The sequence below is a fragment of the Rousettus aegyptiacus genome, unplaced genomic scaffold (assembly GCF_014176215.1).
Source record: "Rousettus aegyptiacus isolate mRouAeg1 unplaced genomic scaffold, mRouAeg1.p scaffold_m13_p_5, whole genome shotgun sequence".
Lineage (NCBI taxonomy): Eukaryota > Metazoa > Chordata > Mammalia > Chiroptera > Pteropodidae > Rousettus > Rousettus aegyptiacus.
In genome coordinates this window covers 78,640,726-78,761,999 of record NW_023416308.1, presented here as the reverse complement: position 1 = coordinate 78,761,999, position 121,274 = coordinate 78,640,726, and the positions used below count along the sequence as shown (strand labels likewise).

General features: G+C 34.9%; 9 protein-coding genes and 3 pseudogenes across 9 annotated transcripts in view; 10 read left to right on the top strand and 2 right to left on the bottom strand.

Annotated features, from left to right (window-relative positions):
* The window catches only part of LOC118602969 (olfactory receptor 51V1-like), a 51,818-nt gene extending 50,669 nt beyond the window's left edge, over window positions 1-1,149 (top strand). Inside the window, 1 exon segment of the mRNA XM_036221576.1 lies at window positions 332-1,149. Within this exon segment, the coding sequence (XP_036077469.1) occupies window positions 332-1,149 (818 nt within the window).
* A 7,264-nt stretch (window positions 1,150-8,413) lies between these two features.
* Window positions 8,414-9,367, top strand: LOC107507123 (putative olfactory receptor 52P1). The gene has a single exon (XM_016138135.2). It carries the CDS (start codon window positions 8,414-8,416, stop codon window positions 9,365-9,367), a length of 954 nt encoding a protein of 317 aa, XP_015993621.2.
* A 9,697-nt stretch (window positions 9,368-19,064) lies between these two features.
* On the top strand, window positions 19,065-21,660 carry LOC107507118 (annotated as a pseudogene).
* Window positions 21,661-30,331: 8,671 nt separating this feature from the next.
* On the top strand, window positions 30,332-31,295 carry LOC107507117 (olfactory receptor 52H1). The gene is given in 2 exon segments (XM_016138129.2): window positions 30,332-30,748; window positions 30,750-31,295. Coding segments are annotated over 2 exon segments (963 nt in total).
* Window positions 31,296-47,009: 15,714 nt separating this feature from the next.
* Window positions 47,010-47,966, top strand: LOC107507120 (olfactory receptor 52A5). Its single transcript, XM_016138131.2, has one exon. The coding sequence runs from the start codon at window positions 47,010-47,012 to the stop codon at window positions 47,964-47,966; it is 957 nt and encodes a 318-aa protein (XP_015993617.2).
* Window positions 47,967-62,044: 14,078 nt separating this feature from the next.
* On the top strand, window positions 62,045-62,989 carry LOC107507122 (olfactory receptor 52A1-like). The gene has a single exon (XM_016138134.2). It carries the CDS (start codon window positions 62,045-62,047, stop codon window positions 62,987-62,989), a length of 945 nt encoding a protein of 314 aa, XP_015993620.2.
* A 9,077-nt stretch (window positions 62,990-72,066) lies between these two features.
* LOC107507119 (olfactory receptor 51V1-like) lies at window positions 72,067-73,011 on the top strand. The gene is given in 1 exon segment (XM_016138130.2): window positions 72,067-73,011. A coding segment is annotated over 1 exon segment (945 nt).
* Window positions 73,012-80,291: 7,280 nt separating this feature from the next.
* LOC107506007 (putative olfactory receptor 52P1) lies at window positions 80,292-81,245 on the top strand. Its single transcript, XM_016136460.2, has one exon. The coding sequence runs from the start codon at window positions 80,292-80,294 to the stop codon at window positions 81,243-81,245; it is 954 nt and encodes a 317-aa protein (XP_015991946.2).
* Window positions 81,246-86,935: 5,690 nt separating this feature from the next.
* Window positions 86,936-87,054, top strand: LOC118603540 (annotated as a pseudogene).
* A 5,253-nt stretch (window positions 87,055-92,307) lies between these two features.
* Window positions 92,308-100,096, bottom strand: LOC107506008 (annotated as a pseudogene).
* Window positions 100,097-111,238: 11,142 nt separating this feature from the next.
* LOC107505999 (olfactory receptor 51V1-like) lies at window positions 111,239-112,183 on the top strand. Its single transcript, XM_016136454.2, has one exon. It carries the CDS (start codon window positions 111,239-111,241, stop codon window positions 112,181-112,183), a length of 945 nt encoding a protein of 314 aa, XP_015991940.2.
* Window positions 112,184-116,203: 4,020 nt separating this feature from the next.
* Window positions 116,204-117,160, bottom strand: LOC107506009 (olfactory receptor 52Z1-like). Its single transcript, XM_016136461.1, has one exon. It carries the CDS (start codon window positions 117,158-117,160, stop codon window positions 116,204-116,206), a length of 957 nt encoding a protein of 318 aa, XP_015991947.1.
* Window positions 117,161-121,274: the final 4,114 nt, after the last annotated feature.

Below are 121,274 nucleotides of genomic sequence, written 5' to 3'. Positions count from 1 at the left end.
AATTTCATCTCTGTTTCACTACAAATTAAACTTCTGAAAAAATACAGGCACTGCTCTTATATCTAATGAGTTTTTGTGCTAATCCAACTATTCTTATTATAGCTGTTACTATAGACTTTATACCAAAGCAGCAGAAAATATATATGAATCTTAATCAGCTGTTAGATACATTTTTCCTTGAAAGGTTTCCGTTTTTATAGATCAATGTCCGTTCGACCTGATTTGAAAATCAGTAATTCCACATTTCTTCTTACGGGTTTCCCTGGCCTGGAACAGGACTATCCCTGGCTAGCCGTCCCCTTCTCTGGCATCTATGCTATGATTCTCTCAGGGAACTGCCTGGTGCTGCATGTGATTCGTACTGAGCCAAGCCTGCATCAGCCCATGTTCTACTTCCTGGCCATGCTGGCCCTCACCGACCTGTGCATGGGGCTGTCCACGGTGCACACAGTGCTGGGGATCCTGTGGGGGCTCAGCCAAGAGGTCAGCCTGGATGCCTGCATTGCACAAACCTTCTTTGTTCATGGTCTATCTATCATGGAGTCTGGAGCCCTTCTTGCCATGGCCTTTGATCGCTTTACAGCAATCTGCAATCCTCTGAGATACACTTCCATTCTCACCAATGCCAGAATCATCAATATTGGTATGGCCATTTTAGGGAGGAGTTTCCTGTTCATTACTGCTCCCATCGTCCGCCTAAAGTTCTTCCATTACTGCCGCCCCCACATCCTCTCCCACTCTTTCTGCCTGCACCAGGACCTACTCCGGCTGGCCTGCTCTGACATCCGCTTCAACAGCTTCTACGCCTTAGCCCTGGTCATCTGCACACTGCTTTTGGATTCAGTGCTCATTCTCATCTCATACATCTTGATTCTGCACTCGGTCTTGGCTATTGCATCCCGAGAGGAGCGACTCTAGTCCTTGCAGACTTGTGTCTCCCATATCTGTGCCGTCCTGGTTTTTTACATCCCAATCATTGGTCTGACTATGGTGCATCGCTTTGGGAAGCATCTCTCTCCTGTGGTCCACGTTCTCATGGGCAACATCTATATCCTTTTCCCACCCTTGATGAACCCCATCATCTACAGTGTCAAGACCCAGCAGATCCGTGGCAGGATTCAGAGGTGGTTATCCAGGAAGAAGGAGTGAAAGAAACACTTTAGATCAAAAAGGCTTAAGTGGCCTAGATGCAGAAAACTTTAGGCAAAGAGAGAGAATGAATGTATTTATTTAAGAAGTTAAATATAAGGCAACTGACCATAAAGGTTTTATGTGATATGCTATTAGCTAAAAGTTTATAGGTATCAAGAATGGTAATAAAACCATGTGTCACAATTCAAGTATAATGTTGGAAATAATAAAAATAGAATCATTTATCACACGTCTTTATCATTTTCTGTCCAGGAAAAGATAATATTAACAATTACCTAGAAAAATTATTTTGCAAGAAATATCTACAAGAAAGTTGTCCCTACACCCAGTTTATATTAACAGAGGCACAGTTTTATCACCACTTTGAATGGTTGCCTTGAGCGACATAGAAGTTACAATTTGTCTCTTACCTTAAATAATATTTTCAGACAGGTTAATAGTTTGTTTATGAAGTATTCCAAATCATTATTGCCATTCTCTTCTCACTGATTTTTAAGAAACCCTGTTTCTTGCTTCTCAAAGGAAATTTGTCGCTCTCCTTTACATATCTATAAATGACTACCAACCTTGCAATCTTAATTCTAATCTTACAGTAATTGATATCCTTTACTGTCCAGAATCAATGCTTCACATATCTAGTTAATTGGATCTTCTCTTATCTTTTCTGGATTTGACAAAAATCAGGAAGACAAGCCCTTTTTTGTGTTGAATCTATATATTACTTGAACATTAATAAGAGGTCAGATGACTAGCCATTTAGGAAAGTAATAAAACCTATTCTGTACTGAAAACTTTGTGGAATTATTATTTATGAGGATATTCAAAGGAAGAAGACTTTATTTTATTGTTTTTAATCTCTAGCGACAAAACATCTTCATCTTCCTCATCCTTAATATCAAATTAGAAAAAAATACTAACATTTATGCTACTAGCTAAAGTAAATCTTAATAAGTTCATAGAACTCTGTCTATGAATTTCTGAGACCAAACTTTGTAAACATTTTATCTTCATAAATAATTTTTCCAAATATTCTAATTCATAACCATGTTCCCTCTTCTATATTAAAGACTCTGAATTATTAATCCCATGACTCAATCTTTATAGCATATATTCTTGAAGAGGCAGTACTGTTTTGACATAAATGTAAAATATATTAAGGCACATGGATAGCTATGAGACAAGCCGACTTAGCAAATATGTAAGTATATAAATTAGTAAGCTCTTAAATTTTATTTTATTTTATTTTTTTAAATTAAGTTTATTGAGGAAGCTCTTCACTTTTAATCTTAATCAGAAAATGTACAAATAAAGTTAGAAGATTAAATGAAGAATAAAAATGTGTACCTGGGGAAAATGTGGCTTTGTTATTAGATTCTTTTGGAGTCCTTATTTACATTTTGAAAAGTCAAGATTCAGACAAATCATAAATAGTGTAGTGGACTGATAATAAAAATAACTTCAAATCTTCAAGGGTATTATGGCATCCAGTTCATAACATAATATCTACCTTTTTTTCCAACTTCCCAATAAATAGTACAGACCTATGAAACAATAATAAATATTAAACTCTTAAAATATTTGCAGTTCAACACATGATAAGAATTACTTTTCCTAGGCAAACAAACATGGCAAAAGACGTAATAAGGCAATAAAAAGAAGACAGGATTTACGTTGTCAGTACTTAGAAAAGAAATTAAAATGACCAATAAATATTAAAAGATATTCGATCTCATTTAAATTTAAATTGCCACAGAAGTTTTAAAAAGGAGGTCAAATACAATTTCACATTTGGTATGAACGCACAATGCAATATCCATATGATGTATTATTAAATTGTACACTTGAAACCTATATAATTTTATTAACCAGTGTCACTCCCGTAAATTTAATAAAATAGAAAAAGAAAAAAGAAAGAAAAGAAAATGTGATTGTCAGGAGTCACCGAAGCTGAGAATGTAAGATACTAAGAGACTTGCATATGCTTTTAATATAAATACAGCTTAGCACAAATTTTTTGAGCTAAATATGTCAGTGCTATACGAATATTAAATTATCATACATGTCAACTCCAAAATCCCTTATTTAGGTTATATGTGGGAATTGTTAAAATATGTACCATTCTATAACTTCTATATCTTTGGTTGTTATTAGCTTTTCTTTGTTAATTTCATAAAAAATAATAAAATGTTAATTTTATAGAAATGCGTTATATCTTGTAGCCACAATAGAGGTGAGAGTTCTTTTAATAACTGAAAATCTCCTTAGTTCTCATTTTAAGTATCAGCATTTCCAAAAAACACTTTTTTTTTTAATGGATCAGACCATGAATATTTATTTTAGTCTTTGCAGGCCACATGTGGTCTCTTTCATATATTTTCTTTGTGGTTTTGTTTTATAAACATTTACAAATGCAAAAAGCTTTCTTAACTCAAAAATGTGCAAAAACCACTACAGGAGGGATGTGGTCTGCAAGCTGTAGACAATATCTACACACAAAAAATAAAGAGCCACTAAACTATTTTCTATGTCCACAAGCTTTATTAGTTTCTTGTTACAGTTTAGTGGTGCCAGAGGGAAAGAGGGAGGAGTGCAGGTAGTAAGGGTAAAAGGGATCAAACACATGGTGATGGAAGGTGATTTGACTTTGGGTGGTGAACAACAATGCAATATAGAGATGATATATTATTGAATTGTACACTTGAAACCTATAAAATTTTATTAACCAATACCACTGCAAACATGTAATTAAAAAGATAAATAAAATGGTATCATTTCTAAGACGTAACCTAATTTGAGAAGTATGATAATGTGAAAAAGAGCTGGTGTTAAAATCGATGGATGCAATATAATATGAAGCATAATACTATTGTCTAGAGGACTGTTTCACAAATTCTTTCAAAAACACTTGTTACTATTTCTTGAAGAAGAAACTTTTTCTTAACCTTTAGATGTACTAATTTTAAAATAATTTTGTCCTATTTCACGAGATCGGAAACAGCACCTCAAATCAACTCACTCTGAAATTCCTTCTATGTATAATAGTATAAAGTATTTGGTTTGGGGGTTACCCTTAAAACAATTTAAAAAAATAAAGAGGGCTTCAGTGGAAATATAAAAGATACACGTTTTATTAATTAATTTATTTAACAGACAATTGACTTTTCTAAATTATAAAAATATGTTCCTATGGTTGTGGTAATCATTTCACAATGTATTCATATGTCAAAATAGCAAGTTGCACATCTTAAATATGTACAATTTTTATTTGTCAATTATACCTTAATAAAGGTGTTAAAAAATTTTTTTAAATAAAGAAATTATAAAAATATGACCACAATACACAAAAGATAAAGACAGTAAAGAGAATTATATGGTTCTAAAGTTTTTATAACCTACTAAAGTGTTATAAAAATAGTTAATATAATTTTATATATGTTCATTGTATACTAAAGTATTAAACTATTTTAGCTGTTTTAGAGTTATTTCCAAATTATGGAAATAATTAGTATAAAATATAGAAGTATAAAAAGCCAATAGAGAAGATCAAAATGGAATATTAAAAATGTTTTTATCCCAAAAAACGTAAGGTAGTAAAAGCAAGAGAGTTAAATGGAAAATAAATTTTAATGTAGTAGAATTTAGTGTAGTGATAGCTACACTAGAAAATAAATGGACTAAACATTCCAATTCAAAGACAGAAATCATTAGAGTAAATAAGAAAGAAAAATTCAGAAAGCATTTTTTGTTCGCTTTAAACAAGATGAATGTTACACAGTAAAGTCATTGGTGAGACAAAATAAAAGGGTAAAAAAGTTATAAACTGAAAACACTCATCACAAGAATGATGAAGTTGCTATGTGAATATTAGTAATACAAGAGATAACAATAAAAATGTCTTATCACAAAGACAAAGTAACACTAAACCAATGTAATGATATATATCAAAGATAAAATTATATATCTTGAATTTTTCAGATCTTGGTAGCCTCATTATTTTCTGAGTCTTATATGTATTTTATATCTGCATGTCTACACGAAACTCATTTGCAAATCTTGGTCTTCTTAGAGTCTTCTCAGTGAGTTAAACATTTGAATCAACACGGGGTGCAATGAGTCTGTCTCTAGAGACTGAATTTACTAAAGATGAACTCAAGTCACCGTGTTACATAGCTCTCCAGTCTTCATATATCTGTGCATAGTCCTGGCCCAGTCTTGTTTCTCTCCATTTTTATGTCCCCTTTGTGTAAAATCCAAGAACTGTCGGACCTTCCAAATCCGATGGGACTCCTGAGCATCATAATATCCCATTACAAGGCAGCCATAGCTACCAATTTGTCTACAGAGCTCTCAGTGCTCCCAAAGCCATCTCTATCATATATTTCAACCATTCCTAGGTGAGTCACTTTGTCTGGAGAATGCAATGAAAAACAATCATTTGTGGATTTGCAGAGAGGAGCAATTCGTGTTATTATGTGAGGTATTATTTGAGATAAAGCAGGTAGAAGTCAAGTGGGGAAAGATTTCTAGATTAAGAAAAGACATAAGTAGTATTTAAATAATGTGACTTGGTAGTAGAAAATAAGAAAGAAATATTGTCAGAACTTTTAAAAAGCGCTGATTATATTATCTTCCTTTTTAATGCAAGAATCTAAGAAGTTCCTATAACACAGTGGTTTCTGGTTGTATAAGTCACAGTAGTCACACTGTTCAAAGAATATACTAGGAAAGAAATTGAAGAAAACCAAGAGTAGAAAATGGCGATGGAGATACTGGCCATCTCTGGAGGGTCAGAAGCCTGAGCTGGAGGATAGTATACTAACAGATAGTACAGAAAATAGCATGTGTTTTACTAGCACCATGTTCTCTGAAGTGGCAGACTGCAGGCAAGGGACTGTGCTCGCTGACCCAGATGTAAGTAAAATGTCAATCTCCCTGTAGCAGAAGGAACACTGTATTTCTGTGTTTCAGAACAATGACAGAGCAAGGGAAAACTAGGAAGGTATGGGCAGGTGTTCTAATTTTCCTGGCCAATGCCTGATCCATGTTATTCACAATAGGCCTAAGATCAAGGAGACTGTCTAGCAGGCCAAATGTTCTCTGCAGTTCCCTCCTTGTGTTACACATTTTAGTGCCCTAAGGGTCTGGTCCCTCTTTAAGTCAAAACTACTTAATCGCTTTTTTTTTTTTTTTTAGTATTACCACATAAATACATTTACTGACAACTAGAGGCATAACTTTGTCGATAAGTAGATGTTTGTATCACAAAGCAATTAAGCTTATTTTTTATCCTAAGCAATTTTCTTAGATAGAAATCATGTTTATATAGACCTATGTATCTTAGTTTGCTTTCTGTATACCTAGTTCTCTGCCAGTCACTTGAGGTTTTGGTTTTTCAAAAAGGAAGAAAAATCATAGAACACGCGTAAACCTATAAACATATCAAGTACTCTTTTTAATAAGTGTAAAAACCTTCCACATTTTAAATGTTCAGTATTCTTAATTTCTTGCCCAAGATCTTATCTCTCTCTGGGTTTATAGGATTTACCTCTGTTGTAGTGATTCCCTAACTCTGGGTTTCTATATTATGGATATGGTTTAAATTTGAAATCTTCTAAAATGTTTTTAATGACGAATTTAAATTTGAATTCTCAGCTTCTTACAAGGAAACACCGCTAATATTTATTTACATAGGCCCAGGGTAATATATTTTAATAGGGGAATGCACATATCATAACCAGAAAGATTTTCTCTACACAGATAGTATTTGGAAATTCAAAGAGGAATAATAGATAGGAAAATATATTAATATTTTTCGAGCTTTCATATCTGGATTTCAAGAACTTAGATATTGGAGGCAACTGGAATTCTTTTTTTTTAAAGGTATGTTATGAAGCCTTGGGTGTACATTCCAGAATTATACTAAGAGGACGGTTATCAGAACAAAAGGTCAAGGTCAGAGCAAGAATCACTGGAAGATATTTGTGGTAATGACACCTGGAGAACTGGATTGTGGTTGCTTTGCAGGATAGATACTGAAGCCAGAGGCAAGGCAAGGACTCTAAGGCGAGCAGAACACTAACCAGGCTTACATTTTCCCTTTAGCTGCCTATGTAATTATTTACAACAATGTTTTAATTATCCAAAACAATGAAGAAATAAAATTTTTAAAAGGTTGCAGGTACAGGTAACATATTTGCAACTTTATCTTCACTTAACATATCAAATTAATTTGCATGTAAATCTTTTAAAACAAATTATGTATGGTAACTTTATAAAGATGTTGAATAAAATTAACTTTTCTTGAGTGAACCAGAAAAAGTTATCCTTATTATTTAAAACATAATATATGATTCATGAAATTGGATGGATTAACAAATTCAGTTGCACATATAGCTATTTTTGAATTATGTAGAAAAGGGCAAATTATGAAAATATAACTATTACAAAAAAACCTGTGTATAAGGAATATGCATCTAAAATTCTAATGGATGATTTGCATCATTCTGTTGTTTTCAGTGGGTATTCTTCACTTTAAAGATATGATTCTAATACACTATATATATTCTGATTATCTTTAAGAATTTTTCTAAAATAAGAATATATTAATAAAGAGTGAGGGTAAGAATTTATTATTTTTAATGATCACAAGAATTTGGTTATGTTAAGGTACTTGGATTTTTTTTATCCTGCATTCCTTTTTTGATAATTTGTCTGTAGGCTAGTATATTGTTAAAATTACAATTCCCTTCTGTATAACCTACTAATTATTGTATACTTGCCTGTATGTGTGTTTATGTGTATTGCTGCATGTATTTCCACACTTGATAAAAAAATTCCCTGTGAATAGTGGCTTTTGCCTTGAGATTCTGTATATTACACAAACCAAAAAAGTCTTAGGCGCATGCATGCGCATGCACACACAGATACCCACACACAGATTTCATCACTGGCTTCTTAGTATGTAATAAAAATGATAGAGTAGAATAGAATAAAACTACACAGGTAGAAAATTATGAAAGAACTTAATTCAATCTTCTTATTTGCAGATGATGATATTAGGATTTAGAATGGTGAAGTGGATTTACTCAAAGGCTTATGGAAGTTTTAGAGAAGAGCCAGCTCTTTAGAAAGATTATTAATTACAGAATGTCTGGGCTCTCCAAATACAGGACTGTGGAATCACTCTGCCATCCAGATTTCTGCCCATAAGAGACTAGACTGGCTGTTTTGTATATGAGAATGGAAACTCTCCAGCTTTAACATGGCGGACAATGTTACACGAAGCTACATTTCATCTTTCTTCCTGGTTGGTATTCCTGGCTTGCAAGATTTTCACTGCTGGATTGGAATCCCTGTCTGCCTCCTGTTTGCCCTGACCCTGCTGGGGAACAGTGTAATCATCGTAACCATTAAACTGGAGCCAAGCCTCCACCAGCCTATGTATTTCTTCCTTTGCATGCTGGCAATGAATGACATGGCTCTTACCTCTACCACAGCCCCCAAGATGCTTGGCATCTTCTGGTTGGAAGCTCACAGTTTTGAGTTTAATATCTGCCTAGCACAAATGTATTTCATCCACACGTCCTGCATAATTGAGTCGGCTCTCTTAGTTGCCATGGCCTTTGATCGCTATGTAGCTATTTGCATCCCACTGCGTTATACGACCATCCTGACGACACCAATGGTCATTAAAATGGGTCTGGGTGGCGTGACCCGAGCTATCCTTATGGTTTTACCCTGTCCTCTTCTCATTAAGAGGCTACCTTACTATACAAAATACGTCATTAATCACACCTATTGTGAGCACATGGCTGTGGTGAAGCTGGCCAGTGCCAACACTCTCATTAACAGAGCATATGGAATCTCTGTGGCCCTTTCAGTGATTATATTCGACCTAGGGCTCATAGCGACATCCTATATCAAAATCCTCCAGGCAGTCTTCCGGCTCTCTTCCCAGAACGCTCGCTCGAAGGCACTGGGCACCTGTGCTGCCCATGTCTGCACTATACTTGCCTTCTACACACCTGCACTGTTTAGTTTCCTAACTCACCGCATTGGCAAGAAGGTACCTACAAGTGTCCACATAATTCTTGCAAGTTTGTACCTTTTGGTTCCTCCCACAGTCAATCCCCTGGTATATGGTGTGAAGACCAAGCAGATTCGTGACCGACTGTTGGGTCTCTTCTTCTCAAACAGGAAAATTTCTGAACACTGAAATACGAAAATACAAAGCCACATTGCTAAAATCTGTTTCACGAAGTCCTGGCGTGTTAACAAAGGTTGCAACCTTGTCCCTAACATGCTATTCCTTTATTCAGCTATGTCATTTAGCAGACATATTTGATGCTGTGCATTTACTTTTCCTTTCTTTTAGAAATAAAGGAATGTCTCCTGATTGGAAACTTTGAACAAATGTTAGCAACAATTGTTATCTATTGCTGACATTATCTCATATTCTGTATTTATTAATTGTATATTTAATATCCAGAAGTGGGAAATGACTAGGCTAATTACTGTCACACACACTAAAACTGAATAAAACAGACAATAGCATTTATAAAAACAGGGCTTTTTTTTTTGCCATTTTTATCTTTTACATGCTTGTTTAAAAATTCTCAAGTAAAAATTATTTTCAAGTTGCTTTTTACATATTATAGTAATGATAATGCCTTAACATTTAAATAATGATCATTGTTTGTTTGTCTGTTTTCTAAGCACTTTACACTTCACAAGGAGTAAACCATTAGTCCACAAAACTATACTGTGAGATACGTGTTGCTTATTCTCATTATATCATTTAGTAAATCGAGACATAAGAGGTTATGTAATTTTCACAAGGTAACTCACCTAGAAAATGGCAGTGTAGGATTTGAACCCAGGGACTCTGGTTTTAGATTACATGCTTTTTATCATGGTATGCTTTTCACCATGATGGAAGTCTTACACTTATTATTCACTTTGAAAACACAGTAGTTTATTTTTCAAACATTTTATATTTTATTCTCCTACATGTGATCTTTTTAAAGATATTATAGTAAAATTCTTGAGTCTCCCTCAAATCCTCTGTATCTGGACATTTTATTATAATGTTCAGGAATTGTTTCTATTTTCCTAGATAAATGTCCAATCAATACTGCCTTGTAACATTATGACTATGTTTTCCAAATTGGTATAAAATTTCCAGAGTTTGAAAATTCTACTTATGGACATGCAGTTTCTTTTTCTTTCTTTAATTTTAGAAAAAAAAAAAAATTTGGTCACATTCATTAAGTGCTGCAGTTGAAAACAATTCTTTCCTTAATTAATGATATTAAATTTTATTATGCATGGAGCACAGAGGACACTACTTTGGACATATTTATAAATGCCCTGCGAAAAACATTCTTTTACGTTTAGACATTTCATGGATGAAGGTTCATTGAGTTGGAAATTGTCGATTGTTGACCAAGGTTGATATATATTTTCCATGTGTTTAATGGGTGTTTGTGTGTTTTCAATTGAGTTAGCTCCGCAAAACTTTGGTTTTTCTGTATGTTGGCCAAAGCAATATTCGTGTTTGTTGATAACTATATATGTATTTTTTTAACTTTCGTGTGTGTCATATTGTAATAATTTGTGTTTCCTTACAATGATACAAGTCTTCCATTCATTCCAAGGGTATATATTAAGTGGTTCTATAAGATATTTTGCAGCTAGAGCTGTAAGGAGAGAAAAGTCAAGTTCAAATATTACTTTTATCACTAATAGCCAGGCGAGTTTCATTTTTAAGTTTGTAAATTCTGAATTTCATCATTGTTAAATACAGAAAACAGTTTTTGCATTTTATAGTGTCAGGGTAGGATTCAATGAGATAATGAATGGAACACGAGTATCACAATATTCAACAAACTCTTCTTCCATGTACACCAGTGACAGTGCCATGATAGGCATTGGAAATATGAAGAGCAATTAGCAAAGGTTTTTTTTTTTTTCTAAACGCCTAAATAGAGCTCCCAAGTAGATATCTCATTTGGAAATCCTGTTTGTTTGTTTATCAAGACCAAAAGTGAACATTTTGCACTTATTTACCCAGCTAAACCACCCTATAAAATATCTTATCTCAGTGAATAATTTACTGAGTCACTGAAATCAGCAACAGAGAATCAGTGTCATAGAGTATTTATTGTCAAATATATGCCAGAAATATATGAGAAACTAAGTGGTAAAAAAAAGTTAAATAATTAACTAAAAAGAAAAAAAGTGCAGCATCTATCTCAGATAATGTAGAAAATGATAAATTCAATGCAATATAGTTTAAAATTTTGTAGATGATTATGGAACACCAAAAATAATACTGAATCTGACAAACGTCCTAGGTAAGGCATATTGGAAGAGATGCCAAGAGAAGACTAAGTTGATAAAATTACCAGGTAACAAGGCAAAGATTTCCAAGTGGAGGTAACATCACAATAAAAGTGAACAGACGTAGGAAGAAAAGTGGAAATACATCCAGAAAAAGTAATGTCATAAAACTAAAAGGAGAACAAAGGTTCAAAGGAAAACGTATAGTTAGAAAAGCAGCAGGCGCATCTAATAAGGAGAAATCTACTTTGTGGCACTGTGAAGTTCATTGGTCACCTTGGGAACTAACGGACTGTCAGGGAAATGGGAGTGGTGAACCCCCATACAATCTTGTACGCAATTCATAACTTTAGCTACAGGTGATGCATCTAACCTAAAACCTGAACTTATTTGACTAAAGGGCTACACTTTATTTTGTACTTATAGACTCTAACATTACTCTCGATCAACCACAGAGAATATGAATATGCCAGGTTCGTGAAACAACTTAGAGCACACAGGGTAAATAAAGCTTGCTGCTTCTTCCTGAAAATAAAATTTTATTGGCGTACCACTACATCCATTAATTTATGTATTGTTTATGGAACATTTGTCCTATACAGTGAGTTCTCACTTAACGTTGTTGATGAGTTCTGAAACTTTAAGTTAAACAACATGTAATAAAACCAATTTTAACCATAGGCCCATTGACATAAACCAGAGTTAAGTTCACATGTCATCTCACCAACCTTATAAGAAAACAATGCTGAATAAAATGGTAGTATTTGAGGACCTGCTGTAGTGACAATTAGGACAGAGATCACATGAATATAAAAACTTAAAATATTTACCCTGATCTGTTCCTTTACAAATTATTTGTCCACAGATGAATAGGATAAGGACGAACAGGATAAAAACCATGAGATTTTAGAGAGTAATAAAACTCAGTTTATTTATGATATTATGCATTTAAAAAACACAGAAATGTATAGTGTAGAATGGACCTTAAATTAAATATTATTGTTTATAATGTTGGAGGATTACTTAGAGGGATACAGACTGTAACAAAAAAAAATATAGCTGTATTGCAGATGTATAATATAATCTCACTAAGGAGGTGGTAGGAAAAGGCACTGACTGACCTAAGTAACTTTGGAAATAAGTAGAGTATAGAAACAAAGGCAAAAGGGACTGTTAATAAACCCTTTAGTTGATTCAGTTTTTCTCACAGGAGTAATGATTAACGAATCCTACAGGGCTTTACAAGTATACTAGAAGTTAACAATTAAATAAATGAGTGACAGAGGGTGGAAGCCAGTTTTTCACTGATGGAGGAGGAATTTTCTGATAAGCAAGAAGAGGCTAGAAAGATTCAAGTTGTAATAAATTAAAGTGGAAGACATTAGTAAAAACCGAAAATCAGCTTAATTTAGCATACAAGTGGTTACACATAGAAATATTTATGGATATGTGTGAATACATGGGTTAGCATACGCACAAAATTCCTTGCTCTGTCAGATGAAAGAACCTAAAAGAGAGACACACAAGCAGCAATGAGCATACCTATAGCACGATTCAAGAAATATCCAAAATGAGCCTGGAGCAACTTATAATGTCATAAAGTAAGAAGCGTTACACATACACACATACACATACACATACACACAGAGGCACACACATAAAATGAGGTGTATGTCAGAGAGGAAGATAAGCCAAATGAATGAGCTCCAAATGGTCAAATTGAAACAACTTGAGCAATAAAATAAAGGAATGTTGGATTGTAACCCAAATTATAATGAAAATATTCATAACTCTATACCGATATAAATAAATGATTAAATAAATTTTTAAAATAATGTTTCAATCTGCCATGTAGTAGAATTCCAAAAAATTTGTTAAAATGCAGCTAATCCATGATTGAGGAGTGCATAAATTCCTACTCCTTAAGTATGGATTGCATATAGTGACTTTCCTCCAAAGAGTATTGTATGAAAATGGGAATTCATAAAACAATAACTTTGCATTGAAGAAATCTGACAAATACTACTTGAGACAAGTAATTAATGTCAGATAACTCAGGTATGCACCCTCGATATGTGATCACGATGACACTGTAACATCTATGGTCTTCCTCCTCAAAATAAATAATTTCAATCTAATTATGCTAATAACATCAGATAAATTTCAATAGAAGGACTTCCTAGGAGGCACTTCAATAGTACTCTTGGATAGTGTTAAGGTAATTAGAAACAATGATAATCTCAGGAATTTCTGGCTGTGAGAAGTGCTCTGGAGAGCTTGAGCTGGTGTGTGAAACTGAGAACGTGCTGATTATTTTAAAAGGTGTCCCGGGAAAAGCAAAGCGGGATTTATGATGGGAATCCTAAATCCAAGTTCTAATCTAAATGTTCAGACTCTGGGTGTGAGCAGAGTTTATCATACTGTAAAATGCCTAGGCAGCAACTCAGAAAAACAAAAGTTGTTTTTCTCATCAAAAGAAGCTTAAGGAGATATGACAACTAAATGCAATGTGGCACCCTGGATGGGATCTTGGGACAAAAGAAGATAATAAGTAAAAAATAAAAAATTTCAATAAAATACGGACTTTAGGTAATTATAATGTATTAGTATTGGTTCCCTAAATGTGGCAAATCTATTATACTAAGGTGATAATAATACAAAAATCTGGGTGTGGGAGTCCATAGGAAATCTCAGTACTATATATTCAAATTTCTGCAAATCTAAATGTGTTCTAAAAATAAAATGTATAAATTTGCATTTCAATACAAAAATTAAAAATCTGAACTTGCTTAGTGCCTGCTTATGACTGCATGGTAATGATAACTAGAAGGACGAGGTGGAGGTGGAGAATGACAACTACTGCAATCAAAACGAGAAGACAAAAAGTAGGTAGTTCATTATCATTAAAATTATCGACTTTACACTGAACGTATTCTGCTTTTAGACAACACCATAAACTTAATATTTGTAATCAGAGGCTAGGCATTTACATTTAGGTGTGTTTTTAAAAAACTCCCGTCACTGAAAGATTAAAGAAGATCACCGAAAGACTGAAGATCTTCAGTGACCGAACCACAAACAAGTCTTCATAATTTCTGCCTTTTATGTCATCTAGTTATAAATTAATTCTGTATTCACAAAAACTGAAATTGTTTAAATAGGACTTAGAGTTACTTACGACTCTATACTTCAGCAGACAATGTACTAGAGAAAGCATAGACTCTCAGAACAAAGGTTTCTCTAAGTGAAATTTTGTTACTTGATATGAGATAAAATAATGAGAAATCAAAAGTATCCATAGAGTGAAAAATCTCGGACACTCGATCTTGAATCTGTTTGATCTTCACACCATAAACAACAAGACTGAGCAAAGTTCGGAGAAGCAGGTAAAGGGAAATATAGATATAAAGTGAAATACAGAACCCAAATTTGTGTCTAAAGGAGAAAAAAACCTAGGAGAGAGAACTCAAGGAAGACACAAATGTGAGCTATGCAGGGTTGGAGGCTTTAGAAAAAGAAGAAATTTTGACTACATTTTAATGTATAATTTAATAATCTTAATCTGTGCTTAATGCTTAATTCATGAGTATTCAGAAAAGAATTTTAGGATGATGAGATATGATAACAAATTAGATGATAGATTTATTTCATATAATACACTAGACTGGATTTCTTATGTAGTCTTAAAAATGACATTTGCTGTTTTTAAATAGGATAAAATATTAATATTTAATTTCACTTTATAGAAGTATCTGTCATTGAGCTTGTTGAGCATCAATTTTTTTCATAATTTTTTTACTTGTATGTCATGTGTGGACTAGATATGATCAGATCTGTGTGTTTTAACTAATTCTTTACCCAAACAAGTGAAAAGTCTTTCAATGGGAGTCAGAGCCTTACTATCTTGAATGCAAAAGTAGAACTTTGTATTTCAGCACACTTGAGATTACAGAGACTCTTATCAAGAATGTTTTTCTCAGTGTGCTGTTGTTGTTGTAACTGGAAACACAATATGACAATGGGATATTGATGGAGTTGCATTAAATCTCTATAATGCTTTAGGTAATAAGGTATTTTTAACTATGTTGATTTTTCCAATCCAAGAACACAGAGTGTCTTTCCATTTCTTTGTACTTTGATTTCTTTTAATAGGGTCTTGTAGTTTTCATTATATAAATCCTTCACGTTTCATTAGATTTACTCCTAGATATTTAATTCTTTTTGTCGCAACTGCAAAAGGAATTATTTTTTTGACTTCTTTTTCTGACACGTTGTTATTAGAGTATAGAAACGCTATGGATTTCTGAAAGTTGTTTTTGTATCCAGAGACTTTGCTGTATTTGTTTATTGTTTCTAGTAGTGTTCTTGTGGAGTTTTTCAAATTTTCTATATAGAAAATCATGTCATCCACAAATAGTGACAGTTTGACTTCTTTGTTTCCTATTTGGATGCCTTTTATATCTCTCTCTTGTCTGATTGCACTGGCTAGGACCGCCAATGTTAGTTATATTGAATAAGAGTGGCGATAGTGGACAGCCTCGCCTTGTTCCTGATCTTAGAGGGAAAGTGTTTAGTTTTTCACCATTAAGTATAATGTTGGCTGCAGTTCTGTCATACATGGCCTTTATTATGTTAAGGTTCTTTACCTCTGTACCATTTTATTAAGTGTTTGGATCATAAATAGATGCTGTATCTTGTCGAAGGCTTTTTCTGCATCTATTGATATGATCATATATGATTCTTATTTTTTAATTTTTTTATATGGTGTATCACATTAATCAATTTGCATATGTTGAACCATCCCTGCGCCTCTGGAGTGAAGTCCACTTGGTCGTGGTGTATAATCTTTTTAATATGTTGCTGTATTTGGTTCTCTAGTGTCTTATTTAAAAATTTTGCATTGTATTCATGAGAGATATTGGTCTGCAGTTTTCTTTTGTCTTTTTCTTTCTTTTTTTTTTCGCATTGTCTTTACTAGGTTTTGGTGTCAGGGTAATATTTGCTTCATAAAATGAGTTGGGAAGTATTATACCCTCTTCCATTTTTTTGGAAGAGTTTGAGGAGAATTGGTATTACATCTTCTTTGAATATTAGGTAGAATTCACAGGTGAAGTCATCTGCTCCTGGATTTTTACTTTTTGGTAGGTTTTTGATGGTTGTTTCAATCTCCATACTGTTATCTCTGTTTCCCAGTATGAGAATGTTCCAGGTGCACTAGAGAAGACTGTATAAGCGGCTGTTTTGGTATAGGAGGCTCTGCAAATATCGATTATGTCCAGTTGGCCTAATCTGTCCTTTAAGGATGTTCTTTCTTTACTGATTTTTCTGTTTGGATGGTCTGTCTATATCTGAGAGTGGGGTATTTAGGTCCCCTACTTTGATAGGTCTGTTAGTAATTGCTTTACGTATTTCAGGGCTCCTCGATTGGGAAAATAGATATTAATAAGTGTTATGTCTTCTTGGTGCATGATTCCCTTTATTACTATGAAGTGTCCCTCTTTACCTTTTTTACTTCTAAATCTATTTCATCCAATATTAGTACCACAATTCCTGCTTTTCTCTGAATGCCATTTGCTTGAAATATCATTGTCCACCCTTTTGCTCTGAGTCTATATTTGTCTTGGAGCTGAGACATGTCTCCTGGAGGAAGCATATGGTTGAGTCTTGTTTTTTGCTCCATTCTGCATCTCTGTGCCTTTTTATTGGTGAGTTCAGTCCATTTACATTTAGGGGAATTATTGAAATGAGATCTTCTTATAGCCATTTTATCTTTTCCTTTATGGTAGCTTGGTGTTTCAATGATTCCTTGTCCTTGTGTTTCTCTTTTCTTTATTTTATGGATTTTCCCTCTGATTCTTCTTGTTTTATGTTATATACATCAATTCTGACTCCATGGCGTGGGGTTACCATCATATATATGAAAAGGGTAGTTATATATATACAGTCATCCATTTTATTCTGCATGGGCCTTATCTCCTTTCTGCTTTGTGAATTTGGATCTCTGAATCCTCCCCTTTTCAGTCACTGTTATCTCAGTTTGTCCCTACGTATGCTGAACATTCATTACTATCTCGCTATAGCAATTCTCTTCTTATTATTTAACCTTATAATGCCCTGTTCTTGGTAAGGATTGCACTCTTCTGCTTCTATTTGCCTGATAGTCACTTTACTCCTAATTATGTATTTTTTTGTTTTGTTGTTGTCATTTCGTTTTAGATGAACTGACACTTTTCAGTATTTCTTGTAGTGCAGACCTCGTAGTGGAGAATTCCTTCAATTTTTGTATGTCCGGAAAGGTCTTAATATCTCTTTCATATATAAAGGAGAGCTTAGCTGGATGCATTATTCTAGACTGATAGTTCCTTTCACTTAATAGTTTAAATATTTGATTCCATTCCTTTCTGGCTTGTAAGGTCTACGCTGAGAAGTCCAATGATAATCTAACAGGTTTCCTTTATATATTACTGTTTTCTTTCCCCTGGCTGCCCTGAGAATCTGTCTTTGTCGTTGATTTTTGATAACTTCAATACAATGTGTCTTGGTGAAAGCCTTTTTGGGTTGAGATAATTGGGTGTTCTGTTGACTTCTTGAATTCCAAGCTCCAGCTCATTCCTTAGATTTGGGAAATCTTGTCCACTAGTTGTCTGAAAATGCTTTCTAGTTCCTGCTCCTTTTCCTCACCTTCAGGATTGCCCATTCTTCTTATGTTTCCTCTCTTGATGGTATCAGCTAGTTCTTGTATTTCTTTCATTATTTTTCATTCCTCAGTTTCTCTCTTCCTCCTTCAGATTTATTTCTAGATTTCTGTCATCGATATCACTGATCCTTTCCTCCATCTTGTTAACTCTATTTTCCAAGCTTCCTACTTCATTTTTTAATTCTTGGTATGTGTTCTTCATCTCAAGAAGTTCTATTTGGTTCTTTTTGAGGGTTTCAGTCCCCTTGCTCTGCTCATCTAGTTGTTTTTTCAATTCCTGAAATTATTGATTTGAGTTGTGTTGAATCTCATTGAGTTTTTTCATAAGTACCATCCTGAATTCTCTGTCATTTAAGTCGCATATTTCTATGTGTGTAAGCTTATTTTCTAGAGATTTTTCTCTTTCTGAGATGCCTTGTTACCTTGGTTGTTCATAGTGTTCAATGGACTATGTCTCCTCCTGATCATTAATGAAAACGTATTCTGTTGGTTTTCCAGAAATATTTATTATTTAAAGGTCTCTCTTTAGCCTGCTGTAAAGAAGGCGCTTTTCTTTTGGTTTCCAGTTGGTGGTGTCCGAGCCTCTTGAATCTCTGTTTTATATAAAGCCTAAATGCTTTTTTCTTTTCTTGTAGATATTTAATCACAATTGCTACTCTCGGTTTCAGTCCCTGTCTGTGTTAGCAAAAGTTTTGGTAGAGTTTGCTCAGATTCTTCTGGGGCTCTGTGGTGTTCGGTTGGCGAGTATGGGGGGAGGGGCCCACTGAGTTGGGAATTGCGAGCTGCAACTCTGCCTTGGTTTTGTAATTGGGATTGGTAAAAATCAACTGTTGTTTCTCAGCTGTCCCATCCCACTTCTCTGCTTTCTGCCCTGATGAAGGCCCTGCTACTGGCTGCTAGAAGTTCCTGCACTTCCAAGCAGGCTGATCAGGGAAGTCGCCGCGACTTCACTCCTCCCTCTCCTCTTGCAAGGAGCTCTGGCAGCTGTGAGAGGCCACTTCTTTATTTGTCCCAGTCCACTGCCTGACACCTGGGGTTCTGACCTCTGGTAACTCTTATGAGCAGGTACTATGCTCAGATGTGCTGGTGTGCAGTTTGGGTGTTTTTTGTTCAGTTTTAGATGTACAGCTTATTGATTTTCAAGGGAAGAGATCTGAGGACGTCTCTCACTCCACCATGTTTTTTCACAAATCCCTTAACTTGACTTAATTTTATATCTCTTGCTATCCAGCTATCATGTACATGCTACGTGTCATGTACTCTAGACTCCTGGTTATCTGCACAGGAGTCTAGGAAAAGACTTTTTGAGTTTGATCCCTATCTCTACCATTTCTTCACTGTGTGACCTTTGGCAACTTATTTAACTTCTCTCTGCCTCAGCTTCTACATCAGAAATACAAATAACATTCTTACCTATCTAAAAGAGTTATTAAGAAGATTATAGAAATAATTTCATATAAAAAGCATTAAATTTGTGAATATATTATCCTCAAAAATGATTAATTCTTGTTATGGAGGTTTCTTATTTGCTTTTATCTTGACTCAGAATTTAAAATATATAGATTCTATATTTCTTCCACTAGATGTCACCTCTGTATTGATGAAAAGTGCATTTGAACCAATTTCTTCATTAAATCTTAAAAGTGAGCTAGAGGCTGAACTTCGTATCCTTTTCATATTTATCCTCCATGATGAAGAATCACACATCATAGTCCAGAGAACATACTGGCCTGCAAATCCCAAGGTTCTATAGTGTCAGGAATATCAGGAAAATCATTGCAACTAGGGTAAGGTTGGTGTGCTGGTCAAATTACAGTTCCAGTGTTATATTTTTCCTTATACACTTCTTTACATCCTCTGCCTCTTCTCAGTTCTTGACATCTCACAATGTGCTGAGGCAGTCACCTGGTGTGGGACAGCAGCAGCAGAGTATTAGCTGTGGAATCTAGTGATCTCGGCTTTCCCAGTCACTAACAATGAGATTTTAAGAAAGATTATCTCTCAGAGTTCTAGTTTCCATAAAAAAAACTAAATAAAGATACTTGTCTTAGATGATTGTTCTAAATATAGCAATAATTTATACGAGCCTGGCGCACAGTAGAAGTCTGTAATTATTAATTATCTCCTTATTTTCCTAATTGTGTCCTCACTTTTACTACTTTTACTTTCTTTCTATATCTGAGTGGAATTAGATTGGTTTTCTCTGCACTGACATCTATACAGTAATGACTTACCCTGTCCCGGGGGAAATGCAATCATTAAAATGGAAATAGCATTTTATGTAGTTTGAAGAAGATTCCAGAATGATTGAGTAATTAGCACCAGAATTGTTGGGTCTAAGGGATCTTTTTTAAGGAGATGAGCAAGATGAGCACTGCTCTTAATAGCAATGGGAAGTTCTTTCTTGGCAAATAGGAACTAGGAGAGCTGGCCCTATGGGAAGTGTGGAGGAAGAATTACCATGCAATTTTCTCATGTTCATTATACACAATTTGTTTTTAGGATACAGAAGCTACTCATCAGACTTCGAAGGCCCTTTACAACCTGAGTAGCTACAACACAGATTCCTTCACCCTTTTGGGCATCCCCGGACTTGAGCAGTACCATGTCTGGATCAGCATGTCCTTCTGCTTTATCTATCTTGTGGCCATCATGGGCAATAGTACCCTTCTCTACCTGATTGCAGTGGAGCAGTCTTCATGCACCTATGTTCTTTCTCCTATCCATGTTGGCCATAACTGCTCTCATATTGTCTACCACATGTGTCCCAAAAACCCTTACTATCTCCTGGCTTGGTTCCCAGAAAATCAGTTTTCCTGGCTTTCTCACACAGTTATTCTTTCTACACTACAGCTTTGTCCTGGACTCAGCTATATTGCTCACCATGGCATTTGAATGCTCTGTGGTCATCTGCTCACCCTAGAGATACACCACTGTTCTGTTCCCTAAGACCATTGTCAAAATTGTTGTGGGAATTTCCTTCAGAAGTTTCTGTGTTTTTGTTCCATGTATTTTCCTTGTAAATTGTCTACTCTTCTGCAGGACATGTATCATCCCATACATACTGTGAGCACATAGGCGTTGCCCGGCTGGCCTGTGACGATATCTCCATCAATATATGGTATGGGTTTTGTGTTCCCATCATGACAGTGATTATAGATGTGATGCTAATTGCTGTTTCCTACACCCTCATCCTCTGTGCTGTTTTTCACCTCTCTTCCCGAGACGACAGAAAGAAAGCTCTTGGTACCTGTGGTTCCCATGTCTGTGTCATCCTCATGTTCCATATACCAGCATTCTTCTCCATTCTTGCACCTCGCTTTGGGCATAATGTTCCTCAGACCTTTCACGTTATGTTTGCTAACCTCTATGTAATCATCCCACCCGCACTCAACCCTATTGTCTATGGAATGAAGACCAAGCAGATCCTGGACAAAGTCATTCTGCTCTTTTCTAAGGGATCCCAGTGACATATGTCTGAAGTCTTGGATGCAGGGGCAAGTTCCTAGTATGCACTAAGATAAAGACTGACCCTGTAGCCAATGACACCAGAGAAATAACAGATGAAAAAATTCCTTATTAATTAGAACCATAGTTTTGCTGTCCTTGAAATTTTAGACAGAAGTCTACTCAGTCATTACTGCTGCTGCTGCTACAAAAAAAAAAAAAAAAATTCTGAGTCTAGGAAATAATAATTTTTAAAACTTTCTGGAAATAAAAAATTTTCAATTTCTTATGATTACTCTAAGATGAATACAAATTTTTATTGGAAATAATAAAATGATTAGTATCTCTTTTTCATTATAAAAATGTTTCTAAGAAATAAAAGTATTTATTTTTTTCAGATTTATGCACCGTAGTAGTTTATACATCATAGCAGAACAAGGAATTTCTACTGTGATGACTGTAAGGTTGGAGGTATTAGTTTGGTTACTCTAATCCATTTTCAGACAACATCAAGTATGGGTCTTGCATGTTCTATGTGCATAAGCAACATTTATCAAACGAATGAATGATAAACAGTAATGATATTATTAGAGTAAGGGTGCAGGTTTTATTTTGGACTAAAGAGGACGTTGATGAAAACCCAAACTCATTTTTCAATCAATCTTGAGAAAACCAAATGAGACATGAGTGAGTAGAGTTCCTTAAGAAGGAATAAACAGAGGAAGCTAAATTCCTATGGTCAATAAGATGGAAAGGCATACACGTACACAGTGAGATATACATTTAAAATTTGACTAATTAGAAGTATTGGTGACACAAAAATCTCTTCTTCATTCTTGTATATCAACAGAGAAGTAGTTCATGCCCAGAAAATGTTTCTCTATATAATTCATGATTTTTTCAAATTCGGTATGTCTAATTTGGTCATAGTGAGTCATTCAGTCACTAAATCAGAAGAGGAATACCTATGTTTTCTGTTTGCGAGGTGCTGATGACAGTTGTCTGATTTCATCCTATATTTAATACGTCCTCAAAGTCTATTGCTTCTTTCTAAACAACCTCTAGGATTTACCAGTCCAGTGTGAGCACCGCAATCCCTTAACATATGGCTTACACACTCATCACCTTTCATCTGAATCAAAACAGCAGCGGTCTACATGGTCTGTCTACTTCTCGACTGCTTTCCCAACCTTATACTACCACTCAATTCATGTATGACTAAATTAATATTTTCATGATAACTTGCAACATAAAAAGACATGTCTTTTGGACTCAGAGACCCAAATTTGAATGTACGTTTTGTTGTGTGATGATTGCCATGTATGTGGTTTCTATAATTATTAGATATATATTGAGCACCTTAAACAAAAATACTCTGAAGTATAAATAGAAATGAAAGTAAAGACAAAAAGAAAAACAGAGTAAAAAAATAAGATAAGAAACAGACTAATATCCTTTCCACCTACCATGAATTCTTATTCTTTTGTTACAAGTGGGTCAAAAATTCATCTCTAGCCTATATGAGAGTCAACTATGATTTATTTATATAAAAAAATCAAGAGTTATATAAATGGAGAAATTTTTCTGGGCATGAAACTCCTCTGTTGATATACCAGAATGAAGAAGAGATTTTTGCATCACCAATACTTCTAATTAGTCAGTTCCTTAATAAGTAATTTTACTCCTGATATGAAGAACAGAGATATCTTCAGAGAGCAAGCTCTTAGAGAAAAGGTGCCAAGTAATTCAATTAATCATATTCTTGTAGAATATACAGATTTATGGGACTCTTCAGTCTCTTATTCCTGTATAGAATAGTAGAATACCTTAAATTTCCATTCAATAAAAAATAAATTTTGGGAGGAACCAATAAAATGCTCGTCACCTTAAGTCCAATTTAGTCGAGATTCTAGAACATTCAGACTACTCAGTGGACTTTAGGCAATCAGATTGTGGTACATGTGCCACAATGTTATTCAGCCATGAGCAAAAATAAAATCCTGCAATTTGTGAAAACATGGATAAAGGGCATCAGGCTAAGTGAAGCAAGCCAGACAGAGAAAGATAAATACTGTGTGGTATCACTTTTATGTGGAATCCGAAAAAGAAAAAAAGAAGAAGAAGAAAGAATGGCAAACTTATAGAAACAGAGAGTAGAATGGCTATTACCTGGGGCTGGGGTGGAGGTAGGGGTTATGGGGAGATGTTGGTCAAAGGGCACTACTAGTTATACAATGAATAAGTCTGGAGGTCTTATTAATTAATGTATAGCACGATGTCTATAGCTGATAATACTGCATTACATACTTGAAATTTGCTGAGAGATTAGATCACCACCAAAAGGAATAACTACGTGATGTGAAGGATGTGTTAATTACTTGATTGTCATAATGTATACCTATATCAAATTATCCCATTGTGCAATTTAAATATATACAATTTTATTTGTCAATTATGCCTCAATAGAGCTGGGGAGAAAAGTAAACACTTAGGGATGAATAAACTCCAGTATATTTATTTTAAATAATAAAAGGAAAAAAAAAAAGAAAGAAAGGCAGAGGGATTAGCACACATTAAGACACAAAACTGAAAAAAGACTGGGTTCGATAAAGGGCCTGAACACTGATGGGGTAGGTGGGTTTATGTAGAGGGAATGACAAAAGGTGAGATGGCAGAAGATGGAAAAATACAGATCATTTAAAGGAGTTTGTTTAATATTCTAAGAACAGTGGGAAGAATAGAAATTTTAATCAATGTGGCAACAAAGTCTAAATTGTATTCATAAATTTATCATTTGAGAGGTGGCAGGGTGGAGTCACTGGAACCAGCAGCCACTTTATATAGCCCTTTCACATACACTAAACCCTCTGTAGGAGGGGCAGCCTCTTTGAGTGGAAAAGGAAGACTTCAACTGCCCAAAGGAAAAGCAGGGTCAACACCAATTAGAAACAAAGCAATCAAATACATTTGTGTGAGCTAAAAAGTCCCTGTAGAATAACTGATTCCAGGTTGTTCAAATTGCTAAATGGGAGTTTGAGTCATTGGAGGTGGCCAAAACTAACTTGTATAAAATATTAAAACAGGCGCAAGGCCATTTCTACCTTAATCACTTAATCTTTTTTTTTTTTTTTTAAAGTAACATGATTTCAGTTAAACAAATTGTTTTACACACAGCAGTAATTGAATTGTGGGGACTTTCATTTTGAAATTGTTGATTTGTACTCTTGTCTGACAATACTAGATAGCAGCGCCAGCAGCCTGTTAAGGCTCCATTCCTAGATCATGCAAGTACAACAAGAACATTTGTGTGTCTAATAATAGTTGTTTTTTCCTGTTTTTTTTTTTTTTTCAAAAATATTTTATTCGTTGCTGTTGTTTAAGTGGAGATGAAAGATGGGGAACATAGTTCAAATTTCTAGTGTGTGAATTATAAGTATAGATGGTGGGGACACCAGAGTATGTTCTTATTTTAGTCTAGAGAATATCATTTGTTGATTTACCAGAAAACTATTTTTATTAGTTCAGGTTATGGTAACATTAAGCTCTAAGTTTCATACAACCTTATGTGTGGACTACACATTCATATAAAACTCATGCAAGTTACCTAAAACCAGTTTATTCCCGCACAATTAACACTCAAGGAAGAAAGATATCTCCATAAGGGAACAGAATACACCAAAGGTAAGAACAGGACTTAAACATACCTGTTCTTCCTATAAAAATATTGGCCTAAGAAAACTCGACTTATAGTACCTCAAACAAAACACTGGTATTCATTTGACTGACACCCTCAGTAGTCTTGCAAAGTAGGATGTAAAAAGATAGCCATTGGAAATGGAATTACTTGTACTTTGGATCCAACCAGTAGGAAATACATTCATGGGTGAGATAAAGGCAAATAAATTAGTCCATTTGGAGTCTTCTATCAGAGTTATTTTTTAAGATCTTTGCAGACATGCAGACAGAGAGACTGGATTTGCCAAACTCAGGGAAATTGACCTGGCCATTAGAGAAGAGGGATAAGAGCTTCTTAGATATCAATTGAGATCCAGACCTTCAGAACTCCTGATAGTACCCAAAGGCAGATCTAACAGGCTTCCCACAGGAATGTATTTTATCAATCTATATACACACTTACATATATATATATATATATATATATTTAACCAATAAAAAATTTTATAATAAAGTTTAAAATTGTGTTGAGTCTCAAATAATAAAAATGGAACCATCACACAAAAATCCAGGTGAAGATAAATAAAAGTAGGGGAAATAGCAAGTGCCAAGACTCTGAGATGAGAACAAAGTGAGATTTTAGCTGAGGAAAAACATAATCGGAAGCACACGTTAGAAAAATCAGTCTGTCTGCAGTCTGGAAAATGCACTGAAGTAGAACTAAGACTATCTTTTAAACGCTATTAGAATAATTTAGAAGGGAGATGATGATAGCTGGGCAATGGAGACAGAAAAGAGAATGGATTCAGGAGATTTTTAAGGGTAAGGAAATTCAAACTGGTGAAAAAAAAAACAAAGAAAAAATTCATGTGTATAGTAATGTGACATTTGCTGAGCTTAGGAACACTGAGAGAGCTTGTTTGAGGAGGTAATGGATGCAGTTTGTGACATGATGGTTTTGAAATTAAAGTGAATGTTTAGTTAGAGGTGTTCCAAGGAGGCAACCACTCAGTGTCTAACAGGTAAGTCCCCATGTAGTTCTTCAAACAAAACAGCGTACAGGATTTGTTCCATGCCTGCCCTAACAGATAGTTCCAACCCATTTTCTAGCTTTCCAGTTTTTATGCTCAAATCCACACATGTACTGGTATGCCAGAAAAAAATAAATAGCACAGAAGTCCACTGTAGAGTTGATGAATGCAGATTCTGGGGTGTCACTCTATAATAGACAGTATTAGAATATCTTGAAGTACGCCATATAATTATTTTAACAGGTGCTCTGTGAGTTTAGCACTGTATTAAACATTTTCACGTGCATTGTCATATTTAATTTGTCTATCCTTACATAATCTTAAGACGTAGGAAATATTTTATCATCTTTTAATAGAAAACTTGCCCAAAGTCTTTTATCTGGTGAGAGCATGAGCTTGAAACCTAGATGATGTGATAGATGCACACACATAGCGACCATACACCCACAGGCACATCTGCTCACATACAAATACAAAAACAAAAATGCACCCTGAGGCCGTGTTAACTCACCTGCAATGGCAGAGTTAGTATAAACTCCTTTATTTTCTTCCCTTGAGAGTGAGAAGAGGACAAAGATGTCCCTCAGGCCCTAACTGTCTACCTCTTCCCCATGTTGAGCAATGGCCAGAAAAAAATAAATGAGCAGGAAATTGATTTGTCTGTCAGTTCTTCCCTCTCCCCTCTACTGATTTATTTGTTTGATGTGTCTGTCCCTCTTGAAAATTTTCTGTGTGTTGTTTAGCACAAGCTTTCTTCTCTCTATTTGGCCCTATTTCAAGATTAGGTGAGTCCTGGCTGTTTGATAGCCATTGAAAATGGAATTACTTGTACTTTGGATGATTTGGAGAGAAAGAGGGAGTGAATGAAAAGCTCTGGGCTTCATTTTCTAGGAGCCATGGACTGAACACTACACCTTTTTTTCTGAGCAACTCTCAACTATAAGCCGATGTTATGGTCTCCAGAAATTGTACATACGCTCCATCAAATGGACCTGAAAAGATGGGAATAGATGAACAATAGAATAGATTATACAAGTGGGTTAAGAATGGCCATTGTAAGTGGTGTTCGGGCAATTTCTGGGTCAGACATGTGACAAGGACCCACAGACCTAACCTAAAGAGTGAAATTAATTTTGTGGGTATATATGTGTGCCCAGGGCTGCTGTTGGTAGTTTTTTGCATCTGTTCATTTCTGTTCTCTTCTTTATCCTGTGTCTAAATGCTAGTAATAGTACTGATTATATAAAATATAATCTAATAAAGGAAGTAAAATTTATTACATGCTCATTATGTGCTAGGCACTACACTAAGGGGTGGTTTTGGGGAGTGTCTTATTTTGCCTTAATAATAACTGCAAAAATTAGAGCCATTAAGCCTTTAGGTTAGGTCTGTGGGTCCTTGTCACATGTCTGACCCAGAAATTGCCCGAACACCACTAACAATGGCCATTCTTAACCCACTTGTGTAATCTATTCTATTGTTCATCTATTCCAATCTTTTCGGGTCCATTTGATGGAGCATATGTACAATTTCAAAAATGAGAAACCCGGGGATCATATAGTTCAAGGAAGCTTGCCCAAGTTCACACAGCCTAGGAAATTAAAGTGCCTAGGATTAAAGTGCCTAGTTTCCTGGCTCCAGAGCACATACTCTGTGCCAATATTTTATTAAAATAATGTGGTAATGTGGGCACTTGCTGTGTGTGTGTCTGTCATAATGCCATAATCACATTTAATAAAATTAATATTAATTAATTTATATCATCTAATACCTAGTTAATATTTTAATAGTTCCAATTATATATTAACTATCTTCTATATCCAGTTCGTTTAAACAGAATCCAGTCAAAAATGCATTTGGTTTTCCATTCTCTTAAATTTATTTTAATGTAGAAAGGCATTTTTCTTATCTAAGCCTCTTCCTCTTTTTCAATATCATTGACTTGTTGAAAAGACCAGGCTGTCCTGTAGATTGCCCCATATTGTGGATTTACCAGATTGTAGAATGACAAGCCTCAGAGTTAATGTCTTTATGTGTGCTCATGTGTGTGTTTGTAAATACTTTGGATGACTGAACATCTGCTGTGTTTGAGTGCATGAAAATGTAAAAACTGGAGAAGACTTTTCCTCACATGTGTATGGATAAACGACGATCTCAGACAACCTTAAACAGCTGTGATTCAAAGTACATGGTTTCAGGGTGCCGATGCCATATATTGTTGGAATACGTGAGTGGCACAAAGAGGGGTTTCAACATGAAGTCTGAAAAACCCAATCAGAACTCTGCTGTGAGTTTTAGGTCTCCAATGGCTAAGAAAGCCTAGATGAAGGTGACTAAGTTGGAGGACACAGAAGCTCAACAATGGGGCCTGGACTGTGACCCACTGTCTGACCTTGGAACTCTGGACTGTGTTCCCAGAACCTAGAACATTTGAATTATGGAGCCACTGTAGAAAAGGTTTTGAGTTGCTAGAAGAAAAGCATCTTAACTTTTAGATAAGGGAAGGTCAGAAAGAAAAGAAGAGAGCATCCTTCCTCTCATCTGGCAAAAGCAGAAGACTGGAGAAAATAAATGTTCGTTGGGGAGATGGAATGTATGGTGAGCTGGGTCTAAGAATGAGACAAAATTGGGGGTAGAGATAAGGTTGAATGTGAGTTATGGCCTTATCATGTTTGGAACCTGAGATGTATGGCCATCACAAACTTCCTTTTAGTTCAGATCTTGGGAGTCCCTGGTTTTGTTATATGGTTGGTTTTCTGTAGAGTATACAAAACTTTCTATGTAAACATATTACTGAAGAAGGAAGAATACACATACACGTGGGGAATCTTTAAAAGAACAATCCCTTGAGTAAAGGTTTTGGAAACTGACAAAGCAAATGATAGAGCCAATCTCCAAAATCCAAGATCATAGAATATTTTTTACTATTTTCCCTGGTGTATATGCACGTGTGTGTGGTGTGTACATCTGTGTACGTGCACACGTGAGGAAGAGTGAGAGAGAGAGGGAGGGAGTTTATGTTTGCATAAGATTTTGTGAGAGTAAACAAATGGTGGAAAAAATGTATGAAAGAATGTGAATATAAACCAGATTATGTTTGAGACTGTAAATTTTAAGTGTGTGTGTATCCAAGAGAGTTTGTGTCCTGGAAGTCTATTGTCTATCTAATAGAATATGTATTCACCAGGAAACAATTCTTCTTTTGGAAAGAAATCATAACTAATAGTGTCCTGAAGTCCAAAGTATTAGGATATTATACAGCTGTATAATGATTAAAGTTCAGGAAAACAATTTTTTTTGGAGGAACAAAGTCTCCTCAGCCTCAGCTATAGGGAACTTTTTAAATTTAAGATTGAGTTATGCATGTTACCCAGCATAGCGTAGCAGCTCAGCTAGTGTTTGTTGAGCTGATCCAGGTTTTTAGATGGCACTAAAGTGTTGACTTCACAGATCTAAGAGCCATTGTCACCAGGTAGCCTTGAAAGGAATGAGTAATTATCCTGGGACAGATTGATATTCTACAATGATAGAACAAGCAGATCTTGACCCATAATATCCATATAGTCATGTAAACTATAATCCATCAACCCATTGAAAAGCATATTCTGTAATTTTTTAACTTGTCTTAGGAGTCTACTGCATAATGAAAAGAATAATTGTTGCATATCTGGAAGGTTGCCTGAGAAAAGTTCTAAACTAGCAGAGGTGGACAGAAGGAAGAGATATTCTCTTTATGTAGAATGACTGCACATTCTAATACATCTACGACAGTCCTGGTTTATACATGTAACCTGCCATTGTTATAAAACCAACCTTTTCTTCTTTCTCAAAATTTGCTACTTTGGATAACAACTTATATGGCCATCTTATCTTTAGGAGTCAATAATGATGAGTGGTTGGAAGTGAGAGTGATTCAAATGATTCTAACTGTCCTTTACCACCATCTGTCCACAGGCCTTGGGACTTGTGCCATCTATCCTGGTGTGCCATGGTCATTTCCAACCTGAGCAGTTATGACCCAGGACCCTTTATTCTGGTGGGGATCCCAGGCCTGGAGAAATTCCATGTGTGGATTGGGATTCCCTTCCTTATCATCTACATTGTAGCTCTGGTGGGAAACTGCACCCTTCTCTACCTCATCGCGGTGGAGCGTAGCCTTCACGAACCCATGTTTTTCTTTCTCTCCATGCTGGCCATGACTGACCTCATCTTGTCCACAGCTGGTGTTCCTAAAACGCTCAGTATCTTTTGGCTTGGGGCTCGAGAAATCACATTCCCAGGGTGCCTTACGCAAATGTTCTTTCTCCACTCTAGCTTTCTCCTGGATTCAGCCATCCTGATGGCTATGGCATTTGATCGCTATGTGGCCATTTGTTCTCCCTTGAGATACACTACTATCTTGAACCCCTAAAATCATCATCAAGATCATAGTGGGCATCTCCTTTCGAAGCTTTTGTGTTGTCCTGCCAGATGTATTTTTGCTCACACGCCTGCCTTTCTGCAGGACACGCATCATACCACACACATACTGTGAGCATATAGGCATTGCGCGGCTCGCCTGTGCTGATATCTCCATCAACATCTGGTATGGCTTTTGTGTTCCTATCATGACAGTCATCTCAGATGTGATTCTCATTGTCATTTCTTACACTCTCATTCTCCGTGCTGTTTTTCGCCTCCCCTCCCGAGAGGCCCACCAGAAGACACTTGGTACCTGTGGTTCTCATGTCTGTGTCATCCTCATGTTTTATACACCTGCCTTTTTCTCCGTCCTTGCTCATCGCTTTGGGCACAATGTCTCCCGCACTTTCCACATCATGTTCGCCAACCTCTGTATAGTTATCCCACCTGCACTGAACCCCATTGTCTATGGAGTGAAAACTAAACGGATCAGAGATAAGGTTATACTTTTGTTTTCTACCCAAGGTGCAGAGAGATGTTCCACTGTGTAATGAAAAAGGTAGAATAGGTTTAAAGCATATATCAATGTAGGAAGGATTAAAAAAAAAGCAAATGATATTTAAGTAAGAACTGCCTGCAGATGCTTTTGTGTACCAGGAAAATTGCATCATCTCTATGAAAAAGATGGTTCTATGTATAAAACATTCTTTGATGACTTGATTGCTTGTGTAATATAAAGTTCTACAGGATATGATCAAAAAAAAAAAAGGAGGTGAAAACAGAGAGCTGGATTGCTTTAAATAGCAAAGGCAATACAAATTTGAAAATTGAGATTTGCAGATATGGAGAAAGAAAAAGTTATCAAGTGAGACAGACCTTGACAAAGAAAGACTAAAAGTGAGAACATCAATGGGAAATTTTGCATTTAGGGGATTCGTAGATTGATTTAGGACCCTATAATAATATTTGATTGTAATTATTGTTCATGTTTGCTTCACTGTAATTCCCTTTAAATGTCCCACCGCACCCCACCACAACAAAACAGTGCAAGTAAGTCCAAGTCTACTATAAACATCAAATTCTATCAGCAGTGCTGAAACAGGAATGACTGAAGTAGTATATTTATCAATGTCAGGGTTGTTAGCACCTGTGCTTTAAAAGGAGAGTAGCTTCCAGACTCCAAGAGGCATTGAGGAAGTGAGCTACAGAGATAGAGCCCAGGAAAACATGATCTCTGAAAATAGTTGAAGATCTGGGAAAAGGGCTGGAACTCTCATCATACACAGACGAGATCTCAAGCTAGTTCATTGGACACTAAAGTTAAAATGTTATACCACAGCTCTTACCTACAGAGTATATTTCCTTGATTGCAAGAGAAAAATCAATTAGAAGACATTTCTGCTGTGAGGAGAGGGATGAGGAAAGGAACACTATAATAAAGTAATATGTCTGTGATAAGATGCCTCCAAATGTCATAAGCATTAGAATTGAGAATATATTATGTGTTGTGATGGAAGGAAGATCTGTAGTTCTTTCAACAAATTTTTTTTGAAAATTATCCATTTATTTGGAAATTATTTACTGAGTACATACTGTATTCTAAATGTTCTAAGCATTCAGAAAATGAAGGTTAATAATATGAAGAAAGCTCTACCCTGCCTCTATGGAGCTTATATTCCAGGGGACAAATGGGATGGAGAAGTGAGTAGAGGTAAAATCTAAGAGACAACATTAATGACATTATAAATAAGAAGCAAGAACACAAACACATTCGTTGCTTTCAAATAGTATTATAACCAATAAAAAAATAAAGCTGAATAAAGTGCTGGACTAAAACTGGAAGAAGAGAACAGTGGCAGAGAGGACAGAGAGCGTAATGCCCCTGGGCTGGAAACAGCATGACATGAATTGAGGACAGAAAAGAGGCTGCTGGTGTGGCTGGAGCAAAGTGAGGTAGGGATAGGAAGTGAAGGATGAGGAGGAGCAGGGCCTGATCCTGTGGAACTGAAATCACCCAAACCTCATTCTTGGAAGGGGAAACTGATGGCCACAGAGTGAAAATGACTTTTCCAAGGGACATAGCGAGGAGGCCATCGATGTGGAACCATGGTAGTGTCTGCAAACCCCCTGGGTCAGGGATAGTCTTTCCCATTGCAAGCAGCCTGGTTCTTGTGAAAAGACTCCAGAGGAAGGGAAAAAATATCTAGGAATATCAGAGCTTGTTTACATTGTTTTTGCAAACTCTGGTTGCCTTAAATTAAGCCACATTTGACTAAATGAGGGTTCTGCTTTCCGTGCCAGCTTACTAAATAATGCTCACAAATATCAGAAGAGATTATCTCTTGTCCTCTTCTGGTTATTACTGAAGGAATAATAAATAGAGTCTGAGCTGAGGATATTTAAAAGATATACGTCTATTATCCTGGTAGAAAACTCAAACCCATGGTTATTCATCAACACGCACGAACGGCTCCCATGAAAGCCTAATGACCAAAGGAAGAAAAAGAAAATCAGCAAAGGGAGGCATTTTCCCCTTCACTGTCTTTGTTTACTCCTCCCACCCTCCATCCTAGGCCCAGTTATCTGTTATTATTGATTTTACCCTTCCCAGAAGAGTTCATTTATTTCTGGCTTTATGGTCTCTTTGCTGGTAACTATATTCTAGTTTTTATTTGTGATCTTCCTTATAAATTTTACTGTCTGCTTTCTGCCATATAAGATTGGAACTAGGATTAAAAGAACATTGCAGATAAATGTACTTTGCAGATTTTAAAATACTATCCTAACTTTAGCTGTTATGTTGGTATTTTTACTAATTACCACTGCCATTCTCATGTAGGACCAGTTGTGTTTAAACCTGAGCTATCATGATTGTTTAAAATCTTCCCAACTCTTTACTGTTTATGAAAAGAGAAAACAGATTAGGCTCATCTTTGCTTTCTTTCTGACTTTCCACATCTAACAATCCTTTAGGTCTTTGTGATACCATTAATGTTGCCCCTCAGATTTTGCCCCTACTCACTTATCCATCCTGTTTGTCTCCATCTTAGCCAGACAGTTGCACCTACACCACTATTTAATTCAAGAATGTGATATGATTGTATATTCGAATTGTCTTCCTACTATTTTATTTCCAAGTCTAAACTTGAGAGGACACACCCAAGAGTGAATTGGGATCCATAGAATAATCACACTGGTTCACTTGTCTGCAGAAGGAATCCATTGAATTACAAATGTACATATATAGCTATATGTAGGTATACGTATATGCAGACGTGTATAGAGAAAAGCCTCTAGATCATATAAAACTCATATAAGTATTGTTTTGTGAATCTATGTACTGAAAACATTAAATAGGAATTTAAAACATACAAAGAGTATAAAACCATGAAACATTTGGGATACATTTATGTATACAATAAAATAAAAGAATTACAAGGATTCTATACCGAAAAGTATAAAATATTTTTGAGAGAAAGTAGAAAAGACCTAAAAAAATAGAGGCTATAACCCACTCATGGCTTGCAGAGCTCAAAATTTTTAGAATGTCAGTTGTCAAATTTATTGAAAGATTCAAAGCAATTCTGAAAAAAATTAGAACAAGCATATTTTGGTGAGAAAAGACGCTAACTCTGTATTTTATATACAAATTCAAAGCAATTAAATACAAAGCAATCTTAAATAAAAAATAAATTATGAATATTTGCAATATCTGAAATTACTACTTAATATAAATTATAATAATTAAGAGTGTGGTGTCAGCATGAAGATAAAAAAATAATGAAAAAGAATAGAGAACCTGCAAGTAAACCTACATTTGTAGAGTCAGTCGATTTTCAACAAACGTGCTAATGCAATTCAATGGACGAGCAAAAGTCTTCAAGAAAAGGACCTGTACCTAGGTCACGGAAGATGGTGAACTAGGTAAAAGCAGGGTTTGCCTCCTCCCACGTCCGCACTGAAATTACAACCAAATTACAAATAATCAGTGTGGAGAATCACCTGAAATCCAACTGATCGTAACACATACGTCTGATAATATAAAGAAGGAGCCACATTGAAGCCAGTAGGTGGGGCAAAATCATGAATCGGAATGGGGGTGGTGGAGGATCGCCAACAGGGGGAGCGAGGCTGCAGAGGCTCCCCTAAAGGCAAAGGGGGTTCTGGCTTCATTTGGGGGCCAGCCCAGGGAAGAGAAAATTTCAGTAACTGATTATAAAAACCAGAGGGGATTCTGGCTGTCTTGGTGAGACGGTAGGAGAGAGAAACCCTAGAAGCCCCTTTGAAGGACCTGCACACAGACTTTTGACTTGCAGACACTCACCTGAGACCCCAGTGGTATATCAGAGGGTAGCGAGGAATCCATAAGAGAAAGTCTGCATTACCTGATAAGGACTGGAAGAGCAGCCACCATTGTGCCTTAGTCCAGCCCCCCTACTGGGCAATCTGCAGACCAGGCCAGCCTGACAATGCAGACTCCTCACACAGGATCATTAGGAAGTCTTGGCCTAAGGGGATCAGCTGCCCCACCCAACCTGCAGAATGTCCTGGGGCTTTTGTTGCTGGATGGCTGCCACTCCCTGCACCTATTCAGGACCAAAGGTTTGCAGCTGGCAGCCAGCACTGCGAGCACACATTTCTGAGATTTTCAGGCAGATCACTGCTGCCAACATGAATTTGGACAGATCTCAGGGACCAGTGGGCCAATCCCAAACAGCAGCTGGTCTTGCTGTGATCTAGGACTTCTGCAGGAACACTCAAACAGCTATTGAAGTGGTAGCAAGACTAAAGATGTACTGATCTAACTGCTATTGTCTCCCTGAGACCCGGCTCCATCCTACCCACAAATTGCCCAAGGTGACCCATTGACTGTGAACCAACACCATCCCGCCTCTCCACCCCCCAGGGATTCCCAGTACACACAGGCAACAAATTTAGCTAGCACAGGGCCAGCGCTGCATGGAAATCATTTGCAGGCAGACCTCTGCTGCCTGCAAGAATTACCATATTGCGTCCGGGGACCTGAGGGGTCAGTGGGACCTTCCCAGATGGCAGCTGGTCTGACTGCGATCTGTGACTGCACAGATGTTGCAGCAAAACTGAGGCTGAATTGGCTTGATGATCCTTGTCAATCAGAGATTCTGATTCTGCCTGCAGCCAATTGACAGTTAGCTTCCCATGCCCTGCTTGGCTCTGGGGTTGTGCATTCTACACAGACAACAGATCTTGGCTAAAACAGCAAGCATAGTTTTGAGAAAATAGTTTGGGTAAAACACTGCTGTCAATAAGAGCTGCAGTATCTCTTGAGGAGATCACAGGGATCTGTGGGACTTCCCCAGAGAGCACTTTGTCTCCATGTGATCTGTGACTACTGTGGGGATGTGAAGACACAGAAATTGAAGAAAACTGAGGCTACTGGCCTGATGGCCCTTGACTCCCTGAGCTCCTACCCCATTCGATACACAAAGCGCCCGCCTCACTGTTGATAGGCAACTGCCCCTGCTCTGCGCTGGTGCATTCAGGCCCAAGGTGGGCAGCAGCTGACCTTATTATAATTGGAATCTTCTACAGGGAGCCACAGACAGTGCTAGCATGTAAACTAACACTGCAGTGGCAAGGAGAAATTTACTCAATAGACCCGGGATACTCCCAGGGTTCCTGTGTCACTCATCACACATATCACCCAGATGTTCTTCCAGTTTCAGAGATTTATGAGCATCTGACAGGTAGCGTCAGACCTGAAGCAGCATTGGTCCTTCTGCTAAACTACCCTAGGTCAGAAACGAGAGATAACCGGACTGCTGCCTACAGTGTTGTGTCTTCCACTCACCTATAGATCCAGCACAGGCAACAACCATCTGTGGATTGCTTTGTAGTTCCCACCAGTTAGCACTGAGCAATCAAGGGCAGCAGCTGACTTTGGCCTACTGGGGATCTCCTCTCAAGGGGCCACAAAACTAACACATCCAGAAGCTGGCATCAGACCACATTGGAGCAACTCCTGACTATCCACATTAGCAGTACACACGAGAAGGGTGGTTGCAACATGTCCACAAGCCTGTTCGAACAAATTCCACTCAGTGGGGTCAGTTCCCACACAGCAACTCTTACACAGTGTGTGCAGCCAATTCCCACAATTAGTCAGCCTGAGCCTTAGTCACATCCACTGATGGACTAACAATAATAAAGGCTTGGCGATGACAGAAGATCACACACAACCCACACAAAGATCATGTCCAAAGCCCTCAGCATTGGAGATCAGGGAGAATGTGCCACTGAGCCACACCCTCCACATTAGGCCATATGGCCAAGGCTGAGAGATGAAACAAATATTCCTGACAGATAAAAACAAGCACAAAAGGCTAATAAATTGAGAAAACAAATAAACATGCCAGAGATGGAACAACAGGGGAAAACTACAGAAAATAAGCTAAATAAATTGGAGGCAAGCAAGCTACCAGATAGAGTTCAAAATAATGGTTATTAGGATGCTCGACGAACTTTTGGGGAGAATGGATAAATACATTGAGAACCTCAACAGATAGTAAGCATAAGAAGGACATAGAAACCATTAAAAAGAACCAGATAGAAATGAAGAATATAATAACTAAAATGAAGGATAAACTAGGATTCAACAGGAGATTGGACAAAGCAGATCTAATCAGTGAACTGGAAGACAAGGTAGCAGAATATACCCAATCAGAGCAACAAAAAGAAAAAAGAATTTTAAAAAATGAGGATAGTTTAAGAGAACCTCTTAAACTATGAAGTGTAAAAATATCCGGAGTACCAGAAGGGGAAGAAAGAGAGCGAGGAATTGAGTATCGATTTGAAGAAATAATGAAAGAAAATTTCTTAATCTGGCATAGGAATTATAAATAAAAGTTCAGGAAGCACAGAGTCCCAAACAAGAGGAATTCAAACAGACCCACACCAAGACACATCATAATTAAAATGCCAAAGGTCAAAGACAGAGAGAGAATCTTAATAGCAGCAAGAGAAAGGAGGCTAGTTACTTACAAGGGTACTCTCACAAGAATGTCTGCTGATTTTTTAAATGAAAACTTTTCAAGCCCAAAGGAACTAAAAAGAAATATTCAAAGTTATGAAAAACAAGAACCTAAAACCATGAATACTCTACCCGGAAAGGCTTTAGATGAAATGGAAGGTAAGATAAAGAGCTCCCATATGGGGAAAACCTTAAGGAATTCATCACCAACAAGCCAGTATTATAAGAAATGTTAAAGGGTCTTCTGTAAAAATAAAGGGATAAAAAGGAAAACAAAAAACAAATACAAATAATAAAATGGCAGTAACTGTGTATCTATCAGTAATCACTTTAAATGTAAATGGATTAAATGCTCCAATCAAAAGACATAGGGTATATAAATGGATAAGCAAACAAGACCCATGCATATGCTGTCTACAAGAGACCCACTTCGGATCAAATGACACTCACAGACTGAAAGTAAAGGGATGGAAAAAGATATTTCATGCAAATGGAAATGAAAGAAAAGCTGGGATAGCAATACTTATATCAGATAAAATAGACTTTAAAATAAAGACAATAGTAAGAGACTAATAAGGGGATTACATAATGATAAAGGGATCAATAAATCAAGAGCACATAACTCTAATAAACATATATGCACCTAACACAGCAGCACCTACATACATAAAACAATTATTGGCTGACATAAAAGGAGAGATCAACAGTAATACACTCATAGTAGGAGACTTTAAATCCCCATTCACACCAATGGACAGATCTTCCAAAGATTCAGCAAGGAAAAAATGGACCTAAAACACACACTAGACCAGATGGATTTAATAGAGATTTCAGAGCTTTTCACTTCAAAGCAGCAAAGTATGCATTCTTCTCAAGTACACATGGAATCTTTTCTAAGATAGACCACATGTTAGGGTACAAAACAAGTATCAATAATTTTAAGAAGATTGAAATCATATCAACCATCTTCTCCAATCACAGTTTCATGAAACTAGAAATCAACTATAAGAAAAAAAAAACTGGAAAATATATGAACACATGGAGGCTAAATAATATGCTGCTAAACAATGAATAGGTTATTAATGAGATCGAGGAAGAAATCAAGATACCTAGAGACACATAAAAATGAAAACACAATGACTAAATATCTATGGGACACAGCAAAAGCAATTTTAAGAGGGAAATTCATAGTGATACAGGTCTACCTCAAGAAACAAGAAAAGCTCAAAACTAACTTTATACTTAAAAGAACTAGAAATAAAACAGCAAAAGAAGTCCAAAGTGAATAGAAGGAAGGAAATAACAAAGGTTAGAGCAGAAAGAAATGAAATAGAGTCCAGAAAAACAGTACAAAAGATTAATGAAACCAAGAGCTGGTTCTTTGAAAAGACAAATTGACAGATCCTTACCCAGACACATCAAGGAAAAAAGAGAAAGCACTCAACTAAATAAAATCAGAAATGAAAGAGGAAAAATACCAACGGACTCCACAGAAATACAGTGGATCATAAGAGAATGCTATGAGCAATTATATGCCAACAAATTGGACAATCTGGAAGAAATGGACACATTCATAGAAACATACAATCTCCCAAGATTTAGTCAAGAAGAAACAGAAAATCTGAACTAACTGATTACTACCAATGAAATACAATCGTAATCAAAACCTCCCCCAAAACAAAAGTCCTGGACCAGATGGCTTCATAGGTGAATTTTACCAAACAGTCAAAGAATTAACACCTTTTCTTCTCAAACTATTCCAAAAAATTCAAGAAGAGGGAAGGTTCCTTAACTCCTTTTATGAGGCCACCATTACCTTTATTTGAAAACCAAAGGCATCACAAAATAAAGAAAACTATAGGCCTATATATCTTATGAACATTGATGCAAAAATCTTCAACAAAATATTAGCAAACTGAATTCAGCAATACATTAAAAATATCACACACCATGATCAAGTTGGATTTATTCATGGAATGCAAGATTGGTATAGTATCTGCAAATCAATTAATGTGATACACTACATTAACAAATCGAAAGATAAAAACCATGATCATATCAATAGATGCAGAAAAAACATTTGACAAAATCCAACATCCATTTATGATTAAAACTCTCAGCAAAGTGGGAATAGAGGGAACATACCTCAACATAATAAAGGCCATACATTGTTGTTGGGATTGCAAATTGGCACAACCTTTATGGAAATAGTCTGGAGGGTTCTAAAAAAATTAAAAATTGATATACCTTTTGACATAGCAATTGCATTTCTGGGTATTTATCCAAAGAAAACCAAAACAATAATTGGTAAAGATCTATGCACCCCAATATTCATGGCAGCACAATTTACAATAGCCAAGATATGGAAGTAACGTAAATGCCAATCGACAGATAATTAAATAAAGAAATTATGATTCAAACATACAATGGAATATTACTCAGCCATTAAAAAAAGAGATTCTACCTAGAAGTTATTATGCTGAGTGAAATAAGTTAGACACAGAGAGATAAATACCATATGATTTCACTTATATATGGAATCTAAGGAACAAAACGAACAAAAAGAACAAACTAATCAAAAACAGACTCATATATATAGAAGACAATTTGTTGGCAGACAGAAAAGTGGGTGTTAGGGGCTGGGAGAAAGGTGAAGGGTTAAAGAAGTACAAATTAGTAGTTGATAGATGCTCATGGAGATGGAGAGCATGGCATAAGGAATGCAGATAGCATTAATATATTAGCTAAGTGGAAAACCAGGGGAGAAAGGAGCAATTAGGGGAATCATTTTATAAACTATATAAAATCTAACCACTGTATACTTAAAAATATTTTTTAAAAAAAGAAATAGAACTGTAACGACTGGTAAAAATTGGTATTTATATATTTTTATCTTCTATTACATACCATACAAAATAGTAATAAAGTGAAATATAGAAACTAAATATAAAGCTTCTCCAAAGAAAAAAATAGAATTTCTACATGATTTGGGGTTAGGAAAAGATTGTCTTACGAGGACCAATAAAGCTATAAGACACGATGCTTTTAACAATTTTAACTTCAACAGAAGTATAATTTTGAGAGAGTTAATAACCAAGATTATTATGTGCTACATATATATATGTCTGCATTTATATATATGTGTGTTTGTGTATATTCTGACAAAAGGTGTGAACCTAAATTAACATACAAAAACTGTGCAACCATCACTACTAATTCCACAACGTTTTCATCACCTCAATATAAAGATTTCATCCCATTAGCAGTCACTCCCCATTCTGTCTTGTTCCTTTTCTATGGTAACCACTAATCAACCCTCTGGCTAAATTCTGGACATTTCATGTAACTGGAATCATGTAATACATGCCTGTTATATTTAGCTTCTTTCCAAGAGTACATAGTTTTCAAGGTTCATCCATGTTGTAGCATAAATCAGAACTTCATTTCTTTTTATGTCTGAATGAAATTCCATTGCATAGATGTACTTCAGTCTACTCTAACACATGGCAGGGAAGACTCTGGCCCAAATAAGCTTTTCCGTAAACCCTCTCTCTGCACCATAGTGACTCCCATCTTAATTTGAACAATTACGCAAATAATATAGGCATGGCCAAGCCCTTCTATTTCATATTTTTCATATTTTATTTAAACCTATTTTTTCTCTTGATGACTTTTATCACTCATCCATAGTAGGAAAAGCTATTCAACATTCATTGAGAAGTCAATTATTTTTTTTAAATGAAATGATTTGTTTCTATTTTTTTTTCTGAAAAATGTGCAGAGTCTGTTCTAAAAATTTGCTGTTTATATTACCTATTACATTTCACAAGGAATATATATCCATTAAAATTCTTATGAAGGTAATTATTTTTATTGAATATTAGGAGTTCTGAGGAAATATACCTGTCACCAAAATAAGGAGTCACATCTTTTCTAAAACATTTTATTCTCCCATCGTTCTAACAGGTTTTATATAGAATCAAAATTTTTTTGTCCCAACATTCAATGACGTTATGATTCATTTAGTTTTAAACAGTCTTTGAACATTTCAAAAGTATCCTGGGAGTTATTCAATAGGTCTAATTTTTAGTTGCAGTCTATATAAAGAGTAGTGTACAGATTTCAGAACCTGCTGAGCTCACATGTGTCTACTTCATATTCTATCTGAACAGCATTCGTCTTACTTTCCCTGAAAATATTTCATTTTATTTGGAGTCCATCTGCTGTTACTTTGGTGGGTGGCGGCAATCTGATATACATTGTTTGTCCATTCTTCTGGTGAAAGTACCCAAACTCTGGCTAATTTCAACCTACCAATGTGAGGTCACTGAGTGCAGAGCTGGGAAAAGATATGTGCAGATCTGGGAAAAGATACGTACAGTCGTCATGGGCCAGTATGAGCTGGCTACAGTGAATAATTGCTCTAAAGTTTATACCATTAATTTTCTCAGAATGAATATAATTTTAGAACAGTTTAATGACAAGATGGGGTCAGATAGTCATTTAAAGCAAAAGAAAAGGTCTATGAAATAGGGCCAGACCTAATGACAAAAACAGTGTGACTATAAGGTCATCATATTGCCCAAGCAGATGTAATTAATGTGTCTTTGAATACTTCTTATACTATTTTTCCTCTCCTTGATACCAAAGCTTAAAGTTCCATTTCTAAGGCACAAACCTTTTTCTTTTCAATTAAGTAAGTATTTGCCACGAATAATACTTCCCAGTTCAGAAGCTAATATAGATATTGTGACTGGCACTAATTTTTTTGAAAATACATATTATTTCATCAGAATTCTGAATATGACTAGGACAATTTGATGAGAGCTGGTTTGGATATAGGAAAGATGTGTGTTACCACAATTCATGTGGCAGAAGCTTAGACAATAAAAGTGATTGAGGCTTTAGGGTAAGCTTTCCAGAGTTAGCCGCCTTTATGAGCCTAAATAAGAAATCAACACTTCTCCAAATGGAATTAGATTACAGAAAGATTCCTATTATTTTTCTATTATCATACCTACACTGACTAGTCTCAATATTTCAAAATGTTTTTATTTTCCTGTATTGACTCTCTCTCTCTCTCTCTCTCTCTTTTTTTTTTTTTTTTTTTTTTTTGTAAATAAGTGTCACTGACTTTTCTTAGGAATAGACAAGTCAGTGACACTTATTTACAAAAAAAGGCACTGTCTTCTCTTAGGAATATTTAGAAGGGTGATCATTTTGTTCCCAGTCCTAAAGAGAAAGCAGAGTTTGAGAATTGCTTTAATATGAAGAACCATAATTAGAAAATGGATCTTCTAAGTTCTGAACCATATTCTGCCTCCTTTTTTACCTTTGTCCCAGGTGAACGTAAAAGCTCACTAGGGGTTGGTAAAAACCAACCCTCCAGGTGCCTCCTATAGTACGCAACGGTCATCTTGAACTTAAAACATCAATAAGATCTCCACTCTATGGCTTTTACATATATTACCACAGATAATTACTGGGTAAGTCTTTGGGTTTGAGATTCTGCACTAGGTTTGGGGAAATGGAGGATTAGTTTCAAGGAGAACACATGTCCTTTTTGCCAAAACATTTAAAAAGCAATAGAATTTTACATTAGTTTAGTGATCAAACATGAGAAAGATTTGTCTCATGCTTTTCAGAATATTTCTAAGTCAGTTAATGCACTCTGAATGACACATTTTAAAGTGAGACTGATAAATAGGAGACCCTCGAGAGAATGATATCTGAACCGATAAATGAATGGAAAGCTTTTTTGTTAAGAGGTCAGGAAATTATACATGTTTAAACTGGGAAAGATTCAGGTGAAATAATATCCTTCAAGATATTCAGGGAAATGATCATTTATGTGAAATACTCATCAAATATGTGAAAGCATTTATGGAAAGGAAAGGATAAGTGTCTGTGGATTAGCAGCTGGCATTAATTGACATTTCAATACATTTTAATTATCTTTATAAATATTTTAGATGGATTACGTATTCAGTCCTGTCAGTAATGTAGTATTATATTTTTATCCATTAACTTTATTTTAGCAATGAGGATAATTGAGACATAGAAGTTTTAACACTGGTTGAAGAGCATGCAAAACTAAATAATAGCATCCTGATTTTAAACTCTCTTGACTAATTAAGTCCTGTGCATTCACTGCCGTGACTCATGGCTGATGTCTATCACTGGAACTTGGAACCGTATTCCATTACTGAAATTTAAGAGGGAGGCAATTTGAGCCTCAATAAAAAGAAGACCTATCTGGCATTTGGAACTGTCCTGAAATGTGGCAAGCTATCTCAGAAAACATAAGAGTTCTCTACCACTGGAGGCCTTGAGGCTGAGATCAAAAGGTGAGTGTCAGAGATTTTATAGAAGAATGAGATTTCGTAAGATCATAGGGATGGTGAATTTAGGCCCTAAATTTTCTAAATTTTTTAGATTCTGTGAATCAGCCTGAGTCAGAATTAGAGCTGTAAATTATACTAACAGTTCAGGATTTATTATATGTCAGACCCAAGAATCTTTCTTGGGCCTGTAAATTTCAAAGGTTTAAGATAATTTTCTTCCATCCTCTAAGAATGTGCTTCCACCTTGCCTTTCATCATCCTGTGCTGTAACTCTCAACCTGAAAGCATAACATCTTTATCCTCATCTTTCTCAATTTCTCATACATCAAGTCAGTGAGTCATACAGATATTGCTTCCTTGATATTCCTCTGATATTGCCACATCACTTCAAATATCCTATCTGAACTATCACACATATCTTTTCAACTTAATCTCCATATGCCTAGTTTTCATATCCTTCAAACTGCTTGAAGATCGAATTTTTAAAAGGCAAAATGCTGTTGGCATTTAATGTGTAAGAACCAGGAATACTGCTAAACTTCCTACAACATAGAGAATGACCCCCACAAAAACACATTTAACCTAAAATGACAGTCGTGTTGGGATTAAGAAACTCTGCGCTAGAAGAATATTAATTAGGCCTCATGATGTTGGAAATCTAAAACTATTGTGAAGAAAAGTAATATGATATATCTGATATATGGTCCTTTAGGCTGCTTTTCTATTTTATCTACCTGCTGATTTACTTGCTTCCTCCTTCTGTTTTTGCTCACCTTCTTCTGATCATTTATATTCTATACTTCTGTAGAGCTTCAGCTTCCTTTTTATTCTGCAAGGGTTCTCTAGGTCAAATGTTACTGTGTGTGGCCATGTTTAATTTCCCAAATTAATGTTCCTAGTAAAGCCAGTAGCATACATTTTTGATGCAAATCACAGATATCATTGGCAAGTATATAGATCATATGATATTGCAAATGTGGTCCTATATCAGACATGTATCATCTAATAAAGGTGTATTATAATGTATGTATTATACCTATTTGGTGAATTAAGAAGTTAGTATAGAGGTTGTTTCCTTCAGAATCTGAAAATGCACAAACCGATTAAAATCTTTGGTAGTACATTTTCTTTACAACCCAACCTGATTTATTTATACACTGATGTGTGTGTGTTTGTCTATAAACACACAAATACACATGTATATAAACACACACACATATACACATGTATACATACATATGTGTGTGTGTATAAATATATACAATCTCCTTACTGAATCCTAAAATCTGAGAGGACTGCTATGTCATGGAATTTGTACGCAAGTAGATTTACCTATAACAAATCTTAGGTTTTCATTAATGTAATAGAATAATTATGGCAATGTCATAAACTGAGAAAAATGAAATGATCTAAATTTTTAAAAATCTTAAATTGAATGACATAATACATATTAAATAAATGATAGATGCTACTTTTTGAATTCTAAGCACTCAGCACAATGTAAATGCTTCCTAAGTATAGAATAAATAAATGCATCTTTGTTCCCCAACTACTTCTTGCAAATGGTGTATATTTAATTAATGCATATTAAAAAGCATTAGAAAATACTTGAAGGATGATGGAGAGGACATGATTGTGATATTTTCTTGTTCTCAATATGTTGTTTTAGGCCTTCCTCACTATCTTTAACTGTCTTATACTTTGTTTAAATAGTTTAAGAAAATAATATTTGCAAATAAGAAAAGAAAATAGTATAATTTGTAAATTAATATTTCTCATGTACTACAGTGAAAATATTTTCTTGATGAAAATTAATAGAGTTTGTAGTAAAGCAGCAGTCAGAAAAATCCTGAAAGCTTTTGGGATAAAGCAAAGCCACTTATAGCAGTCTCTTGAGGCACGTAGTGTTATGTGTTGCAGCAACCAGTGGAAGGTGGAGACATAAAAAGAGTGAATCTAGTCCTATAAAAAATGATACATGGAGAAAAAATTTCACCTCTACAGAAATAATATTTTGAGTGGATACAAGATACATAAAGCTATAAGTTAAAAAAAGCATTATATATCATAGAGACTTATGTTATTATAAATACTTAATAAATAACTGTTCAAGCTCAGGGATATAATAATGGTTATTGATAGGGAGAAAAAAAAAGATGACATAATTTAACACTTGAGATTAAACATAAGATGCACAAGTAATGAGGCATATTGAGAACAAGCTCTGAAAGGAACCGCTAAGGTAAAACCCACGGATTCAAAAAGAATAAATTCGTTTTCTCAGAGAACAAGTAAGAAAATACTTGTTCTCTGAGAAAACACAGCAAGTTTAAAAAGATAGGTTGAAAGTGTGTTGAGAAAGTTTATTATAAAGGGGTCAGACTATGAAGAGACTAGCCTGAGAAAACAAGTGAGCTGTGAAGCTGAAAAATATGTTAAACAAGTCTTCTGATTATAATCAACCAGAATGGTTTACCATTACTATGAATCCTATATATCTAACTTAGGTGGAGTCTAGTTCTGAAATATCTTTACCCTTCATTAAATTTTTTTCCCTTAATTCCAACTAGGAGGTTACCCCAAAGCACTGCTGATTAGCAAAGACAAATGAAAGGGAATTGGTTTGGCATAGTAGTCATGGACCGGAAAGAAGCCATCCAATCCATTTAATTTTGCTCATTGAAAATGATTAAGACATGAGGAAACATAGAATCTGATGGTGGACTCTCAATGACTTTGCAAAAAAAGAAAATTAGTTTGAAAGAAAAGATAAGATGGTATATTCCTGCTATAATTAAAGTATATTTTATTAAAAGAAATTAATTTTTTTTAATTTTTAACTTATAAAGTCTTGGCAGGTGATGAAAGGTGAAACAGCCATACTACAACTTGATTCTACTGATCAAATCACCATGCTCATATTCAATGGCTCGGTCTTCATGCCCTCTGTACTAACTTTTGTTGGGATTCCTGGCCTGGAGTTAGTGCAGTGTTGGATTGGCATTCCATTTTGTATCATGTACCTCAGTGCTGTGATTGGAAATTCCCTAATTTTAGTTATAATCAGACATGAAAACAGCCTCCATAAACCCATGTATATTTTTTTGGCCATGTTGGGGGTGACAGACATTGCACTTAGCACTTGTATTCTTCCCAAAATGTTAAGCATCTTCTGGTTTAATTTGCCAGATATTTCTTTTGAAGCCTGTCTTTTGCAAATGTGGCTTATTCACTCCTTTCAGGCAATTGAATCAGGTGTCCTATTGGCGATGGCCCTAGATCGCTATGTGGCCATCTGTGACCCCTTGAGACATGCCACTATCTTTTCCCAACAACTTTTGACTTACATTGGAGTTGGGGTGACACTCAGGGCTGCCATTCTTGCAACACCATGCCTGGTACTTATCAAATGTCGTCTTAAACTCTACAGAACCACAGTTATCTCCCATTCTTATTGTGAGCACATGGCCATTGTGAAACTAGCCACTGAAGATATCCGAGTCAACAAGATATATGGTCTCTTTGTTGCCTTCACTATCTTAGGGTTTGATATAATCTTTATCACTTTGTCCTACATTCAAATCTTTATCACTGTCTTTAAACTGCCCCAGAAGGAGGCACGATTCAAGGCCTTTAATACGTGCATTGCTCACATTTGTGTCTTCCTACAGTTCTACCTCCTTGCCTTCTTCTCTTTCTTCACACATAGGTTTGGTTCCCACATACCACCATATGTTCATATCCTTTTATCAAACCTTTACCTTTTAGTTCCACCTTTTCTCAATCCCATTGTCTACGGAGTGAAGACCAAACAAATTCGTGACCGTGTCCTAAAAATATTTTTCTCCCCTCCAAATCTTGATCATTAGTGGCTACTTACATAGAGATTTTAGGTTGGTTCAATGTAGCGACATGACTAGGGTGAAAAGTTATATCTTCTACAAATATCTAATCTGAAAAAAAAAACTTTAAATTTTAGATACTCATAATTGAGGGTGGTATTTAACAAATCATTAATAACTAAAAACTTTAGTTTGCTACTCATATAGGAGGAAAACTTCCTTATGCTGAGATTTCAAATTATTTCCTATTTGAAATGATTCTTCTGTTTTTGGCCTATCTCTTTAAACTTAGAGATTTCTCTCTGGAAACATGTAGATAGATGTACATTTTTAAAAAAATTCAGAAAACTACACAATGTCAGGTAACTTTCGAGGACCATGTCACACATCAATGTTCTCAAACTGCTAACTCAACCCATAGCTGTAAATCTAGCTACATGTCATTTTCTGATATTTGTTTATGAATCTATATTTTTTGACAAATTTAGAATCACTTATCTATTTTTGTCTGCTTTCTCTGAAAAACTGTTTAACATAAAAATCGTATAATACCAAAACAGCAACAAAAAAGTATACAGTGCATACCATGGACTATAAAAATGAATTTGTATAGGAAAGAATGTACAAAAATATAGATGAAAATTAGGATATTCACAAATATCCTTTTTTTGGAAGCAAAAATGTGATCAGTACTTAAATAGAAAACATCCTTTGAGAGGCACACGTTTTAATGATTTCACCCAACTGAGTTTTACCCAAATTAGAAGGTTGGAGTTCCAAAATGAAATACAGAAAAGAATAATCTGACTGCATTTTGTAATTGCCTACTGTAAGTATCTTGAGTATGAGACCTGTGTCTTATTTATACTTGTATCAATAATGTATAAGACAATGCCTGAGACTTCTTAGAATCTCAGTAATAATGACATTGAATAATGAACAATTTAAATGTCTTCCTGATGTTGATCAATGGTATTCAAAAGCAACAAATCTGGAGGTTTTAAGGTTTGATGAATATCATCCTACAGAAAATCTATATACTAGAAAGTTTATTACAATATTAGTGAGGTAAACAAAGATGGAGACTTACATACTCCTGAAATAAAGTATAAGCCAAACACAAAACTGGCATATGAGAAACTGACTCCTAAAACAGAGACTTCAGATTTTTCTTCACTCTTTGCTGATCCACTGTTCACATACCTTCATCCTCTTTCAGGATGCCACATCAATAGAGATCATGACCCTGAGACAATCATGCTAAGCAAAATAAGCCAGACAGAAAATGTTGAAAACCACATGATATCACTTATATGTGGGATATAAACCTAAAAGCAACAAATGAACAGGACGAACAAACAGACTCATGGACATGGATAATAGACTAGTGGTTACCAGAGAGTGGGGAAGGAGGAGGGAGGGAGGAGGTAGATGGGGTAAAAGGGGTCAAATATGTGGTGACAGAAAGAAATCTAACTATGGGCAGTGGACATACAATGCAATTTATAGATATACACACATACATACATATATATGTGTATATAATGTACATATACACGTACATACATATGCCTTACTGTTAATCGTACACCTGAAACTTAATGGATTTTGTTAACCAATGTCACCATAATAAAAATTTTTTAAAATTTTTTCCTCAAATTTTCTTTAATCAGCTTTTAAAACTGAGAACCCTTATATGTGGGATATAAACCTAAAAGCAACAAATGAACAGGACAAACAGAGACTTAGAAACATGGACAATGGACTAGTAGTTACCAGAGGCTAGGGGGTGGGGGAGGAGGGGAGAGGTAGATGGGGTCAAATATTGGAGGTAGGGGAAGGGTGAAGTGGATAAAGGGGATCAAATATATGGTACTTGAAGGAAACTGGATTTTGGGTGGTGATCACACAATAGAATATATAGATGTCAAATTACGATGTACAACTGAAAATTATATAATTGTATTAACCAATGTTACCCCAATAAACAATAAAAAAGACTGAGAGCCAATAAAATAATTTTAAAAAGAACCAAGTAGACAGAGAGAGACACTTGGTTCTCTAATTTTGAATAGATTCATTGTCAAAGAACAAACCCAAGAAAACACCTCACTATAAAAAAAAGGAAAAGACCATATCATTTAATATGCAGAGGTAGGAAATAATTTGGGGAAAAAATCTTGTTGAATAAAGCAGCAATAATTCTGAGTCATATGGTTCTGGTTTTCAATAAAATGTATGTAAACAAACATAAACCCTGTAAAATAAGAAATAAAAATATGATGACAGGAGGAATGAAACAGCATGTTATGACATGAATACATGTATAAATGAGATAATAAACAATTAATTTATTTTAATTTTGTATTAGATCATTAAATATTTGAGGAAGTTGTGGTATCCAGTACATAGTAAATAATTGATAAAGACATCATCCTCTCAAAAGAAAGAAGAATGGCAAATATATGAACTATTTCCAAGAAGTTATTATACATAAGGAATAAGGAATGGAAATAATAAGTATATGATATTCCTGAATAAGAAACCAAAAGTAGTATAATACATTGATAGAAACGGATTAATCTTGAGTGAATTGAGGAACTATATTTCAAAGAAAGAATATAAAATGAACCAAAATATATAAATGAAATGAGAAAAACATCTATATTTAAAGTATACATATCAACCTAGATTTATGAAGAAAAAAAAGAAAACACATTCTGCGTGGTTTTGAATAAATAGTTTAATTTATCTTCTGGAGTAAGAGGAAAGGTAAATGAAGACCTTAAAATATATATATTATGAAACAAAAAATATAATTTTATATGAAGAATGTAGGGTATAATACAACTGTATGTTAATGCTATTTAAGCTTATAATTAAAGAAAATAATAGCAAGATGTCTTAATTGAGCAACTATTATTTGTATCTAAAATAGAAGGTTAGAAATAGTAAGAGTAGAAAGTTAAGTTCCACTTCTGAGTGGGTATTTATCTGAAGAAAACAAGAAAAGTAATTCAAAAAGGTATATGTACCCAGATTCCAGTTAAGATGGTGTAGTAGGTAAATACTGTGCTTGCCTCCTTTCAGAACCACATCAAAATTACAACTAAAATACAGAATAATCATTATTGAAAATCACCTAAAGTCTAGCTGGACAGAAGTTCTACACCTAAGCACATACAGAAGAGGTCACCTTGAGACTGGTAGGAGGGGCGGAGATACAGAACAGGCTGGTCCCAGTTAAAAATCGGGAAGGATATCTTGGTTGCAGAAGTCCCCCTAGATTCCCCAGCTCAAGGTTCCACTCTCGCAAAGAGAAGTCCCCACAAAATCTGGCTGTGAAAACCGGTGGAGATTGTGGCTGAGTGAGGCACAGGGCTGTGAGAGATCCAAGCATTCCTCTTAAAAGGCCCATACACAGTCTTACCTGCTGATAGACTCATTCACTCTGAGCTTCAGTGCTTGGACATCAGCTCTAATGGCACCAGGGACATAAGGAGAGAATCTGAATTGTGTGGATTCAGGGCTAGTGTTGGAGGGGCAGTTTTCTCCCAGACAGAAGTACTGGTAGATACCATTGTTTCTTTGTTAAGCCCTCCACACTCCTGGCATCTTGACACAAGGAGCCACCATACCTGAGTCTCCAGAAACCTGGTGGTCTCATCCTGATGATTTTCTGAGACCCATCTCATTCAACTTGTGGACCCACCCAAGCCATTTCCAGTGTTTTTGTTTTTTTGTTTTTGTTTGTTTGTTTGTTTGTTTTTTTCATACAAACGGCCTGTCTTGGCTGTTGCTGCAGACTTTTCGAAAGTATCTCAAAAGTTTTTAAAACCCAAACAATCAGCCTCTGGCCTCAGCATGCCCCATACCTCTTGCCCACCAATAGCAACAGCCAGCCTCAGCTCACCACTTGGCTTCTCAAGGTACCTCCAAGCCCAGCTCGAGTGGTAGCCATCTGTGGATTGCTTGGTGGCCCATGCCAGATGGCCCTGGGCAGAGCGCAAGCTGTAGCTGGACTTGACCTGTAGAGGTGCCCCTCCCAGAAGGCGTTTGGGCCAGCACACCTGTTGGCCACTTTGGACTGAGCCAGACCTCTACCTGGGGCTACATCTGAGGACAACACACCCAGAGGGCAGACTGGGCAAGCACCAAAGCCCTGCTAAAGTGAATCCTGCTGTGTGCAATCAATTCCTGCACAGCAGTTCCTCCATAGTAGTTACCACCCAATCCTTAAAACCAATCAATATGAGGGTAAGTCTTTCCCATTGATGTGCAAAGAGCAACCAAGTCTCAATTACAACAAAAAGGAACACATGACCCATACAAAGAATACACCTTGAACACCCAGCTCAAGTGACTAAGAAGACTGCACCACTGGGCCCCATAGGATATCTATTACATCAGGCCACTCTCTTAAGACTGAGAGACCTAGCAGCTCTACCCACTACATAAAAACAAACACAGGGAGGCAGCCAAAATGGGGAGACAAAGAAACATGTACCAAATGAAAGAACAGAACAAAGCTCCAGAAAAAGAACTAAACAAAAGAGAGACGAGCAATCTATCAGATGCAGAGCTCAAAACACTGGTTATAAGTGTGCTCAATGAACTTAGGGGAAGAGTAGATGAATTCAGTGAGAACATCAATAAAGAGATAGAAAACATAAAAATGGAGAAAGAAAACAAAAAAGAACCAGTCAGAAATGAAGAATACAATGACTGAAATGAAGAATACCTTAGGAGGAATCAACAGTAGATTAGGTGGAACAGATGATCAAATCAGTGATTTAGAAGATATGGTAGCAGAAAATACCCAATTAAAACAGCAACGAGAAAAAAGAATCCAAAAACATGAAGATAGTTTAAGGGGACCACATCAAGTTTACCAAAATTTGCATCACAGGAGTACCAGAAGAAGAGAGAGAGCAAGGAATTAAAAACCTATTTGAAAAAAATGATGGAAAACTTCCTAACTTGGTGAAGGAAATAGACATATAAGCCTAGAAAGTACAGATAATCTCAAAAGAGATGAACCCAAAGAGGCCCACACCAAGATACATTGTAATTAAAATGCCAAAGTTCAGAAATAAAGAGAGAATCTTAAAAGCAGCAAGAGAAAATTAATTAGTTAACTACAAGGGAGCTCCCATAAGACTGTCAGATGATTTCTCAACAGAAACTTTGTAGAGCTGAGTGAGACAGAGGCTATGGCAGGGGCAAACTCCTTTTAAAGGGGCTTGCAAGTATTTGCAAGTGGATTTTCGCTGTGATGGACCTGCTCGTTCTGAACACCAGTGCCAATTCATCTGCAAGCAGGGGGCAGCAGGGACTTACAGGGAGACATTGCTGGAGTGAGGGCCAAGGTGAGATGGCTCTGTACAAAAGTGTTGGTGCTATCCATTGTTCCCTATTGGGCCTTCCCCTCTCCCAGTGCATGGACCCAGCACCACAATAGCCATGAGATCATCAAACTGGATAACAGAGGTCACTCTGCTCAGAGGATTCTCTGAAACCCTGCCTCCTTGAACTTGCGGCCTTACCCAAGCCATATCCAGGTAGATCCTCAGAAAGTCGGATGCTCCTTGCTGAGCAGCACCTAGACTTACACTGGAGGCAGGGGCCTTGGTTTCTGGTGCAGCCTTTTGAGGCAACTATAAGCACATCTGTGGATCACTTGCTGAATCTCAACAGGTGGCCCTGGAGAGGTAGAGGCTTAGGCTAAATTTGGCCTGGGCCACTGGACACCTACTTCACAAATCCACACTTAGGAGCTTTGCTTAGTACATAGAAACAGACACAGAAAGGCAGCTAAAATGGGAAGACAAAGAAGCAGAATCCATATGAGAGAACAGAACAGAGATTCAGATATAATGGAGTCAAGTAATCTGACAGAGGCAGGGTTCAAAATACTGGTTATAAAGATACTCAATGAACTTTTGGGAAGTGTAGATAAATTCAGTGAGAACTTCAACAAAGAGATAAAAAACATAAAAATGAAAAGGGAAATTACAAAAGAGAGCCAGTCTGAAATGAAGAACACATTATCTGAGATGAGAAGTATATTAAATGGAATGAAAGAATAAACGAAGTGAATAAAGAAAAAGTTCAATTGCCCTATCTAGAGGATGGGAAAACCAAGGACACTCAATCAGAATGGCAAGAGATAATATGCCAAGACTATAAAAATAATGTAGGGAGCATACGGAATACTATTAAGGGTCCAACTATCTGTCTGATCAGCATACCCGAAGAAAATCAAGATGTCAAACAGCTGTTTGAAAAAATAATGATGGAAAACTTTCCTAACTTGGTGAAGGAAATGCACATAAAACCCCAGGAAGCTCAGAGAATCCCAAAAATCAGGGATCCAAAGAGGCCCACATCAAGACACATCATTATTAAAATGCCAAAAGTTAATTATAAAGAAACAATATTAAAAGCAGCAAGAGGAAAACATAGTTACCTATAAGGGAACACCCATAACTGGCAGCTGATTTCTCAAAAAAAACTACGCAGGACAGAAGAACTTGGTAAAAAATATTCGACATGCTGAAGATCCAGGATCTACAGCCAAGAATACTTTATCCTGTGAAGTATCATTTAGAGTTGAAGGACGGGTAAAGAGCTTCCCAGACAAAAATAAGCTAAAAGAATTTCTCACCACCAAGTCAGTAGTACAGAAAATGTTGGAGGGACTTCTTTAAGAAGAAAAAAACGTGTATTAAAAACAGGAATAAAGAATGGTAACAGCTACATTCCTACCAATAAGTACCTTAAATGGAAAAGAATTAAGTGCTCCAACTAAAAGACAGAGTGGCTGAAAGGATAAGAAAACAAGACATCTACATATGCTGCCTACAAAAAACTCACTTTAGATTAAAAGAGACACACAGACTAAATGTAAAGGGATGGAAAAAGATATTGCTTTGGTGGAAGGTATTTAAGTCTGACAGAGATAGGTAAACACTATATGATTTCACTTATATGTGGAATCTAAGGAATAAAAAGACAAACTAATAAAAAACAGACTCACAGATATAGCAAACAATTTGGTGATAGACAGAGAGGAGGGAGGTTTGGAGGGCTAGGAGAATGGAATTAAGGGTCAAAGAAATACAAATTAGTAGCTGATAAATGGTCATGGGAATGGGGAGTGCAGCATAAGGAGTGCAGTTAGCATTAATACGTTGGCTTGGTGGGGGGTCAGGGGAGAGAGAGAGAGCAATTGGGGGATCCTTTAATGAACTATATAAATGTCTAACCAATGTACTGTATACTTGAAACTACTTAAATAAATTTTTAAAATTTTTTATAAAAATGGAAACAAACAGATTAATAAAAGCTGGGGAAGCAATACTTATATCAGACAAATAAACTTTAAAACAGATGCTATAGCAAGAGACTAAGAAGAATCCTGTAATCCAACTTCTGGAAATTTAATCGAACAAACCAAAAACACTACTTCTAAGGGACCTGTGAATCCATATGTTCATTGTAACATTATTTACAATAGCCAAGATACAGAGGGGAGGCAACCTGTTATCCATCAACAGATGAATAGATAAAGAAGAGGTTCATATATACAGTGTAATACTTCTCAGCTTTAAAAAAAAAAAAAAAACAGAATAAAATCTTGCCATCTGCAACAACATGGATGAACCTAGAGTGTATTGTGTTGAGTGGAGTCAGACAGAGAAAGACAAATGCCACATGATTTCACTTACATGTGGAATCCAAAGAACAAAATAAACAAACAGAACAGAAACAAACTCACAGATACAGAGAACATCTTGAAGGTTGTCATGTGGGAGGGGGTTTGAGAGGGTGGGTGACAAAGGAGGAGGGATTAGGAAGTACAAATTGGTAGTTACAAAATAATCATGAGGGTGTAAAGTGTAGCATAGAGAACATTGTCAATAATATTATAATCTAGGTGTCAGACGGGTACTAGATTAATTAGAGTGATCATTTCAGAAGATATAAATGTCAAATCTCGAGGTTGTATATCTGAAACTAATATAACATTTTATATCAATTGAAATTAAAAAATAAAAAAAATTAAAAAGAAAAAATATATGTACCCCTGTGTTAATTACTGCATTATTTGCAATAGTCAAGATATGGAAACAATCTAAATGTCCATTGATGAATGAATGAAGAAGATGGGGCATATATATACAATGGAAATTACTCGGCCATAATAAAAAATGAATTCTTGTCATTTGCAAGGATGAATCTAGAGGGTATTATGCTAAGTGAAAAAGTCAGACAGAGAAAGACAAATGCTGCATGATTTCACTTACGTGTGGAATCTAAAAAAAACAAACAAATGAACAAACAGAACAAAGCAAAACCAATCTTATAGATACAGAGAAGAGATTGGCGGTTAAAAGAGGGGAGAAGGGATTAGGAGTGACCTGGGCAAAATGAATGAAAGGGATCAAAAGGTACAAAGTTTCAGTTACAAAATAAGTCACGGAGAATTAATGTACAGTATAGTGACTATAATCAATATTGTATTGAAAATCTGACGATTGCTAAGAAAGCAAATCTTAAAATTTCTCATCACAAGAAAAACATTCTTTTTTTTTTTGCAAATTTATATGGGGACAAAGGTTAAATAGACTTATCACAGTGATCATTTCACAATGTATATAAATATTGAATCATATCATACACCTGAAACTAACATAATGTTGTATATAAATTACACTTCAATTTAAAAACTACAAAAAAGGCTGTCTGGGAGAGGGCTGTCCCTTTAGCCCTCACCCTGAGGCCAGATAACTGAGCTCCTCCCTGTAAGTCTCTGGCACCTTGTGGATTGCTGCCCCAGTATTGGAGCTCAGAGCAACTTGACTACCTTAGCAGAGGCCTCAATGAAACTTGAGGGTTCTGGCTGAAAGCCAATGCTTGCCCTTTTGAGTTTTGGCAGCTACAGCATACCCTAATTCTGAAGTCATTTATGTTTGGACCACAGGCATCACCAGGTCAGTGGTAGTGGCAGAAGATGGCTCCAGGCTGAACCAGAACCACCTAATGGGTCAGACAGCGGGCATGGAGAACATCAGCACCAGCACAGGTGCATATACCATCATGATAGTTCATTGCCACCTGAAGAAAAAGATCAGGTACTTTGTCATCCAGACCTACCTTCTTTGCATAATGACTATGACCTGCCACAGGTATCCTTTTAACTGAACTGAGAATTTGTTTGGGGTGACTACAATGCTGACTATGATAATCCTCAGCATCAGCGCCCAGATCTCTCTGCCGAAAGCGGCATGTTGGACAGCCATGGACTGGTTCACTGCCGTGTGCTATGCTTTCGTGGTCCCCTCACTAGTGGAGTTTGCCATAGCACATATAGCCCAGGAATCAGACAGACCAGAGCTTCTCCACTGCCCTTCTCTCATCTTTGCACATACTCTTGGGCGTGTTATTTACTCTTCTATAAAACAGGGCTCATGATACCCACCTCAGGTGCCTGCTGTGAGGAATAAGTGAGAAAACTCACCAAGTGTCTTGCAAAGGTCCCAGCCCCAAACACATCTTAAATATTCAAGGCCAAGTGTGAACACGCCTGGAATTAAAGTCCAGAGAAAAAAAAAAATCACTACAGGTTCAAATGTGGGGTGGGGGGAGGGGGGACAAGCAATAGAGCAGAGAGAAAAAATTGCTGCACAGTTGGCTCCTCTAGCTGGAATCAGCCCAGTGTCTTTGGTAGGCTATGTGTTGGGAAGCATGGTAGGTGGGGCAACAGAATGCTCTGGTGGCCTTTTAGTTATTTAATCATTTATTCTTATTGAGTCGTAGTTCAGATACCATAAAATTTGTCATTTTAAAGTACATAATTATGTGGGTTTTGGTGTATTGAAAAGATTGTACAACCATCACCAATATCCAATTCTAGAATATTTTCATCATCTTAAAAGAAACCCATACCCACTGACAGTCACTTTCCATTTCCTTCATATCGCCCCCGTCCCCACCCCAGGTCTTAGCAACCACTAATCTACCTTCTGTCTCTATGGATTTGCCTCTCTGAATATTTATGGTAAATAAAGCACATGACATGTGCAATACATCCATGTATCATACCAGTACCCAGTACTGCATTCTTTTTTATGGCTGAGTAATAGTACATTATATGGATATAGCACATATTGTTTCATTATTCATTGGTTGATGGATTCTTTCTACTTTTTGGCTATTACTGGCCATCATTAAAAAAGCATCACTAAAGTTTCCGCTTGAGGTTGTTTCTCATCAATTTCGAATAAGTTCAGTCAGCATTCTTATGCATTTTTCTTCCGTCATTTCGTTTTGCAAGGGAGAAGGAATGTACAAAGTGAACATTCTGATTTACTCAGGTGCCAGGTGAGATACGATGAAACTAGAATGGGATAAGAATTTGAGTATCTAGTCGGTAATCACATTAAGATGGGATATAAACTAAAAAAGGAGGAAAAAGAGTGGAAATAGGGTAAAATTAATAGTTTAGATGTACTTCCAGAATGAGAGTGTGTGAGCTGGTAAGAAGACACAAAGGAGACAAAAATCAGCAGATATAGAATGTGTCTTACCTCTGGAAGGAGTATTGGAAATGCTGTTGAGGTGGAAGAAGTGTGATTAAATTATATCTAATTAGTGTGTAATGTGGGTTTTCAGTTATTACGCTTATTTTTGTGTGCGTGTGTATCTTTCATTATATAATACTTCTGGAAAAAATAAAGGTGAAGACATTTGGCACTTGGCAAACAAGTTAGTTTAACATAGTATATATAATGTTTTTATATTCAGAGTAAAGCTATCTTCTAATGTGTTATAATTTTTAAGCAAATATTTATTTAAAGTATTCTATATTTTGAGTTCTAGGATTTGAATTTGAGATAAGGCAATGACCATGAAGATATAGCCCCATTTCATACATTGAAAAGTACATCCTATTCATAAATATCAAATTTGAAGAATTTTTAAAATTTAAATTAAAATGGCAGTATCTCCAATATTCCTGCGTTCTGTTAATTAAGAATTTCTCCATGACAAAATATATCATTGATAAAGATATTTTGGATATTTTTCATAAACTGTTAAAAAATTATAATATAAAAAAATGATGTATCTAATGTAACTGTTAGAAGATAACCAATGAAAACTACTAATAATATTTGACTTGAGGTAATAAGATTATAGGTACATTTTCCTCTTTTCTGCATTAATATATCAAAGAAATTTAAGAGTATAGGCATTCCTGTGATCCAAAAATTGTGAGAAAAGTGTAATGATCTCTTCTAAGAAGAATTGTCTTCATCCTGTGTCATTGCAGATAAGAAATGCATCATCTACGCACTGATAATTTTTTCCATCTATCCTTAGCAATCTTTGTTATGCACAGAACTTAAAATAAACCATGTCTTCCCTGCTACATGTGACATACTCCCTCCTGGGATCCCTGAATACATCTGAAAAAATTTTAAGTTTCCATGTGATGGCCAAGAATAAAGAAGAGATAATTTTTCCCCAATTTTCTTCCTTTAAAAAGCATGACATAAAGCTGATCAGTTTTCTCAGAAAGAAATAGATTCACATGCTATATAATCCCCCACTTTGAGTTCCATTTCTGTCATGTACATGAGCGCATTCCCAATCTCTAGTGCTGTGAAACACAACTGCACTAAGATGCTTCAACACTGCCACCAACTGGCTAGACTGGATATATCAGGTCCCCTGAGAAGTAAGCAGCTAGTCCTAAGAAATGAGGTATGCTCTTTAAGCCCTAAACCTCCTATCTCTTAGGATTTGTGAGAGGCTTATAAAGTTTGGTCATCAGGGAATAAGATGTTAGAAAACACAAATCTTCCACAGCCGGGACCAGTAAAGAGCAACTTTCTCCTATGCCAATCACTTCCCACTGATATTCCTGGATAATGAGTAAGTGAATAGTTAGAAATGTGTACCAGGTCAAGTGGAGATGAAGTTATATACCCTGAGTACCAACACAAGTATAGTTAATGTATGTAGACTCCAGAAATGAAATTCCCAATTATAAAACTAAAGAGTATATATGTTATTTTGAGTCTAACTTGGAACTCTAGGAACTATAATTTAAGAACAATCATAATTAACGGGAGAATCTGATTTGGAAGATTGAGAGGTTAATGGAAGCTAGCAGCATGCTATTGAAGACGTTGGGTAGATTTGAACATGCTGTACTTGAAAAAGAGTAGATCCCGAGTGACTTGTATCTTTGTGTTATTACATCTGAAGATATGTAATTCCAAAAAGAGGAATGGTGGTTACCAGGAACATGTTGGCTCAATATAAGGAGGTCTTTCTGAAAGTGAGGGTTGTACAATAGTTGGACAGACAGGCATAGAAAGGCATCAATATATATATATATATATATATATATATATATATATGAGAGAGAGAGAGAGAGAAAGAGAGAGAAAGAGAGAGAGAGACAGAGAGAGAGAGAGAGAGAGAGAGAGTGTGAGTCAACTGCTGGGGAGCTATGCTAAAGAATTCTAATTTGGAAGGTTGATTTCATAGAATAGTTTCCCAAATCTTCCAAATTTAAAATCTATAAGCAGAAATTAGGGTTGTTAGAGGCTGGTGAAATACTCAGAAAACTATTTGGAGGTGATGGCTGGATTTATGCAGAAATGTTTTGAAATGTTTAGGCTAACAACACTACAAAATGTATAAATCAGCTTGATTTAGACTTCGGTTACTAGTTATAAAGGCAACCTCTCTGCTGCCACATAAAACAATTCATTGACGCATATTCTTTTCAACAGTAAAATTCAATTATGGGTTGTTGCTGGTACTTAGTTACTGAAAAGTGTGAAGCGTTCCCAGCAACAGTCTTTATATTGCAATAAGGATTTCATTCTGGAGTTTTCCCTTTCTGCCTCTGATGACTCCCAGGGCACTTCTCCTTGAATGTACCTATGTGTTTGTTGATTATTCTCCATGCAATATCTTGGACAATTCTCGAAGAATTCCACTCATGTTTTTCTTGATTCGAATTTCACAGAACTAAAAAATTAGAACTTTCTGTTTCCCTTCAACAGTAAGTAGCTCTGATTTCTATATGAGGTGTATCTCTGTCAACACTGCTCCATATGGAGACCTAGGCTTCCAATCTCATTCACTTAACATTGACCCTAAACACTTCAGCATCTTCCTCATTGCTCTCCTGGTAAAACACACAAGGTCTCTCTTACACCAGGTACTCTTTAACCTTCTTAACTTTAATAACTAATATTTAAAAGCTTTCCTTGCTCTTTAATGTATGGAAAAGAGACTGTGTGAAGAGCTATGTTTTTATCTGAGGAATTTATGTATAAGACTTGCTTCTTGAATCAGAATTGCCATAGTAATACAAAAAATTAAGCAGCTGCCATTCTTTATGTTGATGGAGTTAGGGCCCTGCAGCAATGCCCTATTTGAAAATTCCTCGGTGAGAAGGAAGTTTAAGGTGAGGATAGGTAGTTATATTGGTGGAGTCACAACTCTAGAAAAAGCCTTAAATCTATAATTTGTCAAAAGGTGTTGGTATGTTTTGTAGAAATACCCAGCTCTGACAGTCTAAAGTGAGTCGAGGGAAAAAAGGAGAGGGGAAGTGATGAGGAGAGAAAAGTGAGGCTCAAGGGATGATAGACTTTGGTGTTTTTCTATCTAAATATCATTTCAATGTTTCTTTCTTTCTTTCTTTCTTTTTTTCCTTTTTTCGATTTCCATAGAAAGGTCAGAGGAAGAAAGACAAGATGGAGTGAGGGAGGAAGAACTCCATGAAGCAGCCTGAGTATGTAGCCACATCACTGACATGGTGTCCAAATACTCAGATTTCACACTGTGGATATCACTGAATGTAGTAGGTTGAATGATTTTGCTCAAATGTATAATGGCAAAACTTTCAGTGGGACCAGTATGCATTTCCTCATTTATTTAAAATTGATAAGCTGATGAAGTTTATTCTCCTATATCTGAAATGCAACAAATGTGTGTTAGTTGAGTGAAGACATAGAAAAGTACAGAGGATCACAGTGTGCCAAACTTTGCTCCCTTGCTAAGAAGGATCCTGAACTGCCATGCTTGTTACAAATGGCACCATATTTATGCCCTATATGCTGACCTTTATTGGGATCCCTGGACTGGAAAATATACAGAATTGGATTGGGATTCCATTTCTTGTGATGTACATCATTGCTTTGATGGGAAATTCTCTTCTTTTGATCATTATCAAATCTGAACCCAGTCTCCATGAACCTATGTATATCTTTCTGGCCATGTTGGGAGCCACAGACATTGCACTTAGCACTAGTATTGTGCCTAAGATGCTCGGAATTTTCTGGTTCCACTTGCCAGAGATCTATTTTGATGTTTGCCTTTTCCAGATGTGGCTCATCCACACATTCCAGGGTATTGAATCAGGAGTCCTGCTGGCCATGGCTCTTGACCGCTATATAGCAATCTGCTATCCTCTGAAGCATGCTACAATATTCACTCAACAACTAGTCATTAATATAGGAGCTGGGGTGACATTGAGGCCTGCTATTCTGGTAATTCCATGCCTATTGCTCATAAAATGTCGTCTAAAGCTTTACCGAACAAAGCTAATATCCCACACTTACTGTGAACACATGGCCCTTATAAAGCTTGCCGCTGAAGATGTTCACATCAACAAATTCTATGGTCTCTTGGGAGCTTTTACTGTTGGTGGCCTTGACTTCATTTTGATCACCCTCTCCTATATACAAATATTTATCACTGTGTTCCACTTGCCCCAGAAAAAGGCACGTCTTAAGGCATTTAATACATGTATTCCCCACATATGTATCTTCTTCCAGTTCTATCTCCTTGCTTTTTTTTCCTTTTTTGCTCACAGATCTGGACCTTATATCTCATCATATATACATATCATGTTGTCCAACCTTTACCTACTGGTTCCTCCTTTACTCAACCCCTTTGTCTATGGGGTGAAGACCAAGCACATTCGAGATAAGGTAGTAAAAATGCTCTGTTCCAAAGATTAGGCTTAATATTTGATGGAAATATTTCCTCTTATAGATTTAATAGCTCATCTATTATTATTAGGCTTATGTCATCTGGAAATCCAGTTGATGGTTTTGAGTACCATCATGCTTAATGAGTAAATTAATAACATGTACATGATTGTGCTAAAAATTTCCACAGATTATTGATCTTAAATCAGAAGCAGAAGAAATTGAGGGAGATAGAAGAGCAGATGAAGTGCTGAACGACTAAATGCTTGGCTATAGGAGGAGTCAGAGGACCCTCCTTATCACCTGAGGCCAGGTCTGGTGAAATAGACAAATGTAAAGATCTTTCTAGAGATCACAGTGGAAAATAATACTTATATTGATTCTTTTATCCTTAGAGCACTAAGATCAACCTTCTTTATGTAAAATACAATTCTCTCCACGTTCTTTTTCTAAATATTCCAAATTCTTCTTTAGTGTTTCCTTTCCCCTTAAAATTCTTCTCTCGAAGACTATTCCTATTAAGCAATTTATGCTATAATCAAATTGATGATTCCCATAATGTGAAATATGTTTGCTACAACAAATCTAAGACTAGACCATACAATACTGTGCCTAACTTTATTGTTCTCAAGTATTTATTTAATTTATCCATTTGTATAAGGAGCAATCTGAAAGAAGCTCTGGTATTTTTTTTTTTTTTTATGAATGTAAAGACAAGATTTAGACTTCTTGTGTATGCTTTGTTCAATCATTTTCCTGAATCAACAGACCACTCTGGATAACAAAGATGGAGGTCTAGGAAACCTGGACAGAGATTCTGGAGGCTGGGATCCTCAGTATAATGGTTTCAAAAGTTGTTGGTGTTGCTGCTGTTTAATGTAAGGCAAACTTAATTTTGTTCTCATTAAGATGCTCACATACTTATGATAATATTTCATAAAGAGATTTTATTTTGCAAGTCCATCATAAATGAGGACAAGTAGTCAAATGTTTGCCAGAAATATATGTTAAAAAAAGCACTTTCCAATTTGGAAGGAAAAAATTATTGAGGAAGTTGGTTACATGCATGAGTTCTGGAGTCAAAATGAGCTTGGTTCGAAACTTTATTTTGCCATATTTTGCATATTTCTAACTATATGCATTGTAAAACAATTTATTGTCACAAATTCAGCTGCCTAATATATAAATATATAAATATGGAAGTATAACACATGCCTCATTGGAAACTAGTAATGATGGTTGTGGTTGTCATAGTGTGATATAATGAATGTAATGTCCTTTACATGGGACTTGGTAACTGGTAAGGACTCGAAAAGATGATCCTGGTCTTTGTCATCATCATTATTATCATCATTATTGTCATCATCTCTGGTCTCACTATCAAATTCTTATCACTCTTGTGCTTGAGTAAAAATATTGTGCCATTACTTTTCAAATAGTTTGTTAATATCACACTCAAATGCATTAAAAATACAAATTTAAGTTTTATTTTTTTTTATGAGTCAGACTTATTGACCTGCTACTTATATTTCTATCTATAGCTATGTGTATATTTGTGTCTATATAGTCATATTAGTTAATGTTATGTGATATTATTATTTCTAACCTTACATTTGTTTGCTTGTGTTTTCAGCTTCTGATAGATGTGTGTTAAAATGTCCCACTAGGAATGTGGATTAGTCTATTTCTTCTGTTAGAACTGCTGATATTCTTAATTTGTGTGTTTTTGAGCTCTGTGTAGATAGTTACACATTTTTACTTATTGAGTACATACAGATTTAAAGTTAATGTATCTTCCTGGTTATCGATGTTTTTATTTTTGTAAAATATTTCTCTTTCCCAGTAAAGCTTCTTGACTTAAAGTCTCAGCTTTATATTCTATTAATCTTTATTCTATTTTACTAATCCTGTTTTCTGCTCTGTAATTCTGCTTTTCTGAATTTTTAAATTTACCTCTGGTAATTTATAGTTTTTAAATGTCCATCTTTTACACTTCATTTTTCTATTTCTACTTTTATTTTAATTTTTAGTATATTCTATTTCTTTTCATTTTATTCATTCATTTTTCTTTTGTTACTATATTTCTCAGAACACATTAAACATCATTTCTTGAAAATTCTTGAGTGATAAACATCATTAAACATCATTACTTGAAAATTCTTGACTGATAATTGCAGTAAATACATGAATACCTAAGAGATATTGTGGGTTTGGGTTCAGATCACCACACAGAATGAGTCTTAATTATTTTGCTGGGGGAGAGTGTTGCCTTCAACTGGTAAAAAGTACATTTGTGAAGCACAATAAAGCAAAGTATGCCTGTACAATGCCTGTGGATCTCTTTGTATGTTTCTGTTCTTGATTTTGAACTTATGTTTATGTATCTTGCCAAGCCTAGTGATTTTTAATTGGGTATCAGATACACACACACACACACACACACACACACACACACACACAAATTATAAAGGAGAAATGAAGTTATATTTTCCTCCAGTGAGAGTTTGCTTCTTACTCTGTGATGAGCGTCATACAGTATTTATCGATGTAACCTAACCAGGGATTTGAATAAACTGGAACTTCTACCAACTTACTGGCCAGTGGCAGTCCTGCATGTAAGGCTTTTCCTGTTAGGGCTTTCAATTGTGAGCTAGGTGCACAAGCCATACTCTGGACTATAATCTTTGTGTGTCAAGCAAGTCAAGATTGCCTCAGTTTCCCTATTTATCTTCCAAATGTTCTTTGTTTACTTTTTTGGCCTGCCATTCCATGAAGTTTCAGAGCTTAGCAAACGTCTTGTGTGAAAACTAGCACATCATCAGTTGAGATCTCTGTTCTTCCTTTCTCACCTGGATTGAAATCCTCATGTTGTCCGTTGCCCCTCCCCCCTCATTCCATTCATTGCCAGAATTTCCAATTCTCTGTTTTGCTGACCTTCAGAACTGGGTTTCTTCCAGGAAAATTGTCCTTCTTGGACTCTTGCTTTATCTCTAGAAATGGCCGATGGCTCTTGGTAAATGTGGCTTTATGAAGTCAACTTTCTCTGTCCTCTGAAGTCTTATTGCTTCAGAATGTCTCTAATGCATTTTAATCTTTTTTTTTTAATGTAATATACATTAGTTACTCATTAGGTAAACTTTTGCTTCTGGTTACTCCTTTTGACTGAATTGCTAAGTGGGTTTTACACACAAAACATTTTTTTATCTTATTTTTGTTTATTTTAATGCATTTCTAGTTATGCTTAGGAAGTTTTGCCAATCACAGAATTTATATATGTTTTTTAATATATACAAAACTGTTTGTGATTCCTACATAAGTGAAAAATCAATTAGCAAGTTAAAATTATGCCATATTCCATGAAAAATTCATAGAATGCTCTCCTTTGAATAACTATGTATGCATTTAAAGTGAAACAATACCTTTTATTGTATAAAATTCAAACAACGCAAATTGCTTTTTCTTCTGTATTCTATTCCCACTCCTTCATTACAGTAAATTAATAGTAAGTGTGATATTCAGGCATTTTTATATATGTAGAATTATTTTAAGCAAAAATGAGATAATATCATGAATATTATCTGTAGTTTTTCATCTACAGACATCATATAGACAACACTCTAAAACTTTTGGACTTTCATTTTAAAATGCCTATAACATTGACTATTATAAAAGTATCATAATTCAATTTTTTTCTATATAAATAAAGTTTTTTCAAACAGTGATGTAGTAAACATTTATGTGTTTATATGTATGCATACATGCCTAAATTTTCAAAACCGTAAAAGCATTTTTGCTGTACATATTAATAATAATAGAATGTTTGCATCTACATACAGTCTATTCTCATTAATTGTTACAATTATGTTCTGTGAAGTACTGAAAACACTATTAATAAATTGCAACCATTTCTCCTCTGGAGAAATACAGCATTAAGCTCCTTTGAGCATGTGGTCACATTTTCACCAACCAATTAACACATAACCTATTTTTTATCTGTGTTTCTATTAAAGGCACACTAAACATGTATTTAAAATTTTAATATATATGTCTGATGAATAATACTTACATGTAGTATTTCATTATAATAAAAACTAGCTGAGAAGGGTTTAGTGTTTCCTCACCCTGGGTGATGTGTCTGTCAATGTTTGATTTCACCCTCACAACAATACTGTCTACTATACTTTATTTAATTGACTGTCATCTCATGAAACTACAGATTTAGCCATTTTTCCATTTTTTTGAGCTTCATCTCATATTATACATGTATTTTTAATATTTATCAGAGAGACCTCTTATATAGATTGGTAAATTTCCTCTTCCATTTTCCACATGCACAGTTTTTATGATTCATTAATATTCAACTCACAGGCGGCAACACTACAATTCATGCTTAAAGGAAACTTATCTAACACATGTTATTTTCTCTGAAGGTCATATCATTCCCTTGTGTTTAGAAACACTACACAGCACTTCATCACTACACTTAGGTTCATTTAAAACAGTGAAATTGCCAACAGCACAAAGCGAGGAAAACAAAACATTAAATAGATTGCAAAAACAGATACTCATTTACACTATGAGAGCTGATGCAAGAACGCAGAGCATCGTCACCTTGTCCGATCTCAGCAGTGTGTTGGGCAACATAAATTTTTTGTTGCTTTGCTCACGTTCGGTAAGGATGATGAAAATGCTGTGGGTATTGATTTGGGGTTTTAATATTTTGTAACAAGTAGATGAATTCACAAATTCAGAATCCGTGAATAATAAAATCGACTACATATACATTATATATAAACACAAATATGAATATATACATATATATCTATACATGCACACATTGTACTGCTGGCTAATTTTTTTTAATACAGTAAATAGGGGTAACATTGTTTAATACTATTATATAATTTTGAGGTGTACGTTATAATTCGACATCTATATATTCTATTGTGTGTTTACCACCCAGAGTCCAGTTTCCTTCATCTACCATATTTTTGATCCCCCTTTACCCAATTCACCCTCCCCCTATCCCCATACCTTCTGGTAACCATGAATCCATTGTCCATGTTCATGAGTGTCTGTTCGTTTGCCCTGCTCATTTGTTGCATTTAGGTTTACATCCCACATATAAGTGATATCATGTGATTTTCAACTTTTTCTGTCCGGCCGATTTTGCTTAGCATGATTATCTTGAGATTCATTCAGGTCGTCACAAATAGCAGTATTTGACCTCTTCTTATGGCTAAATAATAGTCCATTGTATTTATGTGCCACAGCTTCTTTAGCCAATCATCTATCATAGGACACTTCGGTTGCTTCCATGTCCTGGCCACTGTGGATAATGCTGGTATGAACATCGGTGTGCAAATATCTTTTCAGATATGGGTTTTCAAGCCTTTGGGGTAAATACCGAGTAGAGGTATTTCTGGATTGTGTGGTAGATCAATTCTTAGTTTTTTTGAGGAACCTCCATACTATTTTCCATAGTGGCTGTACCAATTTGCAGCCCCAACAGCAATGTATGAGGGTTGCTTTTTCTCCCCATCTTCTCCAACATTTGTTATTACATGTCCTGTTGATTATAGCTATTCTAACAGGTGTGAGATGGTATATCACTGCGGTTTTTATTTACATTTCCCTAATAGCTAGCGATGTGGAGCATCTTTTCCTATACTTGTTGGTCATTTTTATATCTTCTAGGGAGAAGTGTCTATTCAGGTCCTCTGCCCATTTTTTGATTGGATCATTTATTTTTTTGTTGTTATTGAGTAGTATGAGTTCTTCGTATATTTTGGATATAGAAGATGTTGCTTGCAAATATAGTTTCCCATTTGGATGATTGTCTCTTTACCTTGTTGACAGTTTCTTTTGCCGAGCAGAAGCTTTTTAGTTTGATGTAGTAGCACTTATTTATTTTTACTTTTACTTTCCTCGCCTTTGAGGTCAAATTCATAAAATACTCTTTAAGTCCAAGGTCTTTGAGTTTAGTTCCTATGTTTTCTTCTATGTTTTTTTGTAGTTTCAGGTCTTATATCCAGGCCCTTAATCCATTTTGAGTTAATTTTGGTGTGTGGTGATAGACAACAGTCTAGTTTCATTTTCTGAGGGTGGCCTTCCAGTTTTCCCAGCATCATTTACTAAGAAGGCTTTCTTTTTACCACTGCACGTTTTTGACATTTTTGTCAAAAATTATTTGCCCATATAAATATGTTTACTTCTGGACTCTTGCTTCTGTTCCACTGGCCCCTGTGTCTGCTTTGTTGCCAATACCATACTATTTTGATTACTGTCGCTTTGTAGTATAATTTGAAGTCAGGCAGAGTGATGCCTCCAGCCTTGTTCTTTTTCCTCAGGACGTCTGTGGCATTTCGGGGTCTTGCGTGCTTTCACACAAAAATGATGATTTTTTTGTTCCATTTCTTGAAAAACTGCTGATGGGATTTTGAAGGGGATTGCATTAAATCTCTATAATGCTTTAGGTATTAAGGTATTTTTAACCGCGCTGATTCTTCCAATCCAAGAACACGAGATGTCTTTCCATTTTTTTGTATCTTCTTCGATTTCTTTTAATAGGGTCCTGTAGTTTTCATTATATAAATCCTTCGCATGTTTCATTAGATATATTCCTATCCTAGATATTTAATTCTTTTTGTTGCAATTGCAGAAGGAATTATTTTTTCGACTTCTTTTTCTGACACTTTGTTCTTAGAGTATAGGAACACTATGGATTTCTGAAAGTTGTTTTTGTATCCAGAGACTTTACTGTATTTGTTTATTGTTTCCAGTAGTGTTCTTGTGGAGTCTTTAAGGTTTTCTATATAGAGAATCATGTCATCTGAAAATGGTGACCGTTCGATTCCTTTGTTTCTGATTTGTGTGTTTTTTATATCTTTCTCTTGTCTGATTACACTCGCTAGGACCTCCAATGTTATATTGAATAAGAGTGGCAATAGTAGACAGCCTTGCCTTGTTCCTGATCTTAGAGAGAAGGTTTTTAGTTTTTCACCATTAAGTATAATGTTGGTTGCAGTTCTGTCATACATGGCCTTTCTTATTACGGTACTTTCCTTCAGTACCAATTTCGTTAGTGTTTTGATCATAAATAGATGCTGTATCTTGTCGAAGGCTTTTTCTGCATCTATTGATATGATCATATATGATTCTTATTTTTAATTTGTTTATGTGGTGTATCACATTAATCAATTTGTGTATGTTGAAACAATCCTGTGCCTCTGGGATGAAGCCCACTTGATTGTGGTGTATAATCTTTCTAATTCGTTGCTATAATTGATTTACTAGTATCTCATTTAGTATTTTTGCATCTGTTTTCATGAGAGATATTGGTCTGTAGTTTTCTTTTTTGTGTGTTATTTTTACCAAGTTTTGGTATCAGAGTTTGGCCTCATAAAATGAGTTGGGAAGTCTTGCCTGGTCTTCAATTTATTTGACATCTCGACTTGGACTTGCTACATTTCTTATACTCAGTAGCCATTTGTGGCTCATGGCTACTTCATGAAATAGTCCATTTCTAACCTTGGTTTCTTCATCTCTGAAATGGAGATAAGCAGTTTGCTTTCATTAAGTGCTTCTCTGCATCTTTCACTATTTTAAATGCTTCACATATTTATCTAACTTAATTTTCAGGACGATCCTATGAAATAGGTAATGTTACCACCCCCATTTTAGATGAGAAAATTGATATGTTTAAGTATCTTGCCCAAGGTCACAGTACTCAGAAATGATAGAGTCTCCAACCCAGAAAGATGGGCTTTATAAGCATATTCTTATCTCTATGTTCTACTGCCAATTAAAATAAAGATATGATCTTCAAATAATTCTAGCAATTAACGTAGGTAACACAAATACTCTAATCCTGAAAATTAAATAATGCTAAGATTCCTGGCACACAGAAAATGAAAAAAAAAATGCTTAAACATATTGTTATGAAAATAGAGGTTCTGATTTCACACATCTTATAAGAATTATCATCAACCTTGTACAGAACTATATGACTCATAAAGAATGTTTTATATTTACCAGCACATAAACTTTTTAAATACTTAAACTGTGAGTTAAAATAAAGGGGTGGGGGGATAACTTGTAGCTAAAACGAAGAAAAACAAAATGAAATTTTATGTTAATGATAATAATCTGTTTCATATGGGATATATCTACTGCCCTTCAAACAAAAGGTAAATACCAGTCTAGGAGGAAGCAAATTACTAGAGGTTCCTGGATCTCAATGTCCGATGCTCCTTTCCAGATGTCCCTGGATGAAGGAATAATTTTTATAACTCTCACTTGTAAGAACATTCAAACATTGGTGGAGTGGAAAGTCTGCTCTGCAGACAGTGCCCATGTGTCTTCCCTAATTTCCCCCAAAGGAGCTCAGGTTATCGCATCACTCAACACAGCATCTCCCAGGTTCTAGGATTTACTCCAGTGACTTATATACTTCTCACATCTGCATAAATCTTGCTTCCTTTAGAATCTCAATGCCGCCATGACAAAAGAAGAGCAAGCTCTGTTTTAAAAATTGGCGAGGACATCTATGAAGTGTCAGTTGATCTTTAAGGCCCTAAACATAGATGTCAGAATGGACAATGTGACTGGTAAATGACTACTATATAACTTAGTATTTTATGTAATGAGCAAAGGTTAATCTTACACCACGCAGCAGTAATTGAAATTTATTTCATAAGGCTTTAAATGTGAATAACCTGAATGTATTTTTCTTTTCTACTTTGTATGTTGAAACTTCATTATTATACCTTCACCAACCAGAAATCATTTTTACTGCTATTTTAATGAGAAGCCTTGATTTTGATACTGTGGATATGTACACTGATTCTTCTAATGGGACCAATAATCTAATAACAAGGAGGTTTCAAATGTAGACATAAATTAATTTCATCTCTGTTTCACTACAAATTAAACTTCTGAAAAAATACAGGCACCGCTCTTTTATCTAATGAGTTTTTGTGCTAATCCAACTATTCTTATTATAGCTGTTACTATAGATTTTATACCAAAGCAGCAGAAAATACATATGAATCTTAATCAGCTGTTAGATACATTTTTCCTTGAAAGGTTTCCGTTTTTATAGATCAATGTCCGTTCGACCTGATTTGAAAATCAGTAATTCCACATTTCTTCTTACGGGTTTCCCTGGCCTAGAACAGGACTATCCCTGGCTATCTGTCTCCTTCTCTAGCATCTATGCTTTGATTCTCTCAGGGAACTGCCTGGTGCTGCATGTGATTCGTACTGAGCCAAGCCTGCATCAGCCCATGTTCTACTTCCTGGCCATGCTGGCCCTCACCGACCTGTGCATGGGGTTGTCCACGGTGCACACAGTGCTGGAGATCCTGTGGGGGCTCAGCCAAGAGGTCAGCCTGGATGCCTGCATTGCACAAACCTTCTTTGTTCATGGTCTATCATGCATGGAGTCTGGAGTCCTTCTTGCCATGGCCTTTGATCGCTTTACAGCAATCTGCAATCCTCTGAGATACACTTCCATTCTCACCAATGCCAGAATCATCAATATTGGTATGGTCATTTTAGGGAGGAGTTTCCTGTTCATTACTGCTCCCATCATCCGCCTAAAGTTCTTCCATTACTGCTGCCCCCACATCCTCTCCCACTCTTTCTGCCTGCACCAGGACCTACTCCGGCTGGCCTGCTCTGACATCCGCTTCAACAGCTTCTATGCCTTAGCCCTGGTCATCCGCACACTGCTTTTGGATTCAGTGCTCATTCTCATCTCAGACATCTTGATTCTGCACTCAGTCTTGGCTATTGCATCCCGAGAGGAGCGACTCTAGTCCTTGCAGACTTGTGTCTCCCATATCTGTGCCATCCTGGTTTTTTACATCCCAATCACTGGTCTGACTATGGTGCACCGCTTTGGGAAGCACCTCTCTCCTGTGGTCCACGTTCTCATGGGCAACATCTATATCCTTTTCCCACCCTTGATGAACCCCATCATCTACAGTGTCAAGACCCAGCAGATCCGTGGCAGGATTCAGAGGTGGTTATCCAGGAAGAAGGAGTGAAAGAAACACTTTAGATCAAAAAGGCGTAAGTGGCCTAGATGCAGAAAACTTTAGGCAAAGAGAGAGAATGAATGTATTTATTTTAGAAGTTAAATATAAGGCAACTGACCATAAAGGTTTTATGTGATATGCTATTAGTTGAAAGTTTATAGGTATCAAGAATGGTAATAAAACCATGTGTCACAATTCAAGTACAATGTTGGAAATAATGAAAATAGAATCATTCATCACACGTCCTTATCATTTTCTGTCCAGGAAAAGATAATATTAACAATTACTTAGAAAAATTATTTTGCAAGAAATATCTACAAGAAAGTCTTCCCTACACCCAGTTTATATTAACAGAGGCACAGTTTTATCACCACTTTGAATGGTTGCCTTGAGCAACATAAAAGTTACAATTGGTCTCTCACCTTAAATAATATTTTCAGACCGGTTAATAGTTTGTTTATGAAGTATTCCAAATCATTATTGCCATTCTCTTCTCACTGATTTATTAAGAAACCCTGTTTCTTGCTTCTCGAAGGAAATTTGTCCCTCTCCTTTACATATCTATAAATGACTACCAACCTTGCAATCTTAATTCTAGTCTTACAGTAATTGATATCCTTTACTGTCCAGAATCAATGCTTCACATATCTAGTTTATTGGATCTTCTCTTATCTTTTCTAGATTTGACAAAAATCAGGAAGACAAGCCCTTTTTTGTGTTGAATCTATATATTACTTGAACATTAATAAGAGGTCAGATGACTAGCCATTTAGGAAAGTAATAAAACCTATTCTGTACTGAAAACTTTGTGGAATTATTATTTATGAGGATATTCAAAGGAAGAAGACTTTATTTTATTTTTTTTAATCTCTAGTGACAAAACATCTTCATCTTCCTCATCCTTAATATCAAATTAGAAAAAAATACTAACATTTATGCTACTAGCTAAAGTAAATCTTAATAAGTTCATAGAACTCTGTCTATGAATTTCTGAGACCAAACTTGGTAAACATTTTATCTCATAATTTTTCCAAATATTCTAATTCATAACCATGTTCCCTCTTCTATATTAAAGACTCTGAATTATTAATCCCATGATTCAATCTTTATAGCATATATTCTTGAAGAGGCAGTACTGTTTTGACATAAATGTAAAATATATTAAGGCACATGGATAGCTATGAGATAAGGTGACTTAGCAAATATGTAAGTATATAAATTAGTAAGCTCTTAAATTTTATTTTATTTTATTTTTTTAAATTAAGTTTATTGAGGAAGCTCTTCACTTTTAATCTTAATCAGAAAATGTACAAATAAAGTTAGAAGATTAGATGAAGAATGAAAAAGTGTACCTGGGGAAAATGTGGCTTTGTTATTAGATTCTTTTGGAGTCCTTATTTACATTTTGAAAAGTCAAGATTTGGACAAATCATAAATAGTGTAGTGGACTGATAATAAAAATAACTTCTAATCTTCAAGGGTATTATGGCGTCCAGTTCATAACGTAATATCTACCTTTTTTTCCAACTTCCCAATAAATAGTACAGATGTATGAAACAATAATAAATATTAAACTCTTAAAATATTTGCAGTTCAACACATGATAAGAATTACTTTTCTTAGGCAAAAAGTTTTGGCAAACAAACATGGCAAAAGACGTAATAAGGCAATAAAAAGAAGACAGGATTTACTTTGTCAGTACTTAGAAAAGAAATTAAAATGGCCAATAAATATTAAAAGATATTCGATCTCATTTAAATTTAAATTGCCACAGAAGTTTTAAAAAGGAGGTCAAATACAATTTCACATTTGGAATGAACGCACAATGCAATATACATATGATGTATTATTGAATTGTACACTTGAAACCTATATAATTTTATTAACCAGTGTCACACCCGTAAATTTAATAAAATAGAAAAAGAAAAAAGAAGGAAATGAAAATATGATTGTCAGGAGTCACTGAAGCCGAGAATGTAAGATACTAAGAGACTTGCATATGCTTTTAATATAAATACAGCTTAGCACAAATTTTTTGAGCTAAATTTGTCAGTGCTATACAAATATTAAATTATCATACATGTCAACTCCAAAATCCCTTATTTAGGTTATATGTGGGAATTGGTAAAATATGTACCATTCTATAACTTCTATATCTTTAGTTATTATTAGCTTTTCTTTGTTAATTTCATAACAATAAAAAAATGTTAATTTTATAGAAATACGTTATATCTTGTAGCCACAATAGAGGAGAGAGTTCTTTTAATAACTGAAAATCTCCTTTGTTCTCATCTTAAGTATCAGCATTTCCAAAAAACACTTTTTTTTTTAATGGATCAGACCATGAATATTTTAGTCTTTGCAGGCCACATGTGGTCTCTTTCATATATTTTCTTTGTGGTTTTGTTTTATAAACATTTACAAATGCAAAAAGCTTTCTTAACTCAAAACTGTGCAAAAACCACTACAGGAGGGATGTGGTCTGCAAGCTGTAGACAATATCTACACACAAAAAATAAAGAGCCACTAAACTATTTTCTATGTCCACAAGCTTTATTAGTTTCTTGTCACAGTTTAGTGGTGCCAGAGGGAAAGAGGGAGGAGTGCAGGTAGTAAGGGTAAAAGGGATCAAACACATAGTGATGGAAGGTGATTTGACTTTGGGTGGTGAACAACAATGCAATATAGAGATGATATATTATTGAATTGTACACTTGAAACCTATAAAATTTTATTAACCAATACCACTGCAAACATGTAATAAAAAAGATAAATAAAATGGTATCATTTCTAAGACGTAACCTAATTTGAGAAGTATGATAATGTGAAAAAGAGCTGGTGTTAAAATCGATGGATGCAATATAATATGAAGCATAATACTATTGTCTAGAGGACTGTTTCACAAATTCTTTCAAAAACACTTGTTACTATTTCTTGAAGAAGAAACTTTTTCTTAACTTTTAGATGTAATAATTTTGAAATAATTTTGTCCTATTTCACGAGATCGGAAACAGCACCTCAAATCAACTCACTCTGAAATTCCTTCTATGTATAATAGTATAAAGTATTTGGTTTGGGGGTTACCCTTAAAACAATTTAAAAAATAAAGAGGGCTTCAGTGGAAATATAAAAGATACGCGTTTTATTAATTAATTTATTTAACAGACAATTGACTTTTCTAAACTATAAAAATATGTTCCTATGGTTGTGGTAATCATTTCACAATGTATTCATATGTCAAAATAGCAAGTTGCACATCTTAAATATGTACAATTTTTATTTGTCAATTATACCTTAATAAAGGTGTTAAAAAATTTTTTTAAATAAAGAAATTATAAAAATATGACCACAATACACAAAAGATAAAGACAGTAAAGAGAATTATATGGTTCTAAAGTTTTTATAACCTACTAAAGTGTTATAAAAATAGTTAATATAATTTTATATATGTTCATTGTATACTAAAGTATTAAACTATTTTAGCTGTTTTAGAGTTATTTCTAAATTATGGAAATAATTAGTATAAAATATAGAAGTATAAAAAGCCAATAGAGAAGATCAAAATGGAATATTAAAAATGTTTTTATCCCAAAAAATGTAAGGTAGTAAAAGCAAGAGAGTTAAATGGTAAATAAATTTTAATGTAGTAGAATTAAGCCTGAGTATACTGATAGCTACACTAAAAATAAATGGATTAAACATTCCAATTCAAAGACAGAAATCATTAGAATTAATAAGAAAGAAAAATTCTGAAAGTATTTTTTGTTTGTTTTAAACAAGATGGATGTTACACAGTAAAGTCATTGGTGAGACAAAATAAAAGGGTAAAAAGTTATAAACTGAAAACACTCATCACAAGAATGATGAAGTTGCTATGTGAATATTAGTAATACAAGAGATAACAATAAAAGTGTCTTATCACGAAGACAAAGTAACACTAAACCTATGTAATGATATATTTCAAAGATAAAATTATATATCTTGAATTTTTCAGATCTTGGTAGCCTCATTATTTTCTAAGTCTTATAAGTATTTTACATCTGCATGTCTACACAAAACTCATTTGCAAATCTTGGTCTTCTTAGAGCCTTCTCAGTGAGTTAAACATTTGAATCAACACGAGGTGCAATGAGACTGTCTCTAGAGACTGAATTTACTAAAGATGAACTCAAGTCACCGTGTTACATAGCTCCCTAGTCTTCATATATCTGTGCATAGTCCTGGCCCAGTCTTGTTTCTCTCCATTTTTATGTCTCCTTTGTGTAAAATCCAAGAACTGTCGGACCTTCCAAAACTGATGAGACTCCTGAGCATCATAATATCCTATTACAAGGCAGCCATAGCTACCAATTTGTCTACAGAGCTCTCAATGCTCCCAAAGCCATCTCTGTCATATATTTCAACCATTCCTAGGTGAGTCACTTTGTCTGGAGAATGCAATGAAAAACAATCATTTGTGGATTTGCAGAGAGGAGCAATTCGTGTTATTATGTGAGGTATTATTTGAGATAAAGCAGGTAGAAGTCAAGTGGGGAAAGATTTCTAGATTAAGAAAAGACATAAGTAGTATTTAAATAATGTGACTTGGTAGTAGAAAATAAGAAAGAAATATTGCCAGAACTTTTAAAAAGCGCTGATTATATTATCTTCCTTTTTAATGCAAGAATCTAAGAAGTTCCTATAACACAGTGGTTTCTGGATGTATAAGTCACAGTAGTCACACTGTTCAAAGAATATACCCTAAGAAAGAAATTGAAGAAAACCAAGAGTAGAAAATGACGATGAAGATACTGGCCATCTCTGGAGGGTCAGAAGCCTGAGCTGGAGGATAGTATACTAACAGATAGTACAGAAAATAGCGTGTGTTTTACTAGCACCATGTTCTCTGAAGTGGCAGACTGCAGGCAAGGAACTGTGCTCACTGACCTAGATGTAAGTAAAATGTCAATCCCCCTGTGGCAGAAGGAACACTGTATTTCTGTGTTTCAGAACAATGACAGAGCAAGGGAAAACTAGGAAGGTATGGGCAGGTGTTCTAATTTTCCTGGCCAATGCCTGATCCATGTTATTCACAATAGGCCTAAGATCGAGGAGACTGTCTAGCAGGCCAAACTCTTGGAGTTGTTCTCTGCAGTTCCCTCCGTGTGTTACACATTTTAGTGCCCCAAGGGTCTGGTGCCTCTTCAAGTCAAAACTACTTAATCGCTTTTTTTTTTTTTTTTAGTATCACCACATAAATACATTTACTGACAACTAGAGGCATAACTTTGTCAATAAGTAGATGTTTGTATCACAAAGCAATTAAGCTTATTTTTTATCCTAAGCAATATTCTTAGATAGAAATCATGTTTATATAGACCTATGTATATTAGTTTGCTTTCTGTATACCTAGTTCTCTGCCAGTCACTTGAGCTTTTGGTTTTTCAAAAAGGAAGAAAAATCATAGAACACGTGTAAACCTATAAACATATCAAGTACTCTTTTTAATAAGTGTAAAAACCTTCCACATTTTAAATGTTCAGTATTCTTAATTTCTTGCCCAAGATCTTATCTCTCTCTGGGTTTATAGGATTTACCTCTGTTGTAGTGATTCCCTAACTCTGGGTTTCTATATTATGGATATGGTTTAAATTTGAAATCTTCTAAAATGTTTTTAATGACGAATTTAAATTTGAATTCTCAGCTTCTTACAAGGAAACACCGCTAATATTTATTTACATAGGCCCAGGGTAATATATTTTAATAGGGGAATGCACATATCATAACCAAAAAGTTTTTCCCTACACAGATAGTATTTGGAAATTCAAAGAGGAATTATCGATAGGAAAATATATTAATATTTTTCAAGCTTTCATATCTGGATTTCAAGAACCTAGATATTGGAGGCAACTGGAATTCTTTTTTTTTAAAGGTATGTTATGAAGCATCGGGCGTACATTCCAGAATTATACTAAGAGGACGGTTATCAGAACAAAAGGTCAAGGTCAGAGCAAGAATCACTGGAAGATATTTGTGGTAATGACACCTGGAGAACTGGATTGTGGTTGCTTTGCAGGATAGATACTGAAGCCAGAGGCAAGGCAAGGACTCTAAGGCGAGCAGAACACCAACCAGGCTTACATTTTCCCTTTAGCTGCCTATGTAATTATTTACAACAATGTTTTAATTATCCAAAACAATGAAGAAATAAAATTTTTAAAAGGTTGCAGGTACAGGTAACATATTTGCAACTTTATCTTCACTTAACATGTCAAATTAATTTGCATGTAAATCTTTTAAAACAAATTATGTATGGTAACTTTATAAAGATGTTGAATAAAATTAACTTTTCTTGAGTGAACCAGAAAAAGTTATCCTTATTATTTAAAATATAATATATGATTCATGAAATTGGATGGATTAACAAATTTAGTTGCACATATAGTTATGTTTGACTTTGTAGAAAAGGGCAAATTATGAAAATATAAGTATTACAAAAAAACCTGTGTATAGGGAATATGCATCTAAAATTCTAATGAATGATTTGCATCATTCTGTTGTTTTCAGTGGGTATTCTTCACTTTAAAGATATGATTCTAATACACTATATATATTCTGATTATCTTTAAGAATTTTTCTAAAATAAGAATATATTAATAAAGAGTGAGGGTAAGAGTTTATTATTTTTAATGATCACAAGAATTTGGTTATGTTAAGGTACTTGGATTTTTTTTATCCTGCATTCCTTTTTTGATAATTTGTCTGTAGGCTAGTATATTGTTAAAATTACAATTTCCTTCTGTATAACCTACTAATTATTGTATACTTGCCTGTATGTGTGTTTATGTGTATTGCTGCATGTATTTCCACACTTGATAAAAAAATTCCCTGTGAATAGTGGCTTTGCATTAAGACTCTGTATATTACACAAACCAAAAAAGTCTTAGGCGCATGCGTGCGCATGCACACACAGATACCCACACACAGATTTCATCACTGGCTTCTTAGTATGTAATAAAAATGATAGAGTAGAATAGAATAAACTACACAGGTAGAAAATTATGAAAGAACTTAATTCAATCTTCTTATTTGCAGATGATGATATTAGGATTTAGAATGGTGAAGTGGATTTACTCAAAGGCTTATGGAAGTTTTAGAGAAGAGCCAGCTCTTTAGAAAGATTATTAATTACAGAATGTCTGGACTCTCCATATACAGGACTGTGGAATCACTCTGCCATCCAGATTTCTGCCCATAAGAGACTAGACTGGCTGTTTTGTATCTGAGAATGGAAACTCTCCAGCTTTAACATGGCGGACAATGTTACACAAAGCTACATTTCATCTTTCTTCCTGGTTGGTATTCCTGGCTTGCAAGATTTTCACTGCTGGATTGGTATCCCTGTCTGCCTCCTGTTTGCCCTGACCCTGCTGGGGAACAGTGTAATCATCGTAACCATTAAACTGGAGCCAAGCCTCCACCAGCCTATGTATTTCTTCCTTTGCATGCTGGCAATGAATGACATGGTTCTTACCTCTTCCGCAGCCCCCAAGATGCTTGGCATCTTCTGGTTGGAAGCTCACAGTTTTGAGTTTAATATCTGCCTAGCACAAATGTATTTCATCCACACGTCCTGCATAATTGAGTCGGCTCTCTTAGTTGCCATGGCCTTTGATCGCTATGTAGCTATTTGCGTCCCACTGCGTTATACGACCATCCTGACGACACCAATGGTCATTAAAATGGGTCTGGGTGGTGTGACCCGAGCTATCCTTATGGTTTTACCCTGTCCTCTTCTCATTAAGAGGCTACCATACTATACTAAATACGTCATTAATCACACCTATTGTGAGCACATGGCTGTGGTGAAGCTGGCCAGTGCCAACACTCTCATTAACAGAGCATATGGAATCTCTGTGGCCCTTTCAGTGATGATATTGGACCTAGGGCTCATAGCGACATCCTATATCAAAATCCTCCAGGCAGTCTTCCGGCTCTCTTCCCAGAATGCTCGCTCGAAGGCACTGGGCACCTGTGCTGCCCATGTCTGCACTATACTTGCCTTCTACACACCTGCACTGTTTAGTTTCCTAACTCACCGCATTGGCAAGAAAGTACCTACAAGCGTCCACATAATTCTTGCAAGTTTGTACCTTTTGGTTCCTCCCACAGTCAATCCCCTGGTATATGGTGTGAAGACCAAGCAGATTCGTGACCGACTGTTGGGTCTCTTCTTCCCAAACAGGAAAATTTCTGAACACTGAAATATGTAAATACAAAGCCACATTGCTAAAATCTGTTTCATGAAGTCCTGGCGTGTTAACAAAGGTTGCAACCTTGTCCCTAACATGCTATTCCTTGATTCAGCTATGTCATTTAGCAGAGATATTTGATGCTGTGCATTTACTTTTCCTTTCTTTTAGAAATAAAGGAATGTCTCCTGATTGGAAACTTTGAACAAATGTTAGCAACAATTGTTATCTATTGCTGACATTATCTCATATTCTGTATTTATTAATTGTATATTTAATATCCAGAAGTGGGAAATGACTAGGCTAATTACTGTCACACACACTAAAACTGAATAAAACAGACAATAGAATTTATAAAAACAGGACTTTCTTTTTTTGCCATTTTTATCTTTTACATGCTTGTTTAAAAATTCTCAAGTAAAAATTATTTTCAAGTTGCTTTTTACATATTATAGTAATGATAATGCCTTAACATTTAAATAACAATCATTGTTTGTTTGTCTGTTTACTAAGCACTTTACACTTCACAAGGAGTAAACCCTTAGTCCACAAGACTATACTGTGAGGTACGTGTTGCTTATTCTCATTATATCATTTAGTAAATCAAGACACAGAGAGGTTATATAATTTTCACAAGGTAACTCACCTAGAAAATGGCAATGTAGGATTTGAACCCAGGGACTCTGGCTTTAGAATACATGCTTTTTATCATGGTATGCTGTTCACCATGAATGAAGTCTTACACTTATTATTCACTTCGAAAACACAGAAGTTTATTTTTCAAACATTTCATATTTTATTCTCCTACATGTGATCTTTTTAAAGATATTATAGTAAAATTCTTGAGTCTCCCTCAAATCCTCTGTATCTGGACATTTTATTATAATGTTCAGGAATTGTTTCTATTTTCCTAGATAAATGTCCAATCAACACTGCCTTGTAACATTATGACTATGTTTTCCAAATTGGTATAAAATTTCCAAAGTTTGAAAATTCTACTTATTGGCATGCAGTTTCTTTTTCTTTCTTTAATTTTAGAAAAAAAAAAAAATTTGGTCACATTCATTAAGTGCTGCAGTTGAAAACAATTCTTTCCTTAATTAATGATATTAATTTTATTATGCATGGAGCACAGAGGACACTACTTTGGACATATTTATAAATGCCCTGCGAAAAACATTCTTTTACGTTTAGACATTTCATGGATGAAGGTTCGTTGATTTGGAAATTGTCGATTGTTGACCAAGGTTGATATATATTTTCCATGTGTTTAATGGGTGTTTGTGTGTTTTCAAATGAGTTAGCTCCGCAAAACTTTGGTTTTTCTGTATGTTGGCTAAAGCCATATTCGTGTTTGTTGATAACTATATATGTATTTTATTAACTTTTGCGTGCGTTATATTGTAATTAGTTGTGTTTCCTTATAATAATACAAGTCTTCCATTCATTCCAAGGGTATATATTAAGTGGTTCTATCAGATATTTTGCAGCTAGAACTGTAAGGAGAGAAAAGTCAAGTTCAAACATTATTTTCATCACTAATAGCCGGGCGAGTTTCATTTTTAAGTTTGTAAATTCTGAATTTCATCATTGATTAAATACAGAAAACAGTCTTTGCATTTTATAGTGTCAGGGTAGGATTCAATGAGATAATGAATGGAACACAAGTATCACAATATTCAACAAACTCTTCTTCCATGTACACCAGTGACAGTGCCATGATAGGCATTGGAAATATGAAGAGCAATTAGCAAAGGTTTTTTTTTTTTTTTTCTAAACGCCTAAATAGAGCTCCCAAGTAGATATCTCATTTGGAAATCCTGTTTGTTTGTTTATCAAGACCAAAAGTGAACATTTTGCACTTATTTACCCAGCTAAACCACCCTATAAAATATCTTATCTCAGTGAATAATTTACTGAGTCACGAAATCAGCAACAGAGAATCAGTGTCATAGAGTATTTATTGTCAAATATATGCCAGAAATATATGAGAAACTAAGTGGTAAAAAAAAGTTAAATAATTAACTAAAAAGAAGAAAAGTCCAGCATCTATCTCAGATAATGTAGAAAATGATAAATTCAATGCAATATAGTTTAAAATTGTGTAGATGATTATGGAACACCAAAAATAATACTGAATCTGACAAAAATTCTAGGTAAGGCATATTGGAAGAGATGCCAAGAGAAGACTAAGTTGATAAAATTACCAGGTAACAAGGCAAAGATTTCCAAGTGGAGGTAACATCACAATAAAAGTGAACAGACGTAGGAAGAAAAGCGGAAATACATCCAGAAAATGTAATGTCATAAAACTAAAAGGAGAACAAAGGTTCAAAGGAAAACGTATAGTTAGAAAAGCAGCAGGCGCATCTAATAAGGAGAAATCTACTTTGTGGCACTGTGAAGTTCATTGGTCACCTTGGGAACTAACGGATTGTCAGGGAAATGGGAGTGGTGAAACCCCATACAATCTTGTACGCAATTCATAACTTTAGCTACAGGTGATGCATCTAACCTAAAACCTGAATTTATTTGACTAAAGGGCTACACTTTATTTTGTACTTATAGACTCTAACATTACTCTCGATCAACCACAGAGAATATGAATATGTCAGGTTCATGAAACAACTTGAAACAACTTAGAGCACACAGGCTAAATACAGCTTGCTGCTTCTTCTTGTAAATAAAATTTTACTGGCGTACCACTATATCCATTAATTTATGTATTATTTATGGAACATTTGTCCTATACAGTGAGTTCTCACTTAACGTCGTTGATGAGTTCTGAAACTTTAAGTTAAACAACATGTAATAAAACCAATTTTAACTATAGGCCCATTGACATAAACCAGAGTTAAGTTCACATGTCATCTCACCAATCTTATAAGAAAACGTTACTGAATAAAATGGTAGTATTTGAGGACCTGCTGTAGTGACAATTAGGACAGAGATCACATGAACATAAAAACTTAAAATATTTACCCTGATCTGTTCCTTTACAAATTATTTGTCCACAGATGAATAGGATAAGGATGAACAGGATAAAAACCATGAGATTTTAGAGAGTAATAAAACTCAGTTTATTTATGATATTATGCATTTAAAAAACACAGAAATATATAGCATAGAATGGACCTTAAATTAAATATTATTGTTTATAATGTTGGAGGATTACTTAGAGGGATACAGACTGTAACAAAAAAAAATATAGCTGTATTGCAGATGTATAATATAATCTCACTAAGGAGGTGGTAGGAAAAGGCACTGACTGACCTAAGTAACTTTGGAAATAAGTAGAGTATAGAAACAAAGGCAAAAAGGACTGTTAATAAACCCTTTAGTTGATTCAGTTTTTCTCACAGGAGTAATGATTAACGAATCCTACAGGGCTTTACAAGTATACTAGAAGTTAACAATTAAATAAATGAGTGACAGAGGGTGGAAGCCAGTTTTTCACTGATGGAGGAGGAATTTTCTGATAAGCAAGAAGAGGCTAGAAAGATTCAAGTTGTAATAAATTAAAGTGGAAGACATTAGTAAAAACCGAAAATCAGCTTAATTTAGCATACAAGTGGTTACACATAGAAATATTTATGGATATGTGTGAATACATGGGTTAGCATACGCACAAAATTCCTTGCTCTGTCAGATGAAAGAACCTAAAAGAGAGACACACAAGCAGCAATGAGCATACCTATAGCACGATTCAAGAAATATCCAAAATGAGCCTGGAGCAACTTATAATGTCATAAAGTAAGAAGCGTTACACATACACACATACACATACACACAGAGGCACACACATAAAATGAGGTGTATGTCAGAGAGGAAGATAAGCCAAATGAATGAGCTCCAAATGGTCAAATTGAAACAACTTGAGCAATAAAATAAAGGAATGTTGGATTGTAACCCAAATTATAATGAAAATATTCATAACTCTATACCGATATAAATAAATGATTAAATAAATTTTTAAAATAATGTTTCAATCTGCCATGTAGTAGAATTCCAAAAAATTTGTTAAAATGCAGCTAATCCATGATTGAGGAGTGCATAAATTCCTACTCCTTAAGTATGGATTGCATATAGTGACTTTCCTCCAAAGAGTATTGTATGAAAATGGGAATTCATAAAACAATAACTTTGCATTGAAGAAATCTGACAAATACTACTTGAGAAAAGTAATTAATGTCAGATAACTCAGGTATGCACCCTCGATATGTGATCACGATGACACTGTAACATCTATGGTCTTCCTCCTCAAAATAAATAATTTCAATCTAATTATGCTAATAACATCAGATAAATTTCAATAGAAGGACTTCCTAGGAGGCACTTCAATAGTACTCTTGGATAGTGTTAAGGTAATTAGAAACAATGATAATCTCAGGAATTTCTAGCTGAGAGAAGTGCTCTGGAGAGCTTGAGCTGGTGTGTGAAATTGAGAACGTGCTGATTATTTTAAAAGGTGTCCTGGGAAAAGCAAAGCGGGATTTATGATGGGAATCCTAAATCCAAGTTCTAATCTAAATGTTCAGACTCTGGGTGTGAGCAGAGTTTATCATACTGTAAAATGCCTAGGCAGCAACTCAGAAAAACAAAAGTTGTTTTTCTCATCAAAAGAAGCTTAAGGAGATATGACAACTAAATGCAATGTGGCACCCTGGATGGGATCTTGGGACAAAAGAAGATAATAAGTAAAAAATTTCAATAAAATACGGACTTTAGGTAATTATAATGTATTAGTATTGGTTCCCTAAATGTGGCAAATCTATTATACTAAGGTGATAATAATACAAAAATCTGGGTGTGGGAGTCCATAGGAAATCTCAGTACTATATATTCAAATTTCTGCAAATCTAAATGTGTTCTAAAAATAAAATGTATAAATTTGCATTTCAATACAAAAATTAAAAATCTGAACTTGCTTAGTGCCTGCTTATGACTGCATGGTAATGATAACTAGAAGGACGAGGTGGAGGTGGAGAATGACAACTACTGCAATCAAAACGAGAAGACAAAAAGTAGGTAGTTCATTATCATTAAAATTATCGACTTTACACTGAACGTATTCTGCTCTTAGACAACACCATAAACTTAATATTTGTAATCAGAGGCTAGGCATTTACATTTAGGTGTGTTTTTAAAAAACTCCCGTCACTGAAAGATTAAAGAAGATCACTGAGAGACTGAAGATCTTCAGTGACTGAACCACAAACAAGTCTTCATAATTTCTGCCTTTTATGTCATCTAGTTATAAATTAATTCTGTATTCACAAAAACTGAAATTGTTTAAATAGGACTTAGAGTTACTTACGACTCTATACTTCAGCAGACAATGTACTAGAGAAAGCATAGACTCTCAGAACAAAGGTTTCTCTAAGTGAAATTTTGTTACTTGATATGAGATAAAATAATGAGAAATCAAAAGTATCCATAGAGTGAAAAACCTCGGACACTCGATCTTAAATCTGTTTGATCTTCACACCATAAACAACAAGACTGAGCAAAGTTCGGAGAAGCAGGTAAAGGTTGAACAGGGTAATATAGATATAAGGTGAAATACAGAACCCAAACCTGTGTCTAAAGTAGAAAAAAACCTAGGAGAGAGAACGCAAGGAAGACACAAATGTGGATATGCAGGGTTGAAAGTTTTAATCCTGGCTTTCTTTTGAGGCAGACTAAAAACAGCAATATATATAGTCTACCACAGTGCCATCCTGAACATGCCTGATCTCATCCGATCTCAGAAGCTAAGCAGGGTCGGGCCTGGTTAGTACTTGGATGGGAGACCACCTAGGAGCACCAGGTGCTATAGGTGTTAAAAATAAATAAATAAATAAGTGATCAAGACAGTGATAAATATTTACATGTAGGAGAGTGTGATTAAAATTATGTCAAATCCAAGTATACTGAAAGCCACAAGCAGACCATATATCTTGTTAATTCGAATATCTCTCCTAAGAAGAAGAGAGCCTCTTCACCTTTTTTAGGTTAATTTCCCTATCTGTGTACTGACTTAAAAAATTTTTTTTCATCCTACAAGCCTACATTTCAAGCATTTGCAATGTACTTTTTTCTTCCCTACTGAAAATGATTTAGGTTTTAACAAATTTGTTATAACAAAAACAGTGATCTGCCGATATTCTCTTTCTCACTTTATTTAAGGTTATAAGCCCGACATTAATCACTTTGACTTGTATTTTTTCTAATCAATTTAAGCATATTTCTAACCACTGTAATAGCCTTTCGCATCGACCACTCAAAGTTCACCTGTCCGGAAAAAAATTAAAATGATCCTCTATGAACTAAACACAATGAACTTTTAAAGGATTGTTCTTAATTGATATCTATGTAGTGCTTGACATTATTTTCTCCTCACAATACACATTTTGTTTCTATCATCACATGATCCTGTTTTTATTTCTGTCTCAAATACCCTCCCCTTGCTCCTTTGTCTGACACGGTCAATGCCATAACTTTCATTGACAACTATGTTCCTCTCCAGGGTGTTCTTTCTTCTTATTCTAGATGTCCTTTCCTGGCAATATTGCCCAGTTCCTCAGGCTGTTCACTTACAAAGAGTAAATCAATATGCTTTTCCATAAATCTAACTTGACCACTGAACTCATATAACAAACTGCTTTGTAAAAAGTTCCACGTTATGAAAAAGAAATAAATCAGATTTAAAGGTTGTTTAATTAAATTTATTTTTCTCATTGGCATTGGGAGGGAACTTCCTCCCTATCTCCCTGATTTCTGTTGCTCCATAGAGTACAAAATACCTATCTTAATGTCTGGGAAGGTAAACCCAGCCCTTAAATCCAGTTCAGCACTCACTTTGACAACAAGAGTAAGAGGAAAAATGACTCAGGATTGTTGATTGGAAAGAGTGTTAGTTATATGAGAGTCGTGTTTTACTTTTGATGATCTCTCCCTCTCTAGTCTCTTGTCTCTCCCTAAGTCAGGCTCTCTGTCTGTCTGTCTCTCTCTTCCCCCTGCCCACCCCCCCATCTTTCTAATATAATCAAGACCAGTGTGCTTGTCATCCTCCAGATGCTACATGGATAACCTCATTGTTGTTTGACTGTATTCTTCTCCCTCAGTAAGAAGTAGTAAAAAAGCTTCTTTTTGACTGATATAGTAGTATTCTGATTAATTTATCTTCACCAACCATGCGGCCAACATATCCCAATAGGCCAGGACACCTATAAAGATATCTATTATTGTGTATAATTGTAATTGAAGAAAATGATTCTCATTTCTTTTTAGAAAAAATAGGTAACCTATCATTCCTTTAAACTTATTCATACATTCAGTGACTAAATGCTTAACATGTATAAGACACATTTATTGTGTAATATTAATATTATTGTTTTGGCTACTTGGAACTTAACCCTGTCATAAACTTATTATCATTCATAAGGGCAATGTATCTAGAATTTAAATATATATATATATATGTATATTCTCAATTTCTCTTATATTTTCCCTTGTTTATCATTCTTTTTTTTTTTTTTTTTACTTGTTTTAATGAAAGATCTGAAGAGATTCATTATGGGTAAAAGAAGAAAAGAAAGGTAAAAAATTGAAAAATGCTCATTAAACCAAGAGGTACTCATGTCCTGGATTAAATTCTAGCAACTAAAGTGTTATTTTCTATTAAGGATTTCTGCTCAGACTCTTTATGAATAATAACAATGCGCAATTCCTCCACACTCCTTTTACATCTTTTCTAAATATTTCTCTATCTAGATCCCAGAGCTGCCTATGAGAATACATGCTCGCAAGTTTAATTCTCCAATCTTCTCATGTCTATTCACCTACTTATGTAGTGTAGTTATAAACAGTGCAGTAATTAACAAATAATTTTCAAGGAGACAAATATAATACTAGCAGTTAGGCAAAACTATGAAGCAATTCTCCTGGGGAACAGAGGAGTGATAAATTATATTTCCCATGGTCAACACAATTTATTCTTTCTGCTTTTAAAATTGTTTTTGTATGAAGACGAAATATAAAAAAAAAATCATGAACTTTATAACCAGTACCTCTTTGGTTATAAGTTAAATGCTGGACATTTGGGAAAACAGAACTTTAGGGCATAGTTTCAGTTAATTATTGTATTCAGACAAATTTTGTGGAAGTGAAAAGTAATATAAAAATAAAACTTAGTAACATGTTTGGAAGAGATAGTATTAACAATGCTTGAATAAAAGTAAGAATTCTAAATGAGAACAATTTAGTGCAATCTAGAATTTGCAAGATGATATCTTCTTAAAGTCTTCAGAGAAAGATATAAGATTTATTTGAAGAACTGGGGCAGTTTTCAAGGTTAGAAAGATTAGTTATAGGATTTGTGATATTATTTGAAGATACTATGGAATTTGGGGAGCTAGAGTTGTTAGCAAACTCTGGTGATGTGCAGGCTCAACAGGTCTCATGGTCAGAAACCTACATGATTGGGTCCTATAGCATTTCAAACACACAGATTAATCAAATTGTTTTCTATCTTCCAGACAGATGTTGTCTAGCTGTGGGAGAATGATAGAGACATGAAGAAAGTTTATAACATTAAGACCTCAAATCCAAGAAAAGTAGAACATATGCTAAACTCAAGACAATTGAAACCAAATTTGGCAGACCTATAGATTCTTAAAATTGAGTGTTCTCTACCTTGTGATAATACTTAGAATTTGCTGGCAGAAGGATGATGAAGGGGTTTTTAGTGTCATTAGTATTGGGAAATCACTGCTGTAAGGCCATCTCTGACACAAAGTGCTAGAGAATCCAACTATACACACAGCTACGCTCACATTATGTAAATTATATCTATATTTTTTTCTATATAACAACACATATTGAAAACCTTGAGGTTCACTCATATCTTCAATAGAAATCCCAAACTACAGGTTTCATTCCACCTTTCTCCTTTTTGATATTTATAATTTCTACCTCAAGTTGATGAATAGGCCTCCCATGAATCTCCATTTTCAGCTTTGTCATCTCTAACATGCACTAAATATTTTAAAGAGTTGGTATAAGGACAAAATTAGATTATAAATGGAATTTGATTATTGCATTTGTTCAATAAAATTTTATTCTGTATATACCAGTGTCAGCACCATACTAGGTGTCAGAGACATTATGATGAATTAGATAAGTTTTTTTTCTGAGTTTATTTATAGTTGCCAAGATGATATCTGTGCTTGGGAGTTGCATTCCCTTAATTAAACATTAAAATAAGTGGATTTTATGAAATATGTTTCCTTACCCAGACCTTCTTTCAAAATTTCTTCTCTCAGTGATGGCACCTCTACTCAATGACCAGTAAAAGAGAGCCAGTTCAAGTCATTGAATATTTAAGTGCCATATACATGACACATTGTGATGCATATTAAATTATTAGACATCTGGTATAATCCTCAAAGCTATAGATACATTTTAATAAAATATGGTTTGAATTATACAGACTACCATGGATTATGTAGAACACTGAGCCCAAAAGGAAACTTCAGTTAAGGCATCCTGAGAAAGACTTCAAAAAGCTTGAATCTAATCATATAGAATGAAGATTATATCATCAACATAGGAATGAGAAGCAGGGGCTATAGGTAGAGAATATATCACAATGAATGTGAGGAGAAAAAAGTAACAGAAACGGCTACAATTCTTGAAGAGAATAATGTCTTAAAAGAAAAATTATTAAAAAGTTCAATTGGAAAAATTCGGGCTGTTGAAACTATATAGATCTTTGATCAACTTTGTAATTAAAGGATGGTGCAGTATTTATGGTAAAAACTTCACACAATTCCATGTGAAAGATCAAGTCCAAACCTCAAATATGTTAATATACTGAAACTGCTACTTTCTGCCATTAAAGAGTCTGACATCAAACAGAATGAGAACATGTCAAGCTTATATCAAAGAACATTATGGGAATATATTTTATTCCAGAGGTAGTAAAAAGAATGAGGGAGAAGGTGCAATACCAAATCTCTAAATATTCTAAGTGCTTGCATTTGCCACTAGTTGGCTGTATCATTAGAGCATGGTTACAAACTCTTTGTACAGTTGTCTTTATTGGCCTGACCCTGACCTTTACATTTAAATTTAGTATTTAAGGTTTCCATAAGAACTATTGTTCACTAGTCCACAAAACCATTTATAGTAAAACCAATTTAAAAATAAAAGTTAATAAACACTACTGCGAGTTTCTATATAAGAATTCGACTGTGATAATTATTTTGGAAATTAGTTCCAGGGAAACACACACAAAAAAAACAAAATGGTTAGCGTAATATTAAAAAGATATGATCTAACTTGTATAACTTATTTTTTTCTTTTGAGCTATAATTATAAAATTTGCTCTTTAAAAATTGTTGTAATTATCTCTAAGATCTTAGCACAAAACAAGTATGTTAATTGCTAATCATTCTACATTTCCTTCATTTGTCTTTCATCCAAATTTGTCTACTGGATTTAATTTATATTAAGAACTCTATTACACATGCCTGTGTAGTAGGCTAATGAAATATTTTTAGGAAAAGAAGGAATTATGACTACATTTTGATATATAATTTAACAATCTTAATCTGTGCTTAATGCTTAATTCATGACCATTCAGTAAAGAATTTTAGGATGATGAGATATGATAACAAATTAGATGATAGATTTATTTCATATACTTTAGAATTATAATACATTAGACTGTATTTCTTATGTAGTCTCAAAAATGACAATTGCTATTTTTAAATAGAATAAAATATTAATATTTAATTTCACTTTATAGAAATGTCTGTCATTAAAAGCTTGTTGAGCATCAATTTTTTTTCATAATTTTTTACTTGTATGTCATGTGTGGACTAGATATGATCAGATCTGTGTGTTTTGACTTATTCTTTATCCAAACAAGTGGAATGTATTTCAATGGGAATCAGAGCCTTACTATTTTGAATGCAAAAGTAGAATTTTGTATTTCAGTATACTTGAGATTGCAGAGACTCTTATCGAGAATGTTTTTCTCAGTGTGTTGTTGTTGTTGTAACTGGAAATAAAACATGACAATGAGAAATCAAGAAGCATCCTTAGAATGAAAAAACTTGAACACTTGATCTCGAATCTGTTTGATCTTCACACCATAAACAACAAATTGAGCAAAGGTAGAACAAGCAAGTAAAGGTTGGACAAAAGAATATGAATATAAGGTGGAATATGAATACCAAACCTGTGTGTAAAGAAGGAGAAGAAACCTAGGAGATAAAACTCAAAGAAGACACAAATATGGGCAATGCAGGTGTTGAAGTCTTTAAGCCTGGCTTCCCTTTGGGGCAGACTAAACACAGATATAAATATTTGAATGTAGGAGAGTGTGATGAAGATTATGTCAAAGCCAAGTATACTGAAAGCCACAAACAAACCATAGATCTTGTTAATTTGAATATCTTCTGCTGCCAACTTCACGATGGTCATGTGCTCACAATAAGAATGGGAAGCCACAGTGGTTCAGTAATATTTCAGCTGGTGTTTGATGAGGATGAGACATGGAATCACAAGGAGGGCTGCTCTGAGTGTCACTCCAACACCAATCTATGTGAGAAGTTGGTAAGTAAAAATGCTTGCATGTCTCAGAGGATCACAGATTGTCACATAGCGGTCCAGGGCCATGGCCAGCAGAATACCTGACTCAATACACTGGAAGTTATGAATGAGCCACATCTGCAAGAGACAAAATATATTTCTTGTAAATGGAACCAGAATATTTCTAGCATTTTTGGTAGGATGCAGGTACTGAGAACAATGTCTGTGGCTCCAAGCATTGCTAGGAAGAGATAATAGGTTCATGGAGGCTGGACTCATATTTGATGATGACCAGGAGCAGGGAATTCCCAAACAGAGTGATGATGTACATGGCACAGAAAGGAATGCCAATTCAGAACTGCACATACTCCAAGCCAGGAATCCCAATCAGTGTCAGCACTGAGGGCATGAAGACTGTGTCATTGAGTTTGGGTATGTTGGCTATTTTAGAGCTTCTGATTCAAGGTGGTAATCTGTGTTGGGTGTGTCTTCTATTTTCTGTTCTCACCTATATTTATACAATCAGAGGTCGAATGTGGTTTCAAATAGCATTTTTTGCAGCATGCTCATTTTAATTTTGCAATTAAGTTGTTCCAGGAATGCGGATACAGGCTCCCAAATGATTTATCTTAAATTTCAAGTCTCTTCTCTGTCTTTTCTCCTCCTCACCCATTCACCCACCTGTGCTCTCACTCTCTCTTTCTCTATTTCTCTCTCTCTCTCTCTCTCTCTCTCACACACACACACACACACACACACACACACACACACACACACACACAGAGATACTAACAGGCATATAGACACTATTGAGAGAAGACACGTTCTAGTAATGTAAGAGCATATGGTTGTGTATTGTCGGTTAAAAACTATCCCATTGAATATCAGTTTGTTTTTTTTTGTTAATGGAATATGAGTACTTATGGTGATATATTGACATATTACTAAATATTCTGCCCCCCTTTCTGAAGAAGCAATTAATTGAGAGCTCAAGCAGAAAGAAATACTCACGATTTCAAATGTTATAGTAAGTATTAGGCCAATAAGAACTTGTAAAGTAGGGACCTAAATGTTAAGGGGACAATCACCTACTGGGCAATGTGATATTATGAGTGTCATGGTAAAAATATATACATCAAGCATAGGGAAGTGTTGTGGCACAGTATTTGGACCCTATCTTTATTCCAGAGGTGGATGCTAGGGAATTTTTCTTCAGAAACTTGGATAAAGTAGATATTTTAGGGGTAGAAAATAAAAATGACATATGAATCAAAATTTCTCATAAAAATTTAGAACTGCAAATTTTGATATGGGAAAATTTTTACTTGATAAAATAATGTAAAATAAAGTACAAGTTGCTAAGTAGTGTATTTCTCCAGGAAAATTTTTTTAAATTAAACTTATAATCAATAAATAATATATTTGAAAATATGTACAGAACAAAATGATCTTAATCACTATTATTTTAATAAAATACATCAGAAATTATCAACATGAGAAGTAAAAATATTTCAAATGCATTACAATATCGAAGAGGTGATTATATTTGTTCAGTACGATTCAATTTATCATATAATTTCTTGATAAAAAACAACCAGTTTTCATCTATTTTCTATAAATATGATTGATATTATAGCATAGGGTCTAATTATTGTTCACTTTAATAGGATAGGGTAAAATGTCTTGAAATTTTCATTTAACTCAACCTTGAATTAATTACAAAAAACAAACAAAAAAAACAAAAAAAAAAAACGAGGTTTTCCTGGACAAGATGGTATAAAAAAGGTTTTAAAATAATGCAGGAAATTCATATTATTTGGATTTATCTTTTTAATAAAAGCGTGGTGATTTTCCACAGCCTTCATGCATCTCTTTCCTTTTTTATGTCTCCTTAAACTACCTTTTCCTATACAGGTTACCCTAGAAATTATTCTAGGGTATTCGATTACATAGCTCAGTTTCCTGTTCTTCAAGTCCATTCATTCTGCTTTGAAAATGTTAGTTCATATTCCCATTCATACATTTGTCTACAATTTCCATATAAAAGATGGCATAATCTAGTATTGTAATCTCAGAAATTTATTTTTCTCTTACATATTGAGATTAATAAACAATTAATTTAGACCATAATTGCCATATTGTTCAATTTCTTCTAGCATCTTTATCTACTTCAGAATCTCTATTGATGTCCTATCTAACAAATTCTTTAGAATTCACTTTCTCTTGGCAATAGGATGAATTTAGCTTGATGAATGAGATTCCTGGATTTAAAATTTTATCTAAATTTTCAAAATTAAGAAAGATATAAGTATAAAAATGCATAACCTATTTTATAACTGGGGTACAGATATAGCAAAGTTCGAGAGATAATTATAATTTCTAAGGCTGGATTCTACATTTGATTATGTACAGTGGGTGACCTCATTGTAGAAAGGTAAAGAAGTTTATGTAATTCAAGAGAAAGTAGTAAAAAGCTAATTTGGATTTATATTTGCTTAGTCTTTCTTAGTCCAACATTACCAACAACACAACCAATATATATCAGTGTGTTTAAGACTTCTGTAGAAAGGATTTTTATGTCTATTTTTGTAAATGGCTGCAAAATACCAATTTCTCTGGGGAAAAAAGCACTACATGTTTTTCTCTTCTTCTAAAGTCTCTCATCTATGAAGTGGCTAATTCATGTACATTCAGCCTCTGAACACCTGTTCATTTCCTTGTCTCTTCTCTGTGATTATTCTTTTCAGTCCCTTTTGCTCACCTATATTGCTGGAATATTATCTCCATTGTTTTCACTAACTTTCACTAACTTAGATCTTTCTGTCTTCTAATTCACACCTTACTACACCATTCAAAGTTTTATTTTTAATGAAATATAAAAATTCATGAAGCTATAGTATTTAATACTTCCAAGCATGAAGGCTACATGAAACTACCTGGTATCTGTACTTTGTCCACATGGAAAACTTTATAGTGAAATGTTAAGATTATGAATTCTTGAAGTCGAATTTAAGCTCTAGCACTACTAGTACTGTGGCCTCTGCCAAGTTAGTTAATAAAAGTTTTCTGGGTCTCAATTGCCTCAGCTAATCAATAAAGATAATAATCATCCTTCTTCATTAGAATAAGAGAATTACTTTAAAAACAATGCTTGAAATCTTTATTTGAAAAAAATACACTTATAAGAATCTTTGACATACAAGAACTAAGTGACTGTATGCTGTTGATATTATTGTCATTAACTTCAACCTTCCTTATAAACTTGTCACTAGTCATTAAGAAATGAATTTTGGAATTCTATAAAGTATTTCAAAATGCTACAACATGCATCTTATACTTTCCTATGCTAATAGTCTGTTTCTTTCAGATTTTCTCCTTTCCCCATGACTTCATCTAACAAATATCTGTTTATTATTCAAATCTCATCTCAAGCATCACCTCCTCTATGAAAAACTCTTGATTTCCTTAAAAAGAAGTCCATATATTTGCTTTGTTCTCAGTGAAAGAGACAGACTGTCTAATAAATACATTCCATTAAAAATTAATGAAAATGAATTTAATTTCTCCTAAATTAATTAAATATCCAAAATATATAAATTTTATTTCAGATACAAATCCATTTGCCCTATTGCAGGGCTACATCTGCAGGGCTAAATGGAGGGTGAAGATTAGGAAAAAACATAGACTCGATCTAGAAAAATACCTTGTATTCATGTCCTGGAATAAATTCTAGCAACTGAATTATTATTTTCTTTTAAGGATTTCTGCTCAGACTCCTTATGAATAATAACAATGTACTTTGATTTATAAGCTTTACCTTCCTCTGTTGATCTGAGCAAAGATACATACCTCTCTTAATTGCAGATTTGGAGAAGTTTATTGTTTCTGAGAGAAGAAAAGAAAGGGGAAATAACCACTGGACCAAGAACAAATCAGCAGCATTTTTATAAGAGCTTTCATGTCCTAGCTCAAAACCTAAATGAAATATTAATCCCTTTTTTCAGAATGTCTACTCAGAGCTGACACTTATTTGGAGCTAACCCTTTTATGCAATTAGAATTTCAATTCCCTACGATTCCTTTGGATCCTTTCCAAATGTGTCTTTCTAGATATCATAGGCACCTGTGAGAACATGTGCGCACAAACTTAATTCTCTAATCTTATGCACATGTTAGCATAGCATTCTATGCAAATTAAGAAATATATTCTGAGGCAAATATAGAACAAAAAGAGTATCAGTATTTGGGCATGGGCTATTATGCAATTCTCCTGAGAAATGGACATGATGAAATCATTTTCTCTACAGGCCACAAAATTTATTCAATCCTCCTTTTATTTAAATTATGACTATTTTGCATGAGGAAAGCATATATACTAGAAGCTTTGCAAGAGTCCTGTATCTCTCTCCCTGAATCTTAGTGACCCCAGTTCTCTCCATAAAGTTTTTGTAGAAAAGTCTTGGTCTTAGACTGCCCTTAACACTTAAGTTAGTAAATGAGATGTCAAGTAATGCCAATATAAACCATAGAATACTTATTCTAGCTTCGCATGACTACTAAAATGGAATGTATCAGTAATGAGAAGGAGTTAACTCCAATTCCAAAACATCATCTCTAGTACATACAGGGACTCAAAATTTAACTTCATGAAAGTAAAATAGAGATGGTGAAAATAGACTCTTCTTCCCAAAAACTGATCTAAAGTGTATTGACACACCTGTCTGAACCCTGTGGACTTTTTCACAAATAATTATCCCTTATGACTATAAATCACCTCTGGTAGTTGTCAGTTTTTAACTAATGGATGATGCTAGGCAACTCCCGTTATCCAGAACCAACTACCCTGTCTTCCATGTGAGCTGACTTATAGAAACATTTATTATTGTGGTTATTTTTAAAAAGTTCCATTTTACACAAGATGGCATTACACTGATTCATAATCCCTGCACTTTCCTCACAATGTGTATTCACAATTATTAATATCCTGAAGCATCCAAGAGTAGTTAACATAGCTTTTGCTGTTTTACACAGAGAAAGTATCGTTGATCTGAGGGTGATACTTCCTGGTTTCTGAAGGAATAAACATTTATCCATAGATGTACTACTACTACTACTACTACTACTACTACTACTACTACTACTACTAATAATAATAATAATAATATTACAAAATCAATTAAATTGTGAATTGGGAACTCTGCAGCTATCACGCTCTTTTCTTTTCAGAAATAGTTCTGACAAACAGATAATTATTATAAGTAACACATTTCTGACTTCCTGGCTGGCAGGGCATACTGATCTAGCCTGTGTATTCAGAATCACTTTTACTACAATCTTAGATAAATGTACTTACCACTATTCATGCCTTCTTTAGACTTTGTTTTCCTCATCTATAAAGTGACAAAATTTAGCTTTTTGAGTTTGAAACTCTTAGGCTGCCCTAAGTTTCTATAACTCTATGAGCTGACCAGGGATGTTTTGCACACACAGAGAAAACCTGAACAAGAACTCTGCAGTCTACAAGCAAGGATCTTCATCCCCACTGTTGAAGGACAAAATGTCTGGAGGGAACAGGTTCTGATTTTTTTTTAATTAATTAGTTTCAAGTATATAATACATTGGTTAGACATTTATATAGTTTATAAAATGATCCCCCTAATTGATCCTTCTCTCCTCTGGTTTTCCACTTAGCCAATATAGTAATGCTAACTGTGTTCTTTTTGCTGTGATCCCCATCCCCATGACCAACTATCAACTACTAATTTGTATTTCTTTAACTCTTCACCTCTTTCTCCCAGTCCCCCAACCCTCTCCCCTCTGTCTGTCACCAAATAAATCATCCACTATATTTGTGAGTCTGTTTTTGATTAGTTTGTTCTTTTTGTTCCTTAGATTCCACGTATAAGTGAAAATGTATGGCATTTATCTTTCTCAGTCTGACTTATTTCACTCAGCATAAGAACCTCTAGGTCTATCCATGTCATGGCAAATGGTAGGATTTCATTGTTTTTAATGGCTGAGTAATATTTCATTGTATAATGAACCTTAATTTCTTTATCCAATCATCTGTTGTTGGGCATTTAGGTTGCTTTCATATCTTGGCTATTAAAAATTATGCTGCCATGAATATTGGGGTGCATAGATCTTTACAAATTATTGTTTTGGTTTTCTTTGGATAAATACCCAGAAATGCAATTACTGGGTCAAAAGGAAGATCCATTTTTAATCTTTTGAGAAACCTCCAGACTGTTTTCCATAGCGGCTATACCAATTTGCAATCCCATCAACAATGTATAAGGATTCCCTTTTCTCTGTATCCTCGCTAACACTTGCTGCAAGGTCAGCTGCTGCCACCTTGGGCCTGAATGAACCACCCCAGGGCAGAGGCAGTTGCCTATTAACAGTGAGGCAGGCACTTTGAGTATCGAATGGGGCAGGAGCTTAGGGAGTCAAGGGCCGTCAGGCCAATAGCCTCAGTTTTCTTCAATTTCTGTGTCTGCATGTTCCTGCAGTGGTCACAGATCACATGGAGGCAAGCTGCTGTCTGGGGCAGTCCCACGGACCCCTGTGATCCCCTCATGAGATATTGCAGCTCTTACTGGCAACAGTGTTTTCCCCAAACTGTTTCCCCCAAAATGCGCTCCCTGTGCTAGGCAAGGTCTGTTGCTTGAGCAAAATGCACAACCCTGGAGCCAAGCAGGGTGAGGGAGGCTGACTGTCAATGGGCTGCAGGCACTTTGTGGCTTGGGTAAAGCAAGATCTCAAGGAGACAAAAGCCATCAGGCCAATTCAGCCTCAGTTTTGCTGCGACTTCTGTGCCTGGGCATTCCCACTGTTGTCATAGATCACAGAGAGACCAGCTGTCATCTGGGGAGGTCCCATAGACCCCTGTGCTTCCTGGACACACTATTGTAATTCTTGCAGGCAGCAGACGTCTCCTTGATACTGATTTCCATGCAGTGCCGCCCTGTGCTAGCCAAAGTTTGTTGTCCGCATGGATTAGAAAATAGGGGGGAGGGGCAGGGCTATGGCAGTTCCCTGTCAATGGGTCACCTGGGACAATTTGAGAGTAAGGTGGGGTGGGGTCTCAGAGAGAGACGATAACAGTCAGATTAGTAGAGCCTCAGTCTTGCTGCAACTTTGGTAATCGTTCACATGTTCCCACAGAAGTCCCAGATCATAGAAGGACCAAGTTTGTGTTGGCAACAGTGATCTGTCTAAAACTACCTCAAAATGCATGCTCGCAGCACTGGCAGCTAGCTGAGAATGCATGGTGCAGGGCATGGTAGCCATCCAGCAACAAGCCCCAGGTGATCTGCAGGTTAGGTGGGGTGGGCTGATCCCCTCTGGCTAAGGCTTCTTAATGGCCCTGTAGGTTCGGTGGGCATAGTCAAGCTGGCCATGTCTGTAGATTGCCTTGTAGATAGGCTGGACTAGGGCACAATGGTGGCTGCCCTTCCAGTCCTCTGTTCTGGCATTAGGTAATGCAGACTTTCTTGGTATAGATCCCCTGCTAGCCTCTGACCCACCACTGGTGTCCCGGCTGAGTGTCTGCAGGTCAGAAAGCCTGTGCGCAGGTCCTTCAAAGGGGCATCTAGGGTTTCTGTCTCCCATCTCACCCAGACAGCCAGAATCCCCTCTGGTTTGTATTGTCAATTATTGGAATCTCCTCTCCCTGGGCTGGGCCCCTGGGCTGGGGAGCCCCCAAATAAAACCAGGACCTCTCTCTTCTTCAGGAGACTCTCTGCAGCCTCGCTCTCTCCGGGTGATCCTCCACCACCCGCGAGTGTGGGTCCAGCCTGCCTTAGGGCTTTACCCCTCTTGCCGGCTTCAATATGGCTCTTTTATATTTTCAGAGGTAGGTGTTACCACCAACTGGACTTCCGGTGATTCTCCACATTGATTATTTTATAATTGGTTGTAACTTCAATGTGGACCCCAAACAAGCTCTGCTGCTGGACAAGCCCCAAGTGTATCTTGTTCTTGATTATTAAAAATTCACATAGATTATTAATACTTTGGTTATTCCTTTTTTTCTAATTCCCACAGTTACTAAGGTAAGGAAGATAGACTTGCCTTTAGATTTTGTGTGAAGTGAGGACTTGGGGTTGGAGAGGAAAGATAGTCTTAGAATAAAATAATGAGTGTAAGGACAGAAGTCCGAGAATGATATTTCTTCTTTAAACCAATCTATTATATTTCTGAAGGAGATAAGAGGCAAAATTAAAATTGTTATTTTTTTCTTAACAAACTGTGGCTTACATCCAGGTTCCTCCTCCAATTGTGTGACATTGATTAAATGATGTTTTGTTACAAGAGTTCTCTCATCCATGGAAACAGTAATTTTAAAGTTGTGAAAACAATAATGTAATCTATGAAAATTTAATGACATATAGGGCATAAGAAATGATCGCTAATGTGCATGTAAGATTTAAAATCCACTGTTATCCAGGCAGTTCTTACCTTTTAGCTTTATCCTTTGGCACCCTCTGCCTTTGTATTTATTTCTGCAATAGCGAATACCCTATAGTGAATACCCAATTATTACTCAGTTATTATAAAGATAATCTTTGTAACAGGTTACTTTGTAATGGAATCTATTCAGAATTTATTACCTTTTCACAACCTCTTGCACAAATGTCTTCAGGTAAATTCAACAGAAAACAAAAAATATGTAACAAATATATATAACAGCATATATTTGAAAATCTCTAAAATATTCCAGTTAGCATTTTTTTCTTTCATTTTCAAAGTGTGTTACTTAATTTCGCTCATAAGGTAATCACATATTCTAAACTTTAGAATGTGATAGTTACATGATTTCCTTAGTAAACTTCAAAGTTTCTATGAGCATTTATGAAGTGAGAGGGATAGTACTGAGGTTTCAAATATTAAAGCTTTCTCCATAGCCACAATTTTTTTTTTTTTTGATGTTTAGATTATTGAACACAAAATCACTGTAAAATGTCTTCAACTTAGTCCACTTTCTGGTCCTAAAAGTGTTAGCTATGTTTCCTTTTCTGTCTCTCTACTTCTTTCTTTTCTTTTCTATTTTCTTTCTTTCTTTTCTTTTCTTTTCTTTTCTTTTTCTGTTTTTTTTTCTTGGCTTGGTTGTGGGGGATTTCGCGGGCGGGATTTGTGCGTGTTCTTTTTTTATTTCTTTGCGGCGATGTGCCGGGGCTTAGGATGCGTTCTCTAGATCTCTTCTCTCTCCTCGTTCTCTCTCTCACTTGCCCTCCCTCGCCTCCTTCCTTCCTTCCTTCCTTCCTTCCTTCCTTCCTTCCTTCCTTCCTTCCTTCCTTCCTTCCTTCTTTTTATTTAAATTACATTTATTGGGGTGATACTGGTTAATAAAATTAAATGGGTTTCAAGCACAAAATTTAAGATGTCATATGTATATTGCACTGTTTGTCCACCACCCAAGGTCAACTTTCTTTCCATTACTATGTATTTAATACCCTTTATTCTTATGTACCTCCCCCTCCCCCTTTCGCTCTGACAACCACTAAACCATTGTATGTGCCTATGAGTTTTAGTTTGTTTGTTGCTTTCAGTTTTATATCCCATCTATGAGTGAAATCAAATGGTTCTCAGCTTTCTCTCTGACTTATTTCACTTTTGTTGATAATCTCAAGATCCATCCATGTTGTTGCAAATAGCACTATTTCATCTGTTCTTATGGTTGAATAATATTCAATTGCATGTATGTCCACTTCTTCTTTATCCAATCATCTATCAAAGTGCACTTCAATTGTTTTCATGTCTTAGCCACCATGAATAATCCTGCAGTAAACTTCAGGTTGCATGTATCTTTACTGATAAATGTTTTCAATTTGGGGGGGGGGGTAGATATCCAAAAGAGGATTGCTGGGTCGTATGGTAATTCTATTCTTAATTTTTTGTGGAACCTCTGTACTGTTTTCCATAGTGGCTGTACCAATTTACAGCTGTGTATGAGGGTTACTTTTCCCCTACAACCTCTCCAACTCTTGTTATTACTTGTCTTGTTGAAACTAGCCATTTTTATAAGTGTGAGGTAGTATCTCATTGTGTTTTTGATTTGCATTTCCCTAATAGCAAGTGAAGTTGAGCATCTTTCCATGTCTGTTGGCTATTTGAATATCTTTTTGAGAGAAGTGTCTATTCAGGTTCTCTGCCTTTTTTATTTTTTATTGGATTGTTTGTTTTTGTTTTTGTCAAGTTGTATGAATTCTTTATATATTTTGGATATTAGCCCCTTATCAAAGGCAATGTGTACAAATATTTACTCCTGTTCAATTGGTTGCTTCTTTGTTTTGTTGATTTTTTTTTTTTTTTTTTTTTTTTGCTTTGCTGAAGCTTATTAGTTTGCTATAGTCCTATTCATTAATTTTTTGCTTTGACTTCCCTTGCCTTTGAGGTCAAATTCATATAATTTTCTCTAAAACTAAGGTTCATGAGTTTCGTATCTTTTTCAATGAACACTTTGATTCTATCTAGCATAACTTAGTCAGAATCTCTTTTGGTCTTCATATATTCTCAAGCATAAGAAAGGACATTACGACCCTTGATACAGACATCCACTTTCCCACCTCTATGTACAAGTCCCCTATTTAAATTTTTTTAGGCTGTTAAAGAAGAGGTTAAAAGTTTTCCCTGAATCTCCTGGATCTTAATTGCCTTTGGTTCAAAACAATCCATATGCCAAAGCGGCACATGTTGGGGTGGCATATTCTGCTCTCCCTCAAATGTAAGAAAAATTCTAGCAGATTATGACAAGTCTTAAAACCTTTCTTAACAAGTTTAGACTTTATCTCAAGAGCAAAAAAAACTATTAAATAAGTTTATTAAGTATATATAAGTGTGTGTATATATATATATATGTATATATATATATATATATATTACTTGAAGGCCAGTTTTCTCCCATTGTCCAAGATATATCCACAGTATAAATCTATTCACTTGCAATTTCAGTATAGCTCTTAATCATTTGAAAGAAGAAACATATCTTATAAATAACTAAAACGTTTGAATACCAAAATTCAAGCCCTACTTCAACCTAAGCCTCAATTCTTTCTTTTTCAAATAAGGACGATATTAAGCTTCCTACCTATGAAGCTAGTACTATTGGGTGTTTACCCTGGTCTAAGAATTTCACAGCTATATTATTTCATTTAGTTACTTTTATCATCATCTTCAACATACAGGTGTGAAAAATAATGCATACAGAAAATAAGTAGTTATTTAAGCTTACTCATTTAGAAAATTTTGGAGTGTGTATTTGAATTCTGGTTCTTCAGTACTTTGTATTAGAAAAACCACATGAAGATTTTTTTTTAATTAAATTGATTGGGGCGACATTTATTTCTGTCTAGACAAGGCTTTCTGAACAAATATTACTTGCAACCTGAGTTGAAGGATAAGCCTTAGAAATTAAAGAAATTAATGATTCTCAGGGTTAAGGGAAGGAAAATGGCTTATCAGACATTCCAGATTGTGTACTATTCTCAGCAGTAGGTGGGGCTATGAATTAACTTCTCCATCCAAGGCCTGCAAGGCTAATTATATGGAAATGAATCAGGCAAGATTGTGTTCAGAATTTCTCCCCAGACACCAAACGGTGTCATCAGTTTTACTCTGCAGAAAGGGAAAATCATAGGCTGTGCTTGTGCTCTCTGTTCAAGTGCCACTGTAAAGCAGCGCTGTTGGATAAGCTATGCAGATTCCCATGTGCTCTGGTTAGGTTTCTTGGTCAGATGGCCTGAAGGTTATATTTAGCAATGGGCAAGGTTACCAATGATTTTGTCTGCCAGGGGAGAAACAACTCCAAGGCCAGTTATTAGTCTTTAAAGAAATGAAAATCAAAACCTTGTACATTTAACCATAATAAAATCTGAGAGTTTTTCTAGACAATAGTCATAGATTTTGATGAATAAATAATAACTCTTTAATCATTTAAAAAACAGTGTTTCATATACATACAATAGCAAATTTTCAGCAATAAAAAGGAATGAAGTATTGATACATGCTACATGTGTGCGTGAACCTCAAAAACATTATACTCAAGTAAAGAAGTCAGAAAAAAACACATCTCATATGATTCTATTTGTGAAAATTATCCAGGTTGGCAAATCCATAGAGATAGAAAGTAGATAAGTGGTTGCCTAAGATTGGGGGTGAGAATAGAGAGTGACTCTGAACAGGCACAGGTTTTCTTTTAGGGGAGATGGGGACTTTGTAAAATTAGATTTGGGTGATGGTTGTATAACATTGAAAATGTTCTAAAAATGGGTGACTTCTATGGTATGTTAATTATATTATCATAAATTTCTTGGATTCAAAAGAGGTAATTCTAATTGATGTACGTCTTCCCTATATCTCAGGGCTTAAAGGTGAGACAAATTTGTTCAAGAGATTTGACTCATGTTTTAGAAGTGCTCTCCAAAGTTTTTATAAATAGTTACTATGATACTTTACTGGAAAAATAAATGTGAGGAGGAAGATATAAAAAATGGATTTAAGAAAAATGAGTAGTGGGTATACAGAAATTCGCTTTTATTTTTGTATGTTTTTCTGAAAAGTAAGTAACTGTTCTATTACAAAATAAAAATAACTTTTTTATTCCAAAATAAACTTTTTTATTTTGGAATAAAAAAGTTTAAAATATTCAATCAAATAAAAGGAAATAATTCATGTTGTAAATATTTGTATCATCATCCTCATAGTTATTACTTATGGATAATTTTCATGTTAATTTTTACACTGTCCCTGTGGCAAAGTGAAAAGCCCTTGCCTTTAGGTAGCATAAAGATGAAAAGGGGACAAATGAAACTCAAAGTGTACATACTACCAAAAGTAAATATTAGTAATATTTCTGTGTTATTATTAATATTACCGATTACATCAAGGTAGAATAGAACCTCATAGGGAGAAAGGAGGCAATTCCCCAGGTAAAGAATTTATTTTTTGTCCTGTGACCATTAGGAAATAATTTAGATGGCTAATTTGTCTTTGGGTAGTAGCCATTCAAATACAAAAACAAAAACAATAATGGAAAAACTACAATTAAAATTTAAGCATGGATGTTATAAAAATAAAAACAAACAGAAGAAAAGAGGGAGGGAGAAAAGGGAGAAAGAGATACAGATAGACAGGCACAGACAGACAAAGAGAGGATGGAGGAAGAGATGAATGAAGAAAGAATGGAAGGAAGGGAAGAAGGATAGAAGAAAGGGACAACTTTAGATTGCACTTTGACCACTACATTTTTTATGTTCTAACCAATATGGCCAAATTCTCAAAAATCAACCAATCAACAAACAAACAAATAATAAAATAGTCACATCACTTTCACCGAATAATTTAAATTTCCTTTATGAATTTTTAAAACATTGATTACATTCTCACCACTCTGCAAACAATTTATAAGTTTTCCATTGTTTTTTTCTAAATCTAATAGATACTTTTAGTACCCAATTTAAGTCAGTTCTGACATATTAATTTCCTTCTTTAAAATAACTTTAGGCGGACTCATTGATATCATGCTCCTATAATATTTTTATTGCTTTCTTTGCACACTATTGTTGGTGATTCAACTGTATCTTGTTATATTGTTGAAGTTTTTTTTAGTATACTCATACTAATTTTTTTTTTACTTGGCCAAATCATCCACCCCCATGATCTCAAACATAATATAAAGAGCTACATATAAAAAAGTTTTGAAAAATCTTATAAATAAGACACATAGCAAATTGCTAAAACACTTAATTAGGTATTAATTATACATAGTTAATAATGCATTATTTATGAAATACTCAAAATATAGTCTCCTCATGTGTATGTTTTATTCTTTTCCTTAGATTCTTTCAGTAAATCTTTTCTTATGGAAAAGTTTCAAGTATGGTGCAAAAAATTTTTTTCTGAATTATTTGAGAATGTTTTCTATTTGAGAATAATGATGCCCCATTATTCTCAAATTTTTTAATTCACATTTTCTAAGACATTCTCCTACATAATTATAATACAATCACCAAGTTAAAAATTACTACGATCGAATTTTTAGAACCCACACAAGTTTCTCCTGTTGTTCCATTAATGTAATTTATAGGGGAAAAAAAAACATTTCAAAATCCTGTGTGTGCATTAGTGGTCCTTCTTCCTAGTCTCCTTCTTTCTGAAAGCTTCTCAAACATTTTTTGTTTTGTATAATACAAAATTTTGAAAATAACAGGCCAAATGTTTTATAGAATATCCTCATTTGGGTGTTTTTGATGCTTCCTCATGGTTAAGTTCAGATTATACAGAATGTCATGAGTGAGGCTCTGTTCTTCTCATACATCTGTTTAGATTGTGTGTGGTATGAATTTGTCTCATTACTGATGATGGTCATGGTGAATATTTGATTAAGGTGGGGTCTGCTAGGATTTGCCAATATGAAGTTATATATTTTCCTTTGGAATTTAATAAGTGTTGCGTCAGAGAAACTTTGAAACTATGGAAATACCTTATAGTTAGCATTGTTTTATATTTTATTTAATAGATATTTAGCAGTCACTATTATTCAATTAGTTCCAGATTTGGCCAGTGGGAGCACCATAATCTTGCTTTTGTATCTCTTTGACATATGTTCATTATTCTTTTAGCATGTTTTTTCTTTTTGGTACAACGGTCTATTCAATGTACTTTTATTAGCCGACCCTGTAATCATTCATTTTCCTAAGAAGCAGGTAAATGAGTTTGGAAGTATGGAATCTGTGAATAATGAGGATTAACTGTACTTTCAATTCAATTGATTGTACTTTTAAAAACCACATAGGTTTCGTTCTAGTGTTTTTTTGCCTTTGGTAATAATTGTAACTTTAGTCTTCAACAGCGAGAAAACTGGATCCCAGTAATTTTAATATATTTACTTATTTGATCACTCTCCTTGTATATGACTAATCTCTTTTTGCCTGACTGAACCCTTTCCTGTGTGAGTAACCATTTAACATGGACTTTGACACACTGACCATGTCAACCTTCATCCCACTTGGGTTCTACACTCTGTGCTGGTGCGATAGTCCTACAATTCCTCTGACTCTAACTCCTCATACTGAGAAAGTCCACATGTGCAATATTATTCTCATCCTACTTGGGGTCTGACTCACCATACCAGGCCACTCAACATATATTTATGCCTTATTAAACTTTTCAAGTTCTGATACTCCATCTCTCCTCCTTGGAAACACCTTGTTCTTTCCACTTGAGCTCTGACTCCACATGTTGAAAGCTGTCTTTCCACAACAGAAACCCTCCTCATTCTGCTTAATATCTGACATATCATCCTGGATTTCTCTTTCGCCTGGATGCTTTCCTACTTTCCTCAACTTATTCGGACTTTGCTACTATGTTCTGGTCTACTGCTGATTCCTCTCTCCAACTCCCTCTAGTTTCTCTATCTCTCTCCCTCTCTCTCTCTCTTTCTTTTAAAAACTTTTAAAATACACATGCATGCAAACACACACACACACACACACACACACACACACACACCAGTGTGCAGGTTATTTCCATGTCTTCACAAAGTAATGGTTTTCTAGTTTAATCTTATTGTAGTCACTTCGGGTGATTTCTACTATTTTGACTATATGAAGGTATACCTTATAACTCAGAATGTGCCCTATCTTAATGAATGTTCCATATGAACTTGAAGAGAATGCTTCTTGTGCTATTTTTGAAATGGATTATCAATAAATATTAATTAGTTAAAGTTACTTGATAATGATGCTTGATGGAGAGAGAATAATACACGAGGAAGCAGAAGCTTCCTATAATCGTATGATAAATCTCAGAGTTTTAGTGGGCCTGAATCTTCAGGTTGTGACATTCATTAGTGCTTATTTACTTTTAGGTGAGACAGGAAGGATAGAGGGGCTCAAACTTGATAACTTCCCTTCTCTCCTCTAAGCTAAGTTCTGTCAAAGTCTTTTTACTGGAGATTAAACTTTTATTATGGACAGCACACTGTAGATACCTTTATTCTCCATCTACTAGAGCAGATGATTTTGTTTTCTTGATTTTTTACTGTGAGAATATTTATTTTTGGAGGGGGGTAATTATTGGAGGTAAAGTTCATAAAGTGCCAACATGAGCTTACAGTTCCCAGAGCTCTCAGAAATTCATAAAAAATACTGGCTAAGTATTTCTCCCAATTTATGGCTTCCTCAGCCTCTGCTCCAGACAAGCTGATGTGGATTGACATTCACTTTCTTCATCTTTCTCTCTGTATTTCTGGGTAGTGGTTTACCTTGTGACTTTAATTCTCTGATGGATTCAAGCAAAGTCATGATTTTTAGTTTGTTTAGTTTCAATTGATGCTGTAAAAATGAGAATGATAACTTCCAAAATTTTTACTTGTTGGAACCAAAAACAGAAATCTAACAATATGATTTTGAAATTAAAAAAAATAATGCAATATGTTTTTACAAAAAAATTTAACTATTCAGAGTTAAATCTGAAAAAACTTTGTCAAAATATGAACAAGGAAAATTCCATAAAACCCATGGAAAAATTGAAGAATAACAAATAAACAGGAATGTTCCATTTTTATGGGTTGGAAGACATTTCAATTCTCATCAACTTGATTTTTAGATTAAATACAATCTCAACCAACATTTGAGCATGCTTTATACACGTATTGACAAGTATATTCTAATATTTATATGTAAAGGAAAAGGAACTATAGTAGCCAAAGCAAATTTAGTAAGGAAGAACAAATTTGGAAAACTCATTCTGCTGAATTTTAAGACATTTTATAAAAACAGTAATCGAGGCAATGGGGCATTCATGAAAAGATAAACACATAAATTAATAGAATGGAATAGAGAGCTTAGATATACCACATCAATATATTTAAGTAATTTTTAGGAAAAGTTCAAAAAATGCAACTGAGAAAGGTTAGTCTTTTCAGAAAATTGTGCTATAAGATAAAAATAATCTTGACACCTCATATAAAAATTAACTTAGAATGGATCATAGACCTAAAGGAAAAATGTAAAACTTCAAGGAGAAAACAATGTTGTGATTTGGGTTGGACAATGAGTTTATAGATATACTGAAAATAGCACAATTCTTTAAAAATCAGAAAATTGAACTATATTAAAATTAAAAAATAAAACTTTTGTTTTTTTATGGTCACAGTTAAGAGAAAGAAATGACAATTTACAAAATGAATATATCAATTTGAAAATTATATATCTGCCAAGGATTTTGTAATTGAAACAGGTAAAGAAATTTCCAAACTCATTAAGAAGAAAACAATATCACAAAAGGGAAGATTACTTAAATAGCACTTCACCATGATATATATATATATATATATATATATATATGACAAATATGAAAAGATACAAAAAAGTATTTGTCAGAAAGGAAATACAAATTAAATTCACAATGATATATCACTACACCCCTATTAAAATAGCAAAGCAAAATAAAACAAACAAAAAATCTAATCATACCTCATGTTAGCCAAGATATGAAGGAACTTTAATTCTCATACACCACTTACCCTGTTAGACTATCAGTAGTACAGTTGCTTTGGAAGACATGTTGACAATATTTTAGAAAGTTAAATAAATATTTACCATATGGTCTAGTCATTTCATACTTAGCTATTATCCAAGATCAAATATTGGATTAATAATTTCCAGTTTAAAATGCACACCCTTTATGTTATATAGAAAGATATAAAAGATAAAAAAATTATTGCGAGGGTCAGAAAAGGAAGAAATCTCATACAGGATAAAGAGATGCATGAAAATAGAGAATAATAATATGAAGTATAGAAAAGAAAATGTAAAACTAAAATAATTGTACAAAAGTAAATCATTTAGAGAGGGGCTAACCAAGTTAAAACATACCAAAAAGTTCTGATTCCATTTTTATTTTAGTTTCTCTTACTTAAACTTTATGTTCCATAAAGTTAGATGACTTTAACCAGTCCATTTCATTTGGGATGCTATGATCCTTTGGGGGTAGTGAAAGGAACAACTGTACCCAAGAGAAAAGTTACTCATACATTTTATATTTTCTTGAGGCTCCTGCCAGCTATGACAGCAGTAGATGTCTGTGATCATACATTATCTTCCTTTAGGAATTAACAGAGACCCCCAGAATCCCAGTCCAAATCCCATATGCTCACTAACATTATCATTTCTGAATAAAACTCTAGTCTTCAAGCATTGCTAGTTACCAGCACTAGAAAATCTATGTCCAGACAACAGGTTTTTGTCTTAAAGGATAAAGAATCAGGTCTCTATTTTTCTGAGTTTATAACACTAAAGGAAATTGTATTATATTATACTTTATTTTCTTCTTAAAAGCAGACAAATATTACTAGAAATTAGGGGATCACAAACTGATCTAATTTGAAAATTCCGCTCTAGAAAATTCCACTTTATCTTAATGTCTGCTATCTTTATCTCAAACTCTAATAGTTCCAGATTTATTCTCACTGGTTTTCCTGGCCTAGAAGTTGACTATCTCTGGCTCTCCATTCCTTTCTCTTCCATCTACATTATGATTTTCCTGGGAAACTGCATGGTGCTGCATGTGATCCGGACTGAGCCAAGCCTGCACCAGCCCATGTTCTACTTCCTGGCAATGCTGGCCTTCACCGACCTGTGCATGGGGCTGTCCACAACGTGTACAGTGCTTGGGATTCTGTGGGGGTTCATTCAAGAGATCAGCCTGGATACCTGCATTGCCCAGTCCTATTTCATCCATGGTCTGTCCTTCATGGAGTCCTCTGTCCTCCTTGCCATGGCTTTTGACCGCTATGTTGCCATTTGCCACCCACTACGCTACTCCTCCATCTTAACTAATGACAAAATCATGAAAATCGGGGTGGCAATATTATGTAGGAGTACTTTACTCATACCTCCAGTCATCATTCGCCTAAAGTTCTTAAATTACTGCCGTCCCCACATCCTCTCTCATTCTTTCTGCCTGCACCAGGACTTAATTCGAATGGCCTGTTCAGACATCCGCTTCAACAGCATCTACGGGCTGGCCCTGGTGATCAGCAATTTGTTGCTGGATGCAGTACTCATACTCATCTCCTATGTCATGATCTTACGTGCAGTCTTAGCTATCGCATCACTGGAGGAGAGAATCAAGTCCTTGCAGACCTGTGTATCTCACATCTGTGCTGTTTCGGTTTTCTACATCCCCATCATTGGTCTGACTATGGTGCACCGCTTTGGGAAACACCTCTCACCACTGGTTCATGTCCTCATGGGCCACATCTATATCCTTTTCCCACCTTTGATGAATCCCATTATTTATAGCATCAAGACCCAGCAAATACGAAAGAGAGTCCAGAGATTGTTTTACTTGAAAGAAATGTAAGCCTTGAGATCAAATGTGAATATTTAAAAGCAAACTCGTGGAGCTCAAAAGAATAAGAGTAAGTAAATAACTAAAAATGAATTTAATGACTTCTATAATATTTTACATGTCATAAATATTTTCCATTTTTCCCACAGCCATCAAGTTAGTGACATTAACATGGATTATATTGTGATCAATTTTATAAATCATAAAATACACATATAATAGACTGAGAATCATATTCATGTATAAAACAGATTATTTATTAAAATTTATATCTTACATCCACTTGAATGAGAATTGTTTTGGGGTCCACCCAATATGGAAAAAGTAAATTTTACTGATTAAAATCCTTCAAGTAATTACTAAAGGGTCAACAACTGTCTATTTCACTACTCTAGGTAACATTCTTATTTATTGTTTAGCTATAATCTCTGTTATCTAGTTTAGCCACATGGTCATGTAACAGTGTAAGCATCATAGGGATACTGAACTATTTGGATAATTTAAAAAGTAATGTAACAAATAAATGACAAAAATCTAATTTGAATGCTCTTTGCCCACTAGCCAAACATTCTTTCCCCACTTCTATTCTATGAATAGTAATTGAACTGACATGTAGACAACTGTAATTGCCAGGGTAGAAAAAAAGAAACTTTTATGATTAGTTTGTTTATTCAATAATACCAATAGCAACTACCACTTGGAAACCACTTAACAATGTTTATTATGAATCCATATCTCATTTAAATCCTTGACCCCAGTTTAAAAAAAAAAAAGAAAACAAAAGAGCATAGTGTGTTACTATGGCCAAGAAATATAAATTTGTTTATAATTTACCTCCCTGTCAAGACTCTGTGGTAGATATTATTTTCTATTATATGCATTGAAAGTTTAAAACATATAAAGGTTAAATAATATGTCCTAGTTTTAGGAGGTAGTAGACCATGGGATTTGAAATTTTTTGGTATCAGTTTCAAATCACATGATAGCTTTATTAGCTTCTTTCTGTGTGTTTTAATGCACACTCTATTAAATGGTCATGCAACCGTTATAAAACATTTATGTAAAAAGAAGTAGAAAAATCACCAAAGTAAATTATGGATAGTAATATAGTACACACATTTGGACTCTGTTAATATCTATTCATTTCCTCAAAATATTATTATCACAATGATATTTACATAACCTACTTAATACAGTTAAGGCAAGTTTATTTTTAAGGTATAATTACACATAGTAATTCACTCTGTTTATATGTACATGCATAGTTTGGTGAGCTTGAAAAATATTTACGGTAATTTAACTGTCACCATAATCAAGTATGTAATATTTTCATCATCCCCAAAAGCACCTTTTTACATCTTTGTGGTCACTCTTCTCCCATAACCCCTGTCTGGCAACTACTAATCTGATTTCTGTCATATAGTTTGTCTTTAAGAATAGGTCATGCAAATTAAATCATAAATAATGTAATCTTTCACATCTGGAGTCTTTCAATTGCAATAATGTTTTTGAAATCCATTCTTGTTGTTGTTTGTATCTAAAGTTTATTTTTATTGTTGATTCCTATTCCATTGTATCATAAACAACCAATTTATTCAATCATTGATTGATTGGCATTTCAGTGTTCTCTATAGTTTTGATTTTGAATAAAGCTGTTAGAAGCATACACACCCTGATTATAAAAGTATTTCCTCAAAATTGGTGAGGTTTATTTTTAGTATTTATATTCTTACTACTAAAATACAACTATCACAGTAATAATAATAATTATAATAATAATAATAGTCATAAAATAATGTTTTTTTCTTTATATTCATGAGATGCCTATTATAGGCCAGGCATCATGGAAGCACTCAGCAATGATTCTTGCTATTAGTCTTCAGAGCAAATCTATGAGGTAAATCATAATCATTTAATTTTATGGATGTGAGAATTGAGGTAATGGGATTTTAAATTACTAGAAAATAATGGTGGAGTAATATAGCTGCTATTACTATTTCATTTTACATTGCAGTTATTTCCTCATTCTGTTTATTTTTTTGATGGTGGTTATGGTGGGAGTTAAGAATTTTAAATTGTGTATTGATGTAAATATAGGTTTCAAATTAATCAGTTGAAACATTATTTAATAGACCATTTTTTTTTTCTGTCAGCTAATATGATATACCAAAATCTTGTGGAATAGGTATTGTACTTCATATTCAAAAAGTCAGATGTGGTGAATTTTGTTTTGTTTTGTTTTTTAGTTTTATCTTGTTCCAACAACATTATCTATGTCAATGGTTGCCTAAAATACCAATCTTCCACTTAAAAGTCAATTAAAGTTTTAGTTTAAAAATTTCTTTGTGGTATAACCTAATTTATTTCAATAAATTTTCTTTCAGTTGGAAATAGATATTTTCTGCTAGACTCCTGCTTTTCTTCATAGGTCTCTGCCACTTGCTCCAACCTCCATACAAGTCCCTTATCACCTACATTAAAAGGGAAGCCTCATGTCACTGAGGAATTTGTTGAGAGAACTGGATGAGCCTCTGGTCTAAGTCTGCAATACTTGGCTGACCCTTGTGGAATAAATATCATTTTACCTTCTCAATGAGTCTTTATCCTTTTTTTACCCGCTGCTGAATTTTGACTCATTTTCTCTTGATCCACTTAGTGACCCATCCACTATGGTGGTGTTTACAAGCCCTGAAACCTGATTCATTTTCTCCTACTTCCCTGATGCTAACATTTTTTTATGACCCTTGACTACAGAATCATTTTTCTCTAGCCAATGCAACTCCTTATACAACTTTACTAGTCAACATTTGCCGTGATTTTTATGTTCCCCACAGTGCTGTAAAGAACTCCTTGATCCATTTCTGAAGGAGAAGAAAAACAATTTTCTTACTGAATATGCCACATATCTTACTGGGAAATCTCCCTTAGATATTTAAACAGAAAATAGGGTATTAATTTCCCTCTGCTTTTAGTTTCTCTCTGAAAACACACTGGGTTTCTATCCTTTCATGCCTCGACATTGAATGAGGGCCAGAGAATGTGCAACTGAAACTTGGGCTTTTGAAGAGTGCACTTCCCTACTTTCCTTTCCTATCTGTGCCAGTCTCCCCACCTCATGTTGAAGCGGGTTCCAGTACCCCTCTTTTTTGTCCTTCACATCCCAACCTCCTTCCTCCCTGCCCTTGTTCAGGCTGGTACCCTTTAACAAAAGCACTTATGACATTAGAACTCTAGTGAAAGAAAAAAAAATAGTATTCAAAAAAAGATGTATATATGTATGTATGCATATACCTACACACACACACACACACACACACGGAATTAAAAATTAAAAATATATGTTCAAACTGGTTTCAATTAACTCTTTTCCTACAGTAATATGTTCCAATTTTGGCAACTTCTACTTACAAAGTAATGTTAACATGTTTTTGGCATAAGTTAAGCTTTTTTTATTGTACATTTAAATCAGTTCCCAAGCCAATATGACCCTGCAAATGTGTAAACTAAATTTTATTACTATATTTATAAATGATTATTAACATTTATTGAATATTTATTATGTTTCAGATATTATTATAAGTGCTTTATATATACTTCCTCAATTAAAAACCATGGACACATATATACCATAATTTTTTTGAGATTTTATACTTAGAACTAGTGGAGCAGCAATTTGATTATTGGCAGTCTGACTTTAGATTGCTTTCTTAGTCTCCAACCTACACCGTATCCTAATGTCTAAAACCAATATTTCCTAATTAATTATATACAAATAATCATAATCAATTACACTTTAAACCTGTTGTAACAAAACTCAGTATTACACAGAATCTAAGGTGTTCTTCTTCTGATACTTTCCTGAACAAAATTAACAAAAAGAATACGATTTTAACACAATTTTATTTACTCAAACATTTATTTCTATTATCCTCTCTTAATGCTGGAATGATATAAGATATCCAACATAATTTTAGGTACTCGTCAGTTAGTGGAGTTACATAGAAGAACGAAGACTAAGCTGTTTAGTATACATCAGCAAAATTTCCTGCTCAAAGAAAAGACCTGGGTAAACTTATTCTGAATTTGCTTGGTCTTAACTCCATAAATGATGGGATTGACAGCAGGTGGGACCACCACATAAAGATTGGCAAGAAGAATATGTACATGGAGTGGTATGTTGTGGCCCCCAAATCTGTGAGCAAAGAATGAAAAAAAGGCTGGGGTATAGAACAGTAGGATAACACAGACATGGGAGCCACAAGTACCTAAAGCCTTAAGTCGAGCATCTTGGGAAGGAATTCTAAACACAGTACAGAGTATAAGGGCATAGGAGATAATGATAAACACTGCATCCAGGCATATGGAAAATAGAGCCACTATCACCCCATAGTAGATGTTGACGTCGATGCTATCACAGGCTAACCTGGCAATACCCATATGTTCACAGTATGTGTGACGAATAATGTTCCTCCCACAGTAAGTAAGCCTATAAACCAGAAAAACTAAGGGAAAGCAGATGAAGAGACTCCTAATCACAGATGCAATGCCCATTTTCCCAATGACCGAGGGAGTTAGAATGGTAGTATATCTTAGTGGATAACAGATGGCTACATAGCGGTCAAATGCCATAGCCAGCAATATGGCAGACTCTGCTACATAGATAAAGTGGAGAAAAAACATCTGAGACACACAGCTACCAAAAGATATATCCCCATCTTGGAACCAGAAGATTGCTAGCATCTTTGGAGTGGTGACTGTGGAGAGAAAGATATCTGCCAGGGCCAACATAGAGAGGAAAAGGTACATAGGTTCATGAAGACTACGTTCAGTGAAGATCAAGAATAGTAAGAGGGCATTGCCTATGACAGCAACTATGTACATAGAACAGATGGGGATAGAGATCCATGTGTGTGCATCTTCCAGTCCTGGGATTCCAATCATGGTGTACCAGATGTCTCTAAGGTTGGTATAGTTTGAAGAGGTTGTCATCTTTTACTATGTCCTCTGATAGTGAACCCTGGAACAGAAAAAGGTGGAGTGGATGGGGAGGAAGGGAGAGAGAGAGAGAGAGAGAGAGAGAGAGAGAGAGAGAGAAGGAGAAGAAGAAGAAGAAGGAGAAGGAGAAGGAGAAGGAGAAGGAGAAGGAGAAGGAGAAGGAGAAGGAGAAGGAGAAGGAGAAGGAGAAGGAGAAGGAGAAGGAGAAGGAGAAGGAGAAGGAGAAGGAGAAGGAGAAGGAGAAGGAGAAGGAGAAGGAGAAGGAGAAGGAGAAGGAGAAGGAGAAGGAGAAGGAGAAGGAGAAGGAAGAAGGAAGAGGAGGAGGAGGAGAGAGGGAGAGGGAGAAGAGGAAGAATAAGGAGGAGAAGGAGGAGGAAAAGGAAGAAGAAGAAGAAAAAAGAAGAAGAAGAAAGAAAGAAGTAAGAAGGAGAAGGAGGGGAGAGGAGGCAGAGGGGAGGCGGAAGAGAATAACAGGTTATTTTATCAAATGAAATGTGAAACTTGGCATCGTATTAAAGTTATTGCCTTAAGAAAAAACTGGTAATAAGTATTCAAGGTTGATAAGCCAGCTAGATTTCATTGACGTGAAACTCGCCATGGTTTTATGAGGCAATGCTGCTAATGCTATTGGGCATTATAAAGGTAACAACAATAATGATAAACATTTAATGGTTTTATAATTAGATCTAAGCATTATGGCCAATATACTATACTTATTGACTTAACATTGTACATGAAAGTCTCTTGTAAGTTCTTGCACATCATAGTTTTCCTCCTTATCTTATGGTCATTTCTGATGATTAATGACACTATTTCCTGAAGCTCAAGAAACAAAGTACTCAGGCTACTGTTATGGCTTCTTTGGGAACTCAAAACCACTAAATTAGTGATTATAATTTAATTCAAAGCCTTTCATTATCAAATGAAAAAAAGAGAAATGGAAGTCTAGCCAGTCTTGGCTTTGCATAATGCTGTACTAATGTTGTGCATATTAGAACAATGTTGCCTCTTTGCATGGTTCCAGTAAGTGTGTGTTTCAGTTAAACCGCCGTGCAAAGCAAGCACTTGTATAACATCATTCTAACTCAACAGACAGTGTCCACTCATATTTCACAAACATTTCATTCCTCCTTCCACTCTCTCTTGCTTATAATGTTTTTTTTCTCCCACTTATTCCTTCCAGTTTGTTTTCAAATGTTTCTTTTTCTTCCTCTCTTTTTTTTCCTTTTCTGCTCAAATTTGAATATTATTACAGGAGAAAAGAGAAAAAAGCAGCTCATAAATAACAAAATAAGAAAAAAAAAGGGTCGTAAACACATGCAAGAATTAAGTTAATGAACATCTTTAAGTTCACTCTGTTTACAATACTATGCTAAAGAAGGAATCAAATATAAATCATAAATATCCTCTGTGTCAAGAATATCCTACCCATGTGAAGACCACGAAACATGGACACAAATAACTACCTCTCAAATCAAATCAGGATGAGAATGACAGGAGATACTTATCACATATGTATATCACAGAAGACATTACTTTTAATTAGGAAGATGGTGGAAAAATTCATGGAAGTGTTGTCATTAGATCTGCTTAATCAAAAAAAACTTTAGGCTTTCAAGAAGCTAAATCCAGAAAGAACAAGCTAAACAATTTAAAAGTTAAAATAAGGAATGTAAGTCACTATAAAAATCAAGTCATCTAGCATATTTAGATCTAAGAAATATGCCTGGACAACTAGATTGTGCCTTGAAGATTCAGAGGTTTAAAAGTCAAGCTAAAGACTTTAGATGTGGTTTAGTTCTATACTAAGAATTTATTTATTATTCAATAATTTTACCAAGTCTCTAATACTTACCAAGGTTTTCAGGAGAATAAATATGATCAAATTTAAAACTTATCTTTTCAGTGAAGTCTGTTAATGAGCAGTATTTTATATTTTATTGCTTCCCAATTACACACCTATAAAATTTCTTATTACATATTTTGTATTATTCGCCAATACATCTTAAGTTCCATGATGGTTAGGAGTATATATTCAATATGCAGTGTAATAATTTTTTTTGAGTAAATATAGTTTAAAAGACAGCAAGATGGATTGAGAGAAGGAAAACAGCTACCAGGAATTGCTCTGAAAAGCTTTTGCAACAGACCAATGCATATTCAAGAACATGGCTTTGACAGTGAAAATGGAATAGTGAAGAAATGTGTTTAAAATAAATAAATAAAATGATGAATTCCAGGTGATAGCTTAGATGAAGGACAAATAAAAGTCAATAAAGTATTTTGAGACATTTTGTCTGAAAATAATAGAGACACCACTAAACAATATTAAGAAGTAGAATAAGAGATGTTGGATTTAGGGAAGGTTGATGCAATTGTTTTGAAACTATTAATATATCACATGTCCATGGAACCACTAAGGAAATAAATGTGGCAGATAGTCTCAAACTTGTATAATACACTGGGAAGAGGATGGGACTAGGCATGAGGCACTATCTGAGCTGTGGCCTCAGCTATGCCACCAACCAACTGAGACCATGATAGAAATGTTTCACCACTCTGAACTGTCATCCATATAGGTTGGAATGAAACTAACTCATAGATATGTTATCTTCTAGATACAAAAATCTAAAATTCAATCACATACCTGGAGCTCAAGAAAAAAAAAGGCAAAAACATATGTATATATATTATTTGATATGTTTCAGTTCTACTATAAGTCTACATATTAGATTCAAAAAAAGAATAATAAATTCTGAATATTAAATCTCTTCCTTAGCTGTATGTGCAATACAGAGTCTATTTGATCACAGTGACAACCTTCAATCACTTGTGCTTTTTAATCAAAAGGATACATTTTATTCCCCATATTATTTATATCGTTAAACAATTTTTTTGAGCATTTATCATGAGCTATATTTTGTGTTTACCATTTTATATAATTTAATCCTCACAAAATACCATTTCCTTATAATAATAACCCAACAAAATGGTTACTGGTATGATCTCCATTTCACAAATTAAGAATCTATGGCACGAGTAGGTTGAATAATTTTTTCTAATTTTACACTGCTAGTATCCAACCAAGCAGAGATCAAACTCAGATCATCTTGCTCTAAAACATGCTTTTAATACACTGCTGTATTTGCCACCTGTGAGCAATCCCTTCTTCAAACATTCTCCTTTGGTTTCCAGTGTTATTATTATTACTATTATGTGCCACTTCCTAATTGTTGTGTTGAGAGTAAGATTTAAAATAAAAATATTAGACTTTCACTAGTGTAGTGTTGCTTACCAAAAAAGGAAGTTTCACTAATGCTTCCTTTGATTTTTTTTCTTCTTCTTTCCAACCATTTGTATCCTTCTTTCTCATACCCTTGACTTCTGATTTATGTCATATTTTATTCTTTCCATTTTCTTTACCATCTTATTTTACCCTGCCCCAATTAGGTAGATAAGCAACCTCTCAAACATAAACAACAATAACTGGAAGCTGCCATGAAATTCTCTTGATATACTAGCTCTTGCTGTCCTGTGAAATTGGCTTCCACACTCACTATACCTATTGTGTCTTAACTCCTTTTCTGTTTTGGATGAAATGAAGCAAACTGTTCCAAAGAGAGTTTTAATTTGCTAGCTAAATTAATTTAAAAAATCACAAAGAAGTTTGTGAAGTAGAACTTTAAAAAATCTCAGTGATATCTCTTCACTCATAGGAAATTTTACCTGTGACCAACTATAGTTAAGCCAACAAAACCCCAGGCCCTTTTCTCTTGATTCTCATTTGGAATTACTTCAACTTTCACTTTCTGAATTAATTCTTCCTCATAAAGATGGACTCTTTCAAGAGTCATACACCCCTCTTCAGCGAAACCTTCATTGGCTCAAAAGAGGATGATCTGGTCAGGCAGTCAGACATTCCAATCAGAAGCTAACAAATATCATTTCACAAGCACAGACATTCCTCCACCTTCAAACTTTGATCAGCGTAAGCCATGGCTCTGGGCAGGCACTAACAGTGACATATATGGCAGAAAATTTGTCACAAGTCCTTTCCTCTGTACCAGCAGTGCATATAATCTGAAACCTAAGAAATATGGGATACCAT

Excerpts from the sequence above, each read along its gene's own strand:
- LOC107507123 (XM_016138135.2), top strand. The coding sequence starts at position 8,414 with ATGGCGGACAATGTTACACGAAGCTACATTTCATCTTTCTTCCTGGTT.
- LOC107507122 (XM_016138134.2), top strand. The coding sequence starts at position 62,045 with ATGCTTGTTACAAATGGCACCATATTTATGCCCTATATGCTGACCTTT.
- LOC107507120 (XM_016138131.2), top strand. The coding sequence starts at position 47,010 with ATGCTCATATTCAATGGCTCGGTCTTCATGCCCTCTGTACTAACTTTT.
- LOC107505999 (XM_016136454.2), top strand. The coding sequence starts at position 111,239 with ATGTCTGCTATCTTTATCTCAAACTCTAATAGTTCCAGATTTATTCTC.
- LOC107506009 (XM_016136461.1), bottom strand. The coding sequence starts at position 117,160 with ATGACAACCTCTTCAAACTATACCAACCTTAGAGACATCTGGTACACC.
- LOC107506007 (XM_016136460.2), top strand. The coding sequence starts at position 80,292 with ATGGCGGACAATGTTACACAAAGCTACATTTCATCTTTCTTCCTGGTT.